This window comes from Nilaparvata lugens, chromosome X (genome assembly GCF_014356525.2).
Source record: "Nilaparvata lugens isolate BPH chromosome X, ASM1435652v1, whole genome shotgun sequence".
Classification (NCBI taxonomy): Eukaryota; Metazoa; Arthropoda; class Insecta; order Hemiptera; family Delphacidae; genus Nilaparvata; species Nilaparvata lugens.
Window position 1 is genome coordinate 94,569,653 of NC_052518.1, and position 125,740 is coordinate 94,695,392.

Below are 125,740 nucleotides of genomic sequence, written 5' to 3' on the forward strand. Positions count from 1 at the left end.
ATTAATAATATATGTTGAATGGAATTATATGTTGGAATTTATTCTATTTAACATGAGAGACCTACTGTTTCCCGCAAACCCGCAGAGAGATGCGGGCCGATAGATGTGATAGTGGATGTTCCTATCTACTTGATTGACCACGAAGCCAGGTGGAAGGGAGAAAGGAGAAAGAACGATGATAAAGAAGAAGGGAGAAGGAACACTTCCACCTGCACTGCTCCCACTCCTTTCCTTTTCTCTGTCCTCAAAACGTTAATGTGGCACTCTCTGGTAACCATTTCGAAAACTATTGCAATAGTGAAGATAAAAAACACATGAAGAACTTACCGGTTAAATAAGTGGTGGCCCAGAAGAGAGAAGTGTTGGCTGGTTGCTGGTATGGCTGGATTGAAGACTGTTGAGGACTTGAGGAGTAAGGAGATTCAACCTCACCTGTCATGTCCTTCCCCTCCCCTCATCAATGCCGTCTACCCCCCCTCCCACAAAGCCTACGTCACGGTCACGTGATATCACTCGCGCTCTCATTGTGCTGATTTTATTCAACTTCAGGTACATCAATATCTTCTGCTTTCTTACTACACAGAATATAAGGCAACCTCAATGTATGAACTAGGCCTACTGTGGTATTCATAAAACTTTGAGTCATACATTGAGGTTGCTTTGGAATAAATTATTGTAATTCATGTAGTTAATTATTTACATTATTCTAGGCAGTAAGAAATAAGATATAATAATAATAATTTCTTCAAGTCATACATTGAGGATGCTTTAAAATAAATTATTCTAATTCATGTAATTAATTTTTTACATTATTATGGTCGACTATTAACTATTTTACTAATGATCTGAAGAATTATAGATTCATTCTTAGAAATTATATTAATGTATTTTAGATCTCCAATAAAAATTGAGATCTCTCTTTATACTTGTATAGATATAGCGCACATTGTTATGATAAATCGAGCTTACTCACAGGCCTTTGTTGCCTATGTAAGCTCTTTCCTATCTGATTACAAGAATAAAACTGTGATAGCTCAAGAGTTTTATTGTTTAGTATATAGTTTTATATTTTGTTGTTTTGTTGACAGTAAGTTTATTATATAATCGATTCTTGAATTGTATACACTTTATTGCTTAAGATTCTATGTAACTGCTTTGAATTGTATTCAGAAGGAAAAAATAAATTGATTTGAATTTAATTGAATTGAACATTATTGTGGGCAGTGAGAAATGAGATATAATAATAATAATAATAATAATAATAATAATAATAATAATAATAATAATAATAATAATAATTTTTTCAAGTCATATATTGAGGATGCTTTAAAATAAATTATTAATTCATGTATTATTTAAATTATTCCATACAGTAAGAAATAATATATGATAACAATTTCTATTAATGGAGACAACAGGTAGAAGCCCACTTTGCCGAGAATTATTATTGCTTACCTTAATATTGTTTTGAAAATAATCGATTTGACATCGCGTCTTAATTTCAGTGAATGAATATCAAACTCATTTTTAAGTGGATTAGAAGGATTGAAGGATAATCAAAGGGGGAAGAAACATGCTTTTTATAATAAATGCATCTTGGAAATGTGTTCTGTAAACGTTTCAGTGGGTAAAATACGTTCATTATAATAAGGGTTCCAAACTCCGCAATAAGGTAGTAAAAGAGATGTTATAAAAAAATAGATAACCAGGAGATCCATTAGAGCATTAATGTTATTATATGAAATTCTAAATAATAATCAATTCTAAGATTTCATCAATTTGTTAAATTTCCATGTTCCATGCAATAGACCAAGACTTAATATGCTATTTCAAATACCGTTTGTCAGAACCGTTCACCATTTCAATTCCTACTTAAATAGAATAATGAGACTGTACAATAGACTAAACCCATTCTTTGACCCATTCTATGACCGCTACAATACATTCAAGTAAAGCTCGTACTGGAGTTAGTCTGTGAGCCTTTCTATGTTTTATCAAATTTAAATAAATAAATAAATAGGAGGTATAGATATATTGAGATGATTAGTGTAGTAGGTAGTTGGATTATATTCAAGTCATAGAACTATTGAGGATGCTTTACATTGATACATTTCCAATATATTCCATCAAGTTTAATAGTGTGAAATAAAGCACTAATTATTGGATTGCAATAATTAAAAAATAGATAGACTGAGATTTCAAAAGCAAATTGAGTTTCTTTGTGAAGTAAATTTCAAAGAAGTAATGTTTGTAATAAACTATGTCAGAGTCTAGTTCAATGTCTTATGAGATGTTTTATTATTTTCATAACTTTTACTCTTTACTCTAGCACACGCAAAAAGCTCAGGTATCTCATCAATATTTAGCTAGATACAATGCAATACTATTTTATAGTGAATCTGAATTGCATCCCCTTTTTCATATCATTTTAATTTGAAGCTGATATTAAAATTATGAGTTCTTAGGTACGGTATTTAATTTCAATTTCAACCTATCTAACCTTTCAATAATTATTATTCAGTTTATATTATGTAAATTCATTTAAAACTTTTCTATATTGTATGTTATTATACAGTCCAAGTGTATAAGCTACGGTAGTGGCTAATAATCTGCATAAAGCACTTCAAAGTCGGCATTCCCAAAGTTAAAGTTTTCTTTTTTAATGAAAAGTGGAATGATTCAGAGATTTATAGCTGATATTGAAATTATGAGTTCTTAGGTACTGTACGGTAATTAATTTAGATTTGAACCTATCCTTCTACCTTCAAACATAACCTTTTAGGCTTATGTTCATACACTATAGTGAAGTCCACGTTATAATGGCAATGGAGATCAACGTTGCCGATCCTCCGTCTTGTCGATGCCTTCTATAGACGGTAGCTGATACAGGTTTATTGATGTAATATTAACTATTCATTCTCACTTTGAACAATTAATTACGACATAGCAGTCAGGTATTTATATAAATAGAAGCTATTAGCTTCTACTTACATTAGTGTAGCGCTTTCGGACACTAGTTCCTTCATCAACACTCGTTCCTTCATCAAAGCGCTACACTAATGTAAGTAGAAGCTAATAGCTTTTATTTATATAAATACCTGACTGCTATGTCGTGATTAATTGTTCAAAGTGATTATTTAACAAGCAGTTCGTAATGGAATCAAACATTGAAGAGTATTCATTCTCGTTTAAAATAATAAATTATATTTTATTAAGCAAGAAATAATATTTTTGAATAATTTCATAATGGATTTTCATCATTAAGATGTAATATTTTGTTAATTGATTATTAATTCTACATTGTTGAAAGACGATCTGGCAACAGAGCAAAGCGCGAAAGAGATAGCGCTAACCGCTTTGTTGAAAGATAGACAATGATAGCAATACCATCGCTAAACAAACACTACCATTATAACGTGGACCTCACTATAGACAAATAATTGAAATCTCGCATATCTGAAGCACTGCCGCGGCCCACAAGTCAGCCTCCCCCTCGTAGTTCATGAAAACGCTCAGAAGAGCCTATTTGAGTGTATTTAAACAAATCTATTCTAATTTTATTACAGTGGAGCACATATTATTCGGATGACCGGATGATAAGTTTTATAACTTTTACTAGTAGTTATCAGTAGGAGAAGTTTAAAAAATATCCAAAAACAAACATTGAAACGTTTTTTCTTAGTTCTTGTAAAATTTGAGAAATGGCGCTTGTAACGTTTTTCCGGGGAGCCATTCAATTCCTTGCTTAATAAAATATAATTGATCATTTTAAACGAGAATAAACAATTAATATTACATTAATAAACCTGTACCTGCTATCGTCAAGAAGGCATTGACAAGACAGTGAGGATCGGCAACGTTGTTCTCCTATCTTTCTCCACTGCCATTATAATGTGGACCTCACTATAACTAGAATGTGAATGAAAGATATGTCATATTACATACCGTACTACACGTACTACTAATTTTACTGTAGGGAAGGATGCTAAGTTCAATTACTTCTATACCTGAGAGCTAGGATAAAATCGATTATCTGGATTATCAGTTATCCAGACACTGGCATGCATCAATTAGTCTGGATTATCAATGCTCTACTGTATATTACAGATATAGTAATTACTGATTTCTGGTTTCACCAACCTCGGTCAACACATTTGAACATTGTCAAATCAGGTACGGTCTATAACGGATGCACTGTAATATGATTTCTATGCGATAGTTATACTATAATAAAGTAAAGAACTGGCTAGGGATAGGTAAATTATATATGACGCATCATCACGTCTGAACTACTGGACTGATCAACTTGAAATTTTGCATATAGATTCTTAATTAACCGAGGATGGTTTCAATTCTTCAAGATTTCAGTCCAAGTTTTAAAATAGACCCTTGCGAAGCACGGGTTGCATGCTAGTTATCAGTAATTATTCCAGAGCACACTTGCAAATCGTACACGGCTTGGTAATGTTTAAATGTGTATCATTCTTAGGTGGGATATCTGAAAAGTGTAACTTTTCGTTATTTGTGTTTATTGAAGTTATCAACACATTTCAAATAATATTAATATATTGACAATATTTAAAAGCCAAAGCCTAACCTTTCCTTCACCTTTAAACCCTAATTGGACAGAACCTTTCAGGTTATGATCTTACACTGGACAAATTGAAACAGGCAGATCTGAGGCACACCCGTTTCAATGTCTAGACCGAGCTTGGTGAAACCGGGCATGACGCTGTTGTAGATGTGCTGTTTACATATTGTACGTCTAAACTTATTTTTAAATTACCCTGAGTTGTTCAATACTTCCAAAGAGATAATTCGAACTACGGCCCGGTTGCACAAAAGCCGGTTAAATTTCAACCGTGATTAATTTCACGAGAACCAATCAGACAAGGCCTTTTTGATAAGACTGCTTTTCTGATTGGTTATCGTGGAATTAATCATGGTTAAAATTTAACCGGCTTTTGTGCAACCGGCACTAAGCACTTGATTAGTGGATGCAATTTACATCAGCACTTTCAATTACAAAGTAAAGGAATATTGAGAACAATTTTTTTCAGGAAATAACAGAACATTTTTTATTGCAATATTGTTTCAGTCGAATTATAAATTAAACATTTTTACATATTCGTTTGAAACTTTTTTGTGAAATGTCTTAATTTAAGGAAAACATAAAATCTAAGAATATATATTATGATTTTTTTCTCAATAACTTACAATGCAATTCAAAAACTAAGAATATTCGAAGAAATAATGAAAGGTTTTCATCGTTTTAAAATTTTCCATGACGCTTAAAAATGAATGCTCTTTTAAAATGTTGAATGATATTTGTGCCCAATTAACAAACAAAGAGCCAAATACTTCTTTGAATTCAATTTAGATTCTGATACATTTTGCAAATTATTATTAATCAACAAATCAAGAGAATAACGTTCTTTTATTGCAATTCCAATAACCAATTTATAGAACATGGACCTGAACTTAATTTTTTGGGGATATATTTCTGGTAAAACTAGCAAAAATAGTGATAGAGTAATATTGCAGAACTTTTGTCATATTTGCACAAATTATATCAAATCTTATTCTAATACTATCTCATCTATAACCTTATTCTAATCTCTTTTTCAATACTCGATTCGTATGGCAATGAAACAGTTTGATATAATTTATACAAAATACACTTGCTTAGGAAATTCAACACGTCATAGGTCATTTAGAATATAATTTATGAAATATCCCAGTTGAGTAGAGAAAACATAATATTAGAATGAAGAAACAAGAACAAAACTGAACAAAACAAGAACAATACTAAACAATACAAGAACAAAACTGAATAGTTATTAGAGCAGCTTAGCATGAAGATTCTCAATTTCCCAACATATTGTAATGTTGCTACAATTATTGTTACTCTATTTCAAAGAAAATAATATTTTATGGGAAAACATTATTTGTACATGGTAGTATTATACCATTGAACTATTACATTAATATATTTTTGATATGTTACAAACAGTATAAAGATTCAAGATTCATTTAATGGTTATCTCACAACAATATATCCAGGTTTCATCAGGAATTCTTCAATACTCAACCAATTATTGAACTATGTAAATAAACTAGATTGGAGAGTAAACCTTCGTCAACAAATAATTTAACCAAAAAAAAATGATATAATTTATGGCATCTAGTGAGTAAGTCTAGCATAGGGATAGAGTAAATAAATAATAGAAAATAACGATGATGATCAAGAATTGGAACGAGATGGAGCGAAGAAAGGAAAAATTATATTTTCCAAGGAAAGAAAGGTGGTTAGTAAATATGAATCATACATTAATAATTTGTTAATGCGCGTCTTCCACTTAGTGAGCTCTATGGCTGGCGATGATGATTCTGATATATGGATAAATAATATGTAACTTAAAAACAATTTTACAGATTAAATACATTGAATGGAACGGACATATAACAGGAATTCAATTAAAAACATATTGAGAATATTACGTAGTTATATAAATATTTTTAGTATTACAATCAAGGAAGACTTTCAAGAGTATAAAGCTTTAAATTAGTATTATCGAAGATCATGAAATAATGGCGAATTCAAATCAACGCCCATCAATAAAATAAACTGTTTCATACAAGTCACTTAGCGGCGAAGTTGATAAAGTAAGTACAAAAGTTGTACATTCGACAGAATCTGATTACTCTATGTCACGAAAATCACAATTTATTCTTATACTATTTGGATAGAGTAATCAGCTCTAGTATTTCTAAAAAAATAGGACCCGAAGAATTTATTTAAAAAATTGATTGGTGCATTTTAAAAAAAGATTGAAGACGACTTAAAAATAGTTGAGAAGTTTGAATTTTATGTGAAGGAGCTTCTCAATTATTTTTATCTGGTTGAGATTTTCAACTGTCACCGGATTGCGTTTACCCAAGTCACATTTCTCATATTATTCATAGAGTAAGCGTTTTCAAAGTCCAGTATTATATATCAGTATTTAACTCTTCTTTAGAAGATTGCTATGCTTACTTTAGAAATAGCTTAAGCCAATTTTCATATACAGAGTATATACTATTCGAAAATAAGTTTATGATTGATTATTATTAAACATAAAGACCAATTGAAGTCCACCATTTCAAATGAGAAAGATCTCGCTTTCTCAACTGGTGAACTCAACACTTTTGAAACAGTCTTTGAAGTTAGAATGATACAATACGAATATTATAGCTCTCTCTTTCTCTCTAAATACCAAAATTTTCAACTTTATAAGTAAAATGTTATATAAAACTCGATAATTTATTTCAACAATATACGAGAGTATTATTATAGCACAAGTACGCAATAAATGTCGATGGATTTTTCGCTCAAATCACTCGTTATCAACATTTTAGACGCTTTTGATAGTTATTTGTAGTTGGAGTGACACAGTACTTGGGTAAACTCAGCTTTGGTCGTTGGTCAAAGCGCCGTATTTATTCCCTAGAGACAATTTTCCAGAGTTGTTCATTCTATTGGCGGTTTCGGAGAACCGAGACGAGTGTGATTTGCTGTTGCGTACTTCTTCGAATCCAATTCCATCATCGCGTCTCCTGAAACCAACAATCAAAATACATTACCAACACGAAAAACTCAACTTCTATCACGGACAACGTGAAGGATAATATTGATCGAAGGACAATTAATTTACATGTTTCAAGTTCATGACATACAACAAGTTCAATCATAAACAATAGCGTAAGTTATGCTTTTGTTTCACTATGGTTCAATCAATAATGATATACTCTCTCGCTCAACCTCTGACATACTTGTAACAGTGAAAATACAATAAGTTCAATCAATAATGATTTTCATCTGTGACAAATCTCAGTAAGCTCTTACATGGATAATGAGATTGAATGATCAAACATTCCTTCTCACGGAGCCACGAATAAGGTACAACAATAATAGCTTAGAGATATTTTGACTGCGAACAAACCAAGGGTATGATCACATTGGATGATGCATGTTTGCACAAGTGCACGCGTGCAGATGAAAACAAAGAATGGAAAGAACCATAGAAACACGTTATGAGAGTCGATGCTCACTCACACCACCAGCAAGTGCACGCTTCAGTGTGAGTGTTTCTATGGCTCTTTCAAGATGTTGTTTCTATCTGCATACGTGGTACATTTTTTGCACATATTCAAGTACAGCATTTGAATTTGTAAAGGTATAAATAGAAGTCAAAAAGAAAGTTAGTAGGAACACTTGAAAATACACTACTGACTATTGAACATTTTTCAAACTTTTGAGCATAAAAACTCAAAATCGCGATTGTCATGACTACGTTGCACATTCTCCAGACTATTATTTTCCTGATTATGAACTAAACACACCTTGGGTGTTTTAAAAAGTCAGATAGTCGAGTTGACTAAGGCGTTGCACCCTTCAGTCTGCTAGTGCTACCTGATCGCGGGTTCGAATCCCGCCGAATCCCACCGAATAGGAATGGACGTTTGATCATCTACATAATTCACCCTTGCACTTCCCATTACCCACGTACAAGCAAAAATCTCATGTGTGCATCATGCGCAATAAAAATAATTCCCAGTGTTGGTGCATCACTGTAAAGTTGGTTGGTAAAAAAATTGTAATTTCAAAATTTTTGTTTATGTTGTTTAGAAGAGAAAATTTGACTCATAATTTTAGAAAAGTAAATACATACCCTTATTGTTTTGGAAACTTTATCCATAAAAATTTGAGAGAGAGAGACACACAGTTTTAAGCTAAGCCTGTTGTCCTCTCCTAATCATATTGTATTTTATGGATTGTGGTTCTGTTCATGAATGAATAATTAAAACAGAACTAGATTTATTTGAAACTAAGTTTCTTTACAGACAATACTTTCAATTATTTTCCATATTTAAAAAGACTGGAAACAATTTGAACATAGAAAATAATAATAGTTTTAAATATTGTCTAAAATAAAAATAATTTGGTCTTTTTCAACCAACTGTTTAGTGACTTTTGCGCTAACCTGTATACTCTTGTGATGAATAAAATAAAACTTGTGTATTTTCACAGGAGTATTATGAACATTAATCACATTTTATTCAGGTTTGTAATCAGTTTGATTTGATTAACAAGAGAAAATCAGCAAAATTCTCACTAAGATCGCATTGAGATAGGTTGTTAATCCCTCTCACTAATGCTTTGAGATTATTTACAATTGAATTGAAATTTTTGTCAATAGGGATAATTTGTACTAATTTTGAGAATACTTTTGGTTTAATTTAATAATATTGATCAAGTTTGAATAAAATAGAAGACATACTATACCCTAGGTCTAAAACAATAAATTAAAATTTAGAATTTAAGCAGGATTATTTCATTAGAATTACATGAATAAATTCCAGTTTATTTAATTGTTTTTTATGGATGATGCCCCTCATAAAAGTTTTTTGCTTGTGCGTAATGGAATGAGATGATGTGTCCATGTTTACATGCGGGATTCAAACCCTCGACCAGGCAGTGCTAGCAGACTGAAGGGTGTAGCGCCTTCGTCCATTCGTCCAACGTTGCCGGCTAAGTGTCCATAGCATTTAATGCGGGATTATTAAATAAGATCTAGGAAATAGGAACAATCAGTGAAAATAGATTCTTGTTGGAAGAAGATACATAGTATCTTGTCAAAACAAGTACATATGACTGAGTCAAATTTGAGCAATAAACGGACAAAGGAAAAGTGAAACAAGACTTTTCCAAAGTGAACAGCATTTTTAAGAGAACAAAAAAGTACCCTTGTGGTAAATGTAACAAAAATGTAAATAAGTGCAATAAAGCTGTACTTTGCAGGGGAAACTGTTCGCAGTGGTTCCACTTAGTAAAATACACTGGTCTCTCTAAGGATGAGTACGAGTTAATAGAAAATGGTGAAATGATATGGTCTCGTGTGGAGTGTAGTGTACAGGCATCGGATAAGATTTACGAAAAGACCTCAATCTCAGTTTCATCTAATGCTGTTGGTGAAGAAAATAAGGGGGATCTAAATGTAGAATTGAATAGCCTTCTCGTGGAGGAGGTTGAGAACCATAAATCTATCTTAGGAGTGCTTAAAGAGGATTTAGAACAGGCTAGGAAGGAAATTGTAAATTTAAATCAATCTGAAAATGTTTTTATACTTGAAAGAATAATATAAGAATACAATACCAAAGAACAATCAAATTATTGTTTTTTATAGCTTTTTCAATTATTTTTATGAATAATTTTTCATAATAAACTGAATTCTAAACTTATTTTTTCGATTTTTAATTTAATTGATGTCATGGAAGCAAAATGTATCACTGATCTGTTGTTTCCAAGCATTTGTGTATGAATAAATAGAATAGGTAAAATAACTAAATACTGATATTCATATTCATCATAATACCTTTTATACCTCTAATGATCTTCAATATCTCAATTTTCAATTTTACATTTTCAACAAACAAAGAGAATCTTCAAACGCTAATGCTGTCTAGTTGTGCCGATGATTGCAAATTTGCATCTTCACCACTTTGGAGCCATCCACCAAAGTCTAAATTCAAAGCAAATTACAAATAAATTAAAAGTAAATCACAAATAAATAATACGGAGCTAAGTCTGATTTTGAAATGCAGTGGAATAAATGCTTCAACTCATCACATAAAGTTTGGCTAATGATTAATGGTAATGAGGTATGGAGTGATACATGAAGATGGGAAACGAACCCATGAACGGTGCAGCGATCGGAAACTACAGACAACTACACTATCATCAGAGCTGCCTAGAATGAAAGTGGTCTAAGTCACTATAACAAGCTTTCGAGTAATTGGTGTTTTATCAAAACAAAGCTGTTAGAATATCCAGGTGATAGTCTTGAAACAGTTTCATTGTATTGAACGGGTGTATTTCGATTAGCCCAGGTGTTCGATTACACCAGGTCGGACTTTTCCTATTAGACCAGGACCTGGTATAATCGAACTACTGGGATAATCGAAGCATTCTGTCTCGATTAGCCCAGTAGTTCGATTATACCAGCTCATCTAAACGATACCAGAGACAAGAAATAGGTAATATAATATGTTATACTTATATACTTATGCTTATCCTTTATCTATGACGATACCTGGTGTAATCGAGACACAGGACCTGGTATAATCGAGACGGAATGTTTCAATTAGCCCAGTAGTTCGATTTTACCAGGTGTCATATATACATACTGTAATGGCAAAAGCACGAGCTGTCATATACACACAAGAAATATAGGTAATATAATATGTTATACTTAAATACTTATGCTTATCCTTTATCTATGACGATACCTGGTCTAATCGAGACACAGGACCTGGTATAATCGAGACAGGATCTGGTATAATCGAGACGGAATGTTTCGATTAGCCTAGTAGTTCGATTTCAACAGGTGTCATATATACTGTAATGGCAGAAGCACGAGCTGTTATATATAATTCTATAACCTGGTGTAATCGCACACCTCGACTAATCGGAATATAAGTCGGGAGCCCATGTCTCGATTAGACCAGGTTTCGTTTATACCACCTGGTACAATCGAACTACTGGGTTAATCGAAGCATTCCGTCTCGATTAGCCCAGTAGTTCGATTGTACCAGGTTTTGGAGCTTCATTGTAGAATAGGACCTGGTATAATCAAACACCTGGTCTAATCGAGACACTCCCTATTGAACTATTGACTTGGAACACTATCACACTGAATAGAGGAGCTAAAAATGAACCATATCAGTAAGGAACCTAGTTGTTTACATTTTTGACTTGGATCACTTTCATTCTAACAGCTCATCTATGCTCAATTAGCCTCTAATACTCCAGCATCATATATTATATTAAAATCAATACTATTTTACTTTACAGGTGGCAAATGAAAAACTTACTTCTTTCCCCAAGCACCCAGAGACGGTTCAACTGATTTTGCTGCCGAAAGCGTGGGGAAAAGTTCTTCATTCATCACATCTGGAGCTGCCTTTGATTTGAGCATCCGCGGACCTGTAAATAAATAATGTATTATAAGAAATCGGAACAGCATATTTTTATAAAAACATTACTTTTCAATGTTTCAATTCTTCACTTTTCCTAGGAAGTTGAGGAAGAATTTCTGCTCTAAATAGAAATAGAATAACACTTGTTATATTTAGAGCATATTTTTATTATAAACTACTTTTAATGTTTCAATTCATCACTTTTTCTAGGAAGATGAGGAGGAACTTCTGCTCTAAATATAAATAAAAATTCACTTGTTTTTCTAAGAGTTCGCACATTGGTATGTGTGAACAATCTCATAGGAACCAATGGTAGGCCCATTCTATTTCTACAAAGCAGAGCAGAAATCGATAGGAAAGCAAGACTCGAGAGTCTGAAGAAGTTGCAAACTGCCATGACTCCACTGGCATGTACTCCACATTCCACAAATCGTTATGTTTAAGAGATTAAAAAGAAATTAAACCATGGTTTACACACAAAAATTACTAAGTTCACATAGGCGTATGGTTTCTTAGGCTGGTATAAAATATAATGCCCACTTATTCATCCCTTGATGTTCATCGCTTATACATTCAAATGGTCTAAAGCCGTGATATTGAATCGATTGAATAAAAGCTAGCAATTGATAATTTTAAGACATGTTCAAGCAAATGCTAGGATTAGAGTCAGTTGAGAGCTGGTGGAACATACCATTTGCTCAAGAATTTTACGGACACTTTTAGCTAAAACCAATGATTAGTTCCTAGTTACTGGATTCTATCGACCCATTGGCTGAATTCACATCAGTTTCCGGTTTTATAGGAAAAATAACGTCAATAGAGAAATGGAAAATAAGTATAAATGAACGAGAGCGCTATCTCTTGCTTTTTGACAGAGCTGTGGAATGTATTACGTTACTAAATCAAGCTCACTGCTCAGCGTGTTCAGCTACAGTAGTATAAAGCTTGATTTCCAAGTGACCGGCACAGTGAAAATATGATTCCCATGAGTTATAATGGGACTATTCCCACTCAGCACGGCCGAGTGAGTATGAATACTCCCATTAGAACTTATGGAAATAGTATTCTCATTACCGGACACGTTCACTGAAACTGATGGGTGGGAATCCAGCTTAATGCTTTCACAATGTTTGAATGATTTGCTAAAATAATGTGAAGTTTTTTTTGCATACATGGATACGTCAATTTAGACGCTGTTTAGACGAAGTATGATTCTAAATGCTAAGAAATGTAAAGTCATGCTGGTTAGCAAAAGGGAAAATCCTGAGGAAATGAATATTGTGAGTGATGGCGAGATTAGAGCATTCATTTTGCATACTTGGGAACCGTCTTGAGCAGTAATTGAAAGATTCAACAGGAAACTCTTAATAGAGTAAGAAAGGCTAATAATATCTTATACCATTTGCACAATACCCTGATAGGAAAGAAAGAGGTTAGCTTGAGAGCGAAAATGCAGATCTTTATGGCAGTATATAAGCTGACCTTGCTGTAATGCAGCTGAGAGTTGGCCGGACACAACCACATGTTCATTTAGAATCACAGCCACTGAGATTAAATAATCGAGGAAATCAGTTGGTAAAATAAAATGGGATAGGGTGAGAAATGACTCATTAAGAGGGATGACCCAGCAGATTAATTTGATGAACATAGTGGAGGAGAGGCAGCTAAAATGGTATGGGCATCTTATCAGGATAGGAAAGCCAAGCAAATAATGGAGGCCATCCCTGAAGGAAAAAGAGGTAGAAGTCGTCCAAGGAAACCCTTTCTTGACAGTGTTATTGCAGCAGGTTTGAAAAGAGGCAAAAATTTGAGTGAGATGAGAAGATTGGCTGGCGACAGGAGAAGATGGTACGAGCTACACCCGACGCTGAGAGGCACTAAGGGTTAGCGAAAAAAGAAGAAGATACGGCAATGCTACGTAGAGAAGAAATACTATTAATTTCCAACAATAGATTTGTAGTAGACTTCGGAAGAGAAATTATTGCCACTTGAGTTTCAATGGGAAGCAAGCACTTTCAATTTCGATGAGATATCATTGGGACGGAGAAGGTACTTACTTGGAATGATTTCTACAAACATTTCAGGATACTATTCAGCAAAACTTACATGATTTGTGACCTAGGTCTTCATAATAAGAGAATAATGAAATGCTTAATATTATTGAATTTGTGAAATTTTCAAACAACATTAACATGTAATGAAAACGCACAACACTGAAACAAAAAGGCATATTATAAAAGAACTTTTCCTACAGATACCCTGAAAAGTGACCATTTCTGCACTGATTGCAGGCCACAAAGAATCACTTTTCCGCACTAGTGCGCAAAGTGAGTACTTTGCGTACTCCAGATTTGCAGCATGACAATGAAAAATAGTTAGTAGGTTATATGGAGCACCAGTGCAGCAAAATCAAAATGAAGTTGGTAACAGTGACTGTGGAATAGTGTTGTGGTGCACGTTATAATAATATTAAGGACAACGAGGACAGCGACAGCCACCACATTCAGCACACAGCCGCCCCTTCATTCAAGCACTACTACATTATTCAATTTGACAATAAATTAAGGTTTTTATTAATAACAGCATCACACACACAAACATTTGATGGATTTCAGGGAATTTTACCCATAATTACCCACTTTTCATATTCAATGGTAACTGTAGGAAAAATTTAATGTGAAATACGTGCGCAAAGTTCCTCTGCTGCACTCAACAAACCATTCCGCCCTCGCCTTCGGCTCGGGCGTAAACGTTTCTTTCGGTGCAGCAAACTGACACTTTGCGCACTAGTTGTACAAATAACTATTATCGTTCGAAGACATGTCCGTTCACACATGCTCGACACACTTGTCCTGTCGTTAGTGGCCATACAGTGAGTCCCCAACCACAGAGAAGTATTTAACAAGTCTTGATAATGGAATCATAGCCTACAGCCGAAACATTTTGTGACAAAACAATTTTGAAAAGAGTACATAAATTTCTATTTTTATTTATATTCAAGAGTAGCCTTAAAGAAAAGAGAAAAGTTAATAACATACATTACTATGCCATAAAGTTAGTAAGCAATGAAAATTTACCGCTTGAAAAATAAACACCACTCAAGTAAAACTAAAAAAGGTTTTTAAAAAGCGAAAATTTTTTACAAATATTTCCTCGATATTTTCACTACCAGCCAATATTGACAGCTACATTGTAAACTATAAAAACATTCATTTTATTTTTATTAAGAGTTCTCTAAAATTTGATAGGCTATTTCATTTTTTAATAATCATTGTGTACTATTTATACCAAAACAAGTCTAGCGCACAAGTTTCAACTTTGCTAGACGAGCCTCAATATGGATATTACTTTCAATATTTTGATAATTTGCAAATACTTAAAAATTCATATCTTGCATAAGAGAATTATTGTTGTTCACAAGTCTATTTATGTAACTCATTCTAAATTATATTCATTTAGTGACTACTAAACATTTTAATTTCAATGCATAATTTCAAGTGTATTTATATATTCTTATAGCTTTTATTGTAATACCCAATGTCGCATACACTTGAAGGTTATCATGGGTTCAAGTTTAGTCACTGGGAATTTTTACTTTCACTTTAATTTTCTGAATGGGATTTTTCAATCAAGAAGTTCAATATTAGTATAAACCAATTCCTGAACACAGTTCACATAAAAACAATTTCAATTATAATTTTAGATCAACATCTTCACATTATAAGTTTTATAGGGTGGTACAAAAAAAAATTCAAAGGGAATGATGTTTGTGATTGGACAGTTAGAAAAGTACACAAAATCCCATATTCGTGTCCTGATGTGAACATACATTGAGGTCGTCCCAAACTGAAGTCAATTAAATGCAAGAAATGTTCACAAATTTATAACACAAATTTAATAAATTCGAACAGTATCTATTATCAAAATGAGCTGAAATAAATTTCTGAAAAAATGTAATGCAATGTTAAATTGTCATGCTTTTTCTAATAATGCACATTCATTTCTTTAAAAAAAAACTATAGGACTACATTTGATTGTTATCTGCATTTGAGAAGGGGTTTCTATCAAGATTGAGCAGTCAGTAGCAGTCGGTGATATTGAATCATGCTCCATAAGATCAATGTAAGAATCTAAATACCATTAAAAAAAATTTAACATTTTGGAACACATAGCGAGCGCCGTTATAAATGAACAACTATTAATGTTCTATTTTTCATTGGAGAGAGAACTGAATTTTCAGAGCAATAATGATTTTCACTTTCAATTTTTAAAATAATTTAAAATTAAAGCAAAACTAAACTACTTCCTAGGAGTGACTAAATAAATACCTAATATCCCAGCATTGATATAGATAGAAGATCTTTTTCTATGAGATTGTTCAAAATTTATCATCATCTAACGTAATTTATGATGGGAAATGTATGTGTTGGGCAAAAGTTTAAGAACTGGTTTTGAATTAAATGAAAAAGACTAAAAAATTGTCAAAAAACCACAGATCTATTGATACTTAGAAAGGGAGGAGACTGTCTAGCTGGGCCAATGGCAGGCATTCATGCCCTTGACCAATAGCAGTACTCGCCCACTAGTATAAATTCTGCTGCTCTTGTATTTAGTTTTAGTTTATCAGAGATTGACAATGATGTAATAACCGAAACCAGTCTTTCTAAGTATCAATAAATCTGTAGTTTTTTGACAATTTCTTAGTCTTTTTCATTTAATATGAGTAGTTGTAAATGAAATTGAATAGAATCAATGACTGCCATAATTATTTGGTAAGAAGGGTGTAATTACTACAATATCAACTTTCAACTACACAAAAAGTGGTTTTAAATTTTTGGAAGGAATATCTAAAGTTTTAGAGAGCCATTACCCTGCTACATTAAAAACTTGAATACTTGAATGAATGAATGAATGTGGCTTTGTTTAGTAAATAGTGGATGTGAATGCTTGATTTGACTTACTAGAATGCGTTGGAGGCTGATAGTGCTGATGATGGTGCTGTGTGTTTCTCAAATGAGGAGGCAGGTAACTGCCCTGTACTCCTCCACCCCCTCCACCACCTCCCACTTTCACTTCTTCTTTTGCTTCCTCTGGTTTCAGCTCTGAAAACCACCAAACCACAATATTATAGAAACGAAATAATAGAATAATTATGTAAAAGAATGTGACCTTTCCGTATTATGCCAAGAAACCTTCCCATCAAACACCAATGACAATTTTCATAAACTTGCCCACTGTCAATATACACTACCATCTGCAAAAACCAGACATGTCCAAAAAATCGGAAATTGATTTTATGATATTTTCTGATTTTTGAGACCAAGATACATCGAATAACTGCTAAACCATACATCTGCCATCTATAGTATAGGAGTTAAACCAGTTTTAAACTTACTGTAACTGCAGATAGCAGACATGTCCAGGACATGTCTGCTATCTGCAGTTACATGTCCAGGACATGTCTGCCGTTTGCAGTAAACTATGTATGAAGTGGCTGATCAAATGGTTCTTGCTTGCTTGAGCCAGCCTGATGAACAACAATCCTTGTTCAGTTTGTAACAACTAACATCTTATATTGGAATTGATTAAATTTCTAACATGAATCTTATTTTATTATGTGTGATTATTGGTTGACAAAGTAGTTTTAGGCTAAATGAAATTGAATATAATCAATGAATGCCATAATTATTTGGTTAGGAAGGTGAAATTAAAGTACAGTGAACTCAATCTCATACCGTTCAATATCAAGGACTAGATGTAGCCCCATTTAGGAAACATGGGTGGGAACTTTATAGCAGCATATACATCCAAGGTCTGATAGTCAGTCATGAAGATAAGAGAAGCCTGCTGGAAGGTAACATTTGAGCTGACTTTTTGGAGCAAATGACCGTGATGTAGGAATAATTAGATAATATATTGTTAAAAATTCAAGTGGAGGATAAATATTGTGCATCATAAGACTAAATAACTTTTCCTCCCTCTTCATCGCTTTTTAGTAGAAAGTTACCGGGAAGGAGTATTCTTTTCCAAGGATGGACATCGATATGTTCAAAGCACCGCCAATTTATGCAGATAAAAAACAATATTATCTTAAACTAATTCTGAATTGCATTTTTTTCATATCATGTTTTCATACAGTTCAATCAGTTTATATTTTGCAGATTCATCTAAAACTTTGATGTATTGTAAGCTGTATAAGCCAGTATATATTGTAATCTGCATAAATCAAGCACTCAATCAATCAATCGCCCACTCATACTAGTGTTTGCCGCAGGTCTTGTTAGCCCTGGCAACATGAGATGTATTCAAATAAATATCAAATAACTCCCTACAACATGGAGCGGCCCAAGGAGGAAAGTACCTACAGTTGATTTGATCAAGGTCTATAAATACAGGTCATGACACGATCCCGTGATGCATTGCAAAATCGCCATTTTGTGGGTTATTCTAGTTCACAAATTTCAAATTTATCAGCTGTTATCATTATAGATTAAACAACATGATGATTGTGTTATTTGTAATTTTTTTCAAGGAATATTGCTTGGCTTTGAATTGTAAAATAAATTCTTCCGACAGAATAATAGTATTTAGATTCCAACTAGGAACTGAATTGTTGATTTTAAGATTTAATTGATTGAGGACTTCAAACTGTTTTTGAGGTTAGCCTCTTGTCCCAATGCCTTATGAATCATAACATGTTACAAGAATAGGAACAATTTTTAATAATAAATAAATTATTGAACCATTTATTATTGAAATTGCATTATCAACAAATCGAAAACCTGAATTTGCATATTATATCTGAACCAGAATATTGTTTTTAAAACGCATAATGCATGATTTTGTTACGAGAAAATTAAATCAGATTGGATTTTGAAATGTGCCGTCATAAAAACCCAAAAATGGCCGCTCCATAAGGAACACGGGTGTCATGACCTGGTTTCTATGGACCTTGGATTTGATGACTGACCAGATTCCTCTGACTGAGGTTGTGCCACACACTTCCAGGGCCCCGATGCTTTTTTCCTCGGCACCATTTCTCCTGCTTCATTCTCCTCCATGTCGTCTTCTTCGCCTTCAATACCTCCTTCACCGTTATCTTCGCCTCCTTCGTTCTCAATTATCGTCAGGTTTTGAATTTTCAAGCCCGAATAGTCCTTCTTCTCCTCCTCGAAATCTTTCCACTCGTCTTCCTCCTGTAAATCAATCAATCAATTATTTATTCTACAAACATAACATAACATAGATCAACAAGGCAAAAAATACAAATTAAAATGTGAAATAGGAGTGTAAACCCTATGTGAGGTCCTCGTTATAATGGCAGTGAAGAAAGAACCTTTCTCAAAATAAATATTTTCAAAAAATTTTAAAGTTTAATTTAATATAGAGAGAAATGCATTATAGTGAGGTCCACGTTATAATGATAGTGGAGAAAGATAGGAGGACAGCGTTGCCGTTTTTCTGCCTTGCTACTCCCTTCTATAGAATATGGCTGATTCCGGTAATATTAACTGTTCTAGTTATTATAAATAATAATCAATTATATTTTATTCGTCAGGAAAAAATATTTTTTACTTCACTAGTGTTTTTAAATTCAAGTTTGAATTTAATAGTGAAAAAGATTGGATATGCAACACAGCAAACATTTATTAAACTATAGAAGAATGAGGCCTGATTTCTCTTGAACGAATTATTATTGGCCTCCAATAATTCAATTTTTATTGGTATTCAACTAGTGAAAAATACCCAACTATTGGATTTTACATATAGGTTAGTAAAAAAGAATGGATATGCAACACAGCAATCCTTTATTAAACTAGAGAAGAATGAGGCCTGATTTCTCAGTCATTCGTTGAACCAACTAATTATTTATTGGTCTCCAATATTTCGATATTTATTGGTATTCACTATTTGCTCATCAATTATAAAGATTTACACAATCGAATAAATGAATATTGTGAAATAAAAGTAATACAACAGATAGAAATTATAGAAGATGTATAATAAATTATATATAAATAATAATTACATAATTTAAATTATGTTACATTGTAGAAGTTAGGGTTAGAAATTAGAATACAAGCAAACAAAAAGCATACGTTACTAGATTTTCTTGTATGTTTCATGTATCGTTATGATACATTATAATTTTTCAAGATCAACTATCCGACAAAAGAATTAGATACCAACTAGTTTCTTCTGCAAACTGATCATTTTCAAAGGCTTTGAAGACTGTACTTATTCCTAAAAGCCTGAATAATGGTAGAAATTGATCCTGTTTATATTAGTCCAAATGTTTGAGAACTTGAGATTGTGAGCTTGTTGAAAAAAATCAACAGTTTTATCAAACACTCAATGCTTATTTGACCATCAGTGATTCAAGATGTTGTATGCTGAACAGTGACCATACTATCAAGCAATCACATTTTCAAGAGGAAACGGAACAGATTAGTCAGTCGCAGATCACTCGTTGCGTAATTGATGCAAGGCAATATTCAAATCTAAGAGTGTGAATTAAGAAACCGATTGAGCGTTCTACAGATACAGATAATAACAATAAATGAGTCACTGTTTACGACGAGAGGAAAGCCAGGCTCCTCACGTTCCATCTCAACTGTAAATATTTATGGGCTAAAGAGCACTTTAAACAATCAACTGCTCGAAAAATAAGGAAATAATGAATATCTCAGGATGAGCAAGTGAACGGAAAATAAATGAGGTCACCAACCATAAATGTTAGGATGGGTGAACTGAGTGAAGAAATCTAGCAGCTCAAGCTGAACGATAATCAAAGCATCTATTCAATAAGACTTATAGTTTTTTGTTTATTAAAGAGCACTGCAAATAATTTATTGAAGCCGTAGTCAACTAAATAGAAGTTATTGATTTCAAAAACTGAAGAGTCAATATAACTATTTCAAAAATTATAGAATAGTAACTATTATTATTAAATATATAATTATTATTCCAAAAACTATAGTCACAAAAACTAAAGATGGATTTTCTTAAAATTGAGAGTTCATTCAATACAACCTCACAATTTTATTCACAAAATTTTCTCGGTACTCAAGAGTTATGAAGAGAGAGTTTAGTTGAAAATAAGCATTCTTTTTTCAATAACACCTTCGGAAGCGACAAAAAAGAATTCCACGATTTTGATGACCTTAATTCAATTGTTTACACTTGAGTTTACCATGGGTTGCAACTTGAACAATGAAAATAATGCATTGTTTCGAAATATTGAAATTTAAAGGAATGATGATTCAAAATTACTAATAATAGATTTGTTTACAGCTGGATGCTACTTTTTCGACGATTTCAATAGTTTTCAAAAATATTCAGAGATAGAGAAAGTGTAAGAGCGACTTCCTATCTTATCATCATAGGGTAATAAACAGTTAGTTATCACATAAGAAAAATAATTCTCATCAGAAACAGGAAAATATAAACAGAATGAATAACAATATCTACGATAAGATATGATCAATTCATTGCAGCAAATGTTGCAATACTCTAGAATCTACAATTAGTTCATACCATTTTATTGACAGACTTTAATCAAGGGATTTTTATTGAAAAATTAGCCAAACTTTTTGCCTCAAGAAAATCAAGGATTGCTAGTACAATATTTTATTAGTAAAATTTAAATAAATTGGGATCAATCAACTATTAAGGCTGTGCAAAGGCTAAAAATAAACTTTCTACTGGTGATATTTTACAAAGTTTTTCGATTTGTATATCATCAAGCTATCAAAATGAGAAAGTTTTCACAGGAAAACATGTTTTCCCGATCATTACTTTTTGAGATATGAGCGGCTAAAGTTTAAATTTTCGCGATAGAAAATTTCAAATTCGGTTAGAGATAAATCCATGAGATTTGAAGGATAAATTCTTCATGGTATTGTTGATCTAGTAAAACAAAAATTTTCTGAAAATATCAATTTTTGAGAAAGCTATTCAATTTACCAAAAATAACTTAATAAAAATAATAGTTGAGTCGAATAATAGTTGAGTCGAATAATAGTTGAATAAAATAATAGTCAGTGTCGTCCTGAGAACATGTCAACTAGCCGAATGTCTAGGACTAGTAACAACTGCTGTTCTGACTCGGTCTACATTTTCCGAAGTACGAACTAAACTGGGAAGTCCAGGTGGTTTTTTTCATCACAGAACTAGTACTCCTAAATGCTGCAACACATCGGAGTACAGTATTTCGATCGTGCATTGCACCTCGACGCCCAACTCTAAAATATTGACGGAAAAGAGTTGCACTGTGGCTACAGATTCACTGTTTCTAAAAATCTGCACGACAGCGAACACACCATGTTGTACGTTACAACGCTCACATCAACTGAAATGACATAGTATGGGCCGTCTACCAACATTTGTTCCAGGACAATACCCCCTCACGTCACAGAGTACTAGCGGTTTGAAAAACATGCGTTTCCTCTGCACCACTCTGTATTATTGATATAAGTAAATATTGCCTTATACTATTATTGGCCAGGAAATTATTTGTGGAATTTATTCCCACAAACTATATCTCCTCACTATAAAGCAAAAAAGCACCTGACGATTATGGTTCATCAATAGTAGGTAATAGACGGCAGAGCCGCCTGGTTAGAGCCACCGCGGCTCAAGTACATAACCTATGAATTCATTAGATATGAATCGTAAAAGCAATATAGTAGCCAACACTTCCAGTTCACATCAATTTCTCGATCGAGGACACTGTGTAGATCGCATCAAATACATTTTTAACATGAAAATTTATAAACTGGTCGAACAGACCACACTTCACTTGATAACGATGGCAGTGTCACAGATCACAAGTAGTATCTTCATTGAAAATTCATTGATATTATACAGACTCTTATCAATCAGCCACTCAGACAAGGAAGACCTGAAGAATTTCACAGTACGCAACCTCACCGACTTAAACAACCTCAGCACTGAAACCTTCGACACCTCACCTTTGGGCCTGTACACATGACGACGTTGAACGCTGCGTTTAACGCTCAGTTGTCAAACGCGCGTTTGTCACACATAGAAACAATTGGATCGTACACATGCAAACGCGCGCTTTGAAAAAGCGTCGGCAAAACATGCGTTTGTAGTTTTCACATCAAGCCCCGCGTTTGCAGCGAGCTTTGTGTTACTATACTGGGCATTGGAACGTACGTACACATGCACTCAGTCGAACGCGCGCTTTTGTAGTGAATAGGTGGTCGTATATGTTGAACGCGCGTTTGACAACCGAGCGTAAAACGCGGCGTTCAACGTCGCCATGTGTACAGGGCCTTCGACAAACGACAGCGTGGCACATCCAAGCCGCCATAACGTTCATACAATATAAAAATCGAATATATCATCAAATCTAATGAATTTGTAGGTTATGGGCTCGCTCTAGCCGCGCGTCTCAAGTCGTCGAATTGCACCTCAAGGCACTACTCACACTACCACGACTCAAGTCATACGACTCCAGTCGAGGATACTGTCATATTCGTATTTTACTAAAGCATCCTTGATCTAAATCTAAAGAAAATGTAACTAGAATTCGCTATTTCTATTATAGCCTACGATAGAATATAGGCTATAAATAGTCGCCTTTTCTCAATCTAACATATCGCCTACAGCCTAACTGATGTCATTTCATAATGTGAGATAATGATTTTCAACGAATTGGTTGTTATGTTTGGTATCATCCTAACCTACCGTATATCAGTCTTTAGGGTATGATCATATTGAATGCGTGTATATGCAAGTGCAAGCTTGCTTATACATGACCAAGTGTGCAGATGAGAAACGAAATCTAGAAAAAGCAATAGGAAAACTTACTGAACGCTTGCACTTGCAGTTTGTGTTCAGTGTGAGTAGCTACATGCAAGTCACAATGTGTTTTAATGGAATTTTCAAATTTTGTTTTTTGGCTCATGCATCTGACGTCCACTTGCACATAATACGCATTCATTGTAATCACACCCTAAAGACTGATATGAGGTAGGTTAGGATAATACCAAACATGGGATTCATAGCTACCAACTCGTTAAAAATCATTATCTCACATTATGAAATTAAATCAGTGGCTGTAGGCGATATGTTAGATTAAGAAAAGGCGACTATTTATAGCCTATATTCTATCATATAATAGAAATAGCGAATTCTAGTTACATTTTTTTTAGATTTGGATCAAGGATGCATTAGCAAAATACAAGTATCACAGTACACTATCAAACAAATAACTTACCTATCAAATTTCCCAGATATACATAGTTTAGGTGAATTCGACAAATTAATTCTAGATAAAAGGCAGGCTATACCTTTCCAGATGGAAACTTGGGAAGGTCTTAGATCCTTCAATAAGCCATTTCAAAAATTACGGCTAGGTTATAAGTTAATTATAAGGAGAATACAGTTCGGGAAATAAATCGTGCGTTAAGTGTTGCACCTCGATACATAATTAGAACAATAGATAAAATTATATTGATTGGATAAATGACAATGCACAATGTAATAGGCTAATACGATAGTCAATAATCCATTCAGAGGTTATATCTAGATTCCAACTCAATAAACTATTCACAAATAAAATTTCAATTTTACCTGATTCCCGTTTGCTGTATCTTCACCATCCTGTCCATTAGTTGTTTGCATTTTTTCCTTCTTTATTTTCTCAGAGCGCTTACCACTTTCTTCTAGTTTCTTTGCAACCTCATCAGCCGTTGTAAATTTCTTTCCTTTCGACCTTTTCTTATCTTTCTTTGCGAAAAAATCGTCTAAATCAGCCATCGTGGAGAGAGTCGATAAGGCTTTGGTAACTTAATTAAATTTATTATTGTCTACAACCAAATAATTCAGAACATTAAACGAATCGTATGTACAACTATGAAATCATTCCACATGTATCAGAATATCAAAATGCCAGCCTGAGCCTTGGGACAGAGGAAGTTAGTTCTCATTAAAATGTTCTTTGCAGCATGTATTGCCAACTCTGCTAATTTTGGAACAGTGAACAGAAATTTCAAAAGTACAATAATCTTTGACCGATTGGAAATAGAGAAATCTTGAAGATACTCCAATATGAGAATCGTTTAATTTATTGTCAAACACTCGAATAAATAAATTAATTACATTCTAAAATATTGATCTATCAACTCGTAAAGTGAAACGGAATGTATCTTAGTGGCTGTGGTATCAAGCGCCAATTTCAAATCGTACGCACAAAACTCCAAATGTGTGAAAGTTCCAGGATTTATATTACTGTAGATAAAAATGGATATTCATATACTGCGGTACATAAAATCATATTGTCATATACCTATATAAATATAATTATTTATAGCAGCACAATAAATCGGTGAAACTGATAATATTCAAACAAAAATTTAATATTCATGAAATATTATTAATTTGGTACATGCTTACATTATAAGATTTTTTAAGATTTCAAAAATTATCTCTTTATTATCACTGACGTCTGCTTTGACAAGAGAAACAATTTATTGTTAATTGATAGTATTAAAAGAGTTAATAATTGCTTATTGATAATTGTTAATTTGGAGTTTTGTTTCCTTTTCCCGTTTATTTTATTTCCTTTCTCATAGTCTTTTTGTTTTTATTTACAATGTTTGATAATTCCTTATTTACTTCTCTTGAATTGTATTGCCTTCTCCACCTTCTACAGTATGGTATTGGAAGTCTTTGCTGGTAGTGTAATATTTTTCTAGTAAATTTATTCAACTTGTCTTTTCTCCAGCATTGCTTTTGTAAAACGCACCTACCTTAAAATCTACGGGTATGGTAATATCTTAATTTTTTTGAAATAAGGATTAGATTTTTTATTTGAATATCAATCTCTAGAAAAAAAACTAACTCCAAGGTTGAAATGATGGAAACATCATCAAATTTAAAAGAATGTAGTAAAAAACTTCTTATATGGCTGCTTGAGTGCGGTAAGCATATACGGTACCATATTATATAACTCTTTACGGTAATAAAATCTAATTTATTTAATAAATACAAATCTTCAAATTCCATACAAAACCCCAGATTCCATCAACGATGGATAAGCATAGTTCATCAGAGAAAATAATAGCAAAATTTTATTATGACTGAATAAAATTACAGTATTGAAATGTATACATGTTCAACTTCCATAACAACTTATGATTTTTTATAATAATAGATCAAGTTACTATTATAGTTATAATTACAATATTTCACGGTCTTAATCATTAGAATGTATTACACTTTGTATCCTACTTCATAATATCATAATTTTTGTTAATTATTTGATTTATGAGATGCACAATAAAAAACAAACAAACACTATTGCAACCATTCCATCATTTTATAATTTTTCTCTCCTTTTCTTATCCAAATTAAGATCTTCTCAGAATCAATTTACCAGATATTGAGTACGGTAACTAATTTGGACATGGACTTCTATATTTGTTTTTTAGTGTTGGAACAATCTATCAATCTATATCTAAGTATTTTATCAATTATTAATCATACAAATGTGAGTTTTAGCTCAACAATTATTAATTTTAATCACTGAATGCAATCATTTAATCTGTGTTAAATACTAAAAAGCCATTATGAATTTACTGTGAATTTTTCCTGAATTTTAAATATGATTAAAGCCTCTAAGTGGTGTTATTAAAGCTGACATATTAGGTGCTGGACACCTATATAGGTATAGGACATATTAGGTATTATATTATATTATAATATAATATATTATACACCTAATATGTCAGCTTTAATAACACCACTTAGAGGCTTTAATCATATTTAGGCTTTTATCTTATTAAGATGGATGATTTGAAACAATAGAAATCAAGGATTTGATGAAATTGAATGTAACAAATCTTGAAAAATTCAACTTTTCAATGGATTGTAGAGCCAGCAGCTGATGCTGCAGCGGTATAACTTTTGGTGGTTCTTTATTGGAGAAGGTTGATACAAATAAATATGCTTGCTGTATTAAACACTTCATTCGAGTTGAACCATAGTTAGAACGAACACGACAACATTCGACAAAAGAAAAAGGGGAAAAAGTTAATGGATTTCCTGTATCCAGAATTGGATAAAAAAATCGTGTTTTTAAAAATTCTTGAAGTAATAATGAATATCATCGTTTTCCATCCCATATAAGATGAATTATTATAAAATAATATACTGATGTAAGAGATTCGAGTATACTTACAGATTTCAAGGTCGAATAGTCGAATTCTTGGTTAGATGGCCCAAGTCTTATCCGCGAAAATATTTTTCACAGGTTGCGTAAGGGTGTGATCACATTGAATGCGTATATGTGCAAGTGCACGTCGAATCATGATGCATGAGCCGAGAAATACAATTTGAAAAGTACCATTGAATGACGTTGTGACTTGCATGTAGGATGTAGCTGCTCACACTGAACGCAACTAACAAGAGTGCAAGCTTCAGTGCAGTTCCTATTGCTCTTTCCACATTTTGTTTCTCATCTGGACGCTTGGTCATGCATAACCAAGCTTGCACTTGCACATTTAATACGCATTGATCACACCCTGGCTTCTTCACAAGTAGGTAAGTGAGGCCCATAGATGCAAAACTCACAATGTGTGATAATGTCATTTTATCCATAATCATTGAAAATTGAGTTAGTGGTGCATCTTGCTCATCATGTTGAACTATATAATTTAACATTCAAGAAGTGCAGCAAAACTCACATCCATATTTTTCACTCTGAGAAACCATTGTATTATTTCAAAAGTAGCATTTTCCAACCATCTGTGGTGGTCAAAAAACACACAGTTTTCATTTTCCACCAATGAAATGACTTGAAGCAAAAAAATCAATATGGCCGACTGTCCTAGGAGAATATGAGTTTGCTTCTATTCTTGCTTGCCATCGTACTGAATGGATCAACATTAGCCTAGAGTTTGTATAAAAAATCACACTATCCAAATTTAAATTGACTTTTCTAACTGAATTACTGTTGTACAGCAATTCGTTCAAATTCAAGACCTACAAGTATAATAAATTCAAACAAGCATTCAACTATTTCAAGTTCTATTACAATTATAAAACACAACAGTGAATCAATGAATCAATTTGATGTACCACTGTAAATGAAATTTGATGTCACAATACAAATAAGTTCATAAGAAAAAGTTATACAACTATGTACTTGAACATATCTATGTAATGCACATCTTATTTATCTCTTTTCTGTATAGGGCTACTTGTAATATAAATATAAAGAAAAATAAAAATCTCGGTACCCTTTTTGAATCATTTTATCACTAGAATAAAAGTGATTTTAGTGATAAAATAATAAAAAAGAGTACTGAGATTTTTATTTTTTATTTTTCTTTATATTTCTATGTAATGCAGTGTGGAATGAATAACCTGATTTGAATTGACAAATTTACAGTAATATTATTCATCATATCATGATACTGGATTATCCAGTTGTTATTGTACAATACATCTTATAAATTATTGTACTTTCTTGAGGATAAATCCTGAAAAGTACATTATTCTTATTAACACCATGTTTTTTTCAAAATTTGTGAATTTTTTAATCGAGGGTGACTTGAATGTGGATGGACAATTTTTCAAATAACAAATCTTGTACACCCGAAATAATTTTATTCTATTGATTTTTTACAAGTGTATTTCACAGCCCATAGTTCTAAAAGCTATAAAATCAGTTCAATTCAACTAAAGAGAATGTAGCCAGTCGAAATAAGATAATACTAATTAAGAGTTTTTGCTATATTGAGTTGGTGCAAACTGGAAGTTTTCACTCAAACTAGGTTCTCTGGTACACCCTGGAAGCCAATGGTAGCTGTGATGCGTTTAGCTCTGGGAGGGGGGATAGGAGAGGTGGCCGGTGAAGACTTGTTCCAGAACTTGTATCGATCGCCTGAAAGCCATTCTTTCACGTTGTTTCCTGCATGATAATAGTATAGATAAAGTAAAGCGTACACGGTAAGTGCCAGGGCAAGACTGGATACTGCGATAGTGATCGAAAACAACCACCAATCCTGGTTGCTCTGTTGGTAGACCTTGTTCATATCAGATACCCCAGGCACATAGTCATCCTCAGGTATGACATTCTCCTCGAACGGTGTGTCATCTGAGGATCCTGTGCCATCCTCGATGGATACATCAGCGCAGGCGCGGAATTCCTCTTGAGGACCACAGCCTACCATCTCAGTGCCATTTGGACATCTTCCCCAATTGTTGCCAGCCACGTAGCGCCACTGCAGCACACATTGTGAACAAGTCAGACCCTCAGGTAGCATGTATCTCATCTCATGGATCTTGTTCTCGCTCCCTGGATAGAATCTGTAATGCAAGGTTATTCTTTATAATCAATATACATAAAATACTTATACAAACACTTTAAAAAATACAAAATGAAAGAGGATGTAGTTGAGTTCTATGACATAACACTTTATAATAACTCTTGTAATTAAGTTTGTAGCGTGAATATTGATGTTGTGGAACTTTTCCATAATTGAAGAGACTTTAAATGTTGTCAAAAATCCACTTTATTTAAATAAAAATTAACATTTTACAGGAGCATGCTTTCGTGTGTGCTCACACATCATCAGCTGAGCACACACGAACGCATGCTCCTGTAAAATGTTAATTTTTATTTAAATAAAGTGGATTTTTGACAACATTTCAAGTCTCTTCAACTCTTTTGTAGCTTAGAAACTATGCTTTGAAATGAATATTCAAAAACAATTACTATTCGCTTGTAAAATGCATTCCCAATTTCACAAAAAAGTAAGTGTTTTCAATAAATATATTCACTTACTTTCACTTTAGTAAAAGAGTAAAATTGTAAATTACTGAATTACAAGTGATTGAATACATCCTTGTTTCAATGTTGTAGTTTAGACAAAGTGTCCAAACTACAAAAGACAACTTGGTTCTGTTATCTAACATTCATTAAAAATATCGGGAAGAGAAACAGAGAGTGAGGGAGGGAAAAGAAAGTACAGTAGAGACATAAGGGAAAGAAAAGAATAAATGAAGATTACAAAAAAAACTTGAGAAGTCTTGATACAACACTATAATTGAACATAGATGACATTAATGAGCTTTGATACCTTAAATAAAAACGGTTTTCTACAAATTGATAAAACAGTATCTGTAATTTTTTTAAAGTGATACGGTAGATGGTGGACGGATGTTAAATATGGTGATACACGCAGGTTAAAAAAAATATTCATATGTTTATTTATGTGGAAGATTAAATTTATTATGTATAGCTGTCTGACAGTTAGAACCTCCAACTCACTAAATAAGTTCTCACTTGGATAGAGTCTGGGTTCTCCTAATACAGCTCTAATAAGGTGTTTCTGAATCACAAATATTTTATCCAAGTCGTTTGAGTATATCCCCAAATTTTCATACCATATTGAAGATATGATTAAATGTATGCAAAATATAGAAGTCTAGATTTTTTGTTACTAACATTGCTCATATTGCGAATTTACTTATCCAATGTCTAAGTTTGTTACATGTATTTATGTAAACATTCGAACGCAAATGTTGATCATCACTGTACCCAAATATTTAACATGTTATTCTTCATTAAGCTTCGAGTTCATTTATTAAGGATGTTTGTAACTAATTTTCTTTTGCAAATAAATTTCAATATAATTTTAATGCACACATAATTTAATTTTTGTAAGATTCATGATTATCTTCGAGTTCATTTATGAAGGATGTTTGTAACTAATTTTCTTTTGCAAATAAATTTCAATGTAGGTAATTTTAATGCACACATAATTTCATTTTTGTAAGATTCATGATTATCTTTAAACGTGTATAACATAGAAAGGGTTTGAGATCTCGATGTCCGGATTCCACCATTCATTGTCACTTGAAATTATATATGTATCGAAATCATATCATATATGACCAACTTTCCATTTAAAAACATGAAGATGGATTCAAAATGATGGTTCCAAGACGGCGGACCAAAATTGTTTAGCGACAGAAAAGTATTTGTTTTTCAATCGAATGGGATCCCCCATGAAACCTACTGTCAAATCATCCTTGTAAAATGAATATTAAGCATTTTCCATGATTTTCACCAACTCTGTATAGGCCCAAGTCCCATAATCAGGTTGACAACCATTTATATTTTTCAAGAAAGTCTAGCCTATCGAGTATTAGAGCAGTTTCAACTGTAACAACTTTGAAGCTTCAATTGCAATCTTGAAATATCCTAAAAATTCAAATTAGTTATGCAAATTGGAATCGAGACATAATGAGACAAATATAATACATATTTTTTTAAAGATTGAACGAACCTTGAAACATGAGTTTGTCTTTCCTCTGATGATGTAGATTTATTGGATTCGACTCGCCTTAGAACATATTTATCCAAGCACTGTTGACTAACCATTAGCTTGGGATTATTATTTGGGCATAATCTGAACTCGAAGTAGCCACGATGGTTGGCTGTCAGTTCAATTCTGATAATGAACTGCGATGAAACTTTGTATTTCCTGGTGATCATGCCTGATCCATATTTACCTCCAGCTTCGTGTGGTCTTGGCTGCAAAACAATTCAAACAATACTTGATTTGAAATGGTAAAGACGAATTTGTTTCATGTTCCAAACATAGAGTTTATGATAAATATATTAGTCCTGTTGATTATGAATAAATGAGTGAATGATTGAATTAATCAGTGCCATTTCGATTTTATATATAAATAGATTCGGTTCACTATTGCTAAATAATCCAGCAAATACCCAATAAGTTTCAGAAGTATACTAGAAGCGATTATACTAGATGGAAATTGAGTTGGAAAACAAAAACAAACAACAAAGTTGGTCTATCATTGCTGAGTGAGTGAAATATAGAATAGACAATTCATGATTGATGACGCTATTTACGGTACTGGCTATATAAACGGGATATTTCAAAAAGCAATGCAATGTTTCTGTTTAGATTGAAACAAGAAAAATATTGTTTTTTCTTGGTTGTGGGGGGGGGGGTTAGCTTGTAGCTGTCTCCTCATCATAGCCTACATTGTTTTCAAAGATTATATTGTATGGTTTTTTGCTTTTTTATCTGCTGAGGATAATGCCTACATGAGTTCTAGGCTTGTGCGTGAGTAATGAGACTGATGATGATGAGAGAAGAATGGACTTACAGCTCTAGGTGGGTTTCGAACCACCGGGAAGCAATTTAACTCTGGGATAGTTAATATGTAATATTGAATTTGTTTTTTATTATTCAGACTATATTACATGTATATTGTGGTGACATTTGTAATGTATTAATGATGAGTATTGTTTGATGAATTGTTTATGACCTGCGTCAATATTGTATTATATACTATGCATAACATGAAAGATAAAATTGAATTGAACTCATAAATATTTATAGTATATTTAGAGGAGTTTTGCTCTTGGAGTATTCACCCTTACAAAGGGAGTACAAGGCGTATGAAGCTTATTAACTTTTCTTATCAAAAGCTCACCAGCGCGACCACGAAACCAGATCGCTTTAAAGATATTGATTTATGAAAAATTCAAGATTAAGTTAGCTATTAGATATTACTTTGTAGATTGATGCTCAAAAAGTGTAGATCTATTATATTTCAATTGAATTACAGTAGAAACTTCAAAACTAATATTTTCTATAATAATTTTTAATATGAAATATTGTACAGTGATGCTCAAAAATTGTGTAGGCCTATTTTATTTAAATTGTTTATTACAGTAAAAACTTCAAAACTGCTTGTGTTGTTACTTGATAATACATTACCTAATGTCATACCCCGGTGTTTCAAATCACTTATAAAAATAATAATTTGGATTGAATAGAATTATTAGATAGGTACTTGCCTGTGGTAAATCCCACGGATCTCCACACACACCACATTTTCCTCCATTTTTGGACCACATGCGTGAGAATCCTCCACAGAAAAGTTCGTGATCATTATAATTCGGAGGTGTGTCAAAACCGTACCTAAAGAAAAATATTCAGTTATATCTTACATGCCAATAGAACAATAACAACTACACCAAATTGAAACTCGAGTCGTATAATACGTGTGTATCTTAACATGTCTTAACATGTTTATGATGGGGTATCTTATTACCCTGTTTATGATGTTTTTACTGTAGGTATTTCATTTCAATAATCGTAGTAGTCCTTTGAAGGATAAGTGAATGAAGCCTAATTGAATTGAATTTTCTATACTCATTAATATACAATAGGTACAATTTAATACAAATACAAATGCATAAAAAATGTTCATTATAAAAATAAATAGAAAGCACATTCTTATGCAGTGATTGCCAACCTTTCTTGTTTTGTTTATTTTCAAGAGCCATCAACCTTCTCCTCTCCCCCACCCTCAAACACTCCAACGAAAAGTGATTACATGAATATACTACCGGATATATGATTTGTTTGGATCACTTATATGTATTTAATCTCAAATGATTCGACTACCAATTTCTCCTAAATCGGTTGGATAGCTATTTTTTACCTATTAACCTGAGGAAAGTTATCGGCTCCAACGTAATAGATTCTTGATAAACTATGAATGGATCTATCGCCTATGAATGAGAAATCCAGTTTTCAGAGCAAACCAACTTATAATCTTCAGAAGAATTTTGGCAATATACTACACAAATACACAAAGAACAATACCTTACACACTTAAGCATCTAAAATCATTACGAGCTAAATACTTATCCACTTATGTAGTTGAAAAAACAATGGCTATAGGCTTGTAAACACAAAAAATAATTATAGACAAAAATAGAACACTATAAACTGTTCAAAACTCAATTTAAAACATTAAAAATTCACTTAAACAGAAAAATATTCAGAGAGCACAAAATTAGAACACACGCAGCCAGCCATCATTTTTAGAGAAGAAGGAAGCCTCCTAGCAAAGAGCAAAAGACACCTCAAACCAGTGACGACTTCACGGACACGTCACCAAAAAATTATAAATTACAAGTTTAGAATTCACATTTTACATTTGTTCTCAATAAAACTTTATTTTGAAACTGTTATTTTAAATTTATATATCATCTCTATTTAAATAATCAATTTATCTGTTAATTCTGTCAACTCAGCCTCGGTGACACCATGGAACATGCAACACAATCATTCACGATAAATTCTCAGTCAAAAAGTTGTCCGTATATCGATTACTCTGATATTTACTATAAAGTTTTATAGATCTCGAATTGAAGATTCGATTCCAATCGAGAAAAAATGTAATATTACAAAAGGGTACTATTATAATTCTATTTTATAAATTGTATTTGTATATCTTCATGGAAAAATAGCAAAATAGCAAAATACTGTATAATATTTTTTATCATTCTGAACCACGGCAATAAATAGTAAAATATCTTCTTAAAATGTTTGTATTCAGGACTACTTATTTTTATTTATAAAATAGCATTATAGTACCCTTTTTAAAAGTTTTTAATATAAAATAATAGATTAGAACAACTAGTTTCGATGTTTTACATCATCTTCAGGTTTTAAAAATTTAAAACTTTTCAAAAAAGGGTACTACAATGCTATTTTATGAATAGTATAATATCAATATTGAAAAATTTGGGAAACATTTATATAATACTCCAATTTCATGACTCATAATAATTTCAATAATTTGTCAAGTATTATTCGTATTTGTCTCACCTCCACATTGAAGCTCTTGAAGGTGGTTCAATAAGTCTGCCATGTCCACTAACTAGGGCGATCAGTCCAACGAACACCAAAACCATTGTGCTGCAACAAATAATTTTAAAAAATGTTTATATTTTCCACAATAATGTTTTTTTTTTCTTATTGATACATTCATTAAAATGTATGAATTCAGGGCTACTTATATTTATTCATAAAATAGAATTATAGTACCCTTTTTTGCAATTGATAAAATATTATACTAAAAATACAAATTATAACAACTATAGTTTCAGTGATCCACACCAATGATGTATTCATTTATCTTTGTCTCACACTGATTGTATTTCTTTCAAAAAGTCACATTTTAGAGCTATATCTAAGAATTTACATGATTGTGATATGGGAGACTGACGAAGTTATGATTTTTGATTCAACTATGAATACTAAAAACTGCTATTATTATTTGGCCATATTGAATAGCTTTACTGTATTCATAAGAAGATTGTCTCACACTAATTGTATTTCATTCAAAAAAGTCACATTTTAGATCTATATCTAAGAATTTAAATGATTGTGATATGGGAGACTGACGAAGTTATGATTTTTGATTCAACTGAATACTAAAAACTGCTATTATTATTTGGCCATATTGAATAGTTTTACTGTATTCATAAGAAGATCTATCATAGAGATGCATAAATTAACGGAAACATTTCATGTTTTTGAATCTGTTGAAAAATAATTCAACACCAGCTAAGTTACTAAAACATTTAACATTAGGTCTATGAATTCAGTAAAGTGAATGTGAGATGTAACTCACTTAACTTAATACTCTCTATTTGAAAAAAAATGCAATAAGTCTATACTATATGTTTCATTGATAATGCTGATTATAATGCCATCATTCAAAATATTTTGAACCTATATCTACTTCAGACGGTCTGAAATTAAATTATCTTCTATAATTTTCCAAAGGAATTATATAATAAATCATGATAAGTTATCATGAATCAAATTGAAAGATTGATTATCATGGAATATCTGTCAAAATACGCTGAACTTTCAATGCAATTTATAATCTATATTTATAATATCATTTATTAGAAAATGATTTATTATAAATGTCTACTGTTATTTCCAAAGTAAAATTCTGTAACAGAACCTCCTTTCAACTTTTTTCAATTGCTTTTATCAATTACTTTTGGGAAATCAATAATACGATCGTCTGTATAATTTAAAACCTTCTCACAGCTATGAAGAAATATGAAGAAAAAGTCCTTCAATTCCTTAAAATATACCGTTTAAAATTTTCAATGAACCAGAGAAGTTGTTTGTGTGGGTAGTATCTAGTCCTACACACCCAAACATTGAGTGCATTCAACTCTCCCCACTCAAAAAAAAAACGTTGTTTGTAAAATATCATTGTGATTTTGAACTCTCATAGTCATATTGAACTCCTTCAATAAAGTCAATGTCTCAATGAGTAGTTGACGCGAATAAATGGTGTGTGAAAGCTTCTCTCGGCAATAATTCATTGACAACTAGGCCTAACTGACATTCAGTTTGAAGAATTAGGCTATTTTGTTATGAAAGATTCGCAGAACTAATAATAATGTACTGCCAACTGAATTGTCACCAATAGTCATAATTTATTGACCAACTATTAGCTCAAATGATTTTTCAATCAATCAATCAATCATCTTTATTCAAATATACATGAAAATGTACAAGAATGCGTCTATTATGAAATTTCTTAATAATAAAACAAGTCAGTCATAACAAATATATATAAATTTACATCACTTATCTAATTGTCATCTTGAATTTTCTCAATCCACTATTAGTGGATAATAGTTTCAAAAAGCTTGGAAGTCTATTATAAAATTTGCACCCCGAATAGCTAGGCTTCCTCTCAAATTCTTATCTTTTGGACAACATTAACATTTTATCAAAAGTTTTGGAGAGAAATAGTACAGGCTCAGCCTAGCTTTTCCTCCAATGTCATAATTGTATTATGATTATAGTATTTTATACAATAAATGAATAAATATAAATAAATAGTTTCCTCCTATGAGGCTTAGTTACAAAGTTTTTTCTCTCTATAATATTAAACTAATGCATATCGGCTCTACTTCGGGAATTCGTTCTATTTTGGACAGAATGCACAATCAGCCTGACAATGTAAATTGAGGGTACAGTTAGTACCTATACCGGTAGTGATCGGAATGCTTCTCTATGAGGGTGGTTGTATCCGAGCCCCGCTATATACCTTATCGCTCTCTTTTGTTGTACAAATATACTCTTTGAATATTTTCCTTTGAAGTACCACCCCAAAGCTCTATACTGTACACAACACAACAATAAAATGTAACAAAGTACGCCACTTTAACGGTGTTTTGTGGGACATACTTCACCATAGATTTCTGATAAAGAAGAGACTTTTACTTATTGATGATTCAATCTCAGGTACAAAACTTTTATTGGGATGAAGCTGAAACATTTTCAATGAACTTATAGAATATTATCTGTCCCAAGTATTATTTAATATATGGCAGCATATTGAAATAAAGGAGTACCCAATGTGAACTTAGGTTATATTCAACAAAAACTGAGATAACTGTTTGATTAATATTAAATCATAGCAACGCTTATAAACAGCTGGTTTATCATCTCACATATCATATTATGGTAGCAGTAGTAAAAGGTAATTCAAATACTCATCAAAATTCGAAAATACTGATACCACTTATGTACTAAAATTCTATGCTATTATATTTTGAAATTAATCCCATTTATTATCCTAGAGAATTTTATATGAGCCTCTAGATGAAATAGAGTGATCTTTGAAGCATCTGATTTATTAACGTTGACTGCAATTTATTAAGTGAAAAATAAACCGGTAGGCTTCCGAATAAAAAATGGGTCAAGATTTATAAATTGTGATAAATTGATTCTGACTAGTCAATGTCAATCATTCCTTTCGAGCAAATTATAATTATTTGACAAAAGGCGATATCTATGAGCTTAATAATCAGACTGTTCCAGTATGAAATCTAGAATCTAAAATCTGTTTTGAAGTTTGTAAAAGTTGAAAGTATCCGTACTGAAGAAGTACAGAAACACATAGGTATTTGAAATATTGTTAACTCAAATTTTATAACGGCGACTCTATCATATTTGGAGAAAAAGATACAGATATTTATAAGGGCGACTCTATCATATTTGGAAAAAAAGCAAATATTATATAATAGATCCTTAAAAAATGTAGATATGATGTATTTAAGAGCGACTCTATCGTATTTGGAGAAAAAGCTACAAATATTTATAAGGGCGACTTCATCATATTTGGAGAAAAAGCTTCAAATATTTATAAGGACGACTCTATCATATTTGGAGAAAAAGATTCAAATATTTATAAGGGTGACTCTCTCATATTTGGAGAAAAAGCTACACATTTTTATAAGGGCTACTCTATAATATTTGGAAAAAAAGCTTCAAATATATAAGTCCTTGAAAAATTAAGATGGAATGTTATATACAAAATAAGTTGAGGACGTCACAAGTGGGCTTCTTATATGAATTTCCACATGTAACTGAGCTGAATATTTAACAATGCCTGAAATCAACAATATCAGCTATATCCTGAACAATAGCGTGGGAGCTCTCTGGAATTGTTAACGATTGCTTTATTTAATTGTATTCCAAAATTGACGTTTGATGAAATAGCTATATCATTTCGAGATGTTGGAACTGATTTCTAGTACACATAGTCATTACTTGTTTCAATTCCTTCCTTTAAGATTTTTGAACATGTTTGATTAAATAATTATTTTTACAAAACAGATCATCAATCATTAATTACAAATGGTGGATACCAATCATTAAAATGATAAATCATTTAATGTTACAATAATAGCATTAGCAGTAGTAAAATAGTCATGTATTATGAAATAGTAAATAGTTATAGAAAAATCAATAATATTTTGTAGAAATTAGCCATTCAAAAGTGATTCATTTCACTTCGTAGGCTAAATTACATATCGTTCGAATATACGACTGTCAATTTTAACTACCCAACAGTTCAATGATAGATCAAGATTAATGTTTTTTGTCATAAAACAAAATCTTGTAACATACATTTATTAGACATGTGATTAGATATATGTGTACTTGGGTAACATACATTGAATTAGACATAATATATGATATTATATTGGTAATAGAAGTGGACATATTATATGATTATAGTGTGATAGTGTTATATGATATAGTGTGTTATATGAACATAGTACTAAAAATAGTCATTACAAAAATACAATTGGACACTGGACTTTTTAAAAACTGTGACATTGTATTCTGATATTGTATATTTTATTTATAATGAATGTTGTATGTGACCTGGCTAATGTACTGATGTACTTTGGCTTAAATAAAAATCATTGAATCAAAAAGCCAGGTTAAAATTTGTGAATTACTAGCCAACAGAATACCAGTTATTTTTCTCTGGTCATTTATAAGCCTATAAGATTGAGCAGTTTCTTAGGTAATGGAGTCATGTAGAAAATGAGTCCGGCTGATCAGTGAGTGCTATGATGGTGACTTGGAGTTTTGAGCTCTTTCATTCATGCTTATCGCACAGGCTTTCACCACAGACGATGATGAGCGACTTCTCGACTTCTCTCCGCGTATTACAGTATTGATTCAATTGATTTTGCGCTACTGGCTATTTAGCTTCAATTGATCAATTTTGTAATCCTGAATTCTGTACTGTGTCCATACAAACTACACGCAGTTAAAACTAAATGATTTACATTTCCATCCTTTCACCTCAAAGTAGTAACCATTTGAGTTATTTGTTGAGACTTTTCTTTTATTTAAGTTTTCTATACTGCTCACAGTTAACCCTATATCAGATAATTTTTCAAATTTTCATCTATTTATTTGAAAAAATCTATCTAGTTCTCTCTGTAGGTTGACACTGATGTATTCGTTGTTCTTTTAACACCTATGAAATGTGCTCAATAATTTATGGTCACTCTGTATTTTACTGCGTAATCATAACACACTGAATGGAAGCGATAAATTCATTTAAATAATACAATATAAGACAAAGTATTATAGGGCCTATATATGCACACATTTTATAACATTTTCACTACCCAACCTTGCACTATAGAACACTTATCAAGATTCGCTTTAAAATAATTCCACTATATTGTTATTCAATGCAATACACTATCATTTTATTTCATGACACATGAAATAAATTGATTAATTACACGTTTGTACTGCATGAACTCTCGTCATTTTTTCATCCATAAGCTAGGTATGGGAAGGAAGAGTAGAGTGGAATACTCAACTTTATCCTCATATAAAAGACTGTACCGTACGGTATTTTTGTTTAATTGGTACCTATTACTTTCAATGATTTATGATGATTTGGTCTTATACTCTCAATTTTTGCTATTATCAATTTTTTATAAAAGTTTATTTCCATCATTACGTTTGTTTATTTTTATTCAATTAGTATTACTTTTAATGTTTTATGATGATTTGGTCTTATATTCTCAATTTTTGATACTATCAATTTTTGTATAAAAGTTTATTTCCATTATTACCTTTGTTTACAAGTTTAATTTTATTATTCCAACAGATGAAATAATTGAGAATACCGTACAAGTTTTATTATTGAGAAATAATAATTTTCATGATAATAATTTATGGGTGCATATAGAGTAATATTTTGCTGGTGCATTTTTATTTCCATTGATTATTGGCGATAAATTGAAATGCTGCTGTTTAGGCTACTAAGTGCTATTGAAACAGGACGACATTGACAACTGTGTTAGAAGCGTCGGACTTTCTAATAGCCATTCGTTTCTGGAAGGTTAATCAATTCGAAACGGATTATTGTCCCGCGAATACCGAAGAGCCAACAGATGAAAAGAAACAGCGCATCAGGTAATAAGTGAAAACTGACTACAGTGATGGCGTATCTGGAACGCCATTTCCCTTCCACGATATATACTCTGTACCTGATAAAACTCAATGAAAAACTTGAAATTAATATTCGTGTAGGAAGTTTTCCACTATAAAGCAGCATATAATACTCAGTTTCACCCATAACATTGTTTTTATATCCATTCAAAGTGCGTTAAGTGGTATATGCCTACCGTACCTATTTTTATTATTTTAATTTTTGTGTAGTTGAGAAGTTGATATTGTGGTAATCATTCATATTGAATGGAAAAGACTAAGAAATTGTCAAAAAACCACAGATTTATTGATACTCTTAGAAAGACCGGTTTCGGTTTAAGTTTATCAGATATATTGACAATGGTGTAATAACCGGTTTAAGTTTATCAGATATTGACAATGGTGTAATAACCGAAACCGGTCTTTCTAAGTATCAATAAATCTGTGGTTTTTTGACAATTTCTTAAGTCTTTTTCATTCAATATGAATAATTACCACAATATCAACTTCTCAACTACACAAAAATTAAAATAATAAAAATAGGTACGGTAGGAAATTGTCAAAAACCACAGATTTATTGATACTTAGAAAGACCGGTTTCGGTTATTACACAAATTGACAATGGTGAATTGTCACCATTGTGTAATAACCGAAACCGGTTATTACGGTAATTAAGAATTAAGAATTTAAATTCTGCTGCTCTTGTATTTAGTTTTAGTTTATCAGAGATTGACAATGTTGTAATAACCGAAACCGGTCTTTCTAAGTACAGTATCAATAAATCTGTTGTTTTTTGACAATTTCTTAGTCTTTTTCATTTATTATTTTATTTAGTAAATTTGTTCACAATATAGGTACACAATTAGCTTTCAGCAATAGATTTTAGCTATAAATATTGATAAATATCTTCATTGATAATAAGAGTATGATGAAGTACCTAGTGACAGAAGTAGTAGACAGAATATTCCTTCCACTTTTATTTAAAACACTAGAATAGGCTGAGTTGTAAATAACAATTAGAAGCAGTCAGTTAGAGAGGAGGATGAGGTTGGGAACAGTCAGAAAATTAAAAAAAATCAATTAAAACAAGAAGCAATGATGTCTAAATGTTATCGTTAGTTGAGGTGAAAATTGGGAAACGCGGATGGAATACTATTTTTATAGCCCCAAGCTGTTCAATAGGTAGTAGACGTAATGAGATGAATAACAAGATTAACTATTGCTTGGCAGGAATCAGAGATGATTTTGATGTTCTAAACGTCATCATATAGATATTTCCCGATGAACGTTTCTTGAGATAGGCCTAGGCTACCCGCTTGAATCTGTTGACAATAATATTATGAAGCTTGTATAACATATAAGGCTGTATATACATTAGAGATCTTGAATAATACATTTACAACATCGTTGAATAACATCGATTCCAAATAATGTCTAATTAAATTAATAAGACATATAAAATGAACGGAAACTACTTGATATTGTCAAACCGGAGTGATCCGTGGTCTAGTGGATAGAGTGCTTGCGTAGCAGCATAGAGATCCCGGGTTCGAACCCCTCTCATTACCAAAAGTTTTTTAACCAGATCACTCCCGTGTTATCGGATGGGCACGTTAAACTGTCGGTCCCGGCTGAAGTATGACAGTCGTAAGGCCCATTGACGGCTTAAATTATATATTCAGGCGGTGGAACATTCCCGAAAGGGAACTCCCCACCAACAAAAGCCATACGAATTTATTTTTATTTTTATTGTCAAACCATTAATTTATGAAAACAATTTGAGGTACTAGTTTTTGTTGTTACACCATTATGAATCTCTACTAAACTGACAGCTTGAACATTGATCAGCAGAATATAATGGTATGGATGAAGCCCTACGATTGGCAATAAGCTGTTGACCAATGAAGGCTGAGCTCTACTGTCATTGTCCGAGGCCAGATATCCCTGAGTATTCCAATATGGTAATGACAACCGTTAAGCAAATACAAATGAAGAGAAACTTAGTACCGTACCTAATTAACAATACAATAATATATGAGTACTAGAATATATGGATGAATAATTTATACAATTTTAAAGTTTACTGGTTTTTTGAACTCAAGAAAATTTAAAACATTTGTGCTTCCTTCCTTACTCATAATAATCAATCTGATTTTGTTAGTTACTTAGTTTCTATTAATGTATTGTCGCTTAATAGCTTTTATTACCATATATTTGGAATACTCGGGCTTGTCTATAGCTGTTCGACCAATGACAGTAGAGCTCAGCCTTCATTGGTCAACAGCTTATGGCCAATCGTAGGGCTTCGCCCTCACTATATATAATATTCTGTTGCTCAATGTTTAAGCTTTCAGTTTGATAGAGATTGATAATAATGTAACAACCGGAACTAGTATCTCAAATTATTTTGTTAAATTGTAGTGGTTTTAGCAATAATATAAAAGTTTTCATTCATCAGAAACCACAACATTACCTTCACAACAACATAGAAAGTTAATTTAAGACAACTTACTTCAATTAGAGAATGGATAAAATTCTTGCGAGTGAATTCCGTTGTAATTCAAAAATATTGTACCCACTTTGATGTTATTTCAATGGATTACTGAGCTCCCTAATAATTCATTAGCATTGGAATATACTTTCAAAAACTTATAAGGGCATCCATTTTCATCATACGCGAAAATTATGAGGAAATACTAAATTTATGTGAGAGTGTCAAAACCTTGAATCAAACTAATTGGCAGATAGGTAGTCTTCAATAAGAGAATGTCTGCGGTGAGTGTGAATGTGTAGGTAGGCATATTATGTCTACTGGTCTACTCGCATTATCCTCTTTCATGATATATAATATGAAATGAAATGAAAAAAATCTTTATTAGGCGGAGTTAGGACTTTGTTCAGGTATTCAAGAGAAATCAAATTTAGTGAATGATTTAGGCAACAAAGTTGTATCTACAGTAGGCCTATAAACTGATAATTTTATCATTCGGGGAGAGGTTTGAGGTAGATCAACGTTGAAAAATGTGGGTATAACTTATAAGTTATTCCGTTTTTGAACTATTTTTAACGACACTACAGTCTAATAACTTTGAATATTAGTTATTAAAACTAGTACTCACTGTGGAGCGCTTTCGGATTTTTAGAATCCATTCTCAACACTGAAATAGTTGTTATTAAAAATAGTTCGAAAACTGATTATTTCTTGCAGTTCGTCATGGATAATGAAATAGATGAGTATTATAAGTTATGTTCCAGCTTTTTTTCAATGTTTAAAATTACGTTTATTAAGCGTACATTTTCTGTTTTTTCAACGTTAAGGTACAATGTATCTCGTATCATAAACGTGTTTTCAACGTTTTTGAGCGATATGGGACGATTCTCAGCAAGCACAAACTTTGCCATTATCGGTTTGGTTCCCTAACATCCAATGCATATATAGGAAAATCAGAACGGTCCTACTCTAATATATTTCAGTATACACTTTATAAGTGTGTACACTTCAAGTTGTTATACACTATATATAAGTGTATATTTCATACACTTGATTGATTCAATTTTTGTTTCTAAAATATTTCTTTAATGTGCTTGGATTGTTTTTTCTTGGTTGCTGTGGCAACCAAACTGAACTTGACAAGGCTGTTCTTGAGAATCACTCGAAAATTGATAGATTTCCTTGGACAGCTGTGACAATAATCTGTTGATTGCTAAACAGGTATATAGAAATGATAAATAGATGTCCCATTGGTTCTTAATAGAAATTCAACACCAAATAAGTGGAACTTTCACGCAGAATGCTATGTGCATTTTTAATGGCCGCATGATTTTAAAATAATATGCTAGCCACTATAGTAGCATGCTTGACAGCATTTCATTAGGTAATAGCGGATGCTTTACGATTACCGAATGGCTGGCTATATCTGCAAAGTTCCGTTGGTTCTAGTACGTTACTCACCTACTTTTGACGTTCCATCGATATAAATAATAATAAGTAGGCCCCAAGCCTTATTACTTCCATGGACGTATCTACTATTAAAACCTCTGATGACATTTTATCGACCCTTTCTATCTAACCTCGTAATTAAGGATAAATTTTTATAATATAGGTACCTAGTCTTTGTGAAGTATATTTCATTCACTCATGTTTTGTTTCTAAAATTATTTTTTATGTGCTTGGATTGTTCTTTCTTGACTTGGTCAAATGGTAGAGTTATTGAAACTGTCTAAAGTCAGGGAAAAATGTATCCTATACTCAATAGGCTTATTTTCACTGTTTCATTGGCAATGATATTTAATAAATACGACTATAAACGACATACATAAACTAGTAGTTCTGTGAACAGTAGACCTCACGCAGTATTCTCATCCACAAGTACCTGATTGAAACTATAGACCTTATGGAAATACAGCAATAGAATGGCTTCTCCACACATCTGTGTAATCACTTGTCAGCTGATTTATGATGAATTATTCTATAGTCTAATTTTTACTCTAATATTGGCGTATGGAGAAGGCTCCTTTTTCCTTTTATATTATCCTTGAAATGAAAAATTTCCAAAAAACCTTGTTTAATACGTCGACGCGCCATTAAAAAAGGAACATACCTGTCAAGTTTTATTAAAATCTATTACCGCGTTTCGCCGTAAATGCGCAACATATAAACATTTAAACATTAAGAGAAATGCCAAACCGTCGACTTGAATCTTAGACCTCACTTCGCTCGGTCAATTAAAAGATGAAACATCAGTCAAATAATTTGCCTTTAATTAATTGGAGTTTCAAAATTCTATTGGAATTCTTATTACAAACAAGAGTCAAGAGAACTATAAATGAAAAATGAAAATGATGAAATATTATAACAACAAAGTATTATGAAGAAGAAGGGGGAAATTGATAAAATGAATAAAATAATTGAACAATTATTGTAAACATAGTCAACAATTGTTTAATTGTTCAATTAAACAATAATTGAACATGGTAAAAATTGAGACAACACACTAAACAAAAACGGGATAAGAATAAATTCATCATCTTTAATTCCATTACAAGCTGTGGAATTATTATCTCATATTGTCTGTCCACTTGAAATTCAATAAATTTAAGACTAGAATAGACTGTAAGTCTCTATAATTTATCAAATTTCAAGTGAAGAAAGAGAAATGGTTACGTCCGATGAGCGATTTAGGGGGTTAGCAGTCCACTGAGCAATCCATTGTTCAGAATAACAGTAAGGATAGACAGACGCTATGAATGGGAGAACTTGGGTGTCATTAATCAACAGGGGCAGTGACGGAGAAAGGCTACAAGCGATAAAGTATCTCACAGATATCAAGAAGATTTAAAATCAACTTCACATCTGAAGCAATCTACATCTACAAGCAATCACAATTTTTAAGCTCATGCCAATCTACAATCGTTATAGTTAGTATATAAAAGCGAAATGGCTCCTATATTTCAATCACATAACAGATTCCATCAACAGAGTTCAAAATCTACATTTAAACTTAGGCGCTTAAATCCTAAAAATAAATAATTTGAAAAAATTCCTGAGTTTTTGTTCATTTTGATAAATTGATAATACCCAAATCGAATATTTTACAGTTTGTCAATTTGTTAAAACATTGTTTAATGGATACAATTGTTCTTCAACAAATGATTCATTTTTATTGAGGTGGTAGGTACTGATTCAATCATCATCAGAGTATACACGTACGCTTGTGGCCTTCCTCCATCACTCTCCCTGATGATTAATGACACCTATAGTGAGGTCCACGTTATAATGGCAGTGTGAGATTTTCAATGGTGTTGCTATCTTTGTCTATTGTTCAACAAAGCAGATGACGCTATCTCTTTCACGCATTGCGATATTGCCACATCGCTCATGTAGAAATTCAACTAATTGACAAAATATTTAATCTCAATCATGAAAATCTACTATCACATCTTTGAAAAAATATTTTTTTGACAAATAAGATATGATTAACTATTTTCAACAATAGTAAACATTTAAATTCATCATTATAGTGTGCTAAACATCCATAATGAGGATTACTTCATAATATAAGTGGGGGCTATCCATATACCCAGACGTTTAGCGCAGGATTTATGTATGACGTATAACCCGCCAAAAAATAACTCCTTTGCTAGTGATTCCTTCATCACAGTAGACCGTACGGATCAGAGAAACTTAGATTGTTTTTCTATGGTACGGATGTGATAATCTGATAATGTTTCACACATTTCTTGGGCGGTTATTCTGTTAACTGGAATTGAAACGGTCTCTATATAACTCTCGTTTGAGAAATGTGCGAACTTTTCATGACATCCTTACAGTCTACAGATAGAGCCATGAGAAGAAGGTGGATCAAGATGAACAATTTTTGGCGGGTCATCCACCAATTCTGCGCTATTCGTCTGCATGGTTTTGGTTGGGTGGCCCCTAATCTTATTAACTTAGTCATCCTCGTTCTAGGGGTGTTTTCATTAGTCAAGTTTACTTGATTTCAAGTATTGTGATAATGAACGAATTCAACTTTAAGTAAAGGTTACAAACACAGAAATTTGAATGTGGTATGTATGTATAAATGAACTGAAAAGAACTGTTTAATACAAGAAAACTATGGAAAGTAAGAATAAAACGTTGAGATTAATTGAACTCCATAATTTATGATTTTATACTTTTGAGTTCATGAAGACTTGATTTCAAGTTTTCAATATAGCCATATTAAGTCAAACATAGAAATGAAACATGACAATAGAATAGTAAAATCTATAAGGGAATAAAAAGTCCCAAAAATATGGAGAAGATCAATAATTCTATGTGAAAAGTGAGTGTACATCTTAACAGAAGGAGAGAAGAGTTTGAAATTCCTAGAAGAATGAGAAGATGTGAAACAGAAGTATTAGAAGAAAAAAGAAATGTTCGAAGGAATGACTAAGCGCCGGAAACATTTTAAAGTGTACAGTCATCGCTAGTTCTCAAGCAATAGTCACAGTCCGTAGGAATCTAAAATGAAAAAATCATTGAAAACAGATCGATAGATGTTCAAATTTGATAGCAGTGAACATTATTCGTTCTCACAGGTGATTTAAACAAGATTCGCAATTTTTTGATTTGTGTGATGAGTCAGGGTTCCACGATCAATCTTATATGATAAGATTATACTGATATTACACAAAAGGTCAACTTGATTTATTCGGAGTTCTCATAATATTATTGTCTGTGAGTTTTTGTGTGATAAGTTCATTCTTCAGCAATTACCAGATTATTGTACACTTTCAACTGCGTTAGGTTTTTTCAACAACCGGAAGATCTATTCCAATAATTAGAATAAAATTGACAAAATTGAGGTGCCTTCTAGAATGCCTTATTTCAGCACAGCTTCTCGAGTTGTATGTCATTGGAGTTGATACATTTTTAAAAATTAACTAAAAGATGTTGAATACTTTTCATGTCGTCTTATTCATTGTAGTCTCACTTCTATACTGTATTTAGAGACCATGCTCAAAAGCTACCTAAATTTATTCTATTTTTATAAGTATTGTTATTGCGCGATGTAGGTAGCCTTTTTCTTATGTTTTCAATAAAATTGGAAATAAATATTTTAAAAAAATGAATCCATTAATACACATAGGCTGAATACTTTTATAATGTTGTGGACATTGATTTTATATTTTTGTGATAATTTTAACAGCAACAAAAACTGTACACTAATAGTCTATTCTGGTTGGAAAAATAATGTATTTAGATATATTATATAATTATACTCGTATAGAAATAAGTTTAATCAAATGGATATAATATAAAAGACAAAAATAATAAATAATAAACATGAAACAGTATCTTTACTCTATGATAATATATTGTGGAATATGGATGGAATCTAAAGATCTACGAACGAAATTAGGAAAACTCAGGAGATCAGAACCTTTAAAATATAAACTGAAAATAATGCAATATAAAAAGAATGTTGTGTCCTGCATACAGACTACAAAAAATAATGAAAATAAAGAATGGACCACTTGAAGAGACTGACAATTTATGCTTTTAAAATCAATCTAACATAATTGATCGATAAGATTGTGACCTCACTGTGATTGCTTTCATCAGCCCAAGTCATCAACACAGACCAACGTACAAATAATAAATAACGAGGCACAAGAAAGGAAACAACGACTTGAAGTCGTTGAGAAAGTTTGACGAAGAAGAAAATCAAACAAAAATAAAAAGAAGTAGAAGAAGCAAACTGAGGACCGTTGAAAAAATGAGTGGTACCGGTACGTCAGGTTCGTCACAATATTCCAAGTCAGTAAAACCTCTACTGGTCAAACTAAGGGTAACTAAGAATTCTAAGACAACTCATAATCTTGATAAGAAAACAGTTTCAATAAACGCCTCAACAACTTTTACTTCGACAACTTGGTTGAATGTTTTGAAGAAATAGAAAAGTAATAAAGGGTACCGAGCTTCAAATTATACTATATAATCTCTTTCCTATGATGGTTAGCATATTGAACTTGCCACCAAAGTAGGTCAAGTCATCTCGATTCTATGATTTGGGAGGGACTCAGCTCAGCAGCATTATCTAGAATCTCCTTGCGTGAGACTATACACTGCGGCTTGTTAAAAATGTTGCTCAAAGAACTAAACTCCCGTCAGAAGATATTATGGAGTGAAAGGACTAATGAAAGTATTGTCCACTAGTATATATGTTATTCTACGTCGAACCACTGATAATAATACAGTTTTATAGTCATTCACATTCAGTGATGCTTAAGAATAATTGTATTCGAAGATAATAAATTACTGAGGAGATTAGAATAATCAGGAATCTTGGAAAGACGAGATACAGGTCGGTACTAAATGTGTTAAATACATAAGAGAAAACAAACTAAACCTTGTTCTTTGTGATATAGTAAACAAGACTAGTAAATAAAGAGGTAAATAGTGAAGATATAGCACTATATTAGTTTGGTCACCAGATAAGAGCTAAAACCAATTAGAAACTATACAACTCTATAGAAACACATATACAACTCTAGAAACTATACATATACGGTATTCATGGACTGTTGAGAATTACTAGTAGGGTAAGTTATATTGAAGGCTAGCTTTCTATACACTTTAGATACAAACAAAAGGATTTTGTGGTGAAAAAATTGAATTTAAATAAAGTAAAATAAAATAAAGTTCATCATGTTTCTCCAACTAGAGTTTTAGAGCCTGGGGAAATTCTTTTGTTCTGATTTTTGAATCGCACAGAGAACAATTTTTTGAGACAACTTGAAGGTTTCTTGAAGATTGGAATATAAAAAAGTTTGCATTATAGTTGATTGGAGCAAATTTATAAGTTACAGAAAATTTATGTTATCTAATGTACCTATTGTAACAGATTCTTGAAAAGTAATTGACATTTGTTCCTTGATGTAAATAAAATTTGGTTATCTCTGCTTAATATAATCTAATAGTAATACACTAGAATGTTGTCTAGAAATATCTTGCATTTATTTATGGATAGATATCACTTCATCTTTTTATAAATATCCCGTAGCTTAATTTTGTATATACATTGTATTGTAAATATTTCTGGTGAATAAATAAATATAAATATAAATCTCAGTACCCTTTTAAATTATTTGTCAATAATTATTTGAAATAATAGAAAAGAGTACTCAGATTTATATTATTATATTAAAAGTAGCCCTATAGAAGAGAGACTATAAATATATATCTCACCAAAAGCAGTACGGTATCTGAAGTTAGTATAATATGTTTGAATGAATAAAGTGATAGCAGTGCGCGTGTCTTTGGGTTGAGTAACAAAAATATTGAATAATAATCATTGTTTTTTCCTGTTGAAAAATTGTTCTGTTAAAATCTTATTGTTATGTTCAGGAAGCATATTTGGGTTATTAACTGATGTGCACGTTGTAATATTTTGAATAAATAATATAGAGTTTCAGGATAATATATAGTGCGCGCTAAGCTTAAATAATATATAAAACATAAAAGCGTTGCGCTCACTGTCTACCAACGGTTTTTAATCTCTATACATTTCTGAAAAAATATTCTACTATGGAATTTGAGTGATTTTATTCTACTATTCACACGGAATAAATTGATAGAATGAATAGATAAATATTCACACGTGACAAATTATCTTTTCACATGTGCGGTCTATTTTTGAGAGTAATGGAATTAATATAAGGGAGGAACTAAATTGGCTAAATTAAAGAATTATCCGTTTTATTTATACAATCAATTCAAATAATTATCAATGTAACACGTTAGTGGATGATAATTTATTCACTACGAAGTGTTTTTTCAAACAATATTTGCGTACATTTTCTATGAGTTGGTAGATGGATCTACGAGACATATTCCATAGAAACAGATTGATTGATTGTGAGTTTAGTAGTTGGATCTACGAGACATATTCCATAGAAACAGATTGATTGTTTGTGAGTTTAGTAGTTGGATCTACGAGACATATTCCATAGAACCAGAGAGATTGTTGTTATGAGTATAGAAGAGCGAGAAGTGTTCCAGTTTAATGTGGCCGTAAATAATGAATGAATAACATGTGGGTCAGTGGCATGTTGTTTAAACGGAGGTGACTGTGTCTAGATAAAGGCGCTAGCAAATAATAATAAGACTGTTACTTTACTAACTGTTTGGTAGGTGGCAGACCTACAGTTACTTACTTGAGAGCACCAGTCCTCGACAGAGGAATCGGAAAGGAGGTCATTTTGCCGCGTCTAGTCTAACCGTGAGGACGGCTAACCGCCGACTGTGGAGTGGTCGGTCGATCCAGTTGCTTTCACCATCTCCTTTCTCGGATGGTCGCGTGTCACTCGCTCTCTCTCTCACACACTCTCTCTGTCTCTTTCATCGAGAGAAGGACAACGGCAGCTCTCAGACCACTGTAACCTTCGTCTGCCAGCTTTCTGAATATTCTCAACGTCAGAAAAAAGATCTTGTCGTTCAAAACTAATCAAACGTACAAACAATAATAAGGTCCACCACGGAGTACGAGGTCTACACTCTAGACAGGAATATTGGAATAGGCCTATGCTATGGAAGGATTTCAGTTGGGGGGGGGGGTTACGTGAGCTTTTCCTAGAGAAATAGTAAATAAAAATCTAGATCTCTTGTATCTAGACACAATTAAGGTATAAGTTAAATCCAAATTGATTGTATTCAAAAACTTGTAGCCTTATAATAGATAGGGCTAGATGTATTTAGTGTCTTATGTATTTTGTGAATTTGTGATTAATATTGATGTAGGCTAGCCCCACGTGGATATCATGTTTTGGCAACTGTTATATAAAAAGATAACAAGTTAGAGTTTTATGAAGAGTTTCATGAGATACGTTCAAAGATGATTTTTTTTTTCATTTTTATCTTGTTCAATATTGTAGAATTTTAATGAATCAAGTGTTAATTTCAAAAGCACATTTACATCAATATAATAATTGAATATATGTTGAGATGTGTACGCTGACAATGCATAAATTATTTACATGTTGTAATTAATATTAAGTCCAGTCAATAAAGCCATAAATAAGGGGGTGTGCTTGCTATTTATATTGTAGTTCTGATTTTTTAATATATTATTTGGGTACATAAGAGAAGTCCAGAACCAATTTCTTCTTGCAAAATTTCCTTGTGCTAGATACAGAATGACCCAAAAACCTCGTATTTTCGGCTCATTTTCCAGTTTTCAGCTATTTCTGCCAAATCTCTTAATCGGACAGAAAAATGATCAAAATCAAAAAGTTCTCTCAGGAAATTCTTTTCCGATAAATACTATTCAAGTTATGAGTGCATAGAGTTTAAATTTTTGGCCAACAGATCATTTCAAATTCGGTAAGAGGTAAATTATTCATTAGATTTTGAGGATAAATTATCTATGGTAAGGTTGATTGAATAAAACAAAAAAATTCTGGAAATATCAATTCTCGAGAGTTATTAAATTTACTAAAAATTACTCAACTGAATGTATTATTTTTAGTCATTTTAGTAAATTGAATAACTCTCTCAAAAACTGATATTATCAGAAAATTTTTGTTTTATTCAATCTGCAATATATCCTCGAATTTCATGAATATACAGAATATACCGAATTCTTTAAAAAGTTCTCAAAAAGTAATGATTGGGAAAAATTTTTTATTTTGATAGCTTGATAGTATACAAATAGAAATCTTGCAGAAGCATCACCATGCAGTAGAAAGATTTTTTTAGGCTTTGCACAACCTTAAATGCAGGTCAACCTAATATTCTAATAGAAGTTGAAACACCTATTCTAACATCTAAGTGCTAATTTCAACAGAATTTCTCCAAGAACAGTATTTAAAAAATGTCTGAAAATAATGGGTTATTTAGAAAACCCTGCAGCAGCTATATTTTCCACTGCAGATACCTTGGATTGCGTTGGATCAATCATAAGTGATGCATGGGTGCCCACCCCCGAAGCCCATAGACGCACCCCCATAAATTTAGAAACAGTTCAGCTTCTACCACCCCATTAATTGGGAGCCCAAAAAAATGTCGTCAGTAGTCATTTTTAAAATACAGCTGATCTTTTTTGGGATCCCCCCCAAGAATTTTGGGGTCATGTCTCGGTCCAAACCCCCGGAGTTTTATGAATTAATATATTATGTATCGAATAATTAATTGTTTCAAACAACCAGGAGCAGGCGAAATTCCAGCAATTTATGATATAAAAATAATTTTGCCTCAAATGGAATAGTGACGGAAAAATAACAAAAAATTAAGATACAGTTTTATGTAACCTCAATTTTGTTGGAAGCCTTCCGCTGTGAAGACACACCAATGTATGACGACTGTGTGTACACACATGTTTATCATGCCTGTCCTACCGTTAGTGGCCAGTCTAAAAATGTAAATATTAGAAAATATCTAGAAATGTAATATTTTTGCAATGAACCAATAAATGGACCTTAAAAACATGTATCTCCACACATCATATCCTTTCTATGGGTGTTCCCATAGAACTGAGAGTGAAGTCAGTGTCTAAGAGTATGTTTCAAATGTGCCAGGTTTCAAATTGTCTTGCATATAAAATTAGATTAACATAACCTACAAGGTTCTGATTAATTAAAGATGAAATGAAAGGTTAGGGAGATTAGGTTTTGGGTTATAGATGACAATACGTTGATATTATTCGAAATGTGGTGATACTTTTAGACAATGAACACAAAAACAAAAATTTAAAATATTGCACATTTGAAATACTAGACAATATGAATGACACCCCCTTTCCATCAGCACTTGAATAAGCAAGGAATTGGGAGGCGATAATTCATATTGAAATTGAATAATAAAAGAGATGTGATTTTCCAAGCATTTTGATAGATGTAACAAACCATTCCAACAATTTCGAAAACTTCCTAGTTCTGAATCATAGGAATGTGAGACTGCATAGGTGGAAATGAGTAGAATATTTTGCATTAGTTTGGTGAATCATAGTGGAGACGTTGGCAGCAAAAAAACCAATTTAGTCTTCTTGGAAATAAATCACCACAAACACTATGAAGTAACATAAGTTTATAATACTTTATTACGAATAGTCATCATAAAAAGAAATAATAACTTATTAAAAAAACCCTCCACACTATTGATAAATTTAGGATCGAAAGCACTTCAATCAAGTCCATAGAAAGAGTAAAAAATGATTTATTGTATTAAAGTAATGAAACAAATAGCTTCATGCTTACAAAGTTCCAGTAAATAACAAATTGTGATTTCCTCATCACATTATGATAATAATGCAGTTCTTATGAAAATTAAACTTGAAAACAGAGAAATAGCTTATAAAATTATGTAACATTAATAATGAAAATGGAGGAAACTAAAAATCGTTCTTCAATGAATTATTATAATAGTAATCCTGTTACATAGAAGAAATAAAAATATAATAAAGATAATTTAAAGGTATATAAAAAATAAAGAAAATTTAAAGGTCTATAAAACAAAAATGAACTTTAGTTATACAATCGATGAAAAGGAAGAATAATTAAAAAATCAAAATTGAAATAGAATTTCTGTTAAAATTGAGATAATAAGACATACGCAACATAGATCTGAACTTCAGTGATAGAATTGATAAATAAATAGATAATAAGTATAAACCATTGAATTGAAATATAATAAAAAGTAAATAATATTTGTTTTTGACAATCTACCAACGAAATTGTAGTGTAATTTTTGGGTTCTACCAAAAAAACCTATACAAATATAACTATATGATTATTAAAAAAATGTTATCAACGATTTAAGGAAAACTCTCAACTTATAACACAAAACCAGCAATTCAACTGATGACTTAATTAGAACTACACTATTCTTAATTACAAGAAAACAAAATAATTTCATCTTTGTTCTTCCAGAGCTTAGAACATAATTAAACATTTATTCGTATAATATAAAAAATGTGACCTTGTAAAAAAGTATTAACATTGGTATTAGGCTACTATTGACACTGTACGTTGTTGCAAGTAAACTTGAAGGCTACTCCATACAAAAAAGTAGAATCTACTACAAATTAAATTAAAGAATAAGCATCTTTTGCTTTGAGAGCTTGAACATATTTTCACATTTTCAAAACGCATTGATCACTTTGTTCATACATTTCTTGTAACTAACTTTTGTAACATGAATGTTGAGATTTATAAAAACACCAAGTCTCAAGTGACCGTGGTATCTTGTAATAAAAATTTAATCGGTTTCGAGTTTCAACTGGACCAAACTTAATTTCCAAGCTGAAATTATGTTTTGAAACGATTAAATGTTATTCAATATGCGTGATTGAAAGAACTATCTCTATTTTGCAGCATTGAAACACAAATTTCTTGTAAAATGCCATTTTCAAGAATACATCCTTTGTAAGATTCTTAACAAGTATGGAAGAGCAATAAATTGAATCACAAGCTTTTTAAGGCTGGGTTGCATTAAGCCATATTTTAATAGAATTCTTTCTTTCATAGAATTACAGAATTTTTTTTGAAAATTCACTTCCAGATATAAGTTGCTGCAGACCAGTATATGCATCAGCATCATAAGAATATACATGACATTGCGCATTATACTAATCTAATAATACTGTAAAAAATACAACAAATACAGAAACTATAGAAAATGCCTTGTAATCAAATGCTAGCAAACATTATATTCCAATTTATAATATATTCATGATATTCACAGATAACTAATCATATTCTTCAATAATAATAATAATATTGTTCAATGAAATTTACAAATTAACTTTTCTCTAAAATTCCAATTCTATTAACACACATAATAATCTATTGACATTGAATCATCAACTATCGAAGTTTATATACAAAATGTTATAACCATCCAAGTTTGAGATATTGCAAATTGCTTCTAAATTAATTTCACTTAAGAGTTAATTTACTGATAGAACCATTTCAATAAGTTATTACCTAGGAATTAACAAATTATTATTGCTTTTTAGTGCTTCTGATACTTGGTGCGAATAAAACATTACAATGATTTTCATTAAAAACCACAGTTACATCTAAAACATGACAAAAATTCATGTTGATTATCAATGATAACTAATAACATTTAAGAAGTAAACTGAATGGATACTTGACTCGTAAAACCTAAAACATTTTATTGCTGGCGCATTTTCAAAACATTACATTTTCTGGATATAAAGCTTTCATTTTTCAAGCCCAGAAAACGCCTGTTTGCGAAAAAATAAAAGACGAACACTGTATTGGAAGTAATATTTCAAGATATCATTAATAATATAGATCTTTCATTATTTTTCAGGGGAGCTACGAGAGTTGAATGATGCAATATCAGGGAAGGAGAAAATCACGGAAGATTTATTTTTCTATTAAAATACAATAATCTTTTGATAAATAGCATTTTTCAACCCTTTGGACATTGAAGGATTATCCAAAAACAGATTTCGGTGAAGATATTCCTCAATTTCATAGATTGTGCACGGGCACAAAAATGTTTGCTTAGCTTCTCTGGGCTTAAAAATATGTAGTATCAATAGTTTCATCATCGACCAAACATCAAATTTCAACAACGCTCATCCACTAACTAGTTCATTTTAATTAAATTAAAACTTAATTTATCTACTCAATCCTATCTCTAATCATATTCCACGCTGAATAACAGCAATAACAATTACATCAGCTTATTATCTGAAAAATATAATCTTCCAGTAGACGTTCGTTGGATTTTAGTGAATTATTCACATGATATGCAATTAAAATGTTTTCTCAACGTGAAAGATGAGAAATGTTAAAGCAATCCAACTGACGCTCAGTGGTTCGATCCAACTGACAATACGATGATCGAATTAAAAATTGACTAAAACCAGATAAGAACACAGGGAGTCAAAATATTCATATCTGGCTACTAATTGTCAGCAGAACCACACATAAACAAGCAAGGCCACCAATTCAAAAACATTACAATTATAATTCCATTATGCTATCAAATCAAACATAATGGCGACTTTGGATCGGGTGAGAATACTTAGCACAAAATGCTAGCTGGTAAGTTTGGTTCAAAATTTGTGAAAATGTTCTCACAGAAATCCAATAGCAGTGAGGTTGAAAAAAAGGGTCCTGTTTCATCAAGTAAATACAGTGAAAGTATGTTAAATGTAATGTAATTAGTTTATGCGGCTAGTGTATGTGCACCTATACAGTATAATAATATACAACCAATAGAATGTCCAAGAAACAGGCCCTTAATTTCTACTTAATCTAGTGAGTTCCACAGTCCAATCAAGATCAAAATAGGGACCCATGAAAAGTCAAACCATGAAAAATTATATGAGATAGAAATATGAGTTACAGTAAAAGACGGTTATTAGCGAGGTAATTGGAGACGATTTGTATAAAGGAATCAGTTACAAGGCAGGTAGAAAGCTAGATCCAGAGCCTGGTTCCTAGCTTTTTTGGGAAGAATTACTGTGATCATACTAATCGATAACATACTACTTGTATGTATAATACATCCATTTTATTATTATAATACAAGCACAAATCATATACAATGATTGGGTGAGGACAGTAATTCATGGAAGGATATTTTAAAAATAATATTAAAAAGTTTAAAATACAAGATATAAATAGTATTAAACGTTTAAAATATGGATGGGTAGAAGCACTATGTGAAGAGAAATACATATTCACAGTTGTTGTAAATTAAAATTTGAGCTGAGAGCGTAGCCTCGTCTTTGTTAAAAATAATCCAGAAAATATAGAAAAATTTGAAATAAACCATTAGAAACTAATTGAAGACGTTCATGCCGTCATGATTAAAGAGGCCAACTGATCTTACAAGAGAGAAAATCTAGGCTCTTGAATAAAATAATCAAAATTGTCCAAATCGAGAAAGGGATGGTCACAAAAAGTATAGGATGAAAAACAAGGGTAAAAAGAAGTTTCGATTTGAGCACCTTAAAACAACATCAAAAATTAGAAGACGTCAATTGTTAAAAAAAAACTCCTCTACAAAAATATACTTTCATGTTTCGATACGTTTCATCCATTCATGTTCATTAGTAATATCACAAGAAAATTTTCTAAACTATCTGAACTAGAACTGAATGAGTTAACAATACACGGCATTCACACAATATTTCACAGCATACATTTTTTGTTAAGATCAACTGCCTATTTACAATGCTTATAATGCACACATTTTATCAGGTTAGTCAGGCATCTCTATCGATATAACAGGTACCACTGGTTTCATGAGGTCACTTTTCTTGTGATTTTTCTCTTTGACGATTGGTTGTTGCGATGCGTTGTTACTTGTGCTGCTGTTCCTATCATTCTGTTCGGACCCTCTTCCGGCCGAATACGCGATGTTGGCATACTCCTGTAGAAACGGACAGACGCTTAATAGGAACTGAGAGAAGTCCTTCCTGATCCCAAACCACCCTGAAAAAAAACAAGATCTATTTGTTAAAAAAATTATATTTCCTGGGATTGAGAACTTGAATATTTTCTATAAAATCATACTCATAGCTTTACGGCATAATAAGCCCCTTATTTTCATTGGCTAGTCGTTAGTAATTGAGGAACTTTGAGTGGGTGGGGTAGAGGGGGCAGCTTTACGTTACATCAGATGATCAATGTTCTGAGGTGTCAATCAATCAAATCAAATATTCTTTATTAAATTATATTTGCAAACACTTGACAAAATTGAAGGCGTCATAAACAGGGTTTTCTAAAATAGACTAACAAACTTCGTGAGGTGTTTCCTCAAGTCAGAATAGAGAAAATAGTACTTGTAAACATGGGTCCTGAAATGCTTTGTTACCGAGATAATAATGGCAGAAGATCTCACATTCTTTTTCAAATGTTCAATGTTATAATTTTGTGGCGTCCTCAAGAGGGATCAAATCTTATGTAAAATTGGCCGAAAATGAAATGACACCAGTAAGAAATTTGTAATTTTGATGATTATTGAGAAATTGGGCTAAATTTGCTAGCGAACTCATTCATTCATCTTCAAAGGGATAGAAATAGGATACCTTGTTGTTGACTGGTAGTTTGAATTATGTAATATTGCAGAGAATTCAATTCTGAAGAAGAAATATTCAATATCTTATTCACCACATCGCACCCAGACCTCACACAAATCAGGACCTACTTTTTAGAGGTTCATGTAACGTTTTATTATTGTTTGAAATAATCTAAAATCGCTTACTGATAACATGCAAAGAAAATAATGGAGATTGTTGCATTAATGAGGCAGACTTTAACAGCATGCCTCCGTGTGCACTTCAACGGTCATCTATCACTAAAGCGGCCATAGCAAAAAGCTGCTAGCAGACGCAAGCTCTTATTTCACCAGCTGGCTGGTGAGTTTGGGAATAGGTCAGGTCAAGCAGTTGATTGCCCTGATAACTGGAAACGGCCACTTCAGGAAACATCTCCACAAAGTTGGACTCAGAAATGAAAATCAGATGTGTAGGCTTTGTAATCAGTCTGAAGAGACTCCAAGCATATCATACTGGATTGCGAAAGATGGGCTCTGTTTGGCTGCATACAACCAGGTGATTAAGGTGGGCCATCCACTAGAACCGTTTTCGTAGAGCCGAAAACTACCGAACGCGACCAAACGATCCACCAACAAAGAAAGGAATAGATGCTCGTCAATTGCAACAGGTTCATACGGCCGTGCACGGCCGTCTCCAGCCGATCAATTTTTCTATCCGAATTGAATGGGATTTTCCGGCTCTATCCGGCCGAACTAACTAGTCGAGCTGAGACAACAAAGTGTTACTAACCTAAGATTATTTCACAGTCTTGTTGGTTTTTGTTTTTTGAAGTTGTTCTGTTTTATAAAGTTGTAACTATGGACACTGAATAGTTGATAAGTTTGGTTCAAGAGCATGTTCCATTGTGGGATATGCGAGACAAAATATCATCGTCGTGATGTTCATAGGAATATGTGGACAAAGATTGCTGAACAAATAGGATCTGAAGGTAAAATTATTGTAATGAATAACTAATTTAGTGGATATTTGTTTATTCAATTTTCAAAATCTCAATATAATCATTGTTTATGAGGAATTTTGGTGGCTATGATAGTAGTTGATTCAATAATTGGCAACCAGCCAACTTCTGAACTAGACTGACGTAAACGGTTCCGAATTAACGGCCGACAGATTCGTCCGATCCAACGGCCGAACGGATCGGTTGTATACGGTTCCAGTGGACGGTTATCCTAATGGGATGTTAATATAGGGAAAAAACTCCTGGACCTTGTAAAGGACACAGGTATTGGTTTGCCCAACTAACATACTTTGGACACACAATAAGCTTCGGTTGACGTGTAAGGTTCTTTGAATCCTTGAATCTGTCCCTTCAAAAACATGAACAACATAACATAACATAAAGCTGCCATATCTCACTTAATATTTGTTCAATTTTAAAAAATGAGGTGTCAATCGATTTGCAATGAAAATTACTACAAAAACTTATTCTTGTGATTTATTTGTAAAAGCAATGGTTTTTTGGTTATTCGAGAAATAAAATTTCAAACGGCGGCCATATCGTTTCATGAACTTGGAAAATTGTCATAATTTTTTTGTAGCTCTGTCTAGTTGTCATAACTGATTCTGTAAAGTTTCACTTCCGTATGTTCAGCCTTTACTTAGAAAAAAATAATAAGTAAAAAATAGCAGATTATTGAATAGTCATCTGATACATGAAGATGTTTCCGGTTATTATGATAACATTGTTTGAACTGCAGGCATGCACAGTAAAACAAATTTTTTACAACTGGTAAGCGCGACATTTTTTTTTAGTTTGTAATGTTATTGTGTATAGTGTGACATTGTTAGTATTTTTATAATGTTTAAATGATACTGAAGTTCTCTTTTTTCTTGTCGTTTTAGTTTTATTTTTTTTTCTCTTTCTTAATTTGCTTTGTAACTGTAACACTTCCTTTTTTCGGCCTTAACAGGTTTTTGTAACCTTTGGGATTATTTTCCATGTATATTTGATTTTTGATAATGTTCTTGAGGGTATGATTGTGATTTTTTAGTTATCTTGTAATTATTTCAGTAACTGTGGTGATTCAATGCTCTGTATATACTGTAAAAAATGGAAAATAGATTGATTTGAAAAAATGGTAGCTGTGTGAGTAACTAAGGACTTTCGGATAGTTTGAGAATGATATTTAGATATGTTTCGTACCCAGGACCAATGCCCTAGAATATTGATAGGGAGTTTGGAAACACTGTATATAAAGACTCTATATTATAAACTTGTTAGGCTAGCTACACACTCATCGATTTTTGTTCGTACGGTATTTTACGGTCTCAATAAATTCTAGAGGATTAAACAGATGATGTTTGTGAAGTTCCATTTAGGGCCGGTTTCCGAGCTCGGGATTTGACTAAGTTCTAGACTTTAAACAGCTGGAGTCAGAAAATTGGCTTTCCGAAACGGGGCGTAGTAGTAGCATAGAGAAACAATGGCGTAAGTAGATATCCCATGGTATAGGGCGTTTATGTCGCAACTTTTACTGTTATCTCAGGCCGATTACTGTTGATTATTGTCGATTTTTACTGTTTTGTTGGGGTGAGAGTGTATGAAGGGCACAATATGAGTGACAACCAGTGTCACACAGCTTCACTGGAAAGAATTGCATGAACTATCGTCTTGAGATAACAGTAAAAGTTGCGACATAAACGCCCTATACCATGGGATATCTACTTATGCTATTGTTTCTCTATGGTAGTAGTTATTGTCACAGTCACATTTGAATTAAATTTCAAAAAACTGAAAAATTTAACACAAAATAAAATAAAGAGAGAATAGTGTAGTTTCAGCTATTTTGAATTATTTAGAAATGTTTAATTTCGTCAAGGAAAAACGTTTCCAATTGTACAAATGAGAAAATAAAAACTGTGACTACTGTTATAAAAACTGCGACTACGCCCCCTTTTGTAAAGCTAATTTTCTGACTCCAGCTGTTTAAAGTCTAGAACTTAGCTAAATCCCGAGCTCGGCAACCGGCTCTTAATCTGACAGAATTCATAAGGACGGCAAAATATCGTACGAACAAAAATTGATGTGCGTGTGCAGGGCTTTGCTGTACTTGTTTAGACATGTCACATGTCACTGGACTATGCTTGATTATGTAGTGTTTTTGTGATAAAATGAACTTTATTCTAGTCTATTCATTTTTTAAAATAATTTCTACGAAATATTTCAATTGAAGAAATTAGAATACTTACATTTGTTGCCTCCTTTCGCGCTAAACGACATGAGTAACAAAGTGACGTAGGATACAAACAAAGGCGAAACAACTCCACTGTAACTCATAGATATGTCACCGTCCAACTTATTAGTCAGAAGCACCTGTTAAACAGCCAACATTCCACAATGTAATTAAAATTTTACAGTAAAGAATATACACAATGACAGATTACACAATTCAAGGATTTCACTTGAGCTGAGTTGGACCAACTAACATCAAATTAACACTGATTCTATAATAGATTCCACTTTAATAATCAAATTTAAAGTTATGGAGGAGTTCAACATAATATTCATTGATTGATTGTTTTTATTTTGTGCTAGGTCTAGATAGACCCATTGCACATCAAAATATTTTACATCAGGCATTATAAGTAGCATAAAAAATAATAATAATACAGAATATAATGATATGCTGCATAATACAGAAATTATAAACATAATAAAATTCACGCAAAAAATAAAGATAAAAGACTAAGTATAAATATCGGGGACCGAGCTTTGCTCTGGAGTACAAAAGCATAAAAATATTATTAAGAAAGAAGAAATAATAATGACATTCATAGTTCATACAGAAATCTTTTATCTAATCACAGTAAATTGAGATTAATTCCCAGATGAATGTAAAAATTTCCCTCACAAAGGCCCGGTTGCACAAAAGCCGGTTAAATTTTAATCCTGATTAAATTCACGTAAACCAAATCAGAGAAGACCATTTCAAAAAGATGGATCTACTGGAATTAATCAGGATCGAAAATAACCCGGCTTTTTTGCAACCGGCACTAAGTACCTGATTGAATGATTACAAAAGTTCAACAGCTGAGTCATAATTTTGAAACAGTCCCACACACATGAACTCGCTCACTCACTTCCATCATCAACAGACGACGAAATAGTTATTGTCAGCTGTTTTTCCAAGGATGAATAATTAATTATCCTTTTAATGTCCTTCAACGAGTTTTCCCAGGGATGAGACCTAGTGCAATCGGATTTTTATATTATAGACCTACTATGTTCTGAATTTCGTGAGAATCGTTGAAGCCGTTTTCGAGATCCGGTGAAATACAAACATATAAACAGAAATTACTCGTTTTATAGTGTAGGATATTGACTAAATAGAATATGAATAATGCAATAACTATATGTGTAAGAAAGATACAAAATAATAATGGACTGGAGACTGAATAAAGGAATAGAAAGTGAACCCTTTGCACTATTCAACTAAAATACGCAATGGAAAGAAAATAATTCTGATTGATTAGAATCTGATTTATTAGAGTTAGGCGATAAGCACTGATCACTCATCAACTCCAAGCAAGTGTGCATGTAATCTTTCTTTGAAGATTGTAAGAGTGTATTCAACAAATTTTATTAAGATAAACTCATTGAATCTATGAATATGCCCTCCCTATAAATTCCTCCCTACACACAGATGGATAGTCTAGTAGGGGGATTCTAAAATATGTGTATATTGTATTTCATATTCGTGTATTATGTTTTTTTGGAAATAAACTGAAATTGAATTGAATCGAATTGAATATTTTCATTTTTTCTTAGTAACTTGCTTGATACGATTGTAAATTGTAGTGAAGATTGTTTTGCGCTTAATAATTATTTATTCATAGATACAATCACAAAGCATATGAATACGATTAGGAAGGAACAACAGGCTTGGCCCAAAACTATTCCATTCCAAATTTTGATAATAAATAACATATTAAAAAAAAAGGTTGAGTTTCTACTGTAAAACGTTAAAGTTGAATTTTCGTCCAAAAATATATAAGTTGGAAATGTTTAATTTAGAAGAATTAAAACACCAAACCATAGTTAAAATATTCAATAATGCCTGTAGTCTTCTGTGTAAAAAATACATACTAATGGATACTGAACCAGCTCTATGCTAACTACAGGCAGTTAAAGGTGGATTCGCACACAACAGTGAACAGTGAAAATATAAATCCAATAGTTCTAATTGGAATATTCACACTCAGCACGGCCGAACGAGTATGAATAATCTCATAAGAACGTATGGGAATTATATAATCACTGTTCACTGTCACTGCTCTGTAGGAATCTAGCTTTATTCAATATAGATGTTGATGCGACCATGTAAGCATTAAGCTGGGTTTTCGTTTGTGCGTAAATACCGTCGTCGACCACAACCGGGAGAGAATCTCAAATTGGGTAGATTTCAATTTGTCTACATAACCTGAAAGATTATGTTCAATTATGTTTTAATGGGGCAGGTTGAGATTATACTTTTGTTATACTTTTAAATGGCAATATGTTGATATTATTAGAAATTTTCAATTCTTTAATAATAAAGACAGATAATGAAAAGTTATTTGATGAGCTGTTTCAGCACACTTGAAATTTGGACAATATGAATGTCAACAATGCTTGTCGTCGTCGACTGCGGAACTTTACGCACAAACGAAAATGCATCTTTAGAGATTTAACGATGTTGTAGTAAACTGACTGTAAATAAGATACTCTATATTATACAGTATTACTCTTTACTGTATGATACATGTATTGTATACGTATTAATAATCAATAATCTTTATTCTTGTCATCGAACATTACAAATGTTATAAACAAACGTCATGTGAAGATAAAACATAGCATTGCATATATACTAACAATATATCATACCGCTAACACATATATACATAACATTAAACATGTATACATATACAAATATAATATAAAACAGTCAGATGCTCACGTTATGACTTAGGTATTCGTCAATTGTATAAAAAGCCTGTTTTTTGAGCCATTGTGCTACTGTAGATATGAACTTTTTTTGTGGTAAATTTTCTATTGTTGTCGGTAATTTATTGAATAATAATTTTATTGTTTATAATTATTATAGCTTTTGAATGTTTTTTGCAGTCTGATGTATGGTGTAATTAGGTTATTCCTATTTCTAGTTCTATGTTCATGCTGATGGCTATGTCTTGTTAATAGAGTTAGGTTATTTTAACATGGACCAGGTTACAATAAATGTACATTGAAGGGAGAGTCATGATTCCAAGCTCGATAAAACTATTTTTACAGCTTTCAACACTCCTCAGACCAACAATACAGCGAATTGCTTTTTTTGCCAAATAAATGCCTTCTTCATATCACTTGAGTTACCCCAAAGACGGAGCCCATAATTGAGATGGGAATGAAACAAACCATAGTAAGTCAGAATAAGTACCTCCCTACTGACACAAAATTTTAGTTTTCTTAGTAGGTACATAACTCTGGACAGTTTCTTACACAGATGCTCTATGTGGCTACTTTAACTCAATTTACTGTCTACGACAATACCCAGCAGTTTAATCGGCTTCAGGTACTCCTGGTGCTCCCTGCTTAAATTATTTCTAAGCGTGAATAGAATATTTTCTGTTTTACTCTCATTGAGAGTCAAACAATTAGCAGCATACCACTCCCTGCAGCGTTCAACCGAGGAGTCAAGCCTATCAAGTACAGCCTCTACACTAGTATTAGAATCAAGTATGGTAGTGTCATCAGCATAGAGCACAGATAAACATGAAACATTAACACTAAAATCATTCACAAAAGCTAAGAATAGAAATGGTCCAAGGACTGATCCTTGTGGAACACCTGCCAATACTTTTTTTGGTTCTGAACATTTATTATTTTGCCTATTCAGTCGAACTATTTGTGTTCTGTCACTAAGGTAACTTCTGATCAATTTTAATTCCTTATCTCTAATGCCATAATGTTCAAGCTTGTTTTATAATGAATCGTATCAATGGAATAAAATGTGTACTATAGATTGTGTACAATGGATGAGAACTTGAAAATCTCTAAAATGAATAAATAAACTATATTTGTTTCAAGCACATGATTTTCCTGATTTTTTAATTTATTTTCGATATTAAAATGTTAAGAAATCTTTTTATAGATTATGAAATAGCTTCAGAGTAACTAAAATCATTGAATGGTATCAAATATTTGTTGGTGCTCATGCCCACATAACCCATGTTCGGGGGTAACACTAGCCCTAAAGTTGATTCTTTCAAGTTACATGCGTTCTGAACCATCATAAGTGTTCAACAAGTTCATAACAAACTATCTGTTATTTTCGGTACATCAAGAGAATGTCATTGGAAAATTTTTGAAATGAGGACAGAGACAGTGAGGATAATGTCCTCATGAACCCTAGGCTTATGCATGCGCAAATTACATAATAATGATTAAATTTGGAATAGATAAATTGGAGGCTCTTCTCATGAGCACAAGCCAACGAATGTTCAAGTGGCACTTGAAATATTTTACAGAAGTATAGCTTAGTATCAAGTAGCATTTATAAAAACGGATTCATCCGTTCAGTCATATTTTATAGGCCTAATGGTATATATCCACTTTGATTTTTAGGCCTGAAACACAATAAGGGCCGGTTTCCGAGCTCGGGATTTAGCTAAATTCTAGACTTTAACTATCTTTAAACTCTGGAGTCAGAAAATTGGCTTTCCGTGTCAGAGCGTTTACGTAGTCCAGGACTCAAATAGACACTGGAGTTTAGAGATCACGTTAGACCCTGGAGTTTATAATTTCTGAGTGAAGGGCTTATGAGTCCAGGACTTGAATTAGAATCTCGCCTCTTTCCGAGTCAAGGATTTATCAAAAATCGTCAAGTCGAGAACTTAAAACAGCGTGATTTTAAACCCTCGACCGAGGTACTGTAGGTTTTAAAATTAAGTTATGGACTTAAACTGAGCAAAAACATCTCCGTTATTGTCTTGGAGTAGGTGAATAGCCAAATAAATGTCTTTGAATACGTAAATTATTTCGAATGGTACGTGTAAATTCATAATTTATAGTTTACAAGTCTATTTTAAAATAAAGTTCCATCACTTCCAATGACGTATGGAAGTATGACTTCCAAGACATCAATCAGTATTCATTTCCATCTTCACTTCTTCAGGATCGTAATATGAGAATGATCCCTTGTCTCAAGATATAAAAATAAACATGAATGGTAACTAAAAACAATTTATTCAAATACATCCAGTCCATTCGGATAGGCTATTGAATCTGGAATTGCCATCTTTTATTATACAAAGTGAGTCATATGTATTGGAACCCTTCAATAAATTGGAGACTGTTGTAGATATAATACTGTAACTTTCAGGATAAGTTACTGGTCAAATACTCTACATTTGACGTACAATTGAATCTCAACCCCTCATAAGGGGGTGACTTAAGGGTTGTAACTCGAATATTTTAAATGTAAACACCCATTGTGTGGTACATCATTTCAAAGGCCTTTTTGAAACAAGAAAGATGACATCGACAAAAATGTTCTAAGATACTTGAATCCAAAATGGCGGCTGATGAATTTTATCAATTATTTATTTAAAAACTGAAACTTCAATCAGCCGTCATTTTGGATACAAGTATCATAGAACATTTTTGTCGATGCCATCTTTCTTGTTTCAAAAAGGCCCTTAAAATTATGTACCACCACACAATGGGTGTTTACATTTAAAATATTCGAGTTACAAACCCCAAGTCACCCCCTTATGAGGGGTTGAAATTCAGTTGTACGTCAAAAGGTAGAGTATTTGACCAATAACTTATCCTGAAAGTTACATTATTATATCTACAACAGTCTCCAATTCATTGAAGGGTTCCCCTACAAATGACTCACTCTGTATAACAAAAAGGTTACTTCATAACTTTCGCAATAGAAGTTATCTAGTACCCCCTTTCTATTTCAAAAAATAGATTGAAAAATGTAAATTTTATTGTGTGCGTAATAGTAAGTTTTCGTTTATGCGGCCGCAGCCGACGACCACGAAAGAATATTTCTGGATTTTTATGGGAGTGTTCCCACACGTTCGCAGGCTGCAAAAGTACGAGGACTCCCAGAGAATCAAATGCTTTTCTTCTCGGTCGTTGGCCGTTGAATGCGAAATCACCTTTAACTATTCTTTCATGGCAAGAATCAGCTCAACTAATTTCATTCATGCAATCGTTCATAAATATTTCACTCGATAGCCAGCCAGGTCACTATTAGTGAGGTCCACGTTATAATGGCAGTGGAGAAAGATAGGAGAAAAACATTGCCGATCCTCTGTCTTGTCAATGCCTTCTATAGACGGTAGCTGATACAGGTCTATTGATAAAAAAATACTTCACTTATATGGGCTACTTTTGTACAAGTTGAAATTTTAATTTTGTCGAAACTAGTAGTTAAAATATTTTAAAGTTTTTAATAATAAAGGGTACTACAAGTTTTTATTAATTAGGTTTATTGATGTGATTTTTTACTGAATTTTCACAGTTAAGATGAAATATTTTGTTAATCAATTAATACTTCTACATTGTTGAAAGACGATCTGGCAACAGAGCAAAGCGAGAAAGAGATAGCGCTATCCGCTTTGGTGAATGATAGACACGGATGGCAATACCATTGCCAATCAAACACTGCCATTATAAAGGTGCGTACAGACTTACGCTCTGCTCCGCAGATTTACTTTTACTTTTCACTTTATTTAGTTTTGTCACCCGATCAGCTGGATTGAATGTTTCATATTTGTGAGTTTAGGTTGTAGCGAAGTCAACAACACGACAAGCGCGCGATCATCCTTCGAACCTGAATTGAACTCTTGCGTAACATCTCGCGTAACGTTCATGATCGGAGCGAGTGCGGAGCGTGTTCGAGGCGCGTATATTTGTACGCACCTTTACGAGGATCTCACTATAGATATCATTATTATTAATACACTTGATAATAGTTTATAAGCTTGATGATTTATATGGAAAACACTGACATTACTGAATGCTGTTATTACCTGGAAGACTAAAACAGGAACGACAAGAAGTGTGTAGGCAAGAGCTGAGTTGAACGACGTTCTTCTTTGTCTGGCGTTCACTTGCGGTGTGCGAAACAGAATGCCGGCAAATATAATGGTGTACAACACACCAACCAAACTCAAGCACATAACAATCCACAATGGCACGAACACCACCTCCCAACTCCACGAAGTGAAACCATCCAGGCGAAGTGAAAGAAAAATGAATTGCAGCATGTTCACTGCACAGAACAGTTCCAACTGGAAAACCACATCAAACATATTAATTAAACAATAAAGAAAAAATGGAATGTCTATAGGAAATTTGGTTTGTGGATTTCCTATGATAAAATAAGTTGAATAAAACTCGATGAAAGTTTAGATTTTTTAATTTAGATATGACAAAACTGAACTGAGAAAATATTAAATAAACTGATACAATAAATTATTAAACAAACTAATGCAAGTTTAAAACAGGTTGTTAATCACAGGTGGCAAATATCAGACGATTCGCCACACGTCCATGTGACGAATGACAAATTGGAAATGCGAAGAGAAATTCAAATTTGTTCACCACCAAATCAAATCAATCAATCAAAAATTCTTTATTGCTTCTTCAAAACAAAAAATGATATACAAAATAACATTCAGCAAAAATATAAGAAACCAAAAGAATGAAAAGAGAGAGAATGAGAGATGGCAAACATACTATTGAAACAAAGATAAGAGTCACTCAAAAAGTATGTTCTCGATTTTACTGGTAATTATCCATTCAGTAGTTCTTCTTTTAAGCAATGTAACAGAATTAAATATGATAATAAATTGGACAAAACATGCAAATACCGAAAACTAATACTAATCAATTAGACTGTCCAAAACAGCGCAAAACGCAACTTTTCTCTTCAGTTTTTTTCTGAAGATGATGCCCACATGAACTCTAGGCTAGTGCGTGGGTAATGAGATGGATGATGATGATTCTTTTAATTGAATACCTTATAATAAAAGGTACTAATATAGGACAGTAATTAACTTAGCTAGTACTACGATAACACAACTTGCTGATGACACATCGCTTATCTTTAACAATTATTTATTAGATAGTCTAGAAATAAATGCTTTTACTGGAGTACAGTCAATTGTCCAATTCTTGAAGCAAAGGCAATTAACAATAAATAGTAAGAAATGTCAATTCCTACAATTCAAAAGTAAATATAATTCAGTAGAGGATAGAGAAATAAATGTGTTTGTAGAGGAAAATGAATTAGACCAAGAAGAGAAAGTAGCATTCTTGGGAATTTTATTGGACAGGAAATTAACATGGCATCCTTACATTGAGAGCATATGTAATAAGATATCATCTGGGGTATTTGTCCTGCGGCAGCTTGCTAGGCTGAATGATAAAAAACTACTGTTAACTGCTTACCATGGACTTATACTATCTCATATTAGGTATGCTATTTTAGTATGGGGTAATTCATCTCAACAAAATATGGACAGGGTGTTTAAGATTCAAAAGAAGGCACTCAGATGTATAGAGAAAGTGAATAGGTTAGACTCTTGTAGGCCTTTATTTAAAAAGCTTGGTCTATTAACTGTGCCATCTTTGTATGTATATGAAGTTGTAATGCATGTGAAAACGAGTGGTGTGATCCAGAATTCAGATGTTCATGAGTATAATACGCGAAACAGAGCAGATTATCATATAATGGGTCACAATAGTAGGTTATTTGAACAAAAACCAGATTATTTTGGTAGGAAATTTTATAACAAGCTACCTCAAATCTTGAAAAGTAATGATGATTTGAAGATTTTCAAAAAACAAATTAAAAAATATTTAGTTGATAGAGCTTTTTATAGTGTACAAGAATTCCTTTCAAACCTAAACTAGGTTGAACTACTTAGTGTTAGAATTATTATGTAATAACATGACTTGTCTTATACTCCATGACTGGAGTCTTTAGGACGTAATCTTAAAAAAAAAAAAAAAAAAAAAAAAAAAGATAATACGAGGAGATAGCGCCATATGCATATGTTTATTTGTGATTTTGACATAATAAGAAAAGTTTTTCAAAATGCAAATAAACCCTGCCTATATTATGGTTTGGAGCAAAATTTTATGCAAATTGATCGAATATGACGGTCACAGTGACTCTGAGTTCAATATATAAGCATGCTATATGAATATTTATTCATACTACACCTGCCCATGCTACAAAAACGATTGGTTATTTACTCTTATGTAGCCTATTCATTAGAAACAATACCTTGACCTTTTCTTTTGATTGCGGATGATGCCCACATGAGATTTTTGCTTGTGCGTGAGTAATGAATAGTACGAGGGTGATTTGATGAGTTGATCAAAACGTCCATACCGACCAGTGGGATTCGAACCCACGACCAGAACAGACTGAAGGATGCAACACCTAAGGCTCAACTCACACTACCTCGACTCAAATCGTTCGACTTCAGTCTCTCAACCTTACGACTTTCTTGCTCATTGTCACTACTTAAGTTCCATGCTACTCCAGTTCTAACCTCACCACCTCAAGTTGTATTATAATAATCATAAATGTATTGTCTTATCTAGAATGATAGAACAAGAAAGAAATGTGCTTTAACCATGAAGATATAACTTTAAAGTTCAATTTCTAACCTCACTTATTTATAATGCACGGTACTACACAACTCAAATGGAGGCTCGACCAAAATGTGGAGTCGACGATCGACTCAGTCTCACAGTCGTAAGGTCGCGGAGACTAGAATCGACTGATCTGAGTGTCACCATTTGTAAACAAATGCTGCGTCGATAAGAGACTAGAGTCGCAGTCTCTTCTCGACTCGAATCGCGTAAGTTTGAGTTGAGTCTAAGGGTAACCGTAGAAGTTAGAATTTTATGGATTTACGGGAAAAGCAGCCAGGTTTTTCAATTCATATCTCTCGGGGAGATTTCAGGCAGTCAGACTTTCAAACGGATGTGGCGGGGTAGAAACATCTGAGTGGAAAAGAAATCTATGTGGGGTTCCTCAGGGGTCGATCTTGGGTCCTGTACTTTTCAATATTTTTATTAATGACCTCCCTCATAGTATTAGCTCTGACCTCATTCTCTATGCAGATGATACCACTGTGATTGTGAAGGGTGAAGATGATGATGAAGTACAGCGGAAATCAGTACAGGCTCTTAACCAGCTTAGCCATTGGTTAAGCTGTAATCTTCTAAAATTAAATTTAAAGAAAACCCATCATCTCAAATTTTCTACTGGGGGCTCTGGAAGTCTCGCACATACTCTTTACTCAACAACAGGAGAGGAATGTTGCGCTGCTGAGATGATTAGATTTCTTGGTGTTGACCTGCAGGGAAATGTCAAGTGGGATAGCCACGTAAAAGCATTGGATGTGAAATTGTCCAGTGCTATTTTTGCCTTGAAAACAATAGTCAGAGTGGCAAATAGAAAAACAGCACTAACTGTCTATCATGGCTATTTCATGTCTCACATCAGATACAGTATCTTATTCTGGGGCAGCAACCAGACAAACCTTCAGAATATGTTCCGTAAGCAAAAGAAAGCAATCAGGGTTATTGAGGGAGCCGAATCTAGGGTTTCATGTCGGCCAATTTTCAAAAAACTCAAATTATTAACAATTCCAGCCCTTTATTTTTTGGATATTGCATCTTTTGTTTACAGTAATAAGCAGAAATTCATGGAGGATAACATTTCACACAGATACCCCACAAGACATAAAATGTTTACCCTCCAGTACCCCACTCATAGACTTTCGCTCTTGGAGGGGGGACCACATTATGCTGGGCTCAGAATTTTCAACTGTTTGACGGAAGAATAAAGTCGTCCATTAGAACCGTTTACGTCAGTCTAGTTCAGTAGTAGACTGGTTGCCAATTATTGAATTAACTACTATCATAGCCACAACATTTTTTCATAAACAATGATTATATAGAGATTTTGAAAACTGAATAAACAAATATCCACTAAATTAGTTATTCATTATAATCCTATCTTCAGATCCTATTTGTTCAGCAATCTTTGTCCACAGATTCCTTTAAACATCACGACGATGATATCTTTTGTCTCGCATAAACTCACAATGGAACATGCTCTTGAACAAAACTTATCAAGTTTTCATTGTCCATAGTTACAACTTTATGAAACAGAACAACTTCAAAAAACAAAAACGACTGTGATACAATTTTAGGTTAGGAACACTTTGTTGTCTCAGCTCGACTAGTTAGTTTGGCCGGATAGAGCCGGAAAATCCCATTCAATTCGGATCGAAAAATTGATCGGCCGGAGACGGCCGTATGAACCTGTTGCAATGGAAGAGCATCAATTCCTTTCTTTGTTGGGGGATCGTTCGGTCGCATTTGGTAGTTTTCGGCCTATGCTAGTTCGGACGAAAACGGTTCTAGTGGACGGCCCACCTTAGTCGTCTCGGCTATCCTGGCCAGCGACTTCATTAACAAGAACTAGATAAAAAAACAAGAATTAACAATAAAAACGAAAAACTTCAAAAGAAGAAGAAGATGAGATAATACCCACCTCGAAGGATCGATCATGTTTCACTGCCCAAATGCAAACTGCTATTGAAACTATGGATATGAAGATCAACGGAATAAACACTAGTATCCATAAATGTCGACCTGATTGAAGTTTATCGCAAACTAGGAGTTCAAACATGAGAAGTATCAAATGCAGAGCCAGACTGATAAGCATTGCTTTGTAATGGACGTAGGCTTCACCTTCCAACCTGAAAATCAATGTATGAATGAATCAATTATTTTATTTGATCAATGAATCAGATTGAATCATTGGATATTAATATTGATCATCATTACCAAGCATTTTCATACACATTGATGAATTTCAAAGACATAAAAAACATGTGCCATCAGATAAAACTACAATAATACAATATCAAAATTATACTTTATTGTTTAACTGATCAACTATAAAAGTTTATAGGCATTTCACTATACTAGATTACATTTTAATACAATAGAAATATTGTCATGTACCATTTAATCACATGTAAAAGCTGGATATAGCAAAGTAATGAGAATCTGAGTGAGCTTGCTCTATTAGTTTTGAATCGATTGCATATAACTGAAGATCCAGGGTTCACTGTCTTAATAGTGTCGCTCTATCTGTAGTGTTTCATATGCATTTCCGTTATTTATATCGAGTTGGAATCAATAATTAAATTTTTGAAGCATTACAAGATTTTGATCTCTCAACATATAACCTTATCTTGATCTACAACAATATTCTATCAAAATATGATAAGATTTGATTTCTGATAACAGAGAAACTGATTAATTGAAATAAGTTAGACCTAGGCCTATCCTATTAAATTTCAAATAATCAACATTGTTTTTGCCATTTGGACCCTGTTGCATGAGAAATACAAGCTAATATTTTAGTAATTTCCGATTCTAGACCAGTTGACTAATAATATTATTAGTTATTTCCTCATGCAATAGGCCCCAGATAGCAAAGTAGAAATTATCTAAAAAATACGTGTTTGCCGTTCAAAATTCAACTGAGAGCAACATTAATATTTACTAAACCACCTCTGTTGGCAGGCACAATTGAGTTACAGTTGTAAACGGGTGACATTGATTTTATAATGTATTTCAGTTAATCTACAACAGCTGTTTGGTCAGCGTTTTTGTTCTATGTGTTTATTATCTAAAATTACCGAATTTCGAATAATACCAACATACTGCCATTTAAAAGCAAAACCCTAACCTCCCTAATTTATCCTTTCACCTTTGAAACATAATTAAACAGAACCTTCTAGGTTATGTTCATCTAACCTTATAGGGTAGATGAACTGAAATCCAGAAGAACTGAGACTCTCCCTTGTAAACGGTTGAAGATTGTAGTTTACACCATGGGGGAACGGCCCAAGATCATATTATTATTATTATACGTAAAGCCGTTGGTCCCGGCTGCCTGAAAAGCAGTCGTAAGGTCATGTCAGATGCCCTTAAATTGATCAGTTGCGACCTGAAAACTCTGACACTAGACCTGAGCCAGCCAGATCACTCGATATTATTATTAATATTATTTTCTATTATAATGCTATCTACTCTAGAAACGGGTTGCCGCCAACCTGTCAATCTGTCACATTATATTATCGTTATTCTAATTGCATCCAATCTTTATTCTCATTGATTAATTATTTATACTTTGTAAAATTCGTTGAATAACTAGCATTATCGTCATTTAATGTAAATTAGTGTATAAGCCAGTAAATATTGTAACATATATTTAAATGAAGAAATCTAATCTAATCTAATCTAATCTAATCCCCGACAGCTAGTCTCCTCGCTATTTTGATCACAGGCGTCAGTAAATCCCCTGGCAGAATATACCATTGCCGTCAACTAGTCTTTCCGACAGTTTATCCCCTACTAAAACGAAGGAGCCTGGTTGTCGGCGACAACTAAGCTCCTCACACGCTCACGACAACTAGTCTCCCCGACAGTAAATCCCCCGCTGGATAGGCCTATGAGGGGTCTGGTTGTCGTGATCGTACCCGACAACTAAGCTCCCCGAAAGCTGATCCCATATTGAACATTGAAACCAGCTTGAAGCGGGCGGGGAATTAGTACAATCACATACACTGATCCACACATTCTATAAATTCGATTATTAAAATTACCGTATTTTGCGTTCAATCTGATAGTAGTGTGAAAAGTTGTAAAATTACTATGGTGAATGAAGTTGAAAAATATTGCTACTGAGTATGTACTTTGATTAAACTCTACTAATAATACAAATCAAGCGTTCTGGAAATAAATTGGTGAGTTTACTTATTTATTACATTCTATAAATATTCAAAAAACATGTGTTTTTTTTTTATTTTAAACAGCATGAATTTAAAAATTTCCATATTAATATTGGCCTAATAGGTACCCTACCTATGTTCGCGATGAAATGTTTTATGTACCATATTCATTTATTTACCGCCGTGATTTTATATTACAAGATCCATAAGATCGTGGCAGTTTTCTTGACAGAACAACCTCCCAATAACGAATACCTCTCTGCAGAGAATTTTTTCTCTGGATAATCGACTTAGTTATACAGAGGTTCGACTGTAAATGTCAGTTTACTCGCGAAAATTCCGGCACTCGTGCCGAAGCGTGCGGGTTCGGTGAAGACAACCAAGATCCTTGCACGCTAGCGTCAACTAGTCTCCCCGACAGTAAATCCCCTACTGGTTCAGAGGGGACTAGTTGTCGGGACCGTAGACGACAACTAAGCTCCTCGGACGCTGACGATAACCAAGCTCCCCGTCAGTAAAGCTCCTCTCTCAGGAGCTCAGTTGACGCCGTCAGTAAATCCCCTCGAAAGTGGTTTTAAAAGGAGCTTTACTATCGGGGAGCTTAGTTGGCGCGTTCCCCTAGAAACATGAGACTTGGCATCCCTGTAGTCCTATCTTTCCCACTGACTTTATGGTCCCAAATAAAAGAGCGACTTCTTGCGTCCTCAGAAAATGCATGGCCTCTTACGGGGAGGGTCTATCTCGTATAGTTTACTCCATAAGAAACGATGCATCCGGCTAACGAGATGAAAAATTCAGCGCGTCTGGGACCCCTATATACTTTTACGTTCCATTTGTGTGCGGCGCAGCGCGTACGCACCTTAATTGAGCAAAGTTTTTGGTCTTAACGTGAATCTCACAATAAAAGAGAATGATAATTTTCAATTATTACGCTAATGACTGACCTGAAATGCGGGTATCGCCACCAAACGTAGCTGCCAACTGTGGCTCCAGCTATGACCATGAATTTCCAGAACCATATTGGCGAGAAAACAGTCCAGTAACTCCAGTTAATAGAACCGTCCAGTCGCAAAGCAAACAGAGCAGTGAACACCATCAACGAAGAATGTACTATAAATTTGCTGAAAAAGATAAGGAAAACTGAAAACTGTAATTTGAAAAAAATGGGAGGGTTCGTTAGATAATTCGACAAAGTGAACTGAAAATTTATAAATGAATAAAGATTTACTAAATTACTTACAGAAATTTTCTAAATGAAATGCCACTGGAAAATGCTATTCCCTAAAACATAGATGAGAGTTACATCATGCTAAATTTGGTGGAGGGGTTTTATTGAAGCAAGGGATGCAACATACATCATTTTGAAGCAAACAGAAAACTTACGTAGCACCAGACACTTTTTTCGAATCCACCTCCCAAAAAAACGGTTTAAACACATATATGAATAATTTAAAAGATTCCAACTGGTTTTATTAGATTCATCGTTGAATTTAGTGCATACTAGAACAACTGAAGTGAAAATGAAGAATTTAATTACTGTAAGCATATTACAATATTTGGCCATCCTTTCGAAATGTTAGGTTAGATTGAACTTGTTTAGACCTCCTCTATCAAAAATGGGTATCAAAAGCTCCTCAGGTGGCATTGCGGCCCATATTTAGTACATAATATAGGCCCAAGTCCAGTCCCAAATAGAACATGAATAATACAGGTACAAATTGAATGCTTCATGAATGGTGATATATTAAAAAAGTTTCTCAACTCTACATTTTTGTAAACGACCAGTTAAACTTCAATTTAAACTAGATGTTCCTTTTGAGACAGTGTTCTAAATGGGATACGACTGATGTTTGTATTATATTCACATAATAAATTGTGAACAGTTTTCAGCTGTGATGATCACATACATTATATAAAAAAATGTAAGTAGCATTCTGCTGTGATGATTGCATACATAATATAAAAAATAACTAGTTAAACTTCAACTAGAAGTTAAATCATTAAGCTACAATGCCATCATGCAGCCTACTAAGCACGAACAAGAAATTCAATAGTTTTTGATGAAACTCGAGATGAACTGCACATATTACAATATCATATCGAATATTCCAATAACACCACATAAATACATAATATAAAAACAGTAAACTACTTATAAATATTGACGATCAATTTTAATGCATAACCTCAAACTGAGTTTGTGAGAATGACTTGTGTACCTGGGATTGAAGTCCTGAAAAAGGGTTTGCAAATTCATTTTGATAACTCAAAATAAACTTCGACAAACACACAACATCATTTTCAACTTTACACAAGTTAGTTCCACTACACTTTTATTAGTAAAAATAATTTTTTAAGCTAAAACAATAATTACAAGACACAACCCACAATACAAAATAATACAATAGCCGTTTGTTCTCATTTGATTCTCAATCCATCTACGTCACTCACTTGTCTGTGGTCTCTGTAGCTGTACCAATCTGGTTTCTGGAATACAAGGCTAGAGGCTACTCCACTTATTTACCACTCTATCGAGTTTCACATTCGTGACGTCACTCAAAGGCTATTAGTGAGGTCCACGTTATAATGGCATTGGTGAATGATAGGAGAACAGCGTTGCCAATTCTCTGCCTTCTATAGGAGATAACTGATACCGGTATATATATATATGATATTGTTAATTTTGGTTAAAAATGATACATAACTTATAATTTATCCGCCAAGAAGATATATTTTTTAATGATTTTATATTTATAGGACTAAATTTTCATAATTGGATTACATACTTTAGTGATTAATTATTATTTCTGCATTGTTGAAAAGCGATCTGGCAACGTCATGGAGCTAAAAGGATTTTATTAAAGTTATATATATTATTATTGTTCAGCTTACTGGTACATACCAGATTTTTTTACAATTTTGCATACTGAATCTCATTATTAAATTTGTGTTGAATAAGAGAATTTTATCATGTGCAGCATGAGTACCACATCATGTGCATGAGAACTACAGCATGTGCGGTGGACAGACTACCATTACAGAACTGTGTATTTGAAGAGTGACACCTATGGATCTGGTAAAAATTTTAAATGGCTATATAAGAGCTCCAGGAGTCCTGGTGTTTATATGGCTTGTCTACCTTTCTTATGAAGGCAGTCATTTCTTTAATAGTCTCACCACTTAGCAGACTAATCAATATCTGTCTGGAACAAGGTGTCTTTCCTGATCTACTGAAGATTTCAAGAACAGTGCCCTTCAAGAACACCCTTCAAAAAGGGTAATACTAAAGAATTGTCGGATTACCAAACTATTTCTCTGATTCCAGTTTTTGCAAAGATTATGGAGTCGGTGATGCTCTTACAGCTTTCAGCTTATTTTGAAGGAGAATTCACTCTCTACAGAGGATCAGTCTGGTTTTTGCCGTGGTAGGTTGACTATGGATGCTGCTCAATGCCTGGTGGAATCCATACTTGAGGCAATGGAGAAGAAACACTCAACTGCCATGACCCTCTGTGACCTCACCAAGGCATTCGATTGCATACCTCATGAGATTTTGCTGGGGAAGCTCCTGAGATATGGTATTGGAGGAGTGGCCATGAAATCAATGGAGAAGTAGATACCTTCTATGGCGTAAGCAGGTTATAACAGTAGGTTACCTAAACGGTGCCAAATCACAGGAGCTTCAGGTCAAGTATGAAGTGCCACAGGGATCAATCCTTGACCCTCTGCTGTTTCTCATTTTCATAAATGACTATAGTATGGATGGAAAAGCCCTGACATCACAAATCTCATTGCACAGGATGAAGATCCTCAATTGGCTATGCTGAAGTCTGCTGAAATATTGGAGGAGGCGAGCTCATGGTTTAGAGCAAACAGACTGTGAATGAATGGAGAGAAAACGCAAAATGTTCTGTGCACCCTAAGGCATGGTTTGCCCCCTGTAGGTGGGTCTGAGGTCAAGTTCCTTAGATTCATGGTAGACTCAGCATCACTAACTTGGGACCAGCACATTTATATAAGTACCGTAACCGACTTTCCAAAGCAACGTTTCTGATATGGAAATTGAGAAGTCATGTTCCAAAGAATTACCTTTTTTACAGCATACCACTAATTTATTGCATACCACGGTCTGTTTCATAGCCATATCAACTATGGGGTCATGCAAGTGGATGCCAGAGGATTCTCCCTCCTTCTACAGAAGAAAGTGGTTCGCATCATAATATCCTCGCCATACTCGGAGCATTGTCGCCCGCTGTTCAGGAAGCTGGGAATACTTACTGTCTTCAGTCAATATGTGCTCAGCTCCCTTGTGCTTCTGAAAGGCCACTTCAAACACTCCAAGCAAGAGACCAGATCCACAACTACTCAAGTAGAGGGCGATACAACATTTACCTTCCTTACCCTAGATTGGCTAATCTGAAATTGATAAACTCAGAGAAATTGATTAGCCTCCCTCTTTATTCCTTGAATAAGGAGGAGATTGTAAGCTTTGTCAGTCTCTTTGATCAGCCATCTTGAGATAATTATTCCAGCAGGAATATCTTTGAAGAAATTGGCTCACCCACGGCGTTAACCCATTGGCTTAAGCTACATAACAAATTTAATCTTATTCCTGAACAAAAATAATCACCTTTTTACTCCTCGATTAGTTCCTTATAATATACGTCCCACTGTAGTTAACACTTTCAATATAGATTTTACATCATTAAATACGAGCAAACGCCAATTTGAGTACCTACCAAAGAAGTAAGTTGATAAATAAAAACCTGGAAGACTTTGTCACTACAAAAATAACAAAAAAACTAAACTTAATTCAATAAATGAATGGGTGAAAATAAATTATTACTTTAAAATTCCCAATTGATAAACAAAACATATTTTTCAATTTTTCTTAAATATGTTTCACTTTTTGTGTAGTTGAGAAGTTGATATTGTGGTAATTATTCATATTGAATGAAAAAGACTAAGAAAATTGTCAAAAAACACTGATTTATTGACAATTTCTTAGTCTTTTTCATTCAAAATAAATATGTTTGATGTTATTAATAATTATGTTTTTTGAAGTATGCAAATGTTCACTAATCTGTTTTGAAATTCTAGTGCTATTTTAAATATTTGAAGTATCTTGGTTATATTATATGATTAACTATATTACATTAAGTATATGATTTTTTATTTTGATTTGTCTATCTGTATTGTACTGCTGGTCTGGATTATATTATAAAGAACTGTATTAATTCCAAAATCATGTTGAAATATAGGTAAGGAATGTTTTGAACTCGTGGCTAGAGCTCAAGATTTCTTTTTCTAGCCACGCCAATTATTTAACAACAAATTGTTTATCTATTTTCTTATAAAACTGTTGTTAATTGGTGAATACATTATTTTGATTTGGTGAATTGTAAATATTTGAACTTCTGTGTTTTATTAATCGAAAATATGTCATCTAGTATTTACACTGGTCACAGAAAAAAGGAAAATTGAATTGAATTTAATTGAATGTAATAAACTTGGGGGTTTCTCAAGATTGATTAAGTTGTTGAAGAACCCTCCAGCCGCGGGGGCTATAGTACAATATACTACCTACTATTGGTATGTGCGTGTACAAATTTATCAATCACAAGAAAATATGATGTTACTCTTTCCCAAGGTGCAATTCCTTACAAAGGTCAATGAAGGCCAGCACTGGCGCTGGCCAACATGTAGATGCGGCATAAGGCTGGTCACTAATGGTAGGACATGCATGATAGACATGTCAGCAACATACATTGTTGTGACATCACAGCAAAAGGCTTCGAGCAAGATTATTTAAGGTTTTTTTCAAGTAATCGAATTTTATTCAAATTATACAGTATCGAATAAATAATTAACCCTTTGCGCTCTCCTGGCCAGTGTCACTGAACATAGCCGATTCACTTGTAAGCTCGAATTTGTTCAAGTGTCTGCACTTCCGCTCAGCTCTCCTGTCCAGTTCTACTGGACAAGGCTGTATCCATCTCCCACTCCCAATAAGATCCACCCATAATGCCTCTACAGCTCGGATTTAATTTTGCTATCAAGTTCTCTCATAACTGAAAAGACAGTATTTGAACTTTGAAGTTTTCGGAGGCCTCATTTAATTTTGCAATATTTTTTTCAATAACAGTCAAGTCACATGTTTTCTTTCTTCTTGTATCTTTTAATAATTCCAAAATTAATAAATTATTATCCTCAGAGTTATTGTCACTGTCTTCAGTAGTATATTCTTCATCACTATCACTGTCCAATAATTCAAACTCTGATGTTTCTTCTTCTAAACCACTCCTTATTTCTTGAGGATTTAATTCTTGGTCAGCCATAACGAAAATTAAAGTCAAAGATTAAAAAACCTATAAAAACAAACCCTCACTCAAACTCACCCAGCTTCTAGGTTAACAATATATATTAGGTACTAGATAGTGAGGAATCAATGTATTATACCCACAATGCTTACTTATAATAGTTTCCCACCGACAGACTGCAGCTCTTTACAGACAATTAGAGACGATATAGAATATAATAAAGAGCAAAATATCCAACTACGCAGTTGTCCAGCACTACTGGACATGATAGCGCATCAGAATTTTAGTTTTGTCCAGCCATGCTGGACAGGAGAGTGAGGTGTCGATTGTAATGCAGTAAATTAGGAGTGGTTTGGGAAAATGGTGCTGTCCAGTGTGACTGGACAGGAGAGCTGTTGGGTCACATTCATGTTAAAATTAAATTAATATTAATAATCATAGACATGTTAGCAACATACATTTTTGTGACATCACAGCAAAAGCAAATCTTCGAGCAAGATTATTAAAGGTTTTTTTACAAGTAATCGAATTTTATTCAAATTATACAGTTTCGAATAAATAATTAATTCAAGTATCTCACACTATTTATTCTACTCACAAACTATAGTACCTATATTAAATAATAGAATTTTGGCGGAGGATCTTCAATTGAAGTAGCGGTAGTAGTTGGTGGTTGAAGAGGTTGATGGTTGTTAGTCGTATTGATATGCACCACACAAACCTCTCTAGAACCGAATTTGTCACCTTATGTCAAACAAACTCGGAACTACAGGGTAGATGTGGAGCATTAACCTTGAAGAGAAGAAGACAGCTCATGGTGCAAATGCTCTTCCTGCAATTGGTTATGAGAGACATGATGGAGAGAGAATTCTCAAACGCACTTTACAGTTCACTTCACGCTTCAGGATTACAAAATAATTTAACAATTATTTCTCCTCACCTCCCTCACCCCACCTATCATCACAAGGGAAACTAATCAAGCATGTGCTAGAAACTGGAAATATTATTGAGAGATTTATAAAAAAAAGAAATCATATTGAATCTGCATCATATCATTTAGATTAACAAAAACACCCATAGCGAGTGGAAAAACAACAATCTGATCGGTCATTCAATGCAATGAATGAATCTACCCTCAAAAACATTGACAAATAATCAGAAAAGACAATTATTACAATAAGTTTTTCTGTGTTAACAGAAAGAGGTTCGTCTCCCAAAAACAAGAGCCCCTTAAAAACAATTATTTGTTGTTGAAAAAAATTGCCTACTTCACAATAAATTCCCCAGCTTAAAGCTTTTTGAATTGAAAAATACGTCTGGGAAATCTATAAAAACCTCTTATCCCCTAAACGATTTTAGAGGTATTTGTTTCTAGGATTATTTGTTTATTTTTCTTTGCTTCTCTATCTGAGATTAATTCATTAATATTATTATTTCTATCTAAATAATTTGTAATTTTCCAGTAGCTTATTGCGTGTTTACTTTATGCTAGGAGCCTCTCACTGAGGACAAAACACGAATGATGAACATGTGTGTGTGCATGAAATAGTGCTTTGAAATAAATGCACTATATAATAATAATTTGCTCAAATAAATTATGTGGTATTGACAATATAGCTTTTATTTTGCCTGAAAAACAAATAATTGACAATATTTTTATAGAATATTATGAACCCACATAATTATTGGAAATTATGAACAAGCAACTCTATTCAATCTTAATGGTTATCGAGTTGTAAAAAAAACGCTAAATATAATAAATGTGATGGTATAATAGTTTATGTAAGAGAAGATCTATCTTTCACGAATATAGATTGTGATATCTGTGAAGAAAATGCAATCAATGTACTTGTAAACACCGGGCTAGATAACAATATAAACTTTGTAGCTATCTATAGGTCTCCAAATAGGAATGCAATAAGATTCATTGAAAGCTTTGATAATTACATTCAGAGTATGCCACAAAATCATAGCATCTGTATAGCAGGAGACATTAACTTGGATTTGTTTTCTAACGATAATATTGTAACTTCATATATTAATACTCTAAATGGAAATGGCTTTAGATCTTGCATAAATGGCAGCACTAGAGTTACAAATCGAACAGAGTCGTCTATAATTACCATATATTTCTTAAAACAACTGATAAAGTATTTGAAAGTGCGGTAGGAAACATATTTAAAACAACTATTACTGATCATTACTCAGTGACTTTACATTTAGAGTAATTTTAAATAAGACAAAAAAAAAAATCAACGGTAATAAGAAATAAGTCCCGTAAATCCACGGGAGGTGATAGAAACTATAAAAACTTTAAAAAAACAACAATTTTTTCATATTTTATGTAAATGATTTGCTAAAATATAAAGCTAAAAAATGGGAGAATTTCATCTTTTGCTGATGATTCAGTTATTATATTTTCAGAAAATAATAGGAATGACATTTTCATTGTTGCAGAGCATTGTGAAGAATTGGATGGACTCTAATGCATTGAGTTTAAAAGTAGAAAAACCAATTACATAGCTAAAATATAAAGCTAAAAAATGGGAGAATTTCATCTTTTGCTGATGATTCAGTTATTATATTTTCAGAAAATAATAGGAATGACATTTTCATTGTTGCAGAGCATTGTGAAGAATTGGATGGACTCTAATGCTTTGAGTTTAAAAGTAGAAAAACCAATTACATAGCTAAAATATAAAGCTAAAAAATGGGAGAATTTCATCTTTTGCTGATGATTCAGTTATTATATTTTCAGAAAATAATTGAAATGATATTTTCATTGTTGCAGAGCATGATGCAGAGCATTGTGAAGAATTGGATGGACTCTAATGCTTTGAGTTTAAAACTAGAAAAACCAATTACATAACTTTTTCAGCAAATAGAGAGGGTAAACCTGACAACCGATATAAGTTGAAAATCCATTCAAACTGTTCTTCAATCAACCAACCAAACATTGATAGATGCTCCTGTCCTGTTATTAATAGGAAATCAAACCTCAAATATCTTGGTATATGGGTCGATGAGTGTCTCAAATGGGACATCCATGTAAACTTCCTATGTAAGAGACTAAAATACCTATCATATAAATTTTATAAATTGAAAAATGTGCTATCTTTCTCAGAATGCAAACAGGTATATGTGGCACTAGTAGAGTCCCTAATGCGATATGGTTTAGTAGTTTGGGGTGGGACTTTCGATACCCATATTAAAAACCTTTTTCTAATAAAAAAATCATCATAAAGACAATTTTAAAGAAACCTAGAACTTATGGTAGTAAGATTTTGTTCAGTGAATTTGATGTTAAAACTATACGACAGTTATATCTTAATTGAATAACAAATTACAGTTTTAAATACGAGCATAATTTCCCTCTAGCCGATGACATAAATTATAATCTTAGACCTAATACAATAAGGAAATATGAAATATATAATACCAACTCAACTCTTCTTAGAAGGCAATTTTACTACATCAGCAGTAAATTCATAAATATACTAGAAAGTGAATTTCTACTTAATAATTTCCAAAGTAATAAACACAGAAAAAGAGCCATAGAGGCGTGGCTGAACTTGAATTATTACCAATCGTTGACTTTTATATAATAATCAATTTTATATTATAAATTACATGTTTGAACACTTCATACGCTAAATTCAAGTTTATATATTACATCCCTGATTAAGCTGATTCTACGATTGACACTGGCGCACAAGGAATCTTCCTTCTGCAGGTGTTTTTGCCTCACCTACTGTACTCATGCATGTGAGCATAAATTAAATCTTCATTTAAAAACTATTATTTATAATATCATGAATAAGAATATAATTTCGTTATTATTTCTAATTAAATAAATTAACATTTCCTTAATTGTTATGTATGTATAGTCTTAGTTTAGTTATGTATGTCTTAGTTTAAGTGCAGTAGCATATACTTATATCTATTTATGAAAAGCCTTTTTGTGTTTTTTTCAAAGTAAATTTATTCATTCATTCATTCATTCAGAGTAGCATTACTATTTATGGTGCTGCTCGAACAGGAGGAGAAACTAGGATCACACCGTCTCCGCGCACAAACAACATGGGAATATTTCTCTTAGTCGATTTGTAAACTTCTTCATAGGTTTCTTCATCTATTTCAACCGAAGTAACTGTTTCTTCGGCGTCGCCCAGTACCATGTTCAAATGCTGATCATAGGCCTGAAATATGAATTGGGAATATTTTTATCAATTGAAATTCATTTATTGCATTTATTGTTGTAAAATTTCACAAATTGTATAAATAATAACAACTGGAAGTAATAGATACACTTCAAAGCAAATAAATTATTCATAAACCAAGCCAAACACACAATAACCCAACAAAAAAACGATACTTGAAACAAATTCATCCAGAAGCTCCAACATAAAAAAAAAATTACCTTTGAAAGAAAGTTGCTGGCCAGTATACTATCGCAGGCTACTTGCTTTTTATGAAGCGGTACAGCATTTTTGCCATCTCTTAGAAGGACATCCCTTCACAATCTGCACAGACCACAAGCCTCTAGTCTATGCTTCCCACCCAATCAACTCCACAAACTCAACCCATCAAAAATCAACCAATCAACTTCTACCAATTCAACTCAACCAATTATCATTCGACACTGAGTTCTCCAGCATACATCCTTCAAGACGACTCACCTCAGCATTCCCACCCTGTTCCAGGAAAAAAGTGAGCTTCAAAATTTCGGATGGCCAAATCGTCTGCCCGGGAGGGGGGGGGTGGGGTAATGTGGCGAATCATCTGATTGCCACCGTGATGTTTTCAACTGGTATAGTCTGTTTATCACTTGTAACAGTTTTTTTCAATATTTTAGCCAGAGTTCAATTTTGTCATTCCAACATTAAAATTATTTCATCATTCATCTAGTTTCATTTAATCAATTTCAACATAGGAAATCAACAAATTAAATTCCTATACCTTCAATATCTCCAAAGTATATGTGCACTAACCTCTGAAACAGTTCAGGCAAGCACGACAGACCAAATGGTGCTCGTAAAAATCTGTGTTCCAAATCCTGTGCTAAATGAACACAGCTTACTGGACTCCTCATCAAGTGCAATATGATAGAATGCATCTTTAATATCTAATACAGTAAACACCTTCTTGTGTGACAATTTTGGTGCTAGTTCTTCCACTGTTGGAATGAGATGTCGTTCCCTGATTATATATTTATTAAGTTCAACTGGGTCAATACAAATTCTCAGTGATCCATCCGGCTTTTCAACAACTAAAACGTTATTTATCCAGTCAACAGGCTCTTCAACTGGGGTTATAATACCTTTTGACTAGTGATTCCAAAGTTTCTCGAAATTTCTCTTTAATTTTGAGTGGGATACGCCGAGCAGGACTTTTTGTTGGGGATGCATTTTTTTCAATTTAATCTTGCAAATATCAGGAAAACGCCCAAGGCCGTCGAAGACATGTTTGTTTTTTTATAGATAGCCTGTTTTTCCTTATCCACTTGATAATTCGTATTATTTTTTTATCTATAGAGTCAACTCTTTCAATCAAATTGAGATCAATACATGATTCTAGGCCTAGGATTGGAACAGATGAAGGACACTTTACAATTATAAACTTTGCTATGGATATTTTAGACTCAGATCCAATTTTTACAATTACACAACCTACAGGTCTAATCTTAAAACCCCCAAAAGCCTCCAACAGTACATTACATTTCTCCAATGACTTGTATGGAATACCATATTTTCCAAGAAAGTGAAATGGTAGAATATTAACATCAGCTCCACTATCAAGCTTGAATTTTATTTTATGCCCATTTAGAAGCAATTCATGTAACCATACACGTTTTTTGCTAAGCAAGTTTACATTATAAATGCTATCAATTTCATGAGGTGATTCCATCACTTCCGCTTCCCCATAACTTTGATCTTCCTTGCTGCTAATCTCATGAGTTTGCTGGGATTGTTTCAATCTACATACTATGGAAAAATGATTGGGTTTTGAGCAATAGTTGCAAATCTTTTCTAAAGCTGGACAAATCCCTGAGTGTTTTCTACCACATCTGAAGCAACGTTCGTTATCGATTACTGACAACTTGTCAAGTTTTTTTATTAAGAATAGGATTACCTGACTTAGCTGTAGGGGTGGAAGGCGTCTGTTTGACTAAGTCAACACCTCTCATGATTTTAGTGCCTCTGTTCAATATTTCCATATTTCCTGATTTGCAAAAGTTGACTACCTTGTCAAGATTAGCATCTTCACGAAGAAGTTTTTGCTGTAATTCTCTCGAGTTCACCCCAAGTGCTATTAGTGCTTTCATAATTTTATCTTCCTGGTCATTGAGGTTACAAGGTTTTATTAATCTTCTTAAATCTGCATAGAAACTATCAAATGGTTCATTAGGACTTTGTTTTCTGGTTAGCAATTTGTAGATGTCCATTGTCATGTTTTGTTTAGGCTTACAATATTTCTCCAAAACTTCAAGGATTGAGGTAACCGTTTCAATGTCGTTCTCCCTTGATAATGTGTTGTACAATTTAAGTCCATCAGGTCCCAGTAAGTTTGTCAATCTCGCTACTTGTATTTCTCGAGATTCCTTTACAGTCTCGGTAGCAGTCAAAAAAATTGTTCCTTCTTCTTTGAAGTTGGCAAAATTATTTGCGATATCCCCATGTATAACTAGCATACCTGGTTTGTTGAATTCCATTTTCAATACTGAGCTATCACTTCTCACTTAATAATTCAATTATTCTTGTTTCATTTTATTTTCACCATGTTACTCACATAGACAAAATAGACAAAAACATCCAGTTCACAGCAGAGTATGAAACAGAAAAGAAACTCAACTTCCTAGATCTAACAATCACAAAAAATATGAACAATCAACACGGCTTCAATATATACAGAAAACCAACCACATCAGACACCCTTATCCACCAGACCTCCAATCACCCCACTCAACACAAACATGCTGCTTTCAAAACAATGATCCATAGACTAAACACCATCCCCTTATCAACAGAAGATTACAGTACAGAGCTCAACACAATAAAATTCTTGGCCCAAACTAATGGCTAAGATTCACTACTCATAGACAGAATTCAACAGAAAATGAAAAGAAAAACTCAAAAGCCCAGCACTGAACATAACAAATTCATATCACTAACATACATAAACTCAAAGTCCAACAGATTAGCAAAAAATTTCAAAACGGCAGGATTCAATATAGCATTCCAAACAAAAAACAAGATCAAAAACCTACTAACCAAAAGAGAACAGAAACAAAACTTATACGAAAACCCAGGGGTATACAAACTCAACTGTTCGAACTGCCAAAAATACTACCTGGCGCAGAGCGGTCGTTCATTTGAAAAAAGATTCAAAGAACACATCAACAACCCCGAATCAGAATTTGCTACCCACTTAATAGGAAAAAATCACACCTACACAGACATAGCCACAAATTTAAAAATTTTACACATCAAAAACAAAGGGCCTGAATTAAACACCTTGGAAGAATTTGAAATATATAAACATACTAAGAGAGACCCCCACAACATCCTTAATGAGCAAACAAACTTCAAATCACACAGCCTCTTCAACCTCCTACTCCAATAACCTACAAGTTCAAACATTCCCGCCACCCCCGCCGACAACCATTCAAATAATCCCGCCACACCCACAACCCACGCTGCTTACTAACCATATGTATTCAACAACGGAAGTGACAGCCTTCAGCGAGTTTTCCAAAGAATGAGACCTAGTGTCCGAAAGCGCTCCACTAATGTGAGTAGAATCTAAAAGCTTTTATTTATAAAGACCTGACTGCTATGTCGTAATTAGTTGTTCAAAAGTGGATAAATTATTGTTATTCTCGACATTCTGAATTATTAAAGCTTAAATTGCGCATATTTGCAAATTCTAATGAAACATAGCTGTGACAGGATTTGTTTGATAACGTGTACATGGCTGCTCTCATAATAGTCAAGTCAAATAAAAGTCTCAATGAAAGTCAAGATAGTAAAACATAAAAAACACAGCTTAATGATATGAAATGGGGGGAATGCTTAAAAATGATAAGAGAATATGAATGAGGGGTAACACGAAACCTGCAGTGCACCTTGAGGCTAAGTCTACTATCTCATAGTGATGCAGAGGGCAAGCGCTTTGGTTTTATGGTGAATTCTACTTTATCAAGGGAGCAGCATAATTGACATGCTGAGTAATCAACTTGCCAGGTTTCTTTATCCTATACCATTAAACGAGCAATTTCTGTTTATATGTTTGTATTTCACCGTTGTTTGGATATGTTTGGATCTCGAAAACGGCTCTAACGATTCTCACGAAATTTGTAACATAGTAGGTTTATGATATAAAAATTCGATTGCACTAGGTCTCATCCCTAGGAAAAATCGCTGAACGACATTAAAAGGATAATTCATCCTTCGAAAAACAGCTGAGACTTTCGTCGTCTGTGGATAATGGAAGTGAGAGAGCGAGTGCATCTGTGGAAAATCAACATATCTCATCCTTAAAATTCATAAGCTGACGTATAGTCAACTGTAAAATATAAACACGACCTAAAAGATCAAGAAACCTTAAGGGTTTGAAAGGTAAAATTATTCATAATTAGTCAAAATTAATAATCATATTCAAAATAAGAACATATTTTTGCGATGTTTCCAAATTCATCAAAAAAGTTGAATTTCCTTTTAATCCTTGAACCCTTCAACTTTTTTTAGCAGATGCACTCAGCTGCTGAGGGCTCTTAACTTTTGCATGTTTAGTATTTTGTTTATAAAGTGATTAGACATAGTGTTATTAGCAATGACCATTTTCAGTGTTCATAGTGTATGAATAACAGTCCTTTCTTGCTTAGTAGAATTAGAAGTAATTCTCCAGTGAAAACTTAATTTATATAGTTGTGAATGTTGGGCTACATGTTTACTCTAAAAAGTCCAAAATAGTAACTTGATGCTATTAGTGTAGAATGGTACATAATATATTAACAAATATTGTAGCAAACATGGTATATCATTCTAAATATAAACTATAAATATATTATAATTTAATCTTTGGTTATAAATTTTCTATGCTTTTGTACTCCAGAGCGAAGCTCAGTTCCCTTATATTTTGATTAATAAAGAATCATGTTCCTACCAACTACTTTGTTTCAGCATACACCATGGTCTTTTCAGATGTAACTTTCATTAAAGTATCAAATAAATTTTGAATAATTGTCACATGAATTATCAATACTCTTATGAGACTTGTGCCCACCAGCTACCTTATAAATATCTGCCTTAATAAAGGCAATTAATAAATCTGTGTCACGGTAACATGATCTGTGGAAAGATATGGAACCCACATAATATATTCTATAGTATTTTCATGTTATAAAGAGTGCTGTGAAAGGATCCTCCTACAAAAAAAAGGGTTTCTGTATCATCACATGATCTTAAAACCAGTACATCGTTTACCAATTTTTATACATTCCAGAATACTGACAGTCTACAGTCAGTAAATGTAAAGTTCATTGCTGCTCTTACTGAGTGAGGTGCACGTCTTCCTGGAGAGGAGGTTGGCTGCACCATTAAATCACGAGGAGGCGAGGCAAAATTCACTTTCCCTCATCAAGACTGACAAAGCATATGAAAAACAGAGCATCCCATGCAAAATTTGACCTCTTCTAAAAGTTTTCAACAGACCACCACACTATGTCTGTGAGTTGGAGTATGGGAGGTTTTATATGCTCCTACATGAGAAACTTGACAATTTTCCTCTTAGAATACAAGAGTGGTGGGCTTGTCGAGCAATTCTAAGATGGAAATATACTTGATTTTCATGGATTGAGTGCTAGTTCCTAATTGAAACACAAAGCCATACAGAACGAGCTATTTTATGTATACTGGACCATGTAGACTAGTACTTCAAATTTTTTTATTGTATAGAGTATAATGAATGCTGAACTTACATGAAGCCTTCCTCTTAGTTCCCTATCGTTTCTCATTTTCACAAAGATTCTTTCATCAAGACTCAGCCTGATCAAATCCAAAGGTTCCTTGACAGTTATTGCTGGAATCTGTAAAATGTGACAAATATTATGAACCACAAAGTAATAAATCAAAAATGACAGATGACAAAAAATATTTGAAACGGAAGCAATAAAACATACTTTTTTGTGAATAAATATCGATAAATTTTTCATTTTTCAAATCTTCAGAAACAATGACTGTCAAACATTTTATGTTTCTACCAAGTGATTCTGTCTTTTTTATTATGAAATTATTATGTATAATTTAGGCTATAACTTGAAAATGATACAATAACAACAAATATTGAAAGTAATAGATACACTGTTGTATGCCTAAATACATTATAATCATTCTTGATGTTTATTCAAGCTCAAAATTGTAAGCGAATTCAAGAGTTTCAATAATACATGGCTGTGACAGGATTTTTTGTAAGATTTGGTTAATAGTAGTAGTGAAAGGATATATAAAATTTGATCATATTCATTCAAGATATTCAGCAAGCCGGATAAGTAACCGGCTTAGCAACATAGCTAAACGTTTTTTGGGAGCAATTTCGAACAGAATTTCTATATTTGGATTGTTTTTATGTGATAAATTACAATTTGAAGCAATTTTGGACATTCGTAATGGTGAAGATGTTTCTGAAAATGTTTTTTTTTTCTGTAAAAGTTGAAAATTGAGTTTTAACCTTCTTAACCTCAAAATTGTTCTAGCAATCAGATTTTTAACTTAAGGCTGTGCAAAGGCTGAAAACAAACTTTCTACTGGTGATATTTTTCAAAGTTTTTCGATTCGTATATCATTAAGCTATCAAAATGCAAAAGTTTTCTCAGGAAAACATTTTTTTCTGATCATTACTTTATGAGATATGAGCGCCTAAAGTTTAAATTTTTGGGACAGAACATTTCAAATTTGGTAAGAGATGGATCCATGAGATTCAGAGGATAGATTCTTCATGGTATTGTTGATCTAGTTAAACAAAAATTTTCTGAAAATATCAATTTTTGAGAATGTTATTCAATGTACTAAAAATGATCAAAAATAACTTTTAGTTGAGTTATTTTTGGTAAAATGGATAACATTCTAAAATATTGATATTTTCAGAAAATTTTTGTTTTACTAAATCAACAATGCCATGAAGAATCTATTCTCTGAGGCCCGGTTGCACAACAGCCGGTTAAATTTTAACCGTGATTAATTTCCCGATAATCAATCAGAGAAGGCGTTTTTGAAAAGACAGCATCTCTGATTGGTTCTCGTGGAATTAATCACGGTTAAAATTTAACAGGCTGTTGTGCAACCGGCACTGAATCTCATGGATTTATCTCTTACCGAATTTGAAATGTTCTGTTCCAAATATTTAAACTTTAGGCGCTCATATCTCAAAAAGAGATCGGAAAAAATTGTTTTCCTGAGAAAGATTTCTCATTTTTATAGCTTGATTATATACGAATCGAAAAACTTTGAAAAATGTCACCAGTAGAAAGTTTATTTTTAGCCTTTGCACAGCCTCAACTATGTGTAACGTTAGTTCGCCTCCATGGTGCACATTGGGTAACGCTAAATGGACTAGCAAATAATGGCGGTCAGACATATGTTTTCCTGACCTAAAACTACACAACGTCTCAAAGAAATTGTAAATATACAGTGTATATTTAGGCATTTGAGGCTCATGTATATTAGTTGTGAATCTGCCATACGGTACGCTAAATAAATAAGCAAGCCGGCAATAGTTACATGCATGAATCAAGTCAGTTATGATAACACAAATTATTTGCAAGTGATTGAATTAAACACTTAAGCTCAAAGAGCAAGATTTAAAAAATTATGCAGTAGCATATTTCAATGATTATTTGAAAATAAAACGCTTACCATTTCACCCTCTTCTGCCATGTTTTAGGTTACTCTGAAAAATTATTATTTTCTTAAAATTCAAGTTATGTGAATTCAAATCCAATATTATATGCAATACAAATCTTTCAGATATCTCTGAGCTGATAGAAAATTTTGTTAGTATTACTGTATAATGCTTTTGTAAGTCTATGTTTTTATAAACATGAAAATTTACTTCGAATTGCAACTACAAGTGCTGGCCCGGGGCTGGGATCTGGGAACAGGAGCAACCAACAAACCCAACCTACATTATCACCCAATTTTTTTTGGAATGGTCTACTGTGCTGCACTCTAGTGGTTTAGTTCATGGAGTAACAGACTGGAGTAAGAGTTCATGGAGTAACACAACTTCGAGAATGACATATTTCTGTGACGTCACTGCTGTTGCTATAGTGAGGTCCACGTAGTAATGGCAGGTAGAAAAGGATAAAAGATATGGAGAAAAGGATATGGCGAAAAGGGTTGCCAGATCTCAGCCTTGCAACCCAAACAGCTGATACTGGTAGGCTATATCTGATGAATTTTACTGTTCATTATTGTTGAAAATAGTTAATCATATTTTATTTGTGAAGAAAATATATTTTTAAAGATGTAATAACAAATTTTCATGATTGGGATTAAATATTTTGTGAATTAGTTGAATTTCTACATTGTTGATAAACGATGTGGCAATATCGCAAAGCGTGAAAGAGATAGGGCCATCTGCTTTGTTGAATGATAGACAAGGATAGCAACACCATTGCCACTCACACACTGCCATTATAACGTGGACCTCACTATAGTGCACAGTAAAAACCAGGTTTTTATAGTGCCTTAGCTATTGCAGATTGCAATGCCTTTTTTGTAGTTTTGTAGATGAACGGTTATAAGTTACCATGACATTAAGGTATAGCGATATATTATCAGAAGTTACACTGATTCACTACCTATCCTATTATTAAAACATGTATTTAAAAAGATAAAGCTAACTCTCTTTATTATGGTGATTTTCTACGTATGGTGCAATAAATGATATATCTTAGTGTTTTAAAATCTTCCATAACTATATATTTGTATCATGTTTCACATGTTTGGGGGAGAAGTAAGCTTCAGATGTTTAAACTAGTTGCTATGTTACATATTTTTCAAGCATCAATTAAGGAATTTTGTTTCTTACAAACCTTATCAATATTGAAGCATAATACCTAGTTTGAGGGATATTTTTCAAACTAGGCCTAATGTGTATTTGCTTATCTAGCCTAGTCATTCCTTGTCTTGGTCAACTTAACCCATACCTGCATTGAATTTGATAATTAAAATAACTAGAATTCAACTTCCAATTCAATAGATGTCATAAGAACAGCTCTGGCAACTTGCTCCTCAAACGCTGCCAGTGGAATCAGTTGTCATACTACTTTTTTACTTTTACTATTATTATTACCGTACTAGTAATATGCTTGATAGGCCTACATATAATTTAGTGATTACACTAGACTAATAGGTTCTGAATAAAGAAGATAATCATTTTTATGCAAAATTGTCATTGTCAATAATATTAGCAGTGTGAACAGTTATTGAATGAATAATGGAATATAAAAATTATTTCAACAATGTATATATATATATATTTATTTAAGTTGTTGACAAATGTTGTATGTTTAATACGAACTGGAGTGGGTTTCATAATTTATAACTAAACACAATCTGATACAATTAATATCTCACTAAATAAACAAAAAATCAAGATAAATCTCATCTCTTAATTGTAAACTTCAACAAATATCATTACAAATAAGACTACAACTTGTAACTTATTATGAACATAATTTATACAACTAGGCTAAGCTTAAGCTGCTAGTGATTAATAGCTGAGATTCATAATTCCTTAAAATTGAGCCAATATTAATTGAAAACAATTAACTATATGGATATAAAATAAAAGATAATTTTAAATTATAAAAAATTGAATTAATTTGACAAGTAACGCTATACATGTAGAAACATCCTTAAAAACGAATTTTAACAGATAGGAAATTTATCTGTGTTTATAACTATAGAAAAATATAATGTTTTGCTCTGTTGAAAAGTGTTTTTCAGCCTTATTATGCAGATGAAAGAATAATAGTTCATGAAGCATTATTTATTATTCCTTCCGATTCACAGATACACATTGTTGAATTGATAACTGTTTGGAACACAAATGGCTGGATAATAAATTATTTATTAGGAAATTGAATTTTCAAAATTAAACTATTTGTGTGTGATGAACAACTGGAATTTGAGGAGTAGGGATACCGAAGGTTATATCTAGAAGGAAACCGAGAAAGGGTGTTTCAAATCAGCAATGGACAATTATATTAGAAGATATGGAAATAATAGTTCAAGTCAATGGCACATTGAATGAAAAGGATAATCATTTAGACAGAACAGCATTGCAACGATAAATCAGGCTCCAATAACTTGTTCTATGTATTGAATCATTTCAAAAACGACAAAGGATTGTTTCAATAAAATACTGTAAAACAAAAAAGCAGTAGAGCCTTATTAACCCGGACCCCACTAACTGAGAAGCCCGAATAATCCGTATCTATTTTTTGGGAAGAGAAACATTTAAAATAACACATAAAAACTGTTATTGAGTTTTCTCTATTAATCAACAGTGAACAAAACTTTCGAATTCAAATTGTAATTATTTTGACAACAAATAATTTTGAGTAAAGTGTTATATTATCCTTTTGTGCGCTTGCTGCACAATGCAAACAAACGAGATATGATCACTCAGCACCAATTTTTGAAGAGCTCAGAATACTGCCTATCAGGAACTTATATATTTATAAAACCCTGAAGCTATTTTTTGATAGGAGTGGCGAAATGCAGCTGATATATATGCGCAGGATTGGGAGGAATCAACAAAATGTGCAAGTCCCTAAGCCCAACTTTACTATTTTCACATTTCTAGCACCAACGTTTTTCAATAGGCTCCCTGTGGACATAAAAAGGTGTAGGCAGAAGACAACTTTCTGCAGATTATTGCATAATCATCTGATACATGAAGATGTTTCTAGTTAATATGAAAATATTGTTTGAACTGCAGGCCTGCACAGTAGTACACTTTTTTACAACTGATAAGCGCGACATTTTTTCTAGTTTGTAATGTTATTGTGTATAGTGTAATATTGTTAGTATTTTTATAATGTTAAACTGATACTGAAGTTCTCTTTCCTTTTTTTTCTTGTCTTTTTTTACTCTTTCTTAATTTGCTTTGTTAACTGTAACACTTCTTTTTTATTTTAAGTCGTTTTTTCGGCCCAAACAGGTATTTGTAACCTTTGGGATTATTTTCCATATGAATTGATTTTTTGTAATGTTCTTCAGGGTATGATTGTGATTTTTTAGTTACTAATTAGTTTTTTAATTAGTATATGGTAATTATTGCAGTAACTATGGTAATTTCATGCTCTGTATATATTGTAAGAAATAGAAAATAAATTGATTTGATTTGCATTGAATTGGTTTGTTCTTGATAAAAAGGTTATATTCATTGGTAAGTGCACTTTATGGTTTTTCACCATCCTCTGATTAAATCGGATTTCATATACAGTGGAACCGACTCTGGTTTTAGAGTTAGCATTATAATATTGATAAATTTCTATTCTGTCAAGACATAACTTAAGATCTAAATCAAAGTTATATTTTTTGCATACATATACAATAATAAAATATTCGAAAGTCAAGATTTTCGAAAGTAGGTGCTTAATCTTGAAGTCGATTGTGCAATATATGACTGTAACATATACTAGATTCACACATAGCATGAGACCAAAGAAACTGAGGTCATTATGTTCGAATATTGATAGACTTAGAATGACAATATCCAACACTATAATCATGAAAAGGTACAGACTGTAAAGCACAATGTAAAACATAATTTTAGTTTGAAGTAAAAACTATTCCACTGTTTAATGAAAATCAAACTTAAAACTGGTAAATCTTCTCATTTTAGTCATTTCAACATTGTAAAGTACCGTACTAATTGAGATTTTCAGTTTCCGATCATTAGGATATTGTATAAGTTATCCTATCAGAGCAGAAGAGCTCTCCTATGTGTAAATGAATAGAAATTTTTGGATGAGTACTGATTAGGCCTATGACAATTTAGACAATCCTCAGTAGAGTGAATAATAACTTGCATTGCCCAAGAGTATATTTTAAGTAGACTTAGAACCGGTACATAAGTAGATGAATTTTCTTGAAATAATTGAATTGGGAGAAGTGTTTGGAACAAGTAAATATCATAAGGAAGAGTATGAGATTCTATCAACAGATTTTGAATACTGCAGCATAGAGCAACAAATCAAGGTTGTACTCAAAAGGTACAGAACTGATAGTTCATAGCAAAATGGCAAGTTCTCGTCGACAGAATTATATAATTCAATTTTAACGTAGCATGTGCTGAGCAACTTTTATGAATAAAGTATCAAATATTCTTCAACATCATCTAAAGTAATCTAATATCTTGGAAAGTGAGGAATCTTCTTTCATCTATTTCAATATATTCTCTCACATGGTCGACAAGCTACATAACAATACAATACTATATTTACTATCACATGTTACAGTGGTAACTAGAATTATTGAGACAATTGACGATCATCTCAAGATCAATCATTCAGTCGTCTTTCGTTCCCAGAGCATCTCTTATAAATGTATCCATCACTAAGTCAACGGATTTATCGATAGGTTTGACGATTAGAGGAATGGTGGCCAATGATAGGAACACGCTAATCCTTGTAACTCTATTTACAGGTAATTTGGTTGTCCTTAGCATCAGGTAACGACTGGCTGCGCCGAATCTATTTATAAATACGCTCGGTACAATCAGAGATGCAAGACTCTGCCAGATACCCACGTCGATTGCAGTGCCAATCCAATGCTTGTCACCTGGTTTGCAACTCTGAAAATTCAAAAACATCAAACTATTAACATTCAACAGATGCATGTAATAAAATTGAATCACATATATGAGATACAAATGAATAATGAAATGAGAAAAGCGGTAAAATTTAATAAGTTGAAATAGTAATGGTGACTAAAAATTGAGGTGAATGGGAAATATTGATTAGTGAGAAGACTGATAAAAAGCTAGTCGCATATTGAGAAGCGATGCGACGTGACTCATGTCTACTAGATAATTTAATACCATATTATTATATTCACATTGAGATGAAGCTATCACGTGTGAACAATGATCATAATATATTATGATATTGACTTATCTAGCAGACTCGGGTCACGTCATGTCACGTTGCGTCGCATCTCAATATGGCCTTATAGTTAATATACAGAGTGAGTCATATGTATTGGAGACTGTTGTAGATATAATACTGTAGCTTTCAGGATAAGTTATAGGTCAAATACTCTACCTTTTGACGTACAACTGAATTTCAACCCCTCAAAAGGGGGTGACAAGGACGGGACCTGGAACTATCTACAGTAGATAATCGGGCCCGGCTCTACACCTTTGTTCCGAGACACAATTTTTCTGGTACAGTGAGTTGCTAATATTATCAATTTCATTATTATACATTATTCATATTTTTTTATTGAAGGCAAATCCTGTAATTATTCTATTATTCGTTTAAAAAGTTTTCTTAATATTATTTTATTTACGTTTCCAGTTTCATTTTTAGTTACATTTCAATTAAATCGATTACTCAATTCTCCAAAATATAATCTGTTTTGTTCATTCTTTTAAAATATAGTTCCTTTCTCATGAGTTATAGAGTTAGATCAATTTAACCTCTCGCAAGCCAAGCGATTCCCCCATTATAAATTGTTACCATATAATGTCTAGGGTTGTGAGAACAACCCTATAATACCAGCTCAATACCATACCTAATATAACCAAAATTATAAATACATAATATAACCCCAATATATTACCATTACTTAATTACCCCCATTACATGGTGGAGGCGCCGGGCACATTTCGCAGCCAGATGATGAAGGAAAATTACATCTGGTAGCTTTAGTTTCTAGAAAACTAACTAAAAATGAGGAAAATTGGGCAGTCGGAGAAATTGAGTTGCTAGCAATCGTGTATTGTGTTAATTATTTCAGACAATATTTGATAGGACGATTATTCACGATCTACACAGACCATGCTAGTCTTCAATTTTATAAGACATGGAAAAATCCAAGTAATAGAGTGAGTAAATTATTAATGAAACTAACAGAGTTCACATTTGATTTGAAATATAAACCAGGAGCTCAAATGCATGTCCCGGACGCTCTCAGTAGATAGATATCCTCTTCAAAAAGATATAAGTGATCTGACAAATGATGAGAATTTCAATATTTTTCATATACTAGAGTCTAACATTAAATCATTACAAAAGGACGATGAAAACATAAGAAAAATATATGACGCGATAGAAAATCCAGACCTTAGCGATAAAATCATAGCTCGAAAATCAAGAAAATATACAATTCAGAAAGGAATTGTTTATCTGAAAAATTCAATGTGCATCATAATGAATTAAAACTTGTTATACCTCGATCCTTGATCAAACAGGTACTTGAAATGTTTCACGATGACCCCTTGACTGGTGATCATACAGGCATTTATAAAACGTACGAGAAAATATCATCGAGATACTATTGGGAAAACATGTATGACAGTGTAGTAAACTACGTTAAATCATGTAAAAACTGCCAAGAGAGAAAAGTTCCTAATACAAAACCACAAGCATTTTTATCTCCTATAAATTGCCCTGTACAACCCTTTTCCGCATCATGATTGATTAAATAGGACCGTTGGAGAGCTCAATGGGCTTTTCATACATTCTAACTGTAGTAGACTTGACAACTCGCTACATTTTGGCTGAACCTTGTAGACAAGCGGATGCTAATAATACCATTAAATGCTTATGGAAAGTGATATACCGATTTGGCGTTCCAAAAGAAATACGATCAGATAGAGATACGCATTTCGTCAATAAGAAAGTTGAATCTCTTATGACCGAGTTGGGAATAAAACATGTATTAGGATCTTCAAGTCATCATCAAAGCCAAGGATTAGTCGAGAGAGCGAACCGAACAATACAAGATATGTTAACATCTTATGTATCTGATCACAGGAAACTGTGGGTGGAAATGCTACCCAAAGTATTGTTTGCCTACAACAATTCGAAACAATGTTCATTGAAATATTCGCCTTTCTTCTTATTGCATGGTTTTGAAGCTTACACCCTATTGATTTGAAATTCAACCCTGATCATAAAGGTCAATATGTTCAGGAAGCATCAAATTTCGAGACTAGGCTAATGAATATCCAGTCAATAAGAGAATATATTCCATTAATCTTATCAGACGCTCAGAAGAAACAAAAATTCTATTATGACAAGAACAGAATAGATTGTGTATTTCAGCCAGGAGATTTAGTTATGGTCTACGACCCTGACGTCAAGCAAGGACAGTCTAGGAAATTGGTCAAAAGATATTCAGGTCCTTATGAAGTCGTAAGAAAATTATCAGATGAAATCTATGAAATATTTTTTCCGCTTAGAGGATGCTTCAAAAACGTCACTTTTCATGTGGATAAATTGAAAAAGTATTTTATTCGAAAGCCAATAAATTGATTGTCTCTATTGTTCTATTGTATAATCACTTTCCTTAATTTCAGCAAGTCAATACCTCTATAAATCATCTTTGCCTTTCGTGAGTTTTGAAAGACAATTGATGTGAATAAATAGAGATGAAACAGTTATTTTTCGAATATTTTCTCCATCTTTGGCAATTATTACTGAAAATTAATGAACAATGCAAAGCTTACAGGAAGTAATGAAAATTGTTTTATTGTTCTCAGTTTGCTAAAACGACTAATTTGAATTCTCTCATGTATTATTTTATGAGACGATTTTAAATAATTATGACAGCGTTAGCAGATTCTATCAAAAGATAAGATAAACGAACGCGCAACTCACTTTTTAAAAAGATTTATTTAATGAATAAAACACATACATAATGGCAGCATGACTATTGGTAACGGAATGACACGAGAAATAATCTTACAGAGGTTTAAATACTAGTACAAAGTGCTTACTCTACAGTTCCTAAATCTATTGTCTTTTATATATATAACTAAAGATAATTTTTCTTCTACTTCCATTGATACCTTATTTAAAACAATGCAGCTCGAATTTGACAACATAATTCAAGAATGATAAAGATAAAATCAGCTAATCGTTTTGAGAATTACTCCAACGATTTATTATGAATCTATAGTGACGGAAATGAGTGTAGTATATACTATGATGAATAGTGTATAATAAAATTATTTTCTTTTCTAGATAATCGTATGATCAATTTATTAATCATAGATATTTTTTTTCAATGATTAATTTTCAAGTGCATTGAATATAGTTCTAATCTAAGATGAGTTTAAGAGAGTGAATACGTAATTATATAAGAATAAGATAGAGAGAATTAATATGTAAAGAGAATTGTTTAAATAATTGTAAGGGTATATAGGAATAATTTGGGAGAAATCATATTTTGATAGCAAATAGGAATTTATCGTGAAAGTTGTTATGGAAGTTGAATACAATAAATGTTTGCATTAAAGATTAACTAATGACTTTAATGAATTTTACTTTTAACATGGTTTCAATAATGTATTTACTTTTAACATGGTTTCAATAATGTATTGTCTTATAGCATTCATTGGCTTATTTTCTTTATCAATTTCTCAAGAGATTTCTCTATTTCACGGTGCTATATTTGAAGAAATTCATAATGTAGTATTGTATGAGTTCACAATCCCTGTAACATTTCGCATTCCTAAATCACATCCTTATGCTGCGTGGTGTGTTTGCGTGTGTGGAAGTGTGTGTTTGCATGAAATGTCATTGTTTCTTGCTTAAAAAACTTTCTATAACTCTATTTTCTAACTTTTTTATTTTTTTCGGTCTAAAATATATAGTTTCAAGTTTCAATATTCTACTAAATTAAATGAAATTGTTTTTTTTCAAATATTGATTTATACTTTTTTATCATATTACTTATTATTCTATTCGAAATATTATTTCCTTATGTTGTGATGTAGATACATTAGAATTGTATAGGAGGGTTAAGTGGGAGAGAGAGCCGGCTGCGCCCTAACTTTGCCCTCCAGGTTGAAATAAAGGCAGCCTACCTATCTATATATCTATCTATCTATGCTTTGAAGAATTATATGCATACCCCTTTGAAATTTGAAACATGCCCTTCTCCATCGGAATGTGCTGTATTCAATCAGATTCATCGCACCGAACTGCTACTACTACAGCTACAAGAGAACACCGACGGCAACGACAGCGATGACGACACAAGAGCCAGCGACCAGACCAACAATCGACTTCCACGCCACCGCGGACGTGCCATAGATGCGATCGGGGCTGTGGAGTAGCTACTGACGAAGAACTCGGATCTTATGTGAAAACCACATCTCAACCACCTACAAAACTTTGTACACGCTGAACATGTAGATTTGGTGAACAACACAAGCAAGATGAACGACATGGCTCACAACGTAGAACATGTACTGAACAACATGAAACACGACCTAATTATTTGGCAACAATCATTCGCAAAGCAGAATAAACTTCAAAAAGGGAGTTCTACAGTCTACTTGCTGAAAACTCAACTGAGGACAACGATATTCATGTACATGACGACGCTCAACCAGAACTATCAAGATATAGAGACGAGATGCCACAATCAACAGCTCTCTCGTCACGTCATCTCACAAAAAGATCTTCAAAACACCTTCAACAACTGAAACAGTCAATCAACCGAAACAACTACACATTAGCAACAGAAGAACTGGATTAAATTCGAAATTTGAAACTCACAACCTGCAGTAAGACAGATAGCGAAATATTGGTGACTCTCTAAATACCAATAAAGAGGAATTTGAAAACAGCGCTATTGCAGATACAATCAATAACGCTTCATTGGAATGGTCATACCTGTCACTTGACCACCGAACATCACCTCATTTTGAAACAAGAAAGCAACCTGAAAATCCTTTCCCAAGATGAAGAAGAAGACTGCAAATTCAAGCAGAAAGGACTCTGCTTGATCCCAAGAACCAAACTTTCATCTACCACGGCCACAAACACTTGTCTACATCTCTTATCAACTGAAGCTGAAATGTCAAAACTTTATCAAGTCTGCAAATTCAACTGTCAGCCAAACGACAATGAAACGCAGATCACACGCCTTCGTGAGGATACATTTCTACTCCACAACCCAAGAGAGACTATGAAGATTCGGTGTGGAAATACAAGCAAAACAATCCCATGGAGCGGACTAGGAACACTGTTTCTTCACATCCCTTGCGCATGCGAACTTCTAGACAACAACGACATTCTGATTAGCACACTCTATCCTTGTGATTGCTTTTCCCATCCCTTGCCTGAATTTATCAATTTGATTCCCCACATGCGGACGAACTTAACAAAACTCTCTTTACCAATTTTTGAACTCGAGAAAATACCTGAATATCTCAACTTATTAGATATTTTGAATGAAAATTGGCATATTCACTTCTCGACATTTGAAACACATAATTTATTTTCCAACGATTTGTTCGAACATATAGAGATGCCAAACAGTTTTGATCTGCTAGGAGTGAATTGTAAATTAATGTTTGTAATTATTATGTAATTATATATGTAATTATTATTTGGCAAATTCTTCTGACTTTAACTTTAATTTATTTAGACTATGTATTCGAAGTTATATTTGGAGTAAGGCAAGAGCTTTGATGTCTCCTCCAATACGTACTCCAGTCGTAGACTATCCCCTGGAACAGCTTTGAAGTCTAATCAACAATGCTTTAAATTATCATCTTATTCTCATATATTATTTTATTGTATTTGGTATAGCTTTTGATAATTCCATCTCATTTTATTGTATAATATTGGTAGCATTAATATTGTAATTTCGTTTTGTTAGAGGCAAGTATGTAAAGAATTATTAAGTAAAGAATTGTAATTTGTTATGATAACTTCGGGTCGAAGTTTAGGGGGACCCGGGGATGAAATGTAGCCGATTATTTGACATGAATTTTTACAATCCGAGAGCATCCATTATTAAAAAAATTAAAAGTGTCGACGACAGTGAAAATTCATGACAAGTAAAATTGGACTGAAAAATGTATGCCTCTTAGCAGTCGGTTACGAGGACGGGACCTGGAACTACAGCAGATAATCGGGCCCGGCTCTACCCCTCTGTTCCGAGACACCATTTTCCTGGTACAGTGAGTTGCTAATATTATCAATTTCATTATTATATATTATTCATCTTTTTTATTGAAGGCAAATCCTGTAATTATTCTATTGTTAGTTCAAGAAGTTTTTTTAATATTATTTTATTTAAGTTTCCAGTTTCATTTTTAGTTACATTTTAATTAAATCGATTACTCAATCCTCCAAAATATAATCTATTTTGTTTATTCTTTTAAAATATAGTTCCTTTCTTATGAGTTATAGAGTTAGATCAATTTAACCTCTCGCAAGCCAAGCGATTCCCCCATTATAAATTGTTACCATATAATGTCTAGGGTTGTTCTCACAGCCCTATAATACCAGCTCAATACCATACCTAATATAACCAAAATTATAAATACATAATATAACCCCAATAAATTACCATTACTTAATTACCCCCATTACACTAGCCTTCAAGTCCAATGAACAGCTGAAGATATGTTGGAACAATAATATTTTTGAACATATAGGAACAATATTGAACTATATTAACTGCAAATACTAAATAAAATGGATTTGAATATTATCTTTTCTTCATAGGGCTTCTACAATTGTTTAAATAGAATGAAATATTCAATTTCAATATTCCCACTTGAGAATTGCTATAGCTTATTAGCGCGACCACGAAACCAATCGCTTCCCAAAACAGAAATTCAAATGAAAGTAAATTGAAAATTGGCTAATGTAATGATGATTGATTGATTTCATTTTCCATTGTTTTATTAACTCAAGAGCTTTTACAAACATAGATTTTCGTCATACAGTAATTTAGAGTCAATACAATATTAATATAAGTTCCATTCCATAGTCTATTCAATATAAATCTTATCAAAGCTTATTTGTTCCACTGCTGAATCAGTCTAGATCATAATTAAATTTAACTATAACAGAAAAACAACAACAACACATCTATTAATGATTAAAACAATACCACTTGATAACATTTATATTACAGTCAGGTCAAATGGAGAATGAAAAAAATCAATCACAGTCAGGTCAAATCACAGAAACATTGTATAAAACATGAATAACCTATATCAATCATCCCTACTCAAACTACATACACAAAATGCACATGAATGCGTCAATTATATAAAAATAATCTCAGCATCATGACAAATCAGTCAGAACAAAAATATCTACAAATTTACACAACTTACAATAGTCATCATGGTTGGCCCTCAAAAAACTCATCAACCGAGTAATATGCTCCTTCAACCAACAACTTATAAAGGTCAGCCCTGAACCCTCTCAATTTACCGCTAATGGACGACAGCTTCAAAAAGCGTGGAAGTCTATTATAAAACTTGCACCCCGCATAACTAGGCTTCCTCTCAAATAGCGTTATACTATGAGGCTGAGTTGCAGTTTTCTCTCCCTCTAGTATTGTACGAGTGCATATCGGCTCTAAGTCTGAAATTCGTTCTATTTTGGACTGAATACATGATCAGCCTGAAAATATAAATTGAGGGTACAGTCAGTAGCGATAGCGATCTGAATGCTTGTCTACAAGGGTGGTGGTTGTATCCGAGTCCCGCCAGATACCTAACAGCTTTCTTTTGTATGAGGAAAATTCTATCCAAGTTCTTTTTTGTTGAACTGCCCCACAATTCAATACCATATACTAAGTGAGAGTATATAAGGGAGAAATAAATAGTTTTACCTGTGCCGTTGGGTGCGATTTTTATCATACTGCGTAGTATGAATATACTTCTTGAAATTTTACTAATAAGATCATCTATATGATGCCCATCTTATGATGCCCATAAGAGGTAGTTCTGAGTATTGATAACCTCCGGAATTGCATCAATTTCCACAGTTGAAATAGATTTCATTAGAGAATATTATGCTTATGTATTTTATTGCTTGGAAGAGCAGAACAGATAGTTCACATACAGAGTGTTTGTTTCTGAAATACACCGACAAACTTTGTGAGTCTCCGTATATGGGTTCCTTGCATCAAACTGGAGAAAATTCAGTAAACCAGGGTCCCCCAGATGACCGAGGCACGGTCCTTAATACATAGAAATCATACGGCGTTAGGTCAGGTGACCGTGGGGGCCTTGGGAAACAAACCCTGTCATTAGATTCCTGGTACGGCCAACCCAGCGGTCGGGTACAGGTAGGTTAAACCAATCGCGTACCTTATTATGCCAGTGAGGCAGTACACCATATTTTTAAAAGATGAGGTTTTCTGCTTCATCCTGGGGCAGTTCATGGAAGAGATACAGCTGTCTAGTATCCAGATTACAAGTAACAGTTACAGCTGATACACCTGTCTGCCAGCATATAACACTAAATAGTTTTTAGAAAGGGTTTGAGTGCTTGAAAATGCTTTTACATTATGCAAAAAAATGTATGAGTTCTAATTTCATTTGATATATGACTTGTAGCTGTAAGTTTCATGAAGTAGATATTATAGCATGTTGAAACCCCGTCATTCATTTTGAAACACCCGGTATAATAAGTTTTTCAATAGACTTAAAAATAATAAAAACTATTGATCTAATAGGATACAGTTACCTCAGCTTTAGCGTAAGATTTATCAGCCACATCAGCAAACATGTATAAAGTTGCCACACCATAGCCTGTTCTCAGGACATAACGATGTATGACAGGCCGCAAAGCTTCAGCTAACTCATTCGCATAGCCTGTAAAAACGGTGCAATGATGTAAAAATAGATAATCTACATTCCAAAAATCATAATCGACTCATTAGTTTTGAGCTTCTAACACTCTGTACACTTGGGTTTTTTCGCCATTCCATTGTTTAGAATATTATATTATAACACACTATATAATATTAACCTTTGGTAGATTTGGACACCACTGGTGTCCGTGTGTAAAGCAAGCTGGGTTAACAGCGGGACCAATGGTGTCCGGGAAGGTGTCTTGATTGATACACTAGCCGGACACCAAAACCTGGTGAGTGCAATAAGAACTATTGCCCTGCGAATTAATCGGACACTTTGGTGTCCCACTGGCGACCCAGCCTGGTTTTCTGATGTAATACAGGCTTATACACTGTCTTATAGTAACAATGACAGATGCTTTCAACTGTTCTCCATAATAATTTAATAATATGTGAGGAGATGTCGTATTTCTCCATAATAATTGAAATAATACACTGATGTTGTTAATACCAATACAGTGCTCCATGCTAATAATTAATAATCTCTGGAACTAGTACCATAATGATAAATGTCAGCACCAAAATGTTAAGTAATCTTTCATTGTGAATGCGAGGACTGACAAATGGTACACACAGACTGGGGACAATCAATATTTTATGGTGAGTAAAAAGAACCAAAATGAGCATCAAGAAATTGAATAATACAATCGTATCGACAGTGATAGCTTTTACTAGGTCTTCACTGATTAAAACTATTGATGACTTGAAATACGAGTTATTAGCATAATTCTGCTTGTCAATAAATAAACATAAAACAACTCGCATTTCGCACAGATTATTTTTTGCGGATTGCGATTGTTCCAAAAATGTAGACACCTGATAATAATGAATATCAAGATGCATTGTGTTATAACCTATTATTTATTATTTTTGGATGATGGAATTAATCTTAGACCAGTTATAGAATAGACACGCTGGGAAGTCTTGCCTCTGAAGCCAACATCTACTGCCAAATGCACCCATCTTGACGTCACGCATCGTATGGAAAACTTTCAGATTGTGTCTATTTCAGATTTATGGTGTTTTTAGGTTATTTCTAGCTACGGGCAAAAACGATATCGGTTAAGGTATAATGTGTTATGTGATATCGGCTTCAAAGTTATGTGTTTTGAAAATAATAAGGTACGGTAGCCTACAAAACTAATTTATTGTCATGCTGCAATGAGTTCACTTACATCATAACCAAGGATAATATTACAGTTACAGCTTACAATATTTATGTGTATAAATTTCAACTTATGCATGAAAAGATATTCCACTTTTTTTCCTAAAAATTTCAGTGCAATTATATGCTGCGCAGGAGATTACCATTTTCATAAATAATAATTACATAAACAAATAACAATCTACTATGGGAAACAAGCTATGTTTAACAACAATGCATTGTTTAACAATAATGTAAGTTAAACACCACAAACACTTACACAACAAACTCAAAAAAGTTTTCTATAATTTCTATACGATGCGTGACGTCAAGATGGGTGGATTTGGCAGTAGATGTTGGCTTCATCGACTTTCAGTATGAATATACAATGGGCCGTGTCTATTCTATAACTGGTCTAAGGAATTAATAAATAAATTTTAATTTGAAACTTACCTGAAAGTAGTTAAATCATTAATTGACAATATAAGTCAATTAAAATTTCTCAGATGCTTTTACATAACTTACAGGTTACAGCACAATTTCATAAAATAGGCTACAAAGAAAGAACCCCTAAAAAAATCAGCTCATACACCCCCTCCCCCTAAAAATGGAAGCCCAAAACCTTCCATTTTATTCAATTTATTCAGAATTACATAACTTACGGAAAGTACCACAGGCTAAAACGCACAAAACGGTTCCAATTCTAATTTATACAACAGTCCACATGTAGCTAGGTTAGATCACTTCAAAATTTTTCAATTACATACTAAATTTACAATTCAAAACACACAAAAATCATTTTTAAATTACAAAAATACTTCTAAATTGAATCAAATTAATTACAAATAGTTTGAAAATTTTTGAAAAAACTATAAAATTTTGAGACCGAAAAGACAAACACACTTTTAGAACTTATCATATTATAGGGACTCCCTCAGGATACTATGATTTTCAACACCCTCCTCGAGAATTTCAAGGACGCAGTCCTCGCCCAAAACCAACCCCTCACCACCACAACTGTGTGCACCCCTGGATAAACTTCAGAGAGCTTAAAATCATTTGAGAAATACAATTAATTTTAAATATAAACCCAGTTACCGTACTGACCCAGCAGCCTCAAAGGTGTATCTCTATAAATATCGATTTCTTTTGCCGGCTCCATCTAGATGAGAAAAAACACCTGTTCTCCGAATCCGAAAGATTTACGATTCTCAAAAATAAAAATAAAATAAGGTTGACGAAAATAAACGTTTTATATGCGATGGAAAAGTCAGCAAGGACGTATTTGTCAATTGACTGTTCGAAATTTAGGTTATAAAGTTGTTAGAATGTCATATCAAATGTCAACTGATCAACTAGGACGACACGCGCGACTCGCTGTAGAAATGCTCCTCTAGCATAGAGAAGTATACGCTTGCGCTGATAACGTATTTGTTAGAGCAGTTCCGTTCACTGTGATAACTGTTACTGAGCTGTGACTGGCATCCATTGGAACTGCAACTGATTATATTACATAGCTTTAATCTTAATTTGATAGTCAATGAAGTAACGAGACCTGCTATGTTGGACATGAATTAGGTTCATGCATAGATAATATAGCTTCATCTATTCTGACTGGCAGCTGTGAAGTCAAATTAAAAACCGTTCCATACTAAGAATGTATTTTTAAAATAATTTTCGCGTATTCATCATATTACCATTTTATTTCGTAATCTGAACATACTCCTAAACGTCTGTACAAAAAGTTTTTGATCAATAGTGAGTTTTATGTTGAGATTATCAGTGAATACGAACTATTACCAAGATAACCTGCAAATATGTTGAACATCAAACTCGGGTGAGATCTATGCATGCATTAGGCCTACTGATAAATTTATTCTAAGTGAGAAAATACTAAAGTCTGGAACTTTAACGCAAATATCCAATCCAAATTGAAATATTTCTTGTAAAATTGGATTCTATGTAAAATATTGCACATTATGACGTAGCATCAACATGCAGTATTCTGTTTTAACATATCACTGCACACATCTCAACTCATTAAAATATTTCGGTATAATATTGGATAGCTTTCCAAGAATATCATATCAAATAAACTTGAGAGACTACTCTTGATAGGTAGATTTGCTTCGTATTTTAATAATATCTTTGTCTTTTAATTAAATTTTGATTAGTAAAAATAAAAATTGTCATGAACTGCGTGATAGAATTTCAGCATCTGAATTCTCAGTGTCTACAAAAATCGTTTTATGCTGCAATCAAACAAACCTTATATTATAAATATGTAAGGATAAACTTTATTTGAATTGCTTTCTGCCTCATCTGCTTTCTTGAAGGTAGTTTTAGCTGGTAGGGACTCATATATTACTTTTCATCTTACCTGTTTCTTGTATTCTTAAGTTATTATTGAATCTAGATCAGTGATCAAGTACTTGTTATTCAATAATTCCTAATGGTTCATTTTGATGAAAATCAACTTGCTCACAAGCTGTATACAGACTAACTTGAGTTTCATACAACTCGTGGTTACACACCATATGATATGCTGATGATATGCATATTATATTTTATTTGTATGAATATAATTATCAAATAATCCAATATATTATGTATAGTGTGATATCATAGAATCAGCTTATTGACGTGTGTTCGTGGTACAAGTCTGTACACAGCTTGATAAATACTAGTAGTTCTGTGAACAGTAGACCTCACGCAGTATTCTCATCCACAAGTACCTGATTGAAACTATAGATCTTATGGAAATACAGCGAAGGACTGTCCATTATAATTATTCAACTTGCTACCCGACGCCAGACAACCCAAAAGTTCTCCATGTAATTGATACAGTCCACAAACCAGAGTGCTGTTTGAGCCAGCCTCTGTCGAATAAACATGGTCCAACCGTCTGGGATTGATTTGTTAATCGAATTTGAATAGGACATAAGTTTGAAATATCATCTAATAGGTTTGCCGTTTTTTATGCCTATTTTATTCTTGGTTTTTCTGTGTATATGGCTTGTTTTTGTTGTCGTAGATGAATATACACTTTAATTGTGGTATTCTTAAGAAATTTGGGCTCAATTTAAGTTGGAAATTGAGTAGAACAAGTAATATTTTTGTAAATAATTGTGTTGTAGCTTTATTGCGTAAGATTGTTGCATTGGCGCCACAAGGCTGGACTGGCAAGTTCGTGTCAATAAGTAGAGAAAGACTTATACGTTGTCTAGCTGTAACAGTAACTGGAACTGTTACTTTTTTCAAAGGATACTTGCAGTTATTTGCATTGATTATTGTCGTTACTTCGTTATTAATAGCAGATATTGTTTGTTCCAAGAGTGTCGATACGGTATTATTAGCCTTGTAACCGATCATTTCTACCAAGCATAAGTTGAAATGCTGGCTTGGCTTGTATGATTGGATAAGCTAGCCATTGTTCATTACACTACTTCATTGTGTCACCTGCTCTCGTGTTTTCCCTCTTATTCTTGTTTGGCTCTTTGTCTTACTCTCTCTCTCGACGAGTGCTCACTGTTATTGCCTCACTATGGGTGTTATCGAAGATATGATGTTTCGAAGAGATGCATTAATTTACGGATAAAACGGATTAATGAAATTGCCAAAGCTGTCGAAAAGGATCCGAAAAATAAAAAAATGAAGAATTTATTGAAAGTTATGGGTGAGCATATCAATCACCACCAGGTGGAGTTCAATGATATAATAGATAAGATGCAGAGCTACTATAACAAACAAAATCCTCGATTGGAAACAAGTGAGCTTGAAAATTTGATGAGCCAATTTGATGAGACTTTTTTCAATGTCAAGGCTATTCTCGAAACCTTACCATCCACTCAAACAAATTTGAATATTAGTTCTTCCAATGTAGCTTCTTCACCTACAACTGGAAATATCTCTCCAGTTGCCCTACCTAAGCTTCCTTTAATGACTTTTGACAGTGATTTGAAAATTTGGAGTCAATTTAAAGATTTATTCGAAGCCATGGTTCATAATAATGGTCAAATTGCTGACATGCAAAAACATATGTATCTTCAGTCTGTACTGAGAGGCGATGCACTGTCAGTCATTTCTGTAGTCCCATTGACAAGTGATCATTATGCTGAGGCATGGAAATTATTATTGAATCGCTACAATGACTCTTACAAGCTGACTGACACATACTTGCAAGCAATTTTTGATATGCCAGCAGTTAATAAGCAACCAGACTCGCTACGAAAATTCATCACTCATTTAGCTGAGTATATTGCAGCACTAAAACCAATTGGTCATGCAGTTAATGACTGGTCAATTCCGTTATTATTTGTCTTACATAAAAAACTGACTGAAGAATTGAGAGAGAAGTGGCAGAGACTGCTAAGAAATGGAACAGTATCCGATTTGAAAAACTTCCAAATATTTTTGAATGATGAAGCTGTTATTTTGGAGGCTACTAAATCCACTGATTTATTGGGGTCATCTACATCATCAGAAGCCTCCTCACGTCAGCAGTTTGGGAAATCGAAACCCACTATGGGAAATTACAAAGCTTCAGCTATGATTGTTGAAGCGAAATTGGACGAGCTGAAATGTATTGAATGTAATAATTCTCATGAACTGGAAAATTGTGAATTTTCTTGAATCTCAAACCGTCTGATAGATTAAAACGTGTAGAAGAATGGAAACTATGTATATGCTGTTTATGGGCAGGGCACTTTATTAGAGATTGTAGAAGAAGGAAGCCATGCAGTCACTGTAACTCGTGTCATCATTCGCTCCTCCATTTAGAACCGAGACAGCCGCCTGTTGAAAACACCAACACATTGGCCGGTAATAAACAAATGAGCAGGGTAGACGTGCACGACGCCTCTGATCAAGGCCATCAAACATTTGTTACTGACTCAGCTAAGAAGGTTTTCTCGAATGTAAAGAGTTCCGTAGTATTGTTATCAACTGTTAGAAAGGAAGTTTGAGATAATCAAGGCAATTATCAAACGGTCAAAGTATTATTGGATAGTGAAAGCACCAAGTCATTTATTACAAGGCGATGCATGAAAAAACTGGGTTTAGTGGTGCAGAAAACACATAGCTTGCCAATCTATGGATTATCTGATACTAAATTGGGAGTAGCAGATGAAATCACTAACTGTGAATTTGAAACACCGAACTCCCCTCCATTAAAAATTACCGTGTTGGTAAATGCGTACCGTACTGGGCACATATTGAAGGACTGGATCTAGCAGATCCTGAATTTTTCCTTTCAGAGGAGGTTGATATTTTATTGGGTGCTGAATACTTCCCCTTCATTCTGACTGGAAGAAAGGTGATTGGTCCAGCGGGTACACCATCTGCCCTAGAAACTGTATGGGGCTACTGCCTGATGGGTAAGGTATCAGAGGAGAGTTCTACTATCTCAAATAATCTGTGCACGTATTCCAATTCTAATTTAGAAGAGTTGTTGAAGCGATTTTGGGCCGTAGAAGAGCCACCTATGACAAAAAAGTTATTGGAAAGTGAAATGGCCTGTGAAGAGATATACAAAACAACTGTTTGTCGTTCAAATACTGGTAGATACATTGTAGAATTACCATTCAAGGAAACACCAGAATTATTAAATGAGAGTCGAGAATTAGCCTTGAAAAGATTTATACTATTGGAACGTAGGTTATCAAAAAATCCTGTATTGAGACAGTTGTATAATGAGTTTATGGAGGATTATTTGAAACAAAAGCACATGGTGCTAGCACCCGAACCAGTCAACCAAACAAAATACAATTTTTACATTCCTCATCATTGTATTTGTCGTATAACAGAGGATGGAAATATCAGTAAATTTCGGGTAGTCTTTGATGCCTCAATGAAAACTGAAAATGGTCCTTCATTGAATGAGATTCTCCACATTGGGCCCAGCTTACAATTAGATATTTCAAGTCTATTGTTGAGATTTCGATCTCAGGAGGTGGCAATTGTTTGTGATATTAGACAAATGTATAGAAATATCTCGTTGAATAGGAAACATCATGACTTCCAACGGATTTTTTGGCGAGCTGATGATAGAGAAGAAATGGAAGAGTATACTCTAACAACTGTGTCGTATGGTGTATCATCATCGCCATTTCTTGCTATTCGTACCTTGCATCAGTTGATTGAAGATGAAGGACAAAGGTTCCCTGCAGCCTTTGAAGCTTTACGGTTTTCTACTTACATGAATGATATAGTCACATCAGTCCCATCAGTGGAAGCAGCCAAGCAACTGCAGTCCGAGCTTACTGAATTGTTAATCAAAGGGCAATTTAAATTGCGAAAGAGGGCCAGCAATCATCCTGCCATTCTATCAAATCTCCCTTCCGAGCATTGTGCTATTGAAGCAAAAGATTTCACTTTGGAGTCTGACAAAACCACTAAAATACTTGGCTTCCAGTGGAATCCAATTGGTGACTACCTCTTCTACAGGGTAAAGGTTCCATCCAAGCTAGCTACAAAACGAAACATTTTATCAACTTTAGCACAAATTTTTGATCCATTAGGATATTTGACACCTTTCATGCTTACCATCAAGAGTATAATTAAATATCTATGGCAATCTGGATGTGACTGGGACGATATAGCATCCGTGGAGGTAGTGAAGAAATGGGAGTTTATTTGCAACCAATTACCCCTGTTGGAAAAGCTGAATATTCCTCGTTCCTTGAACTTTGAGCTGTGTGAAAATATACAGCTGCATGGTTTTGCTGACAGCTCAGAACGCGGCTATGCTGGAGTGGTTTATTTGCGAGCCTCATTGAAGGATGGTAGCATGGTATGCACAATACTAAGATCTAAAGCCAAGGTAGCTCCATTGAAGAAAATCACACTGTCACGTCTGGAGCTTTGTGCGGTTGTCCTAGTAGCTAGATTATTACATGAAGTTCAAGAAGTGCTCTCAAAAATTATAAACATAGATTATATTGCAGCTTGGACTGATTCAACCGTGGCACTGAGTTGGATTCGGTCTTCACCTCATCGTTGGGCTACATTTGTGGCAAATCGTGTAAGTCAAGTACAGGAACACCTGTCTACAGAGCAATTCAGATATGTGCCAACCGAATGTAATCCTGCTGATTGTGCTAGTCGTGGACTATTGCCCAAAGAATTGATTGGTAATTCTCTGTGGTGGAATGGTCCTGATTGGTTAGCCAAACCACTGGAGTGCTGGCCACACCAACTCCACGGTAATGATGATGAAAATTCCAAACAGATTGAATTGGAAGCAAGAAAAATTACACTAGCAACACAGAGTAAAGAGCCCTCACATGAACTTCTTCTTATAAATAAATTTTCCTCATTGACTGTATTGAAGAGAGTGACAGCATGGATTAAGACGTTCATTCACAATTGTTGTAATAAAGCTAGCAAACATACAGGTCCATTGAGCACTGAAGAGTTGAATGAAGCAATGCTCTCTATAATTGCATTAGTACCAAAAGAATCATTTCCCGATGCTATAGCTGCTATACAATCAAACGATAAATCCATCACAAAAAGTCTCGAACAGTTGAACCCTTTTATGGATTCAACTGGGTTACTAAGAGTGGGGGGAAGACTGAGAAATTAAAGCCTATCTGATAGAAATAAATACCCATTGTTGCTCCCAAAAACTCATCACGTGACAAATTTGATTATAGATCACTACCATAAACTGTATTTACATCCTGGCCCAGCTAACTTGCAAGCAGTCATTCAAAGACAATTTTGGATCTTGAGAACAAGGGACATAATTTGTAAGTGAACAATTAAATGCATGGAATGCTTTCCTGCAAAACCCACTGGGCAACAACCACTCATGGCAGACCTCCCGTCTGCTAGGCTGCAAGGAGTCAAGGCATTCCTAAATACAGGGGTTGATTATGGTGGACCTTTTGATATAACACTAGGGTGACTGAGGAAGGCTAGAATATACAAGGCATATATTTGTTTATTTATTTGCCTCTCAACTCGGGCTGTACATCTAGAATTAGTCTCGGAATTATCAACACATGCTTTTCTAGCTGCTATGAAACGATTCCTAGCAAGAAGAGGCACTGTTCACACTATGTATAGTGATTGTGGTACCAATTTTGTGGGAGCAAGCCGAAAACTGTCACAATGGTATGAGCTCACAAAAGCATCAAGGTTCAATGAGGAGATGACTAGAGAGCTGGGTAATCGAGGAATCAAGTGGGTATTCAACCCTCCAGCAGCTCCACATTGGGGAGGAATCTGGGAAGCAGGAATAAAATCGACTAAGAGATTGCTCAAGGCTGCAGTTGGTAATCAAATTCTAACGTATGAAGAATTCAGTACTGTATTAACCCAAATTGAGTGGATATTGAATTCAAGACCATTGACCCCTGTTAGTTCAGACCCAAGAGATTTAAGTGTGTTAACTCCAGGTCATTTTGTACTCATGAAAAGCCCAAAGGTTTGGCCAGAGCCAGAGGAATCAATTGAACCGGTGAACTTAAGAAATCGATGGAGTTTACTCAAAAGAATTGTATCTTCATTCTGGAAACGTTGGCAATTGGAGTATGTATCTAGCTTGCAAACCCGAACAAAATGGTACAAAAAACGAAGTAATGTTAATATTGGAAGTATGGTTCTCTTAAAGGAAAGTAACCTACCCCCTCTACAATGGAGGCTTGGCCGAATAACGAAGATATTCCCTGGACAGGATGGAGTTGTGAGAGTGGTGGAGGTATAGACTGCAAAGGGAAGTCTAACTAGGGCTGTCAATAGGGTATGTCTCCTCCCTATTGATGAAGATTAGGCCTTATTGAAGGGAACTTCAATAAGTTTAGTGGTTAGTTTTTTTTTTGTTTCTCGTTTTACACGTGGGAAAGGTTCCCAAGTTGCTTTGTTTCTTGTTTTTATCTATAGTGGTTGTATATAGTCATTGTTTCTCGTCCCATCCTCTCCTTTCCGTGGGCCTCCTACTCCTTTTTTTATAAGTCTCCTCAAGGGCCCCTGAGGAGTGAAGATATTTTCCTTTTTTTTCTTAGTTTCCCTAGTAGGGTTTGTTATTGGTGGTTTTTGTTTTTTTTTGTAATTGGAAGTTCTTCCAAGGTGGGCGGAATGTTTGGATGTTATCCATGTTGCTCTGTTGTCTGGCATTGTGTGGTAGAGGGGGCAATTGAGGGGTGATGCGCAAGCATAATCGCCGCCAGTTGCCGATTGACAACCAATCGAACAGCTCACTTCCAGTAATGTCGATTTTTGCAAAGTGATCTATTGATTATTTATTGTGATTTATTACAAGTGTCGTCTCGTCTCGTATCGTGATCTGGACCCAGGATCCTGGAAGCAAGGAGGATTTGGACATGAAGGTAGGCCTATGTTATTGTGCACTTAGCCATTTTAATTGTTCAACTTGCTACCCAACGCCAGACAACCCAAAAGTTCTCAATGTAATTGATACAGTCCACAAACCAGAGTGCTGTTTGAGCCAGCCTCTGTCGAATAAACAAATAGGTATGCTATATAATCCAAAAATATTATTAAGATGGCATTCGGTGCCCAAAATTGGAAATTAATCCAAAGTATCTGTGAACAGAAATGCAGTATTGAAAAATAGTATAAAAGTAGTAATATTTATTAGCAAATTGAAAAATCAGTAATGTAAGTAAAATTTGAAATATTTAAACTGTAGGCTATTAATTGATATTGAAAATAAATAACTGAATTAGGAATGATTGAATCTGAGAAGTAATTTAATTGATTTGGAAACAATTGAAACTAGAAAAAAATAACCTTAAATTAATCAATCAAAACGTCTTAAACTGCTTTGACTTAATGAAGTAAATTATTGAAATGAAAAAGCTTATTAAGCTTAAGTATCACCAAAGGATGATACAAAATGAGTCAAATATAAGTTATGTATTAATATACAAATGCCAGTGAAAATAAGTAGTCTAAATAATAAAAATTATTTAAAATGACTGGCAAAAATCTCTAGGCCAGCTATTAGAATAGTTCAAATTTAATGTAATAAATTTGTAGTAGGTCTGAGCAGGTAATTTCAAAATGTCTGGCAAATCTCCAGGCCAGCTATGAGAATAACTATTATTCAAATGTCTCAAATCGGTAATAGAATTGTAGTAAATATAATCAGGTAAATAAGTTAATAAAATGAATAGATACCACCTTTCAAGTGTACTGCCGTCCAATCTCAATGTCCAGAGAAATTTGAATATCAGGAACCAGAGTTGAATAAGGAGATTCAGTGAGACTTGAAATTCAGGAACCAGGGTTTCAGCAAGGATGATGTACCATGGAGACAATAATGTAGTTTTTAAAGATGAATAATCGTTCAAAGTTGGAATGTCTCAAAAATTGTAAGCACTGATAACATGAAAGATCGTGACGCACAACGTATGTCAATGCAGGCTAGGCTTGCTAAAATTGAGTCCTAGTATTGTAAGTCCTGATGAAGTGAACCAAATCAATGATTTGTATGTCTTGTTGAATAAAGATATGTAAAGTTCTCAAAATAATTGATAATAATAAATATTGCTAGTTCGAATTTCAACGTGTTTGAAATCCATAATAGGTTAGAGTTCTGAATGAGAATACGTCACCGAACGATGTTGTAGAAATTGGCAAGTAATTGTTGGAAATCACTGAGAAATGAAACGCCGCTCATGAATTTCGACTTGAATACATAGGTAATTGTTCGAAAAGATTGGATGAATTAGTTAGAATCAGCTTTGCAGTCGCTGAAAGAGATGAATCAGGAACAACCAGGAAAAGATGCTGCAGAGTGTAGAATGAATGAGAAGCCATTGTGATAAAGCGGCAAAAAAAACACTGCTACACACATCTGAATTCACATTCAGAATTAAAATTACAATCAACAAATCAATGCTAAATGGAGAGGCACTAAAATACTCAATAATACAAAATCAGACAAGAAATACAACTACAAAATACAATAATGACAAAATCGAGAATAGTTAATAGATTAATGACAATGGCTGTTGGGTTGGCAACAGATGGAGCGGGAAGGCGCTAAATTCAAAATTACTAAAGAATTTGATCTGAGTTTCAACAGTAATACATATTATGAAAGGGAATAACATGCTCTAAGATCCAAAGATGAGCATTTTCAATGAATAGCATTGGCAAATTCATTTTAAAGATGAACATTCACTGGTTCTGTAAATCATTGAATAATAATGTTTGCACTAGGGAAATATAATGAAAAATGAAAGTGGTATTAAGTTGATAATTGTACAATAATTATAAAAAATTATAATTTTTTAATTAGGTAAATTAAATATATAAAACAAAAAGCTTATCAAAATGTAGAATGATAAGCAAAATGTGAAGTCAGGAGTTTGTATGTACTCACCTATTGCTTTGTTCAAAACACAAACACAGCAAATAGCTTCCTCTTGGACTCCAAACAGATCGGAGTACCACAAATTTTAAGGCTGTGCAATGGGCTAAGAAAAACGTTTTCTCAGGGGAAAACATTTTCCACTATTATTATATTTCAAATTCATCAAATTTCGGATAGGTTCTTCATGGTATTGTTGATTGAATAAAAGAAAGTTTTCTAAAAATGTTAATTTTAGATGAAGTTATTCATCCACTTTTACAAAAAATGATATTTTAAGGGAAATTTCTTTCATTCAATCAACAATACCATGAGGAATTTATCCTTGAAATTTCATAAAATTTATCTCTTGCTGACTTTGAAATGATGTGGCACGAAACTTTAAACTTTAGGCGCTCATATCTCAGAAAGTGATAACACACAGGAAAGCATATTTTTCTGGGGAAAACCTTTTTATTTTGATAACTTCATAGTATACTAATTGAAAATATCACTAGTAAAACATTTTTTAGCCTGTTGAACAGCCTTAAGGGCCAAGCCACATAAGGTGTTTTTCAGACGTCAGGGCAGGAAGCTCTGCGATTGGCTGATGATGATGTGATTCCCGAACGCCAACCCAATCGCAGAGCTTCCTCCCCTGCTGATTTACCTGAAAAACGCCTCATGTGACTTGGCCCTTAGGCTGCTAATTGCCAAGAGAATTGGAAGAAAACAAAGTTTCCTTGTAACGCCTTTTTTAGACGAGGTAGCCAGGCGACAAATTGGCTGCTGATCCTTGAAGCCAGTTCAGTAGGCAGGGAAGATAGCAGTCCCCAGTGGCGAAGAGGCCGGGTAGCCAAAGTGTGGCTATGTCGTTGGCTACCCTCGTGCAATAACATACATCACAATCAATGACCCATGATATTCAGCAGCCAGTTTCATCATCTGGCTACCTCGTCTAATTAGGGCTTTACAATGATATTTTGTTTTCTTCCAATTCTCGGCCGACAAAAGCAGCATCTTCTTCTATTTTCAAATACTTCCTCAGTATGTTGCGCTTGCTCCTTTTAAGGCTGTGCAGAAGCTAAAAATAAACTTTCTACTCGTGATATTTTTCGATTTGTATATCATCAAGCTATCAGAATGAAAAAGTTTTCTCAGGAAAACATTTTTTTTCCAATCATTACTTTTTGAGATATGAGCGTCTGAAGTTTGAATTTTTGGGACACAGCATTTCAAATTCGGTAAGATATAATAAGTCCATGAGATTTAGAGGATGGATTCTTCATGGTATTGTTGATCTAGTAAAACAAACATTTTTTGAAAATATCAATTTTTGAAAAAAATTATTCAATTTATCAAAAATAACCAAAAGTTACTCAACTAAAAGTTATTTTTGACTATTTTTAGTAAATTGAATAACTATCTTGAAAATTGATATTTTCAGATTTTTTTTGTTTTAATAGATCAACAATACCATGAAGAATCTATCTTCTAAATCTCATGGATTTATCTCTTACCGAATTTGAAATGTTGTGTCCCAATAATTTTAACTTTAGGCGCTCATATTTAAAAAAGTAATGATTGGAAAAAAAATGTTTTCCTGAGAAAACTTTTTCATTTTGATAGCTTGATGATATACAAATCGAAAAATATCACGAGTAGAAAGTTTATTTTTAGCCTATGCACAGCTTTAAATCTTTAGATATCGTTTGATGCTGATTTACTTTTTCGAAGAAAAACAAACTTCAGGTAGTTCTCTTAAAAACAAAAACATCTTTATTATGAAAATCATTCAAATTTAAAGTATTGAAAGTGCTTTCAATGATTTTGATAGTTTAAAGAAGTTTGTTGTTTTTAAAAGAAGTAAACGTTGGATTTTGAGAAGGGGTACTATTTACGTTTCATGATAACTTGTATATTTTTCATTTTTCAACTATCTATAGCCTCATAGAGGTTAATCTACAAGCTAGCTCTCCCTTTCTTTATCTCCCGGCTTGTATTGCCGAGTGCTATATTTGTTTCATCATATACCTTATTTGTAAATGTAATGCTCATTTTTTATGTAACATTCTAGGAAATTTCAATTTGACTTGTATACTTTTTCGTCTATTATGTTCGGAAAAACAGACAACAAAAGAAAACTGGAATCAAAACGTAGTATCCACCTCTAACCATCCACCGGTTAGATTTCAATTCTCTCCTTTTAAACATTTCTAGGACATAAAACATTTAGTTCATAAAATGAGAAAAAAATGTATAAAAAACCCGTATGACCCGCCCAGTGGACATCCTGTTGAAGATTAAAAAAAAAAAAACTTGAATCAAATAATCTCTGTGAAAGATTAATAAAGTTATCACATTACCTGAAGACACAGCTAGCCTTCACCTAAAGAAGTTCACCGTTTTGGCTAAACTTTCGCTTGCAATCAATCTAGTATGTTATGCTGATGACAGAACCACAAAATATAATTGGCGGTTATTAATCATTGTATAACTATATTCAAGTCAGTTAATGGCACTTCAAGACATGCAGATAACTTATTCATACAATTTTTGTAAATTGTATTAAACGTTGTCTTGAAATAGTATATTTCGCACCTAGGGCCGAAAATGAGACTTTTCTGGCTCAAAATCGGTTTTCAAGTCCGAGGCCGTAGGCCGAGGACTAGAAAAGATTGAGAGCCGGAAAAACATTTTTGCCCATGGTGAGAACGTTATTTTTCGCCACACAGAAAAATAAACAATATATATATGAGAATAATATTGTCTATTATAAGCACTTTCGAAAGCAAAAGTGGAAGGTCATAGCTCTAGCAAATCTGAGGTAATCTGAATATCAGGAAATTGTCCAAGTATTTTCATTTTTTATTCTGATTTGTCTAAATAACCTAAAAGATTATGTTCAATTATGTAAGAGGTTGAGTTTATAATTTTTATTCTTCCAAATGACAATAAGATGATATTATTATAAATGTTTTAATTATTATTGAATGATAAACACAAATAATAAAAAGTTTTTGATCAGCTGTTTTAGCACACTTGAAATTTGGCCAATCTGAATGTCAACGGAATTTTAGGTTAGAAGTTCTATCCTACTCTGAAAATCGAATTATTTGAATAGTTTATAATATATATCTTATCTGTATTTTATTCATCCAAATAAAATGATAGTATATTATTGCAGAATACTTTATTGAATTCTAGAAGCATAAAATGATTCCGTTTATCCACCATGTTCCGTGATAAACGCAGTAGCCTACTAGGAGGTTTGAGGTTAGATTCTATTATACTCTGAAAATTAAATTTGAATAGTTTATAATATCTCATTTGTATTTCATTCATCCAAATAAAATGATAGTATCTTATTGCAAAATACTTTATTCAATTCTAGAAGCATAAACTGATTCCGTTTCATAAACTATTTTGTAAACACGTTCACAACAAATCAGAATCAGCTGATTTCAAGGTTATTTTACAGCCCTAGGGCCGTAAAAATTTTACCGGCCTGGTCAGAGAACAATCACTTTCGGCCTCCATATGACGCACGTAAACCAGCTCATTACATCCAAGTGGGGCGAAAAAACTTTTTCTTCTAACAAGTTAAACAACTAAAACTTGAAAAAACTCGAATTCATTACTTATGTAGTTTCTAATAAGTTGTACGTGAACGTTTTTAGTTCAAAATCTTTTTGAATTTCTGTTGAAGCTGATTCTCTTCTCAAAAATTTGTTTCAAGGTATTTGAATTTTGAACTTTTTAATCACCAAATCAAGTTCGAGAATAGTTTTGGCTATAGTTATATATCATCAATCATTTTAATTCCATTCCAAATGCTTGAGAAGAATGTGAGGAGCATCTGCATATTCACTTCGTAATAAACTTATTACGCTTCGTTTGAGTTCAATGTGTCTTGTTTCATTTTCAGTTTTTCTTTTGAAATTTACCCATTCAAGTCCAATGCATGCTAATGGGATAAGGGAACTGTAGTCAACAGACTAGAGCAACACCTTGAAAAAAGAGACGATTTATTCTTAAGGTTCAGTAAGTAATGTTAATCTTTTCTAGAATCTTCTCATTGCTATTGTAAAATTGAAACTTGTAAGAGTTATTTTCATCTCATACTGAGAAGTAGAGTTCTTCACCAGATTTTTTTTTTGTAAAACTGGAGCATTTCTCCTAAAGAATGATTCAATAAAACTTCTTAGACTGTTGTTTCTGTTTGCCAACTATTACAAAATGTATTATACCGGGTGGCCCATAAGTCAGTTGACATGCTGTTCTGTTGCTAACTTTATATTCATTATTTTATGGAATAACAATCAACAAACTATCACGAACAACCATCAAACATAACCTCAAACTAAACTTTGGTTAAAAAACCCAAACAGCTGTGGTTTGGATTATAACAACAGCTGACCTTAAAAATTGATAGCGTCAACTGACTTATGAGCCACTATGTATTGGGAGCTAAAAATTTGAAACAATTTAAGTTTCATCAAGTACTAATATCATTGCTAGAGAAATAACAGTGATTCTTGTAGCTTATAAGTTTTGTTCATTCTTTTCTGTTGTTGAGAAGAAAACGTTTATTCTCTATCGACACAAATTTATAATATAAGATATTCTTCATATGCGTATTTCCAATGAGTAGATTTTCAATGAACAGAAAATATGCGTTCCAATGAGTGAAATGAAGTGTCATAAATGCGATTTGTGATGAATGAAAACAATACAATTTAAACAAATACGTTTTATTGTCGATAACCACGAATAATATATTTATACATATTAACAATTCAATAGAAAAGGTTTAATACTAAATTCTCCAAATAATAATAAATGTCACTTCTCCAAACATATGAAAACACATCGGTAAATAATAAGAAACAAGCCTATTACATAACATAATAAAAACTTTTTTTATGAAAT

At 33.1% G+C, this 125,740-nt stretch overlaps 5 protein-coding genes across 6 annotated transcripts; all 5 read right to left on the reverse strand.

Moving 5' to 3' along the window:
- Nucleotides 1–5,050: 5,050 nt before the first annotated feature.
- On the reverse strand, nt 5,051–25,000 carry LOC111053760 (protein CDV3 homolog). 2 transcript variants are annotated; one of them, XM_022340686.2, is made up of 5 exons: nt 24,622–25,000; nt 18,989–19,214; nt 16,980–17,120; nt 11,914–12,025; nt 5,051–7,596 (listed from the first exon to the last, which is right to left on the reverse strand). In XM_022340686.2, exons 1-5 carry the CDS (start codon nt 24,805–24,807, stop codon nt 7,449–7,451), a joined length of 813 nt encoding a protein of 270 aa, XP_022196378.1. In that variant the 5' UTR covers nt 24,808–25,000; the 3' UTR covers nt 5,051–7,448. The 2 variants fall into 2 exon arrangements, with proteins under 2 accessions (XP_022196378.1, XP_039298664.1); XM_039442730.1 differs by lacking the exon at nt 24,622–25,000 and adding an exon at nt 20,209–20,247.
- Nucleotides 25,001–28,639: 3,639 nt separating this feature from the next.
- On the reverse strand, nt 28,640–51,527 carry LOC111053758. The gene is made up of 5 exons (XM_022340684.2): nt 51,384–51,527; nt 34,719–34,808; nt 32,894–33,017; nt 31,347–31,594; nt 28,640–29,361 (listed from the first exon to the last, which is right to left on the reverse strand). Exons 1-5 carry the CDS (start codon nt 51,425–51,427, stop codon nt 28,818–28,820), a joined length of 1,050 nt encoding a protein of 349 aa, XP_022196376.2. The 5' UTR covers nt 51,428–51,527; the 3' UTR covers nt 28,640–28,817.
- Nucleotides 51,528–54,354: 2,827 nt separating this feature from the next.
- LOC111053761 (transmembrane protein 185B-like) lies at nt 54,355–78,559 on the reverse strand. The gene is made up of 6 exons (XM_022340687.2): nt 78,322–78,559; nt 77,047–77,223; nt 73,849–74,056; nt 69,296–69,556; nt 62,459–62,582; nt 54,355–58,643 (listed from the first exon to the last, which is right to left on the reverse strand). Exons 1-6 carry the CDS (start codon nt 78,357–78,359, stop codon nt 58,411–58,413), a joined length of 1,041 nt encoding a protein of 346 aa, XP_022196379.2. The 5' UTR covers nt 78,360–78,559; the 3' UTR covers nt 54,355–58,410.
- Nucleotides 78,560–86,179: 7,620 nt separating this feature from the next.
- On the reverse strand, nt 86,180–94,624 carry LOC111053759 (U6 snRNA-associated Sm-like protein LSm3). The gene is made up of 3 exons (XM_022340685.2): nt 94,335–94,624; nt 92,402–92,509; nt 86,180–86,621 (listed from the first exon to the last, which is right to left on the reverse strand). Exons 1-3 carry the CDS (start codon nt 94,353–94,355, stop codon nt 86,442–86,444), a joined length of 309 nt encoding a protein of 102 aa, XP_022196377.1. The 5' UTR covers nt 94,356–94,624; the 3' UTR covers nt 86,180–86,441.
- Nucleotides 94,625–95,947: 1,323 nt separating this feature from the next.
- On the reverse strand, nt 95,948–110,876 carry LOC111053762 (mitochondrial fission process protein 1). Its single transcript, XM_022340688.2, has 3 exons — nt 110,593–110,876; nt 108,173–108,300; nt 95,948–99,288 (listed from the first exon to the last, which is right to left on the reverse strand). Exons 1-3 carry the CDS (start codon nt 110,645–110,647, stop codon nt 99,004–99,006), a joined length of 468 nt encoding a protein of 155 aa, XP_022196380.1. The 5' UTR covers nt 110,648–110,876; the 3' UTR covers nt 95,948–99,003.
- Nucleotides 110,877–125,740: the final 14,864 nt, after the last annotated feature.

What these genes read in the sequence shown, in the direction of transcription:
- LOC111053758 (XM_022340684.2), bottom strand. Translation starts at nt 51,427, where the DNA reads ATGACCTCCTTTCCGATTCCTCTGTCGAGGACTGGTGCTCTCAA. An exon ending in ATCCGTGGGATTTACCACAG is followed by an intron (nt 31,595 to 32,893) that starts GCAAGTACCTAT and finishes ATTGTTTTGCAG; the next exon opens with CCAAGACCACACGAAGCTGG. An exon ending in AGACAAACTCATGTTTCAAG is followed by an intron (nt 29,362 to 31,346) that starts GTTCGTTCAATC and finishes CTTGCATTACAG; the next exon opens with ATTCTATCCAGGGAGCGAGA.
- LOC111053759 (XM_022340685.2), bottom strand. Translation starts at nt 94,355, where the DNA reads ATGGCAGAAGAGGGTGAAATG. An exon ending in TGGCAGAAGAGGGTGAAATG is followed by an intron (nt 92,510 to 94,334) that starts GTAAGCGTTTTA and finishes CACATTTTACAG; the next exon opens with ATTCCAGCAATAACTGTCAA. An exon ending in AACTAAGAGGAAGGCTTCAT is followed by an intron (nt 86,622 to 92,401) that starts GTAAGTTCAGCA and finishes TTCATATTTCAG; the next exon opens with GCCTATGATCAGCATTTGAA.
- LOC111053762 (XM_022340688.2), bottom strand. Translation starts at nt 110,647, where the DNA reads ATGGAGCCGGCAAAAGAAATCGATATTTATAGAGATACACCTTTGAGG. An exon ending in TACACCTTTGAGGCTGCTGG is followed by an intron (nt 108,301 to 110,592) that starts GTCAGTACGGTA and finishes CCGTTTTTACAG; the next exon opens with GCTATGCGAATGAGTTAGCT. An exon ending in AATCTTACGCTAAAGCTGAG is followed by an intron (nt 99,289 to 108,172) that starts GTAACTGTATCC and finishes TTGAATTTTCAG; the next exon opens with AGTTGCAAACCAGGTGACAA.
- LOC111053761 (XM_022340687.2), bottom strand. Translation starts at nt 78,359, where the DNA reads ATGAATTTGCAAACCCTTTTTCAGGACTTCAATCCCAG. An exon ending in AACATGATCGATCCTTCGAG is followed by an intron (nt 69,557 to 73,848) that starts GTGGGTATTATC and finishes GTGGTTTTCCAG; the next exon opens with TTGGAACTGTTCTGTGCAGT. An exon ending in CGCGAAAGGAGGCAACAAAT is followed by an intron (nt 58,644 to 62,458) that starts GTAAGTATTCTA and finishes GTTTTTTTTCAG; the next exon opens with GGTGGTTTGGGATCAGGAAG.
- LOC111053760 (XM_022340686.2), bottom strand. Translation starts at nt 24,807, where the DNA reads ATGGCTGATTTAGACGATTTTTTCGCAAAGAAAGATAAGAAAAGGTCG. An exon ending in ATACAGCAAACGGGAATCAG is followed by an intron (nt 19,215 to 24,621) that starts GTAAAATTGAAA and finishes ATTGATTTACAG; the next exon opens with GAGGAAGACGAGTGGAAAGA. An exon ending in CTGGGTGCTTGGGGAAAGAA is followed by an intron (nt 7,597 to 11,913) that starts GTAAGTTTTTCA and finishes TGTTGGTTTCAG; the next exon opens with GAGACGCGATGATGGAATTG.